Below are 144,179 nucleotides of genomic sequence, written 5' to 3' on the forward strand. Positions count from 1 at the left end.
TGCGCCATCCACGGACCATGGCAATCAACTGATCAATCCCGCAGTGCTATTTATCTGTGACTGCATCGAGGCTAAGAAAGCCATCGGCTCTTGTCAGGGCCATCAAATTTGTGGAAAAGAGTTGAAAGAATAATATTTACGACCTTATTACATCTTATATTCCTCAATCAATCTCACAGTTTCGTACAAAATTTAATTTGTCATGAATAATTGATGGCACGACAATTTGAGACTATTCGTGGACGCTGCTGCAGTGCCGTCGCCGTCAACATTTCACAACGATTGTAAACTAGAGTGGCATTTCCAACAGTGTCTTTTATTTGCCATATTTTATGGGAGCATTTCGATTATGAAGATTATCACATGTAACAAAATTGCGACATATTTAGAATGGTTTTCAAGAGAAATTCTGATAGAACAATTTTCATCATTTTGGCACCCATTAATCAAAAATTTACCTTCATACTAAAGAAATTTATTGATTATCAATAGCTAACTAGAGAATATTTAGTAAATGTCAAGCATTCCTACTATTCATATTTGATCAATTTCTCACGCATTACCACGCAATTTTAAAGTAATTCTAAGCCCAACACATTATTGGCACATACCCATTTTCCAGATTGATCGACTAGAAGAGAAGAGCACGAATGGGAGGAGCATCATCTGCTAATCTAAGGGTTTAAAGCATGCTTCCTTCGCCGGATTCGGTTTCATTCCATTTTCGCTTTCGAGCTGGTAAGAGCTCCCCGAACCTGCTTAGCGAGGAGCACCTCGTAGCCAGAAGCCTGCTGAGCTGTTGATCAGCATCTGGTTTATGAGATTTCGGCTCGTGATAAACTCATCTGTGGTGCAGTCAAGAATCAAGCCCGTTAGGCATCATTACTACTTTTATTAGACAAATCGAGCGTCCGGCTTGTGGTATCGCTCAAGATTTCAAACTTAGGCTACGTTTTCAGATTTCGACTTCAGCCGTGTGATCTAATAGCTGTTGCCGATGTGTGCCATCCACACCACGAAACATTCAACTGGTTGGGGATTCTTTGTTTAACCATGGCAATCAACTGATAACATCCTGTAGTGCGATTCATCTATGACAGCATCCTAGATAACAAAGCCTTTGGCTCTTTTCAGGGCCACTAAATGCGTGTAAGAGAGTTAACAGAGTAATATTTCCGACTTTATTTATCACATTGCCAAGCATTGAATAATATTTCTCTCAAACCATAAGATCAACAAAGCGATGACTGAAGCTTTCATTATAATCCTCGAATAACATCCTATACACATTGCTGTTAAATATTCTTTAATTAGAATTACTTAGATTTTGCTTCAGCATACTGAACAAGCCTCAATCACTACTGTTCTTTCCAATGCTACCATATATTTCATAGGAGGTTACTAATCTAATTTCAAAATGATCATACAACCTGAAGTGAAATTTCACATTTTCACAGATAAATATGACGAATTTATCGAATTAAGATAAAGTATATTTGGGACATGATTAAACGTACACTTGGCTGCAAATTGTTATATGCATAAATATTTACGAAAGTTTCGAGCACTGAAAACAGTATGAAGTCAAAACGAGCAACAAGAACGACGTCAAATTCAGTTAAATTAACCATCGTGGTCCTACGTCACCAGTTCGTACAACCCCATAGGGATGTACCCTTATAGTTTTTCACTAAAAGTTAGACTTGGTATTCAAAAAAAGCTTGCGGCATATTAAAAAATCTTTCACCGGCAAAAATTTGAAAAAAGTTGATTTTTAAATTTTTGCCCTCTCCCCATATAAGGGTTTATATGGGAATATTAGAGTTACACTAACTTTAATAAATAACAGTTAATTGCCAATTTGACATATATTGAACACGAATGAATTATCAGATGTTTCAAATTGAGCATCATTTTCTACGTACACTCATACAATATGACCAGCCCATGGTGGCATGCCGCATTTTATATTGCTAAAAATCACTATTCTTTTGTGGATAGCTAGGTAAAACGTTCCAGCTTGGACATTGACTGTGAGCTTATGCAAGTTTTTTTTTTCTAAAAGGTGTCTCAATTGTTTCCATACGTAAGGAGTTGATCATAATAGCTGAATCAAATCAGTACTTGCATATTGATGTATGCGGCAGAGTTTTCCAATCATAATAGAAAATCCCTGAAATGGATACACGTAGGCTACACATTCATGTGCACGCAAAAGTCTTGAAAGATGGTTCAATTCAACATGATTCACAGTGAATGGCTTTTATAGTCTACATATGGTTTCAAGTCCATCATGAAGTGTTGCGCATTCTAGAATCTGCTCCTATATTTCGCATTGCGCACAGTAGAGCGTGATCACGTCAGATCGTTTGTCATAAATGATGAATAATGCGGCGTTGATATTAATTTTTATAATCAACTCACCCTGACTTTATATTTCGTATCTCGATATCGAGTTTGATAACCATAGTGAAACTAAGATTTTATGGCTACCTCGATGGTCCCTTAGATTGTATTTGCACTCGTTTTGGGTTCTGTAACTCTATACCTTTCTCAATCGATGACCCTTTTAATATCGAGGTTTGGAGAATCGAGTGTAACATGAAAACATAAATTTAAGTATTTAGTGTTAGATAGGCGAATGGAATTAAGGATACATCAATGGTGTGAGGTTCTATAAACATATACAACGAGTGGCTGCGAGATTTCAATAAAATTCTGCATAAAAACTTTATAAATATCGCATTATATTGTTACAGTTACATAAAAAGTCAGGCCTTTAGAGATTTTTTTGTTTTGAAATTCTAATTTTTCTGCATATAACCCTTACATGTTCTGTAAAGATATTTCACAATATTTGTTTAAACTATAGTTTTGAATGTAGACATACCGTATAGAGCTCTGCGTAAATGTCTTCCTTTATCATTCACTCTTTCAAAATAATTGTAAACAACAAGGCTAGTAGGAGTGAAAATTCCGTACAAAATCGAAACAGAGCAGTGCCCTATATGTTTGTATATATCTGTTTATTTTTCAAATTTTAAATATGCAGGCATGCAGTGATGCAGGCAAGAATCAATCCGGCTCGTAGGCCATACCAATTTTTCGACTTATCTGCATCACTAGCGAAGAGTTTGATATGATGTCGAATTTTTATACATGGATTAATCATTTATAATACTAAGCTTTCATTAGAGGTAATAATTTCTCTGGTTGGACTATTCTTGCAAACGCATCTACCAGTCATGTCTAAAATAAACGAAAAAGGTTAGGTAAGCCTGGATTAGATTCATGAGTTGTAGTGTGTAACTTAAAATTTATGTGAGGTTATGTAAATAAGTGAAGTCGTTATAAAATGGCATACTATCATGGGCTGGTCATATTGTGTGAGTGCAGGAAGAAATGATGCTCAATATGAAACATCTGATATTATTTTTATCGGAATTTTGTGGCATCGTATTGCTGACCATGGAAATTCTGAAAAAGTCGTGCGAAGTGCGTATATGGCCTCCAATTTGGTGTATATATAGCGTTTTCATGCATTTTATACGAGTGATTTGATTCATATATAATGATGTAAAGCAAAAAATATACCAACCAAAATGTGGACTGGGTAACCTCCAAAGTTTACAATCATTATTTCTTAACTCGTCAAATCAGTAACTCATCTAAGGGTACCTCAGAGAACTTATTCGAATAATTCTTCAGAATGGGCTTTTTTTTGCTAAGCTCTCTATTTAAGGCTCGTACGTCATTAGACATTATGGAGCCGAAATCACTTTAAAATTGTTCACAACATTATCTTTGTAGTTTAGAAGTCTTTGTTAGGTACGAACCGATGTACTAACGGTTTGGCCGAGATTGAGGGCTACATGAAAATATATGGGATTGGATGTACCTCAAATCCAAATTTCGTTGCCGTTTAGCCAATCAGAAGCATTCTGTTGATGTAGTTATAGCTGATCAGCGACGAATGGTGACAGATACAGACAATTGACAAGTAGAAATGACAAATGGACGATGGAAAAAATAAATATTCCTGTTTGCTTCAATGATAGAAAAACGTTTTGGAGGCAGACGAGGTGGACAAATGACAAATAAATATGATAAACATACCTAAGAACGATGGAGTCAAAGATATATTTAAAAAACTATAAGGGTACATCCCTATGGGGTTGTACGAACTGGTGACGTAGGACCACGATGGTTAATTTAACTGAATTTGACGTCGTTCTTGTTGCTCGTTTTGACTTCATACTGTTTTCAGTGCTCGAAACTTTCGTAAATATTTATGCATATAACAATTTGCAGCCAAGTGTACGTTTAATCATGTCCCAAATATACTTTATCTTAATTCGATAAATTCGTCATATTTATCTGTGAAAATGTGAAATTTCACTTCAGGTTGTATGATCATTTTGAAATTAGATTAGTAACCTCCTATGAAATATATGGTAGCATTGGAAAGAACAGTAGTGATTGAGGCTTGTTCAGTATGCTGAAGCAAAATCTAAGTAATTCTAATTAAAGAATATTTAACAGCAATGTGTATAGGATGTTATTCGAGGATTATAATGAAAGCTTCAGTCATCGCTTTGTTGATCTTATGGTTTGAGAGAAATATTATTCAATGCTTGGCAATGTGATAAATAAAGTCGGAAATATTACTCTGTTAACTCTCTTACACGCATTTAGTGGCCCTGAAAAGAGCCAAAGGCTTTGTTATCTAGGATGCTGTCATAGATGAATCGCACTACAGGATGTTATCAGTTGATTGCCATGGTTAAACAAAGAATCCCCAACCAGTTGAATGTTTCGTGGTGTGGATGGCACACATCGGCAACAGCTATTAGATCACACGGCTGAAGTCGAAATCTGAAAACGTAGCCTAAGTTTGAAATCTTGAGCGATACCACAAGCCGGACGCTCGATTTGTCTAATAAAAGTAGTAATGATGCCTAACGGGCTTGATTCTTGACTGCACCACAGATGAGTTTATCACGAGCCGAAATCTCATAAACCAGATGCTGATCAACAGCTCAGCAGGCTTCTGGCTACGAGGTGCTCCTCGCTAAGCAGGTTCGGGGAGCTCTTACCAGCTCGAAAGCGAAAATGGAATGAAACCGAATCCGGCGAAGGAAGCATGCTTTAAACCCTTAGATTAGCAGATGATGCTCCTCCCATTCGTGCTCTTCTCTTCTAGTCGATCAATCTGGAAAATGGGTATGTGCCAATAATGTGTTGGGCTTAGAATTACTTTAAAATTGCGTGGTAATGCGTGAGAAATTGATCAAATATGAATAGTAGGAATGCTTGACATTTACTAAATATTCTCTAGTTAGCTATTGATAATCAATAAATTTCTTTAGTATGAAGGTAAATTTTTGATTAATGGGTGCCAAAATGATGAAAATTGTTCTATCAGAATTTCTCTTGAAAACCATTCTAAATATGTCGCAATTTTGTTACATGTGATAATCTTCATAATCGAAATGCTCCCATAAAATATGGCAAATAAAAGACACTGTTGGAAATGCCACTCTAGTTTACAATCGTTGTGAAATGTTGACGGCGACGGCACTGCAGCAGCGTCCACGAATAGTCTCAAATTGTCGTGCCATCAATTATTCATGACAAATTAAATTTTGTACGAAACTGTGAGATTGATTGAGGAATATAAGATGTAATAAGGTCGTAAATATTATTCTTTCAACTCTTTTCCACAAATTTGATGGCCCTGACAAGAGCCGATGGCTTTCTTAGCCTCGATGCAGTCACAGATAAATAGCACTGCGGGATTGATCAGTTGATTGCCATGGTCCGTGGATGGCGCACAACAGCAGTGGATCACCGGGCACAAGGGGAAATCTGGAAACGGTGCTCACTCTTGAAATCTTGAGCGATTTCATTAGTCCGACGCTTGATTCGCTGCTCTTTTCTCTTCGGATCAGCTTCTGGAATTTAGCTCCTAACGGGCTTGCTTCTTGACCATCGATCACCAGACGCTGGAACGCTAGCTTGGAGGTCAGCAGGTGCGGACGTCGCTGCACAGGATCGGAGGAGCTCTTGCCAGCTCGGAAGTCGAAACGGAATGAAACCGAATCCGACGAAGGAAGCATGCTATATACCCTTAGATTAGCAGATTATGCTCCTCCCATTCGTGCTCTTCTCTTTCTAATCGACCAATCTGGAAAATGGGTATGTGCCAATAATGTGTTGGGCTAAGAATTACTTGAAAATTGCGGAAAATGAAAATGCGGGAGAAATTGATCGAACATGAATAGTTGGAAGGGTTGACATTTATTAAATATTCTATAGATAGCTATTCATAATCAATAGTTTTCTTTAGTATGAAGGTGAATTTCTGATTAATGCGTGCCAAAATGATGAAAATTGTTCTATCAGAATTTCTCTTCAAAACCATTCTAAATATGACGCAATTTTGTTACATGTGATAATTTTCATAATCGAAATGCTCCCATAAAATATGGCAAATCAAAGACACTGTTGGAAATGCCACTCTAGTTTACAATCGTTGTGAAATGTAGAGCTTCCACCCCGACGGCACAGCAGCAGCGTCCAAGAATAGTCTCAAATTGTCGTGTCATCAATTATTCATGACAAATCAAATTTTGTACGAAGCTTGAGATTGATTGAGGAATATAAGATGTAATAAGGTCGGAAATATTATTCTTTCAACTCTTTTCCACAAATTTGATGGCCCTGACAAGGGCCGATGGCTTTCTTAGCCTCGATGCAGTCACAGATAAATAGCACTGCGGGATTGATCAGTTGATTTCCATGGTCCGTGGATGGCGCACAACAGCAACGGGTAGTGGATCACCGGGCACAAGGCAAAATCTGGAAACGATGCTCACTCTTGAAATCTTGAGCGATTTCCACCGATCACCAGACGCTGGATCGCTGGCTTCAAATCAGCAGGTGCGGACGTCGCTCCGCAGGATCGTAGCAGCTCTTGCCAGCTCGGAAGTCGAAACGGAATGAAACCGAATCCAACGAAGGGAGCATGCTATATACCCTTAGATTAGCAGATTATGCTCCTCCCCTTCGTGCTCTTCTCTTTCTAATCGACCAATCTGGGAAATGCATATGTGCCAATAATGAGTTGGACTTAGAATTACTTGATAATTGCGAAAAATGATAATGCGTGAGAAATTGGTCGAACATGAATGAAAGGGTTGACAATTACTAAATATTCAATAGTTCGCTATTGATAATCAATAGTTTTCTTTAATATGAAGGTAAATTTCTGATCCATGGTGCCAAAATTATGAAAATTGTTCAATGGGAATTTCTTTTCAAAAGCATTCTAAACATGTCGCAATTTTGTTACATGTGATCATTTTCGTAATCGAAGTGTTCTCATAAAATATGGCAAATCAAAGACACTGTCGGAAATTCCACTCTAGTTTACAATCGTTATGAAATTTTGAGCACTCACCCCGACGGCACTGCAGCAGCGTCCACGAATAGTCTCAAATTGACGTGCCATCAATTATTCATAACAAATTAAATTTTGTACGAAGCTGCGAGATTGATTGAGGAATATAAGATGTAATAAGGTTGGAAATATTATTCCTTCAACTCTTTTCCACAAATATTATGGCCCTGACAAGGGCCGATGGCTTTCTTAGCCTCGATTCGGTTACAGATAAATAGCACTACGGGATGTTATCAGTTGATTGCCATGGTCAAACGGGGAATTTGCTTATACGACGAACCAGCTGAATGGTTCGTGACGTGGATGGCGCCCAATAGCAACGGGTATTGGATCCCCGGGCACAAGTCGAAATCAGGAAACGATGCTCACTCTTGAAAGCTTAAGCGATTTCACCAGTCCGACGCTCGATTAGCAGCATCTCCTCGGATCAGCAACTCTGGGGGCTTCTGGTTTCTGGTTCCTAACGGGCTTGCTTCTGGACCACCGATCACGAGTCGAAATCTGGGAGCGCGGATAAATTTGCAGCGGCGATGACGATGGCTTGGACGCTTCTCCGAGCAGCAGTAGTTTGCCGCTCGGAGAAGCGCCCAAGCCATCGTCATCGCCGCCGCAAATCAATCTTGCGTCTTCCTCTTCCGACGACACAAATTGGACTGTGACGCGGGTGCAAAAGCAAAGCGAGAATGACTCGCCCGACCGTGTTCACAGTCCGACCGCAAAAAGAAGACTGAGGGAAGAAGCAGGGACCCGTTTGCTTTTATAGTGGGAAGCGACACCGTCGAAAAGTGCTCGAACGTGATTGGTTGGATAAGAAAGGGGTCAACATTTATCAAATTTTCAATAGTTAAACAACAAAATTCACTTATCGGATATATTACTTACGATGCGTACATATATTTCTGATCGAATGATACTAAAATCGTAATAATTGGTTCATAAACAACTGAGTTATTAACGTTCAAAATCTCCCCTGATTTCGTTACATGTCTCATTCTCCGTACTTTTAAAGTGAAATGTTGAGCACTCACCCCGATGGCACAGCAGCAGCGTCCACGACTAGTCAATTATTCATAACAAATTAAATTTTGTATGAAGCTGCGAGATTGATTGAGAAATAGAAGATCTAATAAGGTCGGAAATATTATTCCTTCAACTCTTTACCACAAATTTGATGGTCCTGACAAGGTCCGTTGGCAGATGAATAGCACTGCGGGAAGTTATCACTTGATCGCCATGGTCAAACGGGAAATCCTCAACGCAAACAGCAACGGGTAGTGGATCCACGGGCACATGTCGAAATCTGGAAACTCGAGCGCTTCCGACGCTCGATTAGCAGCAGCTTCTCGGATCAGCAATTCTGGGGGCTTCTGGTATCTGGTTCCTATCGGGCTTGCTTCTTGACCGCCGATGCTGAATTTATCACGGGTCGAAATCTGGGAGCGCGGATAAATTTGCGGCGGCGACGACGATGGCTTGGACGCTTCTCCGAGCAGCAGTAGTTTGCCGCTCGGAGAAGCGCCCAAGCCATCGTCACACGCTAAACTTCATCCGCTCAGAAATGAATGCCGAGTACACAAAATCGGCCTCTCTTCATGCAGCACAGATTCTGTGCAAAGGGGGCTGTACACAGTTTTGTGCAAACGGTGGTAAACAAACCGAATGAGTGAAATGCGCACAGAGGAGGAACGCTTGGAATGCGGAATTCGCTTCCATGTTTGTTTTGCTTTTGACAACATTAAAAAAACATTCCGATTTTGAAGTTTTTCAGAGATTTTTTCATTCGAATAGCCGAAGCGGAAGCAAATGGGGGAAAAACTTTCTCAATTGCGACCATCTTCCGGCTTTTCGCTGGAAAAAAATCCCTGAAAACTCCTCATCATACCAACGGTCAACTGTTTGCTGCCGCGCGGGAGATGACTGACAGTTCCATTTCCATCGATCCGCGCACAGACAATGGTCAACACATCGGTTACACATAGCATGAGTGCGACTTACACAGAATTTTCACTCAGCCAGAGAGTCCTGCATTGTTTGCCTCATTCTGTGTAGTTTTAACACATGCGCTGCGTTGAGCAGGCTTAGCGTGCATCGCCGCCTCAAATCAATCTTGCGTCTTCCTCTTCCGACGACACAAATTGGACTGTGACGCGGGTGCAAAAGCAAAGCGAGAATGACTCGCCCGACCGTGTTCACAGTCCGACCGCAAAAAGAAGACTGAGGGAAGAAGCAGGGACCCGTTTGCTTTTATAGTGGGAAGCGACACCGTCGAAAAGTGCTCGAACGTGATTGGTTGGATAAGAAAGGGGTCAACATTTATCAAATTTTCAATAGTTAAACAACAAAATTCACTTATCGGATATATTACTAACGATGCGTAGATACATTTCTGATCGAATGATACTAAAATCGTAATAATTGGTTCATAAACAACTGAGTTATTAACGTTCAAAATCTCCCCTAATTTCGTTACATGTCTCATTTTCCGTACTTTTAAAGTGCACCCCAATATAGAAAACAAAGACGTAGTCCTACGTCAAAAAGATCGGAGGTTCATGCAAGTTCAATAATATGTGTGTTCCAGCACACCGTGCGGCCTACGGTGCTGAAAAGTAGCACTTTTCAGTACTGTTTTGGTAGGCGTCAACCGAATAACCCAGTTTCCCAGTCTCTTCATACCATGCTTATTCTGCGCGGCGTGTGATTCGAGACGAGTCGTTCTCACCTTGGGTGACGTGAGGCTTCTAATGTTAATCAAATGGAAGCGATTCGACACCTTACCGACTCGTCTTGCCCAACAAGCCGCACAGAATAAGCACAATTGCATCTGATTCTACGTCTGGCGTGAGGTGAGAAATATCGGTGTCTTAAAGCGAGGTGACAATTCTCGACTCGACCTCGACGTCTCGTACCGTTCTATGTCACTATTTACCGTGCACCATTCACCGTGCATATAGTTTTCATCATGATTTATTTTTGTATCTTGATCAAATGCTATTGGTGGAGCAAATATGTTGCTAGTAGCGTGAGTACTCATTTTTTAGTGTATTAAAATCTTAATTTACAATAAAAGTTATAAAAATGATTAAACCATTATTTTTTCAGTAAAATCGTTATAGGAGTTTTGACTGTACTGTCCAAACCATTTTATATTCGCTCAAAAACTAAATATTAAGTAGTTAAATTACGACCTAATAATAAATACAATTTTACCCAATAATTTCAAGCCTTTTACTCTAATGCACGGTAAAAGAAACCATATATATTGAAAATGGTTAATTCACCGTGCATTTGTGTTTCGACTGAAACACAATAAAAAATTCTAATTTGCATTAAATCTCATGGTTCATACGATGAAATACATCTTGCTAGAAGTATCTATAACGAAAACTTGTTGAAATTATGAAAAATTCCATACTCTAACGTTAAAATGAAAAATGTGAATTTTTGGCGTTTCTACTAAGAGTGTTGAAAAAATCCATTACTAAACAGAATTCACACGATTTCTACTACATAAACTTAGTTTTTTATAATGCTTTGTAACAAGAACTACTTCATTTAATCAGTTTTATCTTATTTTGCGGACAAAAGAATAATTTGTGAAAATTGTATGAATATTCTGTAAGAATCTGTATGTGTGCGCGGTGAATGGAGGCCGCACGGTGACTGGTGACTTAACGGCACTAAAGGTATACAGCAGGTGTAAAAAATACTTGTTTTTATTTTAGGACAAATCCTGAATAAAAATCTATGAAAGATTCGTAGGAAATACGAGAAAAAAATCATTGGGTTAGTTCCAAATTATATCTTCAGAGCAAAGCTTGAGTCAATGTCAGAACAATTTTCTGATGAAATGTATGGATAAAACTATACTTGGAATAATACCACAAGTGACAAAAATGAAAATAATGTTTATAAAAAAATATTAACAATTATTCCCCATGATTCCCTAGTGCCTGGTTCGCCTCATCCTAAGGCATGAATTCTTTAATTTTTAAAGTTTTTAAAATAATCATGCCGCTCATACTAGTTTTAAGATACTAGCCTGGGATACATGCTGAAAATTTCAATGATTTTTTAGTATAAGGATTTAATGTGGGAAATCGGAAGGCAACGAATCCAAACCGATACAGTTTCGAACGTTTGACAACATTGCACATTTCAAAGTCATCTTCTTGTATAATATTGCAAATCCTTCAAATTTCATCCAAACTTCCCACAACGTTTCAACAAATTAAAACCTCAAAGATAGCATTAGTCGATCTTCACGCTCGAGCACCAACCGCAGGCACCCCAGCAGGAGTGCAGAAAAATGGACCGTCCACCTATTCTAGACCTGTCCCGGCGCTGGATGCTGATTGTGATGCGAGCTGATGATGATAAATGATACTGACCATTATCAACGCGCGCCACAGTAATGGACACACACACACTCTCAGCTCAACAACGCAAACGACGATGACGGGTAGCCAGCCACTCTACACTGTGATCCCTAAAGAATGCTGAATGCTTTTGAATCCGATCAACGATCCCGTCCATTCACGACGATCCAGTGAGGGGCCCCCCTATGTCCATCTCCGTTAATATTCCGCTGAGCATGGTCAATGCCAAAGCATTCCCCGACTCAATAATACAATAAAGTCAAAATGTTTTCATTTCCCATTTGACGCTGATCGGCATCGACAGAGCCCTATTGTGAAATGAGCGCATAGAGAGTATATCGGAGTTTGCAAAGTTCAGTCCTGGTCGGGAACTGTCTATTATCGCACATCATGAGATTTTCTGCCAGTTGGACATCTAGGCTCGTGCGGTGAGGCTTCAGGCTTTTTAATCACTTCATCAGGTAACGATGAGCTGGATGAAGCTCATTTTGTACGGAAACGGAGTGGGAATAGAGGTATGTGGATGCTTGAATGGTGAGTATCATGGTGGAAATACCGTTGAGTGAGCGAGCCGGAGATGACGTGATACAATTTCCGTAGAATGCTTGCGTGAGGAATGCTCACGAACGAACGCGTCTATTCGTATGATACAGTTTCATCGCATTCCAGCGTAATCAGTTCACAAAATTGGTGATTCAGTTTGATGCGTCAGGGGAGTTTAGCTCAATGTCTTCATTACTCATATCTTCGCCAGTCTAGTAAGGTTTTGTTCTGCATTAATCAATAAATGATATTTTTTTATTACTTTTTTTTTTTTTGAATGATGCTTCTTAAATCATTACATTTATTTCTTTTCCTTAGTTAATCACCTTTTTAGAGGATTTTATGAACACGTGACTACCGATAACGAAATTTCACACGAAGTTTACCAAAACTTACTAGGTTTGAAAAGGAACCATAAGGCGTTAAAATAGCACTCAAATGTATTGTTATATTGCTAAGATAGTCCCAAAACTCCCGTCATCAGAAAGAATTTGTGTACGCATACCACAAGAGTACGATGCCCAATGAATGAACGAAAAATTCTTCTCCCAGACCCATCACATCCCGTAGCATCATTTTCGTAATTATCGTCGTTGGTGTTCCTCGCGCCTCAAAATTATGATGCGCAAGTTGAAAGCGTGAATAAAAGTGAAGAACTGATACCCTCCGGAATTCGGTCAGGAGGAAGTGTTGGTCCGGGAGAGCCCGGGAAGATCCACCAAGACCATCGTCTTTTGAATAATTAAGAACGATTCAGTGTTTTGGTCATAAATTTCGTAAATTTTTAATAAACATTCAAAACCTTGGAACAGGTTTTTCCCTCAGCTTCGGATGTGCATTGCAGTGTGGTGGAGGGATGCACAAAATTTGTGGTATCATAAAAAATCCCTACCACACGAAAATTGAGGAAGGTCCAGCAGTAGGAAGGAACGCGCTCCACCGAAGGCTATAAAACCGATTGCTGCACGAGGAACATGAAATATAAAGGGCAAAATATAAAACAATAATAACATAATACGCCAGAATCGGTGCGAAAGCAAGACTAATAACCCTTATTTAGATACGTTTAATGGTCACGAAACGTCTTTATTTAGCTGGGGACCTCCGGCGGACTTCCAGAGTGGCTGGGGCTCTCTTCTGGCCGTGTCGTGGCGAGTGAAGAATCGCATGTGCTTTGTTCGTTTTGGTTCGGATGCTCGTTCCTTCTCTTTCCCAAGTTCTCCTCAGAAATTATTCCAGAGATCCACACAAGAGGACCACGCACGTTCTGAACCAGTCACTTGGATTGGCCCTTGGACCGGCTGTCTGGATTGAAAGCTCAAAATCTTCCCAAACCATACCACACACCGTTTTGTCGGCAAGTCTAGCCTCGGGGTCGATCCCGGCGAGTGCAAATGTTTGTCGAGTCGGGGTTCGCGGTGCGCACCTCTTTGTGCAGACACGGTGCTGCCCAGAGCATTAAAATAAGAAAAAAAAAACTCAATTAATTCTATACCAGGCTACAGACAACCATATAGCAATACACAGTGTTCTTTGAAGCCAGCTTGCGCCGGGCGATAAGTGAATATCGCCCACTGTCAATTGTGACAACTGTGAAAATATAGGCCATTGCTTTGATTAATGTTTGTTATGGTTATCAATTTTGGATATCTTTAACTCAGCCAATAATGTGCCAACAAGTTGAAGTATATTCAATATTACGATGGTTTTGGAAAGAAAGTAAACATTCGAAGGCATCCTGCAAGCCTCCAAGCATGCAATCAGTTACAATGAAACCTCCATGAGTCGATGTTCCATGGCTCGATATCGACTCATGGAACCATACAAAAAAATCATGATCACTATGATGGTCCCCTCAAACAGCTTTCCAAGGCATTTGTTTCCATGACTCGATATTTCCATGAGTCGATGGACCCTTCAGATATCGACTCATGGAGGTTTGACTGTATTTGATTGCTACGCAATTGAACAAAACTTCACCTTATGATTACACTCCCGATTGAATTTACCCGAAAATGGGTAAACACATCAAGATTTTGACTACGCTAGTATTCGTCCTTTGCCATGGGCCTGATCTATACACATCAATCGTTTTCTATGACTAAGTTTCACTACCCATAAAGATCTAACTGCTTCATATGGATTTTAGAAGTCATAGATTTTTTTCGCAATACTCTTCTTTCAATATATTTGAATTGTTTGATGCTAATATTATGTTAAAAGCATCCATACATTAGTTTGATAAAACCTCGTTATCGATGTTACGCCAATTGACTTGGCTATGTCCCTCCAACTTCGATTTAGGCCCACGCTTTCCAGAACCTGTCGCAACTGATCATGCAACCTCGCTCGCTGTGCTCCACCGGTCTTTTAAGCGTTTGTCTATAGTACATTTGATGCGGGGCGAATCTTTCTCGATCGCAGCTTCTTCTGGAGCCTATAGTAGGCACCACTTCCACTGATGATGCGTCTCTGTATTTCACGACTAACGTTGGTATCACTTATCAGCCGTTAACAAGGATCCGAGGTAGAAAAACACTTTCACCACCTCGAAAGCATTCACGTCCATCGTTATCAATCCCGGCTCTCCGCACGACATCTTCTAGTACGATGTTGAACAGCAGGAATAAAAGTCCATCACCCTGTCGAAGTCCCCGGCTGGATTCGAACGAACTGGAATGTTCGCCCGAAACCTTCACGCTATTCTGCACACCGTCCATCGTTGCCCTCATAAGTCTTGTGAGCTTCCCGGGAAAGCTATATTCATCCAAGATATTCCATAGCTCGATGCTATTATAAGCCGCTTCAAAATCGATGAACAGGTGATGGGTTGGGACTTGGTATTCACGGCATTTCTGAAGGATTTGCCGTATAGCTTTCCAGCTTTCGATCGCCTTACATCCGTCCGTCAGGGTGCTTCCACCCTTATCCCTACACAATGTCGGCTCGCATCACGAAGCCTTTTTGGGATGCGTTAAGCTTATCGCAGAAATTTCGCGTTTCTTGTGAACGATGCGCTGCTCCAATTCTTCTCATTCCGCTTTTTGTCCTGGAATAAGCGTTTTCTTATAAAATTTTCGCACATCTAGCAAAGCTAGAAATTTTCACCTAACCTGGCTATCTGGGGAGCACATGGAGCTTAGAGTCTGTGGTTCTCACATAACGGTCTATTACGGTCTATTACTCAACGGTCTGCTGCGGATTCACGTCTCGAGTGCGGTAACAGATAAAAAAAGGGGAAAACAACTCTGTACCACGCCACTTTTCATTAGCTTGGGCTACAAGTCCGATAACCCCCTGGAACTACCTCATGGTATTACTTCAGGAGGCAGAGGGCTTGTTGAAGCCTCTACGCCTTTTCGTCACCTCTTGATTCATTCGATCTGTCTGCAATTTGTCACTTCAACGTCACTCACATTTTGGGGCCGACCATACACCTGGGCCATGTGAAACTCTTTCGATGGATACTACTGTGTTTTGTTGGTGCCCTTGACTCTATTTTTCTGCTCGTCATGCTCTATGGGCGGGCCGGTTGGATGCCGAGGTTGGTCTTGCGATTACGGTTGAGAGGTGACTTCCGGTTCGCAAGCTCTCTGACGACCCAAAACCTGCGATTCGTCGTGATCGATACTACTCGGCTTAGTTCCCGGCAGTGAAGCTAGCCTACTCCGATGGAGAGTACCTCGACGGAGGAATATCTCTCGAAACCGGTAACGTTACGCGTTGTTCATACTTCGTTGTTGGCCGGTAGAGTGCCGAAGTCGGCCCAGAGATTCCGGTTGGAGGATGGCTTCCGGCTCACTGGTGCTCCGACGACTCATGCCGGTGATACGCTCGCACTGTTCAGAATAGCCCCCGACGGTGGATCTATCCTACTCCGACGAAGATTTCCCCGGCGGCAGAAGTTCTTCCGAACCGATGCTGAAATAGCCGGGTTTACTGCTTACATGTGTTCGTGAGTTACATGTCCTCCTTTCCACGTACCCGACGATGCTCTTGGCTGCTTATATGGTATTCCAGCAGTCAGCAAGAGGGGCTTCGTCAAGCTCGCTCTCTTTCGGCAACACTACCTCGTGATTCTGCGCATATGCAGTGGCAATATTCGGTTGTTTGTGTCGCGCTAGATTATACCGATGCGGGCGTCGGTACCGTACATTGTTGTTCTCAAAGATTTTTTTTTGTTTTGGTGAGGCTGGGTCCCAGTTTTGAGTCTTATACATTTGGTTGAATGGCGCTCAGTCAAAATTATGTTTAGTCAAACGATTTCGTCGAATGAAAATTTGTTCAAAAACGTTTGATTGCAATAGTAAGATTATGTCAGTAAGATTATTTCAGTCAATGTGCAAAAACTTAACCCTTTGTCTTCGTTTGGGGTCAATATGACTCTAGAACACTTCGTCTGTTACTTTTTTTTTTAAATGAACCGTTTTGTTTTTTTTTTCACACGTTGGTGGTCGTAATTTTTTTGTTCGTAATTTATTTTACTTTACTGGGGCGGTTCCCTGATACAATCATTGATGCTCCCTATTTTCCTCTGGCTAGATCGATTATTTGTCAGGTCGGCCAGTGATGAGAACCTAGCGAGTTAGTTTTGCGTTGTCGTTTCGTTCGTATGTTTCACGAAACCCCAAATCCTTTCCTTCCCTTTAATTGTTCTTCCCACAGTTGCACGTCAGCCGACTCGTAGCTATCTTCGATCGGGAGTAATTAGACCCATTCACTGGGGTCTCTACGGCCGGGCAAGCCCTAAACTTGCAGGTGGTCTCCGAAAGGAGTGGCGCAAAAGCCACCTTACATTAAACCCCGAAACGCGCAGGCTGGCGTGTTACACCATACCGGCACGAAGATCATGTGTGACTCTCGCAGCGACTACGAGAAGGCCGGCAAGCTACTGAAGGCATAGGGGCTGGAATTTTACACCCACGATGTCCCCGGTAGCAAGCCGTTGAAGGTGATCATCCGAGGGCTGCTGAAATACACCCCGGAGGCAATCGTCGACGACATGAAGGTGGTCGGACTGAAGCCAATGAATGTATTTCCCATTCGGCGAATGCAAGGAGGAAGGCATCGGGACAACATCTACTTGGCCCACCTGGAGAAGGCATCCATCACCATGGCGGGCCTGACGAAGGTGAGAACACTCTTCAACATTATTGTTCAAAGGGAGCATTACCACCCGAAGAAGAAGGACTTGACGCAGTGCGGCAACTGCCTCGCGTTCGGTCACGGTTCGAGGAACTGCTACATGAAGCCTCGCTGTGGAAAATGTGCCGGTGCGCACGCAACAACGACATGCCAGCCGATGGAGGAGGGCATCAAACCGAAGTGTGCCAACTGCGGTTCCAACCACGAGGGCAGCAGTCGTAATTGCCCAAAACGAGCGGAGTTCCTGGCGATCCTACAGCAAGCATCCGCCAAGAAGCAGGGACAACAGCGTCAGTTTCGGCCACCCCCACCGCTGACTGAGGAGCACTTTCCAACTTCCAGCTACCAGGTGCCCAATCTGCCACCGCTTCTACCAAACCACCGGCAGGCACCTTCCGATCAGCATCGCTTTGGGGCGCCACCGTTGCTCCACCGATGCAGAAAGCGCCCCCTCCTGGATGGGAGAATCCTGGACCTAGTGCCCCCGGGACTCCTTCCTCTGACGACGGCTCCCTGTACACACAGGAGCCAATTTTGGAATACACCAGGAACTTGTCAACGATGCCGCCAACTCGGTGACAAATTCCTCTCCAAATATGGGCCGTGAGGCCATCACCAGCATCGCAAACTGGAACGCTCGTTCCCTCCGGAACAAAGCCATCGAGTTCGTCGACTTTCTCGAAGAGAAAAGCATCGACATTGCCATCATCACGGAGACGCACCTCAAGCATGAGATGAGCGTCTCCATTCCCAACCATCGACTTGTGCTCTGAAGGAAGGGAAACCGCCATCGCTTTGTGCCATAACATCAACTGTCGCGTGCTGCCGAGCCTGCAGCTCAAACTCATCGAGGCCGTAGGAGTAGAAGTGTAAGCTTCTGACGGCCCGATCACCATCATCGCTGCATACTGTCCAACGCAAGCGAACAACAACGACATCACCAGGCTTACTCGGCGGCACGGGCGGTACGTCATCGCTGGCGACCTCAACGCAAAGCACGAAGCCTGGGGGAACCCCCGAAGAAACCAAAACGGAGTCATTCTGCAGCAAGGCTTGGAGGAAGGTAACTTCAACATCTTGGGCCCGGATGCTCCCACCCGGTTGAGCAGAACCGGGGTCCATACCATCATCGACATGTTCATCACCAACATGGTAATCATCTCCCAACCGCTCGTCTACCAGGAGCTCAGCTCGGACTATTATCCGGTGGTGGCTGACGTTGGGTCCTCGGTCAACCGGCATCTCACGACTCGGCGCAACTGTCATCGTGTCAACTGGGACCAGTTCCGGCACTGTGTCACCCACGTAGACTACGAGGTGCGACTCGAATCATCTGATGACATCGATCGGCAGCAGCATGTCATCAAAGAGGCGACCTCCCAGGCTAGAGAACGGCACGAGCCGATCAGTCAGGTGAGCAACAATGTACCAATTGAAAGACTTAATAAAGATTTGATCCAACTTCGTATCACTATCCACAGGCAGCACCAGCGAACTGCGCTGCCTGCCCTTAAATCCGATGTCAATCGGATGAACAAAATTATCAAAGCCAGAATGTTAGACCTCAGAAACAAAAAATTTGGCTTATAAGATCCGCGCTCTTCCAGACTACGCTCAGCCGTCCTGGAAACTAAAAAAAAACCTTAAAAAAATGCTCCAAAAACATGAAGGCCCCAGGTTTCGATAACATCATGAACTTCGGCTTAGCTACTTCCCATCGTCTTGGAAGTCAGCTAAAGTCGTCCCCATCAGGAAACCTGACAAAGATCCTTCCTCCTCCAAAAGCTATCACCTCATCAGCCTTCTCTCAGCGTTATCGAAGCTTTTCGAAAAGGCAGTTTATCGTCGACTTGCTTCTGTTGAGCAAAACAACATCCTGCTCGAGGAACAGTTTGGTTTTCGACGTGGGCGATCAACCGTGCACCAACTGTCCCGAGTCACCAACATCCTCAGACGGAACAAGTCTTTATCCAAAACCTCTGCCATGGCTCTGCTCGATGTCGAAAAAGCATTCGACATTCGGTCAAATTACCATTCAACCAATGAGTACTATGCAAGTCCTTTTCCTAAAGAAAATCTTCATCGAAGAAATGTTAATTTCATATAGAAGTCCACCTGAGATATAAGCGTCCAAGGTATTGAAAATTCACTGTTTTTAGACCTTTTTCCACAATATCCCCTCCTTGCCATGAACCATTCTTCTTTTGAATTTTCTTTAATTAGATTTGCAGAAAAATTAAAACTGCAGAAAAGTCGGAAATCCGTTCAAATTCGCACAGACAGAAGAATAATTAAAGTAAAACCCACAGCTGCCCGCATCCAAAATTTAACGCCCAGAAGTATGCCTCGAAGTATACAGGCGTATCTGCAGTGATCGATTTCTCTTCGTCGATTTTCTCTTTGCATTAGTACGCGAAAATCAAACGATTTTTGTAACATTTTACAATGTAGCATGAAGAAGGACGATGAGAACTTTCTACTGAATCGAAAATAGCAGTCGAAAACAATCGCCCGGTCGAGAAATTAGCTGAAGAGAAAATCTATGAAGAGAAATTGATCATTGCAGTTACGCCCTTATGATACTGAACGCGAGACTTGCACTTCAATTGCATAAGTTGCATCAATACGAGTGTTCATGAATATTGTGCAATCTAGAATATTGTGCAAAAATGAAGTTACAGTTGGAATTGGCTCCGTAAAGCCTTATAGCGCTTGAGCTTATGGAAAATCAACTAATTGTGAAAAAATAGCATGCAATTGAATTCAGCTTTGACAGCATTGACAAATTCTCAAAAAACTCTTCTAATTTTAAAATCTGTATCTTTTTTAATCATTGGTTATCTGGATCCGAGATATTCGAAATTCCTTGCAGGACCGACGTATAGCCATAACCCACGTAAATACATCAGGCTAGAGATTTTTTTCTGAATTTCGACTATTCGCATATCGAATCAATACTTTAATGAGTATCTGTTGGGGAAAATGAAACAAAATGTTGCAATCTTTTGGAGTAATTAGCATTTCTATTCCAACCGAAAAAGATCTTGGAAGCTTCCAAAAACATCAAATTGTAGTTTTAGATTTCTGGCGGCTTAAGAAAATGTGTATGGATAGTGTCGGTCCCCTAAGGAACATTGGAATATCTTCTAAATCAGATGAGCGATAGTCTATATCAACAAAGATTTAGAAAACAGAAGAGTTTCTTGAAAACTTGTGACAAATAGTGCAAAAATACTGAGAAATAAAAGAAGATATCGCGATTTAAATATATTTTGTGATGAAAAAATGAAGCTACTAAAAGGAGGGTAACGATATAAAAATGCCTTGATAACCTATTCAAAATTAATACTTTCGATGGATAAGCCGCAAAAATGGTTTCACTCAAAGTTTACCTGATATTGAAATTACAAATAACACAGTTCGACAAAAAAAGTCGATCTGAATGCACAGAAACCAGACACCCCGGGCTTAAAAGTATAAAAATAAACAAAAATAATGGCGTTTTCAGAATGTTCGTGTCTGCCCCAGGTCATTTTTTAAATATACTTGAACATTTTGCATTTTTTATTTAAAAATCTAATCTAATCGATAACTTGACACAGTGTTTTATTTTCAGGACAGCAGAATTCATGTGCCATATTATGTTTTATACTTGAAATTCAATATGAAGAGTTGTATTGAGATTTTCATGGACTCACACCCCCCCCCTTTTTGAACCCTCCCAATTTTTAAAGTATTGCAAGTGATGGAATATTTAATATAAATGGTTGAACTAAGCGATTTTAGTGATTCTACAATCCACCAGCTATCTCTCCCGAAATATCGTGGCTTATGAACAACCCCTATACTATATCATGGGACCGTCCATAAATTGCGAGTTCATTTTAAGGGGGTTACGGTTCAAAGGTTACGGTTCATGTAAATAGAAACACAAATTTGAAGAGTTGACCACAAGAGGAAGGGGGATGAAAACTACCAAAAATATAACCACGCGGTTTATGAAGGACCATTTTGTTTCTTGTTTACTATAATGACTTACATTTTGGTCACAAAAAATTCCTTTTAAATGTTATTGGACTTTAAAGCATTTTCACAAATATCAAAAATATACATTTTCAAGACAAATTTATTTTTTGTTCACGAAGATCTACAGTTCCTTGAGATAGCAGTAGAGTTTATTTGCAGCTACACAATCTTCTGCATTATTTTTTGTACATCACGTTTTTATACTTTTGCTATCATGTAAATTAGAATTTCGGATTGAGAGAAATAAAATGGAATATATGTTTCATGATACTTTTTTTAACCTATTTTCTACATGTATTGAAGAACGAAATATTTTGTTTTGATTGGTTATTATCTTCCACAGGTTTGAAGGAAATCTTGCAAGATGACAAATCAAAGAATGCATTTTCAATGTAACATTAATGTCTAATTTTTTATAACTAGTAATCATGTTACTTATAAGTTCTTTGTAGTTGTTAGCTCTATGGTTCCCCACAAAACCGGCAAAAACAAGTTTGAAATTTTGTAAGCAGATTTTTCATCAATTGTTAATATGTTATCAAAATCAGTGCTTTTGAATATTTTTCGAATTTCAGGCCCATCTCAACATTCATGTGACTTAATTTTGGGAAAAGATCCTTCAGATGCTCCGTCACTTTAGAATTTTGGCATTCAGGGTAATGGGGTAGGATCGCAAACACAATGATTAATTTTAGACAAATCTTTGATTCGTGGATCCCTTCTAAAGTACTGCTTGTACTTGTCAATTACCAGTCGAGTGAAGTTTATTTGCTTGTGTCTTGGCATGTTAAAACCACAAATGTTACACAAAAGACTTCTAACCAAATCACATTTTAAGTTATCCATTCTCACTTTGCATTGATATTTTACTTTGTTTTTCACTTGAATGAAGAAACATATCACGGCAGAATGTGACAACAAAAGTCAACCATTTTTATCAGCTCACAGCTAAGTAGTAATGTTTTTATAGTGAGCATCAAACTGCGAGGCTCACCATAGAAAAACGATTTTATTCAGTATTATATATTTCAGTACAGTGCCAGAATAACGGCCTAAAATGAGTTTTATTCACCTAACAGGTTATTTGATAAATTACAATCATTTAATGAACATCAGTTTCTTAAAAATAACGTTTTATACGGAATAGATGAGAAAAACACAAAGGCGCATTTGATTTTCTCTTTCCATTCGAGCTCTGATGTCTATTTTGGCCACCTTCTCCTCTGGCGCATTTGAGATTGAGTGTGGCTGAAGGGCGATAGTGATGATGGTTCGTGTGAAAGAGCGTAGCAAAAAAAAAAAAGACTCAAGGCTGCACAGACTGAACGATCACAAACATTAGGCAACGGACAACACGAAACACCCAGTAGCCCAATGATGAATTTTTCGTTTGACGAAAAGTTTCCAACGACTGGAGCAGGAATCAAACCCACACTTCATGGCACAATACGCCAAAACGACTGACGCTGCTAACCGCACGGCCACGAAACCTACAAAACGGTGAAACTGATGATAGCCAAACCAGAAAGACGAGGTCTTAAAACGCAATCGCTGCTGTCAAGCTGAAGGAGACGAAAAACCGAGGGGCGCAACCATTCTGAATTTTGATGAATCGCGCATGATGCATTTTTATTTATTTAAACGTGATATTCATAATATGAAAATAAATCAAATGGTTTACCACAAAGGTAATATTGTAATGGATCATACAAAAATGCATCATGTGGTTAAATCGATCAGAAACATAATGTAGAATTGAAATTATATCCACTTAACTTCAAACCGATTTTACTGGGAATGTATAAGTTTTCACATTCGCCCTAATTCTGACTATGTATTGAATTTCAAGCGTTTGCAACTGTGTGTCTGCTTAAATTAACGTACATATTTTTTCGCCATACTAGATTGTTTTTCCCGAAACGACTATTTGTTTACTAACATTGAATTCTCTTGGAGAACCACTTCCCAGTGGGATCCGAAGATGGTGGCTCGTTTTTCCCATGGGGTAGTATTGTGGTAGAAAAACCTGTTTTTATAAATTTATCTTACCTGTAAATCGTTGGCCACCTGTAAAGGAGGCACAAGTATTTTTTGTTTTCCAATTAATCAATGTGAAATTTGTGTATCGATTTCCAAAAGCTTCACTGTTAAAAATAATGAAGATTACACGTCATGTAAACTTCATTTATGCGATGTAAACATGACGTCATATAAATTTAAGTCTGAAATCATGTAAAATGTGTTATATGTCATGTAATCACACAGAATCCTGCTGGATTACATGACATTTAATTGAAGTTTACATGACATATCATGTAAATATCTGTGATATTCCACGCTCCAATTATGTGCATTATATGTCTCAGAAATTTACAGGTTTCGTTCGAACTGTGGTCAATTTCAGCATTATTTATCCTTCAAATCAAGTCCCTCTCCCCCTTCGTGGCCTTTTGTCCATATATAAAATTAAAAAAATCACGTGATTTATGGAGAGCCCCTTGATCTAAAATTCGATATTGTAAACAAGAAATAATATAACCTGCAAGGGGTCCTCCATAAAACACGTGGTTATATTTTTGGTAGTTCATCCCTCTTTCCCTTGTGGTCAACTTCAAATTTTTATTTTTATTTTTATTTACATGAACCTTTGAACAGACACCTCCCCCCCCCCCCCCTAAAATAAACACGCGATTTATGGACGGTTCCATAGTATAATAAAGGGATTGTTCATAAACCACGATATTTCTGGAGAGAATCACTAAAATTGCTTATTTCAACCATTTATATCAAATATTCCCTCATTTGCAATACTTTAAAAAAGGGGAGGGTACAAAGGGGGGGGTCCATTCAAATCTTAATGCAACTCTTCATATTGAGTTTCAAGTTCAAAACATAATATGGCACATGAATTCTGCTGTCCTGAAAATAAAACACTGTGTCAAGTTATCGATTAGATTAGATTTTTCAATAAAAAAAAGCAAAATGTTCAAGTATATTTTAAAAATGACCTGGGGCAGACACGAAAATTCTGAAAACGCCATTATTTTTGTTTATTTTTATACTTTCAAGCCCGGGGTGTCCGGTCTCTGTGCATTCAGATCGACTTTTTTTGTCGAACAGTGTAATATAACAAACCAAGTATTGATGGTCTGCTGTTGATCACGATAAATGGCATTGAAATTTATCTGTTTTACTCATAATTTTTAAACTAATTCCATTAGAAGGGGGGGACGGGTAACTTCAGAGATCGCCCCTGCGATTTTTTTTCAGAAACTTTACCAAGACATGCAGTTATAGAAAACACTCGGTGAGCCCAGATTTGATGTCGATTTTTTCTGATAATAACGGGGTCTGGGAAGCACCGTGTCAGAAGGCTTCACATAAGGTCTTCCCGGGCCGATCGCGCGCTTCGTGGTTGGTCAAGCAGCCCGCAGAAGATTGCCCCGCGTGAGTCTCGAATACACCGTGCGGTGGAGCTGAAACACAAAACAAAGATGTAATTTCGGCTCCTTCGGGGCCTATAATCAGCACTGGCCAGCATCACCTTCGGGATGCTACCTACCAACAACACCCCGAAGAATGGACCGAACCGGGAGGAAATAGGGCTCATCAAGTTATTGGAAGTCGGTGTGCAATGCATGGATGCTTTCGATGTGCCGAAAATGGAGCTATTACTGGTGTGTGCATATATTTATCTCAGCAGGTTCGAAAAAAATGCGGTGAAACAAGCGATTGGTAAATAAAGTTATTTGAAGTAATTTGCGCTTAGGAACCGTGAGGAAATGCTGCTTTAGAGCGATTTCGAAAATGACTCCATTTGGTTGATATAACGAACATTTTCAGAGGGCTTAAAATACAGAACATTGTAATAAAGTTTCAGAGCAGTGAGTTGGAAAAAATTGCCGCTTGCCGGGTAGCCTGATATGCAATGGAATATCATTACCAGGAATCTCAAAAAAAAACTTAAATAATCCAAAGTAGCTTTGAAAATATTACTGGAAATGTCCAGTCTATTTTTTAAGACTGCTGAAGGTCTGGAAAAAGTTTATGAGAACCTCCTGGAACCTTCTCAAACAAAAAGCCCTAGGAAAACTACTGAAAGAATCTCTCATTTCTTTCGATCATTGGAAAAATCGCTGAAAGTCTGCGCGTAAATTATAGGCATTCCTGGAAAACAAAATTGAATATTTCCGAGGCTCACTCTTGAAGGCATGGTCGAAATAATTTCTTCAAAAACTCTTGTAGAGTAGTACGAGAAATGGTTAAAGAATTTTTGTAACTATATTGTAGCAATTTCCACATTTTTGGATATTTTATTATGAAGTGCATATTAAAGTTTGAAACTACTAAAGGTTCACGTTTATTTTTATTTTTTTAGCTTTTGGCCAAATTTATTGGATCATCTTTGGAGGTCTTTCTTGGCCTTGTTTCCATTCGATAACTGACCAGTCTTCAAAACATGCATGCCAATGTCAGTGGCACCAACAAGTGGTGTAAACAAGGAATGCTCATGTCCTTTTCCGGTAGGTCGCAAAATATTCCATACGCTATTTTCGTTGCCAACAAACTAAAAAGCTTGAGCATTGAACCAATGTTGTTGATTGTAAACGTTGGGAGTGCCGGTGCTGGTGGGAAATTATTAATGATGAAAATTAAACATTGAAAGCACTTTTATTTGGCATTGATTAATTGGATTTTGATGCTAATGACAGAGTGAGTGCGCGACTTCTCGCGGTGGCAATCGGTGGCCTCCTCCGCGATTTTGGTGCGCCACACACAAACTGTCCGCGGGCTCGTATCGTGCCATGGAATTTTAATTAATAACCGCACCAACTTCGGCGAGGCTGCATCCCGGTGGACATTTAGTGGGTGCTGAGAGAGGAGCAGGAGCTCATACAGTCATAGCGGTGAACGCGCAGCTATTCCTCCGGGTCAAGCTGAGTGTCATGGGTTCGAATCCCACTGGTCGAGAATCTTTTCGGGTTGGGAATTGTCTAGTCTTCCCAGGACATTTAGTATCTACGTACCTGCCACATGCAAAAAAGGTCAATTGGAAAACAAAGCTTTCAGTTAATAACTGTGGAAATGCTGATAAGAACACTAAGCTGAGAAGCAGGCTCTATCGCAGTTGGGATGTAACATCAGAAAGAAAAAGGAAGGAGCGGAGCAAACAAACTTGGCCACTGGTCCAGTTAGTATTATGATGGCGTGCAAGGAACAGTGCAACCACGGAGGCTTTTAAGAGTTGAAATATGATTTTCAGATAGGATGCACCTCGAAGACGACGATGATGATGACTTTGAAACGCAGCAGCAAAGCGCGGGTGGTTGGTATGTATTAAGAGCATAGAGTGACCAGCGGTAACCCAAATTTCTTGTATTTATTTTTATTGATTTTAGTCCTTGAAGCATAGTCACCTTACGAAACAAGCAGCCAGAATTAAAAATCATTTTCCCCGTTGGGGCAATATTACGTTCATAAATTGTGATCACGAGAACGACGCCAGCCAACCAAATGGGGAACACGACTGAGAACAAAACTGCCCAACGTCGGACCAGTGAACACACTCACAACTAAATTAATGTTGTGACAATTCTGGCTCTGTGATGTTGAGAGGCGCCTCAATGGGTGGGGAGGCAACAAGACGAGAGACGAAATTGGAACAACTTTCCCGCATCGATCGCCGTCGTCGCACTATGGGGCTGAAACTTACTTCGCTTGGCCAAAACGTCTGGCGCTTTGGGGATGCTTCTTAGAGATTTGGCGGAAAATTGGAGCTTTATTTTGACGGTATTGAATTTGATCTACATACAAGGGATAGGCAAAATGATTGGAGTAGACGAAATTCTAGATTCAAATGCTTACTTTAAAAAAATGGATGAAATTGGATGCATCTGGTAACATTCTATGGCAAATTTAGTATTTTTTCAGTAATTTGTCAGACCATACATATTGGCCATATTCTAGATTTTATATTCAAAACAGTTTTTGTTCTGTCGCTTGTAATTTTGTGTGGTATGAAGTTTCATAGATGTTAACATTTTTCCGAGGAACAAGAACTAATTGAAGATTGAATGCAGGTGGACACGTTAAGGATTGTTGGAAATTTTCCTAAATATGGCCATTTCCGTAATACTGGTTCCGGAAAATATGATCAGTCACGTTTGTATTTCCAATCATGTATATATCAATCTGAACTGTATCCAATTGGGCATAAATCTTCAAGCTGATGCTTCCGGGAAAACATTCAGTAGCATAAGATGCTCTGACCACTCCATAGTAGGTTCCGGGTGCTCTGGGAGAAGTGGTCAATTAGAAACATGTGTGGTACCATATCAACATGGAAAGCATTTTCAGAACCACTAGCTGTCGTGGCCACTCTATAGTCGAAAGTGTCCAATCCAGAACATGTCTGGAACCATACCCATATTGATGGGTAATAAACTTCAAGATTTGGTACTTGGAATTTATTATAGAGTGGTCAAGTAGAAAGCGTGCAAAAAATTGGTTTGCATTAGTAAAGAAACTATATTTTTATAAATTAGAGCTAAATCGTGAGTTTTAACCGCATTCTCAAGTATAAATTTTACTCTCTATGTCCGTTTTATTGAAAAATCTCATACTTTTAAAATCATTTACGCATATTTATCGATCTACAGCAAATTGTACGCGTTTTTCTCCAAATATCTTGATCGAAAATCTTGGAATAACATATTATGAAAATAAGACGTGGAAAATAAATTCGATTCAATTACAGCAGTGTTGCCAATTTTGATGACTGTTATTGTGCTTTGAAAGGTCTTCTGAAAATAAAACATTTGTTCTTTTATTGTACTTTAAATGTGACATGGGGACTAATTATGCAAACCTATGAAGGCATTGATTATTTTTGATATTAATACTAGGGTAACAGTCGTATTTTGGACCCTCAAGGAAGTGATTTTAGTTTTTTGTCCCAATTAATTAATTGCACAGCGTAACCAAGTCAAAGAACATGCCAAAATTTGGAGAAAAACTTCATCTGCGAGATAAAAATTCCCATACAGTCATGAAGGGTCCAAAAAAACGTTGAAAGTAATTGAATTGTGAAGAACTGTTTTTCATTATTTTGGACACACCAATACAATTTGGACACTCAAAGCATATATTTTGGACACCCCGCATTTTTTACCGTTTGGCGACACTGATTGTATAATATGCTTGTCCATAGTCTAATCAATCTATTGACAATGGAAAACCGAAGAAATTCTACGCATTTAGTTCAGAAATTTGAAAAAAGTTTTTGTTTACATTTGAAAAATTTCTGACGGCTTCAATTTCTATGTGTAACGTGTTGTAACGGTTGCATGGATGAACCGATTAAATTGAATTGATTTCAGATAAAATAAACACATTTGCCATGCATAAACGGTTGATGCAAGTGCGGAATGGCCCTGTCTTTCCAAATGGCATGCGGATTGTGTTGGTCTTTCGATTTAAACTGGGAAATTTGCAGGAAAATGGCCCAGGGGGTCCAAAATATGTAGGGCTTCAAAATATATTGGTTACCCTACATTTGTACTTCCGTCAGGACGTACCTTGAACCTTATAATTAAAGTCAGATCCCATTATAATTTAAAATATTTTCTTCAAAAAATCGGTGAAAAAATGATTTTATGACATCTGATAAATTGTTGCTTCATACCTTGGGGTCTGGTTTGATTCAAAAGGCACTTGGCGAACCCATATTGGGTATGTAACGGAAAAATGCCAACAAAGGATCAATTTTCTACGAACAATTACCGAAACATGGTGGGGTGCTCACCCGGATGACCTCATAAAACTCTATAAAACAACCATTCTCTCTGTTCTAGAGTATGGCTCTTTCTGTTTTCTCTCAGCAGCAAACTGCAACCTGATTAAATTGGAACGAGTTCAATATCGTTGTTTGCGTATCGCCTTAGGGTGTATGCACTCGACACATAATGCGAGCTTAGAGGTTCTGGCAGGGGTTTTACCACTACAGAACCGATTCTGGGAGCTCTCGCTAAGAATACTTGTTAAGTGTGGAGTGAGCAACACACTCGTCATCGAAAACTTCGAAGAATTGCTTAAACTGAATACTCAGTCGAAATTCATGAGAGTTTATCTCTACTATATGTCATCTGACATTAGCCTTCCGTGTTATAACCCTCCACGTGTACGCTTCACCAATGACAGTTCCTCTGTTGAATATGATCTGACCATGAAACAAGCTATTCATGGAATTCCAGATCAACTTCGATGTATAACTATCCCACGTATTTTTAATGCAAAGTACCAGAATGTCGATTCCTACAGGAGATATTTCACTGACGGGTCCCGTATCAATGGATCCACTGGCTTCGGTGTCTTCAATGAAAACTCTTCCGCCTTCCGAAAACTTCAGGAACCTTGCACGGTTTATGTTGCTGAGCTGGCAGCAATCAACTTCGCTTTGGGGATGATCTCAAACATGCCCGCAGACCACTTCTTCATCTTCTCGGATAGTCTCAGTTCTATTGAGGCACTCCGATCGATGAAACCTGTTAAGCATGCATCTTACTTTCTTACAAAAACAAGAGAGCAGATGTGTGCACTGGTCGAAAGATCATATAAGATTACCTTTGTATGGGTCCCCTCACATTGCCTAATTTATGGCAATGAGAAGGCGGACTCTCTCGCAAAGGTGGGCGCTGAGGAAGGTGAGATTTATGATAGACGAATTTCACACGATGAACTTTTTCATTTAGTACGTCGAAGTTCTCTTCACGGTTGGCAAAGCGATTGGCTAAATGGCCAACTGGGACGGTGGTTACATTCCATAATTCCTAGAGTTTCCTTGCGAGCCTGATGGAAAGGTTTGGACGTAAGTCGAGATTTCATTCGCGTGATGTCAAGACTTATGTCCAACCATTACTCGCTAGATGCACATCTACACAGAATTAACCTCGCGCTGAGCAATGTTTGTAATAGGTGTGGTTCCGGTTATGATGAAATCGATCACGTAGTTTGGCAATGCCCGGATATGGACGCCTCCAGAGCGCAACTTTTGGATACCCTTGTGGCCCGAGGTAGACAACCCTATGTTTCAGTTAGAGATGTGTTGGGCACTCGCGATTTCATTTATATGGTCGCAATTTACGATTTCCTTCGCCTGTCTTGTATAAAAGTTTAATTCTCTTGTGTTCTCTTCTCCAGTTTTTTTTTTTTTTTGTGTTGTCCCCTTTGTGTTGGATTGAGGATCCTGGCCATCCGGCAGACGAAGACCGGCAAGAATTTGGTACCAACGCCATGATACGTTAATCGAGCTATCACAATATACCTCCCGGATGAGCAGCAGAGAACCCTGATCCCAATCCCTACCATGTCCTTCCTTCAAAAATTTGTGACCACTTACCTCGAGTTGCCACGAGTACCCTGGCTCTAATAATTTTGGTACTAAAAAGTAAATAAATTGTAAATAGTACAAAAAATGAGTTTCGCCTCCGTAGAGCGTAGAGTTTTCAATCCCGGGAACATTTCCCGGGAAATGAGATTTCCCGGGATTCCCGTTTCCCGGGAAATGATTTCCTGTTTCCCGGGATTCCCGTATTTCCCGGGATTCCTGTATTTCCCGGGTATTTCTATTAACAAAGGATTGACCATCCATTTTCAAACCAAAACTATCGTATAATTTACTTTTCATATCATTCTAACCAATGACCTTACTAGATCACTAGTTATACTTCGATATTGATTTGTTGTTTTTTTGTAATCAAATAGTTGTTGATGAAATGGATAGCTCTTTGACGATATGTTTTTTTTTTTCAAAATAGATTTAAAATCCTGTATATTGTATAGCATCAATATACAGGATTTTTCGAGGGATCATCCATGAATTGAGTATGCTCATAAAGTTTTCATGGATTTAACCATCACATTTTCCATCGTTAGCTTCTAGTTGATTTATATTCTAGTGCTTGAAAGGTTTGATTTAATGTTGGTGCAGGTCGGACTCGTTGTATTGTTTTTTATCACTCCGTATAATCGAATCTTCCTAAAAATCGAATCACTAGAAGAAAAATAAAAATACGCTTTTTTTTTGTTGTTTTATTTATATAATGCAGTGACGTAGCCAGAAATTATTTCTAGGAACATTAGGGTTCTTGGGAAGCAGTGTTGATAAACTCACACATGAAAAATCTCAAGCGTGAGTTATGAGAAACACTGTGGGAAGAAATTAAACCTATTTTTCAAACCCCCTACACCCAAGACCTACACCCAAAGCTGCAAAACCATTCATATTGTACATCGCAATACCAAGTTATCTCAAATTTATGCATAAAATTTCAAAACCAAGAATATTAAAGAAAAGACTCCGGATAATCGAATCCCGGATAATCGAGTCCGTCCTGTACATATTAGTTGAACTTCATACGATTTGTCAAGAATAATCTTTACATGGACTCAATATCATAATTTTTGTTGTTCTGAAGCCTAGCGTACACAACGAAATTAATGAGTTTTTTTTTTTTTTAATAAATAGACACCGACACGTTAATGTTTTGTTGAGAAACATAAATAAATTACTTACAAAAAAGAGAATGTAGGTACCATACAAGTTTACTGGTATAAAAATAATATAACTAAAATACGAATAATTAAAAAAAATCATCAAGTTTGCTTCATTCTCACGTTTTTGCAAATTTCCCGGGATCCCGGGATTTCCCGGGAAATGGCAAACTTATTTCCCGTTTCCCGGGAAATCAAATCCCGGGAAATTTGAAAACTCTAGTAGAGCGTTAAACGCGATTGAGCCCCAAATAAATGAACTAGATAAAAAAAAAATGTTGCTTCAAAAATAACTTGGTATGTTGCAGTAGGCTTTTGATTGATGATGCTTTCGAAGAACAAGCCTTTTTTGATAATAAAAAATATATATTGTCGAACTTTCCAAATTTTTTTTAATATTTTTTGGTTTTGATAACTTCTAAACATCGACCATTCCAAACTTTGTGCCTTATTCGTGTGAAATTCAATTATTTTGCTGGTCTTCTTATTATCAGAATATTATACAGCATGAATCAAACAATCTATGGAGAACCGATTGCGATTTAATGAATAAATTAAAATTATATTGCATGTACAAGGTGTCCACTTTATAAAATGAACATGTTTTAACAAACGTTCTCGACAGTTTTACACGAGAAATTATTCTACAAAAAATAATGAAAGCCCGATTTCAACCTCATTAGGTCTAAAACTGTTTGCTTTGAAACTTCGGTATAATTTTGTTATTTCATCGGTGATAACATTACTTTTTTTATAAAATAAGCTTAATTTTGAAATTGCATTGGTAGAAATAAGAACACAACAACCATGGTTCATAATATCTTGATTCCCGTGTGTTTTCATCTTGAGAGAGGTTATTGGAATCGTGAAATTACGAGTCACTTTGCCGTAACGCAAAACACGCATTTTGTTTTTGTAGCTGATAGCTTGGAATCATGAATCAATTTCTTGAAATTATGACTGGTGCATCCATTTAAGATCTATTTAAATATTTATCAGTCCACCCACCAAAATGAAAACAACAAAAACACAAAAGATGCTAGAGCGGGATTCAAACCAATTTTTTGTTATATACCACACACAAAAACACAAAACAGAATAATGAATCATGATTTGTCGTCATTTTATCACGACCTCACCAATTTAATAAATTAAATTGAAGCGCACATAGTAAATTTCCAATGAAATTGCACCTCTACTACAGTACAAGATATTTGACAAAATTTATCATAATATTGTGGCTTACAGTAAAAACCATTATTCCTAATTGCCTGTTGTTGCTCTAGAATTACTGAATGATGATATTTTCTACATGTGATTCAGAAGAAATGAGTGGACGAATCGGAATCTAGTGGCTGGATTTTAAATTCTTTATCACGTCAAAAAACCTAAGATGGTAGACCCAACAGCGTGATGTATATAGGGTTACTCCAAGCTTGATAGAAACCCCTCTGCGATGCAAACATGAGTTTTTGAAACTTGTAACCATCTAAGTTTTTGGGTCACCAAATGGCTCGGTAGCTTAGATCTAAGCTACCGAGTCATTTGGTGACCCAAAAACTTAGATGGTTACAAGTTTCAATTTCAAATTCCCACAGATAATGCAGACCCTTTTCATAACCCACATCCATCCATTTCATGTATACCACACACGCGCGCAGAGCGAGTGAGATTTATTTTGTGTTGAATCTGTTTGCATATCATACACGCTGTGAACTAGACTATCGAAATGCATTCGTTTTGCATACGAACACTTAATGTATCGTTTTAGTATCAACTGACATCAAGGCGTCGATAGGCGCGTGGTGCCGCGAAAACATTTTTTGTTTTCTAATTTTGGTTTCATAAGGCAAAACTATGAATTTCAACCCGATTTATTGTGGCAAATTTTCATAAATGGTTCCTTGTATTTCAATAGTCCATTTGCCTGAGTGTACCTCATCACTTCTACAACTACTGTGTTGTGAAAAAGTACAGATGCGGGAAGGCTATCAACGTAAACATTTCGCATTCTAGTGACGACATGTTTACTACAGCGAGGCAGTCACTCTAATATATATTCAGCCATTCCATGAAAAAACGATCTAGTGGGTCACCGAATTCCGTGAAAATTTGCTATTTTGTTCCTTATCCGAAATAAGGATACACGTGTTTTTGGATTTTTTGATTAGGGTGACCATTTCCATTTTGATCTGCAGATACTCACTGTTTGCACTAGAACGTTAAGTTAACCATGATTAAAAATTATAAGATTAAACGATAAATTATGTTGAAAGCTTTTCAAGTTGCTTTTTTGCTTCAAAACTGAGTAAATCCATTCAATTTATAGTTTATGACATATTATTTGTATACTTCAAGACGCTTGGGGAATCTTTAGAGCATTTTAAGGCGAAGTAGCCCGTCATTCGTTTTGGCAGCAATGATGACTTTGCTGCATGCACTTTCAAAGTGATAAAACTCATTCAATTGATAGTTTATTTTGACTTGAAAAAATATCACTGTTCGCGCCAACATACATTAAGTATACTGATACTTTTTCAGCTGTGTCAGTGCAAAACCAACTGATTTTCTTTGATTCGAAATCGTGAGATGTATTAGCAACAATCATCAACGGTGCGTACAAATTTCAATGATGGCTTACTTTGCCTTAATAATTATCGTTATGATTAATCATTGATTAAACATAAATCATTTAAGTAGATGCTAAATCGAATGATGTCGAAATAGGCGTATCTGCAAAAGATACAAACTCAAGTGGAATTAAATGATATAGCACTAAATTCGATTTTACATCTACTTATAGGTATTCCACTAAACAGCTCGAAGCTTTATTATGAATCATTTATTGGTTAATGATTAAAACCCCAAAAGTGTGCACTAAATGACTTGAAGTATGCAACAAACGGGTTATATACTAGATAATAATTAGTATCATGATTAACGATAAATCTCATACATAAATCTTTTGAACATCGTTTTAGCAAATCAATCACAATTTTTAATCGCCAATCGTGACGTAATTTATGTTTAATAATTAACGCTCTGGTTCGCACCCTACTGGACAATCGAGTATCTCTATGATTCAAAGGCACATTTTTCTTAGTTTTGCTATTTGCTGATCCTATCGCGTAAAACTACTCCCGGGACTTGATGGTCCCTTGAATATCGACTCATAGAGATTCAACTGTACCTAGTTCCTCTGGTAAAACGATTACGAACGATCTTGGTTCAATAAAAATCACGGAAGAATGGAAATTCATTTACAAAACTGTTGAAAGAAAAATATTTCACATTTTTTCACAGAATGACAGAGATGTAAAAAGAAAATTCCTACTATTTTTTTTAGTTTTATAAACTGGAATCATTCTGTGATGCACCCTGAACAAATGACGACACCTTACTTAGCCGAGTGGTTAGAGTCCGCAGCTACAAAGCAAAGCCAAGTTGAAGGTGTCTGGGTTCGATTCCCGGTCGGTCCAGGATCTCTTCGTAAAGAAAACTTCCTTGACTTCCCTGGGCGTAGAGTATCATCGTACCAGCCACACGATATACGAATGCGAAAATGGCACGTTTGGCAAAGATCTCAGTTGGTAACAGTGGAAGTGCTCATTACAGCACTAAGCTGAGAAGCAGGCTTTGTCCTAGTGAGGACGTAATGCCAATTTAATTATTGCATAATTTCGGAATTTTCAGCAGCAGCTTTTCGTTAAAAATCAACCAAATTTACAAGATAATGTGTTCACTGTATTCTATTCTCCAACCAAAACACAGTGAACACATTTTCATCGATTTTTTTAGGATTTTTTTCAGAAAAAACTGCTTTTGAATTTTCGATGATGACGGAGCGTTGAACGTTATCCACCCAAGACAATTTGCCGAAGACATCGAACCTCTAGTAAGCATCTCCAGATTTTTAGAGGTTTTGGCCAACCTAAGTAAGTATCCACCCCATAGTGCGTCGTCGTCGGGGAGGTATTTTGCGCAAACGGGTGAAGACAGGACCGCATAAAAGCGATATTAATGGTTTGATTACACTCTAGCGTTGCTCTTATCACGCGATGTTATAAATGTTACTTACTTAGGCGTTGATGGTTGTTTGTGTTGCTCCATATAAGTAGTTCCAAACCAGTTGGGATTTTCTTTCGAATGCAAAACAGCAGTTTAGGAAATTGTATTCAAAGCATTGGTTTAACCACACTTAACAATAAATATTTGCCAACCTATTCTACTTATTAGTCAATCGGTTTTAGTAATAATCAATCCTAACATAGTGTTTAAAGCTTATTCAAAGATCTGGTAAGTCATACTGCGCCGTAAAACAACAATTTCTTGGGTTTGCTCAACTGGGTTCAATTTCAAATTCTACCTTTCATACCTTTAACATAACATTACAGCCAAAATCACTTCTAGAACAATACTCGTTTCCTCACTGTTGTCACTTGGATCAGTCTTGCCGGGTTTTTGCCTGAAGAGTTTCCATTCCGTATCCATCACTTGTTTATGATGCCTATTTACAGGTGTAGACCTCCTTGATATCGATGCAGGTACTACAGGTCACCTCGCAGCACCATTTGAAGCTGCATTTGCAATTTTTCTTGACCTCAACCTGTTTTCTGGACTGGCCTCGTTCGCAGCACATCAAATTGCAACCGTCGACACCGTTCGAAGTAATGTTACACTCCCGTCCATGAGTCCCCAGGGAACCCGTCTTCGGATTGGGTTCACAGAAATCGTCCGAATCTTCCGTGTACACCAGATCCCGTTTGGTGGGAAGCTTGATCGATGAGTCGTCCGGCATAAAACTGTGGCCATCGTTGCGGGCTATCACCTTGGTTGCTCCGTCAAAGTGTTCCTTGAGACGGGTTCCCACTTCCGAGAATGGAGGCATCTTCATCCAGCAGGTACGCATGGTGCAGGACCCGGACAGACCGTGACATTTGCACTCCATCCGCATGAATTGCTTGACCGCCTGTTTCATTGAGGGAAGAAAATTATTTGAAATGTAAGGCATTCAAAAACTGCAACCAATATAAGGACAATTCATTATGTTAATAAATAAATCTATTGTAATTATACACTAAAATATGTTTTTTTTATTTCAATTTTGGTGGGAATAGATGATCACAGAATTGAGATGGCATATGTTAATAAAACTCGAAGACATAAAATGAGGAAGCAATTAGGGATCTGTCTACTACCGTTGAAATTATTTTATTTTTCCTTCAACCTTTTGTCTTTCAACTTCACACATTTTGGCTTTCGGCTTTTTGTCATAGTTTCTAATGATTCAAATGCGTGCATATGGGTAAATTCCAGAAACTTAACGCTAAAAAACAACAATATCAAAATTACACTCACCAATCGCCCGGCATTGTTGTTGTGCAGCTTCACTAGCGTCCGAATGTCACTCTTCTTCCGCAGTCGAGCGTCTAGAAAATCCTTGGATTTCCTAAATCCAAAAATCACATTGTCATCGCATCCACCCCACTCCCAGCTGCCTTCCTTCCCTCCGTTGGCAGCGGTGGACTTCTGCTGCCCTTGCAACGTTTTCAAAACGTCCTTCTTGTTGGCACCTGGTACCGGCAGACTATTATAGTTAAAATTGCTATTGACATTCCGATACGAAGTAATCAGCATCGTGTTGCGAGTGTTCACCTTCCGTCCTGGGCCGGCTCCGTTCTTATCACCCTTACGACCGCCCTTTTTCCCACCACCAGGACCAGGTCCAGGTCCATTGATTCCTCCGGCGCCAAGTCCTGTGACGTCTCCAACCCCGGCACCCTGGGGGAAGTTCTGGACGCTCTTCTTGACGTGATTCTGGCAGGAGCATTCCACCAGATCGCCCATCGTACATGCCTTCGTAACGGCGTACGTGATTCCGGCGGCTGTGATCGCGTGTACAAACGCCGTCTCGCGGGTATCTGCCAAACAACGAGAAGAAAACAGTCCCAAACGTTAATAAACATATGGCGTGTGAATCCGGAGGCCCCCGAAAACCTCCGCGCAGGAGATAAGACCAAAATTGAAAGTCAATATAAATTTCCAGCTGAAGGGTACTGATAAAATAAATATCGTTTAATTAAATTATGTGCTGGCACCACTTTGTTCCCCCTCCATGGGCGTTGCTAGGATTTTCTTCAGGGGGAGGACGTGGCGGTTTTTGAGGATTTTAAATGTCAATTCATGAGTTTCACATGAAAACGATCATTATGCACAACCTCTGCACCCTCTTTTGTGTGAAACGTTATATGAAAGATATGTTCTAATGTGGCTAATTTTTATATTAAAATAATCAACTCATGAAATTCGAGTCCGCTGCGAAAGCCCAAGCTAGCGGTTATGTTCTTCACCGCAGGAGTGACTGACTATTTGTATGTTATTCGGTAGACCTGTGCGCCGAAATAATTAGTCGGCGGTGGCGTCATCGGCATCACGCCACACAGTGATGCGAAAGCGAAAAATAGCCGAAAAACTGACTTGCACTATTAATTTCCCAAATATTTTTGTATTTTTAATTGAATAGTCTTTTTCCAAGGTTTCATAAACATTGAGTGAAAATTGAAGTTTTGAGAGCATTTTGAAGAACACGACCGACGCGTCAATGTTTATACCAATGAAAGATTGTATGGAAGGACTTGCTTATGCAATTAAAAATCGCCAGAAGTCATTCATTGACATCTATAAAAATACAAACGCCGACCTGAAATGATATTTTTACGATGAAGAACATTGCTGGAGACTGCGAATTTAATCTTTGGGGAAAATTGGCTAAGCAGTCTTGGTAACAATTGGAAACAAGGTTTAAAATCTTTCCTGATGTTTCAACCCGTTTGGGGTCTTTTTTAAGGATTCGATTTTCTACTGGGTTTATTTTTTTTGTTTTGAATATTCAAAAAACCCAAAGCAAAACATATTTCAGCTACAATCAACGTTGGAAACCAAAGAAATCTGATTAAATTTATCCAGCAAAAACCCTTCCATATCTTTCTCTGAAAGTTTAGAAACAAAATATAAGTTTTAATATTACTGGCGCAAACAACATAAAAATATAAATTTTAGTTTTGAGTTTTAGATGGATGAATTGTTTATGAGGAGGCATTATTGCTGTGATATTTTTGAAAATACACCAACAATTTTCCTCTATCTAACAGTTTTTTTTTTATAAAATCTGTTAACAACAAGGCGAATAAAATTCAAAATCACAGATTAAATTATAACAGTGCAATCCTTCATAATGTTCTAATGGCTGTATGCAATTATATATTTGCATCATATTTCTATTATCTCAAGAAAATTCCTAACCTTTAAGAATAACGAATCCCAATGATTCCAATTATTTAGAGAAATCGAGAACATTGATAATATTTATGTGTTGTCAGTAAATGTGAAGCTGGTAAAATACGGCATACTATCATGGGCTGGTCAAATTGTGTAGATGTATGTGAAATTTTGCTAAGTTTGGAACGTTTTATAATTCATTCGGGTTCATGATGTGGCAAATTAACCTTTGAGCGGTTGAAATTAATCGAAATTAGTGTAAATCACTATTCTCCTATAAACCCCGTAATGAGGAAAGAACAAAAATACAAAAATCGACTTTTTCCAAATTTTTGCCGATGACAGATTTTTTAATATGCCGCAAGCTTATCTTGTCTACCAAGGCAAACTTTTAGTGGAAAAAGATCGGAGGTTCATGCAGATTCGATAATAAGTGTGTTCCAGCACACCGTGCGACGTAATTGTATGTTCTGCTCCTTTGTAAAATATATGGAAAAAACCAAATGAAATTCAATTTTGTTCACAAATATGAGCACACACTAGCACACATATGATACTAGTCTTAGATTGAAGGTTTTTTAATCAAGTTGCAGTAAATCATAGACTCATAGGTTTTCTGTCCTTTGACTAACCGTATTAAATGTGACAATTCTGAGTACGATAATATAATAATGAGTGTAATGAATACTTCTGTTTGGGTGCTAATCAAAAGGCATATTTGTATAAAAATCATTTCATGAGATACTTATATAACGATACTGAAGGATTCCATTTTCAAACCATTCACTAGTTGGGCTCAAGTGCCGTTTAGCCAGACGAAGCCAAATCACATGCTAATAACATAAAATTGCGATGTATTAAAAAATCACCTTGAAACGGGTTAATCATGCAATGGTGATCAATAGTTCTAAAACATGAACAATCTAGTCGATCAGATCAAAAAAAACTTTTTAAGAATATGAGAAATCTATTTCAAAACTTTTTTCCATCATTTGTATGGAGAGGAATCAATGTGCGCCATTGACAATTTTCGGCAGCGGCGGTGTCTGCATACATCGGCGTGGGAAAAATTGAACATGAAAATTGTTCGAAAATATTAATGATGAAACTGATTATGTATAAATGGTCAATTGCGATAGATTTTTCTGTCCTTCGATATTATTTCACTAGTTAAAAAAAAAAACTTGTTTTTAGACTCTATGCTGATTTTGTTCAATGAAGAACCGATGTGTAGCCATAACGCATGTAAATAGACAGATTTTTTCTTTTGTTCGTTTTATGCTTTTCAAAATAATACCTTGATGAAAGGCTTCTTCTTCTTTCTGGCGTTACGTCCCCACTGGGACAGAGCCTGCTTCTCAGTGTTCTTATGAGCACTTCCACAGTTATTAACTGAGAGCTTACTATGCCATGACCATTTTTGCATGCGTATATCGTGTGGCAGGTACGAAGATACTCTATGCCCTGGGGAGTCGAGAAAATTTCCAACCCGAAAAGATCCTCGACCGGTGGGATTCGAACCCACGACCCTCAGCTTGGTCTTGCTGAATAGCTGCGCGTTTACCGCTACGGCTATCTGGGCCCCATTGAATTGAAAGGCTATTGTTAACAAATGAAGGGAATGAGTCACACCTTTTGTATATTAGAAGTGTCAGTCCTGCCAAGAATTGCGAAATAACATTAACATTAACATTAACATTAACATTAACATTAACATTAACATTAACATTAACATTAACATTAACATTAACATTAACATTAACATTAACATTAACATTAACATTAACATTAACATTAACATTAACATTAACATTAACATTAACATTAACATTAACATTAACATTAACATTAACATTAACATTAACATTAACATTAACATTAACATTAACATTAACATTAACATTAACATAACATTAACATTAACATTAACATTAACATTAACATTAACATTACATTAACATTAACATTAACATTAACATTAACATTAACATTAACATTAACATTAACATTAACATTAACATTAACATTAACATTAACATTAACATTAACATTAACATTAACATTAACATTAACATTAACATTAACATTAACATTAACATTAACATTAACATTAACATTAACATTAACATTAACATTAACATTAACATTACATTAACATTAACATTACATTAACATTAAACATTAACATTAACATTAACATTAACATTAACATTAACATTAACATTAACATTAACATTAACATTAACATTAACATTAACATTAACATTAACATTAACATTAACATTAACATTAACATTAACATTAACATTAACATTAACATTAACATTAACATTAACATAAAGAGCCAGTTTGCGAGAACCGCAACCGTCTTTCCAAGGGAAGTTGTATTGATGTTCTCGGATCAGGCTGAAATTTGCAGTGATTCTTTTTTTTACATAAAAGAAGATATTTTGCAAATTTTAGATTTTTATATTAGGGGGAAATGGGACAAAATGACCCCCAATGATTTCATGTCACTAAAAATGCAAAATCACAAAAACTGATATTACTATAGTAAAAGTGCACGGATTGTGTTGAAATTTGGCATGATTACTCTACGTTATGTAAACTTTTAGATTGGCATGGTATTTGGATTTTAAAAGTACTTCAAATCGAAAAAATGAGTTTTTCGTCAAAATTTTAGTGATTTTCAAATCGATTTTTTTTTTACCAACCGAACTAGGTCAAAAATTTAAATATGACGTTTTGTAGGGCAACTCATGGGCTTTCATTTGAGGTATAATCCAAGTATGCCGTTTCAAAAATTTTCGAAAAAAAAATTTTTCGGGGTGGTGTTTGAACTTGAGCTATTTTGCGAGTACCGCAACCCCCTTGCCTAGAGAGGTTGTATTGATGTTCTTCGATCGAGCTGAAATTTACAGGAGTTGTTTTCCTATAAGAAAGAAGTTATTTCGCAAAAAATCAGATTTTTATATTAGGGGGAAGTGGTACAAAATAACCACTAATGATTTTATATGAAAACAAATATACAAAATGAATTAAACTGCTATAGCTATAGTAAAAATGCACGAATTTGTATGAAATCTGGCATGTTTACTTTACGTTACATGAACTTCAAAATAAACATGATATTTGGATTGAAAAAATGTGTCACATCGAAAAAAAAAAACTGTTTTGACGGTATGAGCAGCGTGTGAAGGCCTCCGATTATATCATACTGTGTTGCCGTTACCATATCTGAAAGAAATGTCATTTCCTTGCAAAAATGATTATGTGGATAACAATAAGGCATTGCACCAATGTTTTCAGTCAGCAGTAAGCGTTGTTTGGTTGGGAATCAACTACCACATTTTATCAATTTGGGTAATGTTTTGATGGGTTCGATTGGGAGGGCCACAAATGTGTGTACCTTATATGATGGTATGTTTGCTAGAGATCATTTAGTAAATGAGCTTAGTTTAGAGTTTAGACTGACTGCACATATGGCTGTTATGAGACATTGTACAGTTTATATCTTGAACAGAATTTTGACTTTTACTGGCCTTGATGTTTACAAATTTCACGAAAGAGTGAAATTGCATTTTCTCACGAAAATTAGGTATTTTTACAAAAAAAACCTTAAACGTTACAGTAATTCTTACGATTTTGTGTATTTTCCGACACTAATATATACGGGCTAATTGGGTTATTTTGATTCAATTTTAACTTATGAAAAGTGTAGTTCTGCCAAATGTGTTCCATTTTGAATAGTAATGAAAACATGGTGGGCTTCGTGGTCTTGCGGTTAGCGGCGTCAGTCGTCAAGGCGTATTGTGCCACGGGATGTGGGTTCGGTTCCCGCTCCACTCGGTGAAAACTTTTCGTCAAACGGAAAATTCATCGCTGGGCCACTGGGTGTTTCGTGTTGTCCGTTGCCTAATGTAAGTGATCGTTCAGTCTGTGCAGCTTATGTGCTGAAGACGGTGTAAATTGTCTTTATATTGAAAAACTATAGATTTAGCTCCATTTACTGTTTTAAACTGTATTTACATCATATTTTTGCAAAGTGGTGTCACTAAACTTTTAAACTATAACTTTGTATATTATTAGGTTACAATCACTATATAGAAAGCATATTTTTCATTCAATATAGTTGTATAAATGTTGTGAGTGTATTCGTTGGCACTATCACTAATACAAGTTCACCACGGAAAATACATCATGTCTGGAGTAACTTTTTCATTTTTATTAATTATTTATCAATGTTTACTGAATTATAAATCCGCGTCAAATAAGTAATCATGTTTATAACAAGTAAAGAATTAAAATAAACATATTAACCTTCAATTTAGCATTTTTTTGGTAAATTTTATCAGAATGTCCGGATATTGGTACCGTCCGGATTTTAATTCAGCACGGTACACCGCCAATGAGCCCTTGAGTTACCCTACAATACTTTACATATTTAGTTTTGTGATCTAGTTCGGTTGACAAAATATAAGTCGATTTGATAAAAAAAATGATTAAAAAAACAGGTTTTCTTCGATGTGAAACATTTTTTTTCAATCCAAATATCATGTTCATTTTGAAGTTCATGTAACATGCCAGATTTCAGTAAACATGCCAGATTTCATACAAATTCGTGCATTTTTACTATAGCTATAGCAGTTTAATTCATTTTGTATATTTGCTTTCATATTAAATCATTAGTGGTTAATTTGTATCACTTCCCCCTAATATTTTTTTCTATCTTTATTAACGAGATTTTTAGCCCTGGGCTTGTTCATCTCGGGACCAACGGCTTTACTTCCCTTCCGAAGGAAGTCGTCACTGAAATTTTTAGTGACTATCTCGGGGATGGGATTCTATCCCAGGTCCTCGGCGTGAGAGGCGTGTGTTCACCCTAATATGAAAAATTGAAATTTTGCGAAATAACTTCTTTTAAATAAGAAAACAACTCCTGTAAATTTCAGCTCGAACGAAGAACCTCTCTAGGCAAGGGGGTTGCGGTACTCGCAAAATGGCTCAAGTTCAAACACTACCCAGAAAAAAAAATTTTTCGAAAATTTTTGAAACGGCATATTTGGATTACACCTCAAATGAAAGCCCATGAGTTGCCCTACAAAACGTCATATTTAAATTTTTAACCTAGTTCGGTTGGTAAGAAAAAAATCGATTAAAATTTTTATGAAAAACTCATTTTTTTCGATTTGAAGTACTTTTAAAATCCAAATAGCATACCAATCTAAAAGTTTATATAACGTAGAGTAATCATGCCAAATTTCAACATAATCCGAGCACTTTTACTATAGTTCTATCAGTTTTTGTGATTTTGCATGTTTGATGACATGAAATCATTGGGGGTCATTTTGTCCCACTTCCCCCTAATATAAAAATCTAAAATTTTGCAAAACATCTTTTTTTATACAGAAGAACAATCCCTGAAAATTTCAGCATGATCGGAGAACTTCGATACAAGAAGGGGTTGCGGTTCTCGCGAACTGGCTCTTAATATTAACATTAACATTAACATTAACATTAACATTAATATTAACATCAACATTAACATTAACATTAACATTAACATTAACATTAACATTAACATTAACATTAACATTAACATTACATTAACATTAACATTAACATTAACATTAACATTAACATTAACATTAACATTAACATTAACATTAACATTAACATTAACATTAACATTAACATTAACATTAACATTAACATTAACATTAACATTAACATTAACATTAACATTAACATTAACATTAACATTAACATTAACATTAACATTAACATTAACATTAACATTAACATTAACATTAACATTAACATTAACATTAACATTAACATTACATTAACATTAACATTAACATTAACATTAACATTAACATTAACATTAACATTAACATTAACATTAACATTAACATTAACATTAACATTAACATTAACATTAACATTAACATTAACATTAACATTAACATTAACATTAACATTAACATTAACATTAACATTAACATTAACATTAACATTAACATTAACATTAACATTAACATTAACATTAACATTAACATTAACATTAACATTAACATTAACATTAACATTAACATTAACATTAACATTAACATTAACATTAACATTAACATTAACATTAACATTAACATTAACATTAACATTAACATTAACATTAACATTAACATTAACATTAACATTAACATTAACATTAACATTAACATTAACATTAAACATTAACATTAACATTAACCATTAACATTAACATTAACATTAACATTAACATTAACATTAACATTAACATTAACATTAACATTAACATTAACATTAACATTAACATTAACATTAAAAAGTAGATGAAAACATGGTGTGAAAATACAAATAATAAAACAGTTGAGCTTTTGCAGTTTGTGCTAAGATATTTCCAAACTCAAGTTTTAATGAACGGATCTGCTGAGGGATGATTCAAATATTACATATGGAAAAATTTGTCAATATTAGACTCTCTATCTCCGCGTAACAGATATTATGTGTAAAATTTAACAAAATTGTATGAAACTTAACACTGCGGAAGACCTCTTTTCTCCCCATATTGCGTTACGTAATATTGAATGATCCCTAAATGAATTATTTAACTTGGTGCCATTACGTTAGGGCTTTTTTGTAGAATTGTAATAGACTTGTTTTTTATTAATGCATTTTTTCACATTATAGATTCAATATTATTATCATTCGGTCATATCTATAGAATGATTCATAATGCCCTACAGTTATGACTTTCTTATCGTCTACATTTTTTTACGTAATTGAAAAAAAAAATATGAGTATTAACACATATTTTGCTTTTCGGTAATCCAACCCGTATTGTTATTAAATTAGTTAACTCATAACACGTGGTAAAGATTAATAAATAGTGGGTGAAATTATGAAACAAAAATCCACGTGCTCGGCTGGAATTCGAACCCAGGACTCTTGTATGCTAGACAAGCGCTTTACCAGCTAGGCTACCGAGCCACTTAGTGATCCAATAACCTAGTTGATTACAAGTTTCGAATTCAAAACCCCACAGATCACGAAGATTCCTTTCATAACCCACATCCATACATCTCATTAAGCTTCCTCCCTGGTATAGTACCAATGAGTTACATAGAATATCCAATTTGAAACATTGGAACAAATGTAAAAAAAAATAATAATTTCAGGCAAAAATCGTTACAATATTCTATTGTCACGATTACTGCGTTACATATTTAAGTTAAGTAAATCGAAAACGTGTTTTTTTTTCTCTTATAAGCAGGTGAAATCAACTCACCTGTAAAAAATCTGAACTGCTACGGCAAATGAAATGTAACACTGCGGAACACGGTTTTGTCTCAAGTACCAAAATACCACTATTTACTTAATTAAAGGTTGCTGAATCCATTGCCGTTTTCAGAAACATCATAGCACGACTAGGTTTCGAGATATTGGATATTGAAAATACTAAATTTGACTATTTCAGCCAACTTGCATGCAAGTTTGCCAGCTTGTATGGCAATTTATTTGCTTAATTTGCTTCAGAACTCATACTTCATGTGAATAACAATACTTATCAACAAAGTTAATAATATTTTTGATGCTCAAAAGTTATTTTTTGATGGTTTAGAAAAGTATTGTATATTGCCATATAAGAGAAATGAAGAGTTTTGTATGGAGATTGTTAGTATGTTGAATAAATCGATTTAATCAAAATTTAACCGTGCAATTTCAATCAAAGTATATCTGAAATGAAAGTTAAAGGCACATTTTGCATGCTTGATGAATTATATCACGAACAATTTTGATAAATCATACTTTAAATTTCATGTAAACATCAATTAACACAGTGTTTTATCCAACTTTGGCGACCTGTAGCTAAAAATCCTGACGTGCTGGAACATTTCTGAGAACGGCATTAGATTCAGCAATCCCAAATCTACTAGAGACACGTAATTTGATCCTTGAGACACGCAAAAATGTCATTTTTGTTGCGCTGTGTAATATGTTGTTAACAAAAAGTTAATAAAATCTTAAGTTTGTTTTGCCAAATAAGGATGATGGTGTCGTCTAATAACACAGAACACCTAGATATAAGAAATTAATGTAATATTTGGAATGATACTAATAAAGAAAAAAAAATTAAACACAAGACGTATTTCCGTGGCAGTTTTTGTTTTTTGTTTTTTTTTTTGCAATGATCAGTGGAGGGACAACTGACATGACCCTGTCTCCTCTTGCTACGCACATGCCCCAATCGGGTACGACCGGCCTGTGGGAGAAATCTCCAAAATTTGCATAAATAAATACGGCCGATTGCGCAGGTTCTTCAGGGTCCCTGTTCGGGTCTCGCGGGTGGCGCTAATTGATTTCAAAATACGCAACCGATGATAGCCTAACATCATTTGCATTTGCTAAACGATGTTGCCACTGGATCGCCCGGCCACGAGCATTGGTAGAGTTGACTCTTCACAGTCAATATTGGCTCCCCGAATCGATGAGGATTTGATGACTCTTTTTTTGGTTTCGCTCTGGGGACGCACCCCAAAGCGACAAACCATTTAACAATTTCTCGTCAAACAGATTGGAGTTTTGTTTGTTCCTCCGGAGAGTTATGGAAAACGTACCATCATCGACTGAATCTGATTAAGTCATTTTCGGTGTTCCGACGTGATGTCGTTTGTTTGCAATGGGTCGATTTGTTGTGTAGGCGGAGGCGCCAGCGAGAGTCGTTTCAGCGTACGGTTTAAATCAAAGCCGCATGAATTACTTCACTCTTGGAAAATCAACAAACAATTACGATGCTCCGTTCGTTTGCTCGTGGAAGGCACCGCCAAGGTGGGTGTTGATGGCAATGGAAAATTGGTTACATTTTAGCGAGAAGCGGTTAGTGAATGATTTAGTTGGAAACGAGGGACGATCGATGCAGCTTTTGTGTACTAGCTGTTAAGTTTTCTTCAAAGCAAATGCTTCAGACATATTTTACTTAAATCTGCAGTACAAAACAGGGTGCATTTGCTGCTGAAAAAAAATATGGGGTGTCCCAGAACGACTTTTGAAAACAAGAATGATAATATTTTGACAGACAAATAAATATTGATAATAAATTTTCGAGCTGTTTAGTGTAATACCTATAAATGAAAAATCGATTTAAGTACTGTACCATTTAATTCCACTAGAGTTTGTATCCTTTGACAGATACGCGTATTTCGACCTCAGCTATAAGGCCGTCTTCAATGTCGTGTACTAGACTCGAAGTCGAGTCTAGTCGCACATTGTATTGTAAGTATAACTAATAATCCAAAAAAAATCTTCGCCTTCTTAACAGAATGGGACTGAAGTTCTGCAGAGTTTAGGTTTAGATTTAATGCAATACACAACCGTTGTTTACGCAGTCAATTTGTACCACATTGTCAAAGCTGCCAGCTTCTATCACCATCAATCGAACATCAAATCTGGAATGGCACCGGCGACATTAATTCACTAATTCGTTCTCTCGACGATACACCCATCGAACATAAGCCATCTAGTAGTGAAACCAGCAACGACTCGTCTACTAGTCAACTTGGCAAACGCAAAACGCAACAAAATTGATCAAGTTTCAGCCTCGTGTCAACCAGTCAATTCACCCGTCAGTAATCCGTCCGCAGTCCGTCCTTTCGGACCATTTGTGTGTTCGTGATCGTCGAACCAAATTGATTGTAAACCGATCACGCGCGAGGTGATCTCCGGGCCTTCTGTAATCGAAACGTATTTACCATTTAGCCTTTGCCCATTTGGCATCAAGCTACAGCTACAGTGGTGGACATTCGTTCTTACCAAGAAGTACCAAGAAACCCAAGAAGTTAGTTAAAGTGTTTATATCATGAGTGTATTATCATGATGATCAAATGGCAATTAAAAACGTTTGTTATGAACGGGACGAAATATTCATAAAAGCATTTCAAAATATATCATAAAATGTAACAAAGGGAGGACATAATACGAACTTTCATTCAAAGACCAAAAACTGTTAGCAAAGAAAATAACATGCGTGAACAATGATTAATTATAGTTATCCTTTACAATTAAGACTGATTACTCGTTATTTTTATTCTGTAACCAAAAGTGAAGTTTAATATAAAGTTATAGTATTCCAGTAGTCCCATTTTTTGGGAAATTTCCTATCCATTCCAGAAACTCGACTAAACGAATGTCGACCACTGTAGTTGTCGGTAGTTGTGAGCTTGTCTGGGGAGTCACTATTTGCCCGCTGATTGGCGTGTCGTGTCCAACTCGAAATAGGATCAAACAGTGCCCAGCTGGTCCCCCCTCTCCATGACTCGAGGGATCCCTCCTCGGATCGAGCAGGGACAATTTACCTGTCAATTTGTGAATACCTTAAATAAACTTTATGCGATCGAATCATGGTTAATGTTTATTGAATTTAAGTGATGTAATCTTGACAATTTCAATGAGATTGTTTATCTTCAAACGTAGTGAGTTGCGGACTATATGCCAGAAGATCGACAAGAAAGGACGACCGGAGATGGAATCTGAAAGGCAAATCTGCCTTCAATTGATAGCTGGGACTTGGGCAGGGGAGGATTGTGATTTACAACCCCTTTCAGGTAGCGTATCTTCACGACGACGAAAGGTGATCCAAATGCATAGCGTATACTCGTTACTGCTCTGCATTAACCCTTTCAGGACGGAGGGGCCTTCCTTAGTCGAGTCCGTGGCAACAAAACAAAGTCATGCTGAGGATGTGTGAGTTCGATTCCCGGTCGGTCCAGTATCTATCCGTAATGAAAATTTTCTTGACTTCCCTGGGCATAGCGTATCATCGTACCTGCCACACGATTGATGAATGCGAAAATGGACACTTTGGCAAAGAAAGCTCTCAGTTAATAATTGTGGAAAAGTTCAACGCTAAAACTGTTACACAGCAGAATTGTACCACGATGCTAAATGTATCCTTTATACCTCAATATTGAATATGTTAAGCAGCCGTAGCTGTGATTTACTTGTAACAATGTGTACTTTAACTTTTCTTTACTAAGTGCGTAAATATAGTTTAGAAAATTATATGGGAAACTATGTAATGGAATGATGAGTGACACAGAAATAGTCTAATTTGCTTTCAACTTATGCCCAGTAAACACAAAATCGTATACGATAGCGAATAAGAGTACAGAAGTGGAGGCGATATACGCACATGTGCCATAAGGCTGCATGAAAAATGTACGTATATCGCCTCCACATTTGCACTCTTATATCCTATTATATGCGATCGTGTGTTTACTGGGTGCTTTGTTCATCGGGCTGCAAGTCTCTTAAATGAAGAATTCATCTATTTTATGCTCTGTAGTTTGGTTCAGACATTATTTACCTATGAAGTATTGTATCATGTTGTTGGTCATACATGCCATATACCTATTTCAGATTACACTGGAATATCGTATATGGATCTACAAGCGTAATCTATGAATCTTTGAAATCTTTGCATATGCAAAGAAATTCAGAGCAATATGTTGCTATGATTTTGCTGTTGTATTGTTGTGTTACATTCAAAAGATGTTCTGAGTCATTCAAGGACTTCTAAGAATATATGTCTTAGAATCTACAGACGTATTAAGGTGCATAGTGGGCGATTTTTGATGAAGTACACACTAATAGTAATTCAATGAAGTATGTTTCATTGAATCTATATACAACTCCTTTAACACAAATTGAAATCGATATATTTCAAAATCTAAATAATTTAGAAACATGGAGTGTTCAGGGGGCCTTCCTTAGCCGAGTGGTGAGCGTCCGCAGCTACAAAGCAAAGCCATGCTGAAGGTGTCTGGGTTTGATTCCCGGCTGGTCCAGGATCTTTTCGTAATGGAAATTTCCTTGACTTCCCTGGGCATAGAGTATCATCGTACCTGCCACATGATATACGAATGCGAAAATGGCCACTTTGGCAAAGAAAGCTCTCAGTTAATAACTGTGGAAGTGCTCATAAGAACACTAAGCTTAGAAGCAGGCTCTGTCCCAGTGCGGACGTTAATGCCACGAAGAAGAAGAAGAAGAAGAAGAAGAAGAAGAAGAAGAAGAAAAAGAAGAAGAAAAGTGTTCAGTATTCTATATGTTGGTACCTCATTCAATTCGGAATTAGACCGCTATGTGGCACTAGTGTGCATTAAACTTTTATTTTATTTTTATTTTTTTTTTTTTTTGCAAATATTTCAGGAGCCTGCCTATATGGAAAGATGGCGTTTTCAACAAAGTTTATCAGTAACTCGAGGGCTTTCATTGTTCGAGCATGGTATTCAAAAATGTTGCCACCAGGCGGCACTAGTGAGCATGAAATTTCGTTTGTTTCAGATGTCTCTATAGCCTGTACACTTAGAAAGATGGCGTCTTCGGCAAAGTTGTTCAGTAGCTCAAGGGCTATCATCATTCTACCCAAGAGATTTGAGATTTTGTTACCATGCGGCGCTAGTAAGCATGACATTTTTGTTTTGAAAATATATCAGGATCCTGGTTCCTGACCATTAAGAAAGATGGCATCTTCGACATAGCCATCATTAATTTAGTCAATCTCCAATTTCAAGGCCTAAATAAAGATAGTCTTTGAGCTACTGAACAACTCAGCCGAAGACGCCATTTCATGAGCGAAGCTTCAGTGCTTGGTACGATATACCTTTAGAAGTTGAAGATCATCCTTTAAGTTAAGAACTTGGAGCGCTAGGGGCACTTTTTGTGACTTGCAGTGTATGAACTTTGAGGGATAAGAATGCAAACTTTGATATTTCTAGTTTCCTGATGAAGAAACAGTTAGAACGACACCAACGTGAGAAATCTCGAGGACCAAAAAACTATTACAGGGAAAGGATTAACATATTACATAAATACATAATTTGGTTGAGAACTGCAAAACCATTTGGACGTTTATTCAACTATTATGACCTAGGCTTTATTCATGTTTGTGTGTTCCTTTCTTCTTCATTCTTCTTCCAACTTTCCCTAATGTGTGTGCGAGTTTTTTATCCTACTTCTATCGACGTTTAACGATCATATTCACTACACTTTTTTATTAAATTTATGGAAGGGATTATTAGAGTATGTTTAAGAGAAAACAAAATTCTAATTGAACTTTAACAAATCAATTCACTTTTGCAAAAGAAAAAAACTAAATCCTAGAATCACTAGTAAGGCGAGCAAATACCTTTAAACTCTTATATGTTGCTTATCTTGACAGATAGGCCTATTTCGTCTGCAACTTACAGACTTCTTCAGTGTCGAGTGCTCGACTTGCTAGTGATTTTAGTATTTTTTAATTTTTTTTTGCAAAAGTGAAATGAGATGTTAAAGTTTAATTAGTAAATCATTTCCATCTTTTCAAGCTCGATTAGTTGTGTGGAATTTCTATGCATGCGCATGGTAAGTAGGTTTTGTTTTGTTACTCACGGCCTCTTTTTAGTAGCTGCGATGAATGCCGCTGGCAAAGCAGAAGTACCGGAAGAAGAATGCGACGGTAAAGTAGAACGCCGGTTTTAGCGGAGCGACGATGGACGCTAGAAATCACATGCGCCGGGGACGGATGACGCAATTGACGATGAAGGGGATCGTTGTATGCTTCACACGTGGTTTGTCCACGTGCTAAGAAAAATTTTATTGAAATTTGTTACCTTAAGGTTTTTCCCACAAACCGGGACTTTTGAACGCTGAAGCGTGGGGTCAAGGATAGCGTTTGGTGAGTTGATGCGGTGTGCCAAGCTTGGGAAATTAATCGCTAGACTACAATCCTATATAAAAAGCTGTCAAACGATTGTTCGACGCATCAAGCAAAAAAAAAATCTCCACACAATAAAAAAAATCACAATAACCATTCTCAATTCACAATTGTATACACAAACTAACTTCACCGCACTTAATCTTTTATCTGTAGGTTAATGAACTTTACATGGCTAACATAAAGGAACAATCATAAATTTTAACCTAAAAGACTTCTCACATTGTAACTTTTAACCAAATTAAACACACCAAGACACTTACAATTATTTACGCACTCTCGCCTTTTCCACGGTCCTGGTCAGAATGGACGAGTAGAAAGATAAGGTGTGATTTTACATCTTCGTAGACGGAAGTACCGAAGTAATTAAACGACCTTTTCAAACGACGATCCTCATCAACGACGAATGAGAACCGATTGAAGCGCTATCTCTTTCGCTATCATCCCATCTGAATGAGCTGTATCGTCCTGTCTATTTCTAGACCCCGAGCTATTTTTAACGATCGTATATTTTCAGGCTTGAAATTTTAACCTCAGGCTTATTCGTGTTTAGTAGTGTAGTGTGTAAGGCGACAGAGACTTTTATTTGATAAAGTATTTGTAAAAAGTGACTTGTATACAGGTTTTGTATGCGGTTTTAGAAGGGTGCATTTAGTTTTGAGCTGTGATTATGAATATCGCATACATTCTTCTTCTTCTTCTTCTTTCTGGCGTTACGTCCCAACTGGGACAAAGCCTGCTTCTCAGATTAGTGTTCTTATGAGCACTTCCACAGTTATTAACTGAGACCTTTTTTTAGCCGATCGACCATTTTTGCATGTGTATATCGTGTAGCAGGTACGATGATACTCTATGCCCTGGGAATCGAGAAAATTTCCTTTTACGAAAAGATCCTCGACCAGCGGGACTCGAACCCACGACCCTCAGCATGGTCATGCTGAATAGCTGCGCATTTACCGCTACGGCAATCTGGGCCCAATACATTCATTCAAGTGAACTATTAAATTTAAGCTAACGTTTGTGGATTCTAAACGATAAAAAACGATATTTTCGGAAAGAAATAGTCGATCAAAGTCATAGAAACAGTGTTGTAAGCAATCGCGGTAGTCGACACGTTGCAAACTCTAGTGGAATTAAATGGCAGCGCTTCCCTTAAACATCACAACATGAGAGTTCAAACGAATGTGAGAAAGAAAAATGTCAGTTGAATGCCTCTGACCACGCTAGATTCGTAACGGTTTTGTTTCTGTCATTTTCCGTAGTAGGCGCTGATTTTATTGTATGTGTGCCACATTCGACATAACAAGCAAGAACAAACTAATCATGTTGTTTATGATCCGATATGTCTGAATTATATGCAAAAATTATGATTTATGCAAATGTTATTGTGTCACATGACATTCAATTGACAGTTATTTTGTGTTTCTCGATGTTCATTTCACCGTGAATGTGTTGTCGTGTCGAATGTTTACAGCACTGCATAGAAAAGGATGATAAGATGATTTTGAGCCTTGGTTGCGCTGGTAGATTGAATGATGTGAAACCAAAAAATTTTTTTGAGAACCTAGAATGGTGGTCACCTAGAAGCGGCTCTCAGAAGATTTTGTGTACCCTGCGAACGAGTTTCGTTATACACGTAATGTGGCCCGCATGTTACTATTTCTCAATAAAACATTCCTTTGTCCTTGCAATTTTTTGCAAAAAGACAAAAAATGTCATTGAATCATGGCGAATGTATCTGCGGCTCTTCGTGATAGTCATTTGAATGATTATGAAGAATAAAATCAAATTGACTGTATTTATCAGCTCAGAAACAGCTCATACATTTGCAAGTAATCCAAAGTATCCTAAATTTTATCTCTGAATGGTTAAAAAACATCTGTTCAGCTTGTTATAGGTTCCAGAATTGAAAAAGATATCCTAGTATTGTAGAAAAGTCAGCATACTGCTATTTTCTTTTTTTTTTTTTGAAGCACAAATATTTTTTTTATTAAATTTGTTTTGAAAACTGATATATTAAGTTAAGTTAAGTTTCTAGAATTTATAATAATCAGAATGTTTGACTCGTGCAATGCACACTTGATAGATAAGCAAAGTAGGGTTTGTTACATATTGCCCGAGCAAAGTTGGGTGACAAAAAGATAACAAGTTATGTTATCCGATAACAAGCATTTGATAACATAGTTTGTTTTTATTTTGGTTGAATAAGCAGGCAACATAACAAACGTGATAACAAAACTTTACACTAAAAATATCATATAAATATCTCATTGTGTTATCATAAGTAACGCATTGATAACAAGTTTTGTTATCCAGTAAATTTCCCTCATTGCTAACTCATTATAAAGATCGAATTATGATAACAAACATTTGACGTCATTCACCTGTCGGTGGCATCTTCGATCTGACAGCTCAAAATTCGTTAAATACAAGAGACTTCGAATTGATAATAAAAAATAACAAAATGAAATCATGATGTACATCTTGTTATCACTATGTTGTGCGGTTGTTATTTGACTTTGCTCGGGTGGTCAGCATTAAGTTTACTGCACTGAAAGCTTTTTATGTTTTCAAGCTTTCCAATAGTATCTTCAGAAACTTTTTTCAATTAACAGTAAGAAAAAACATAATTCTTAAAATAATACATTTTTTGGCTATAGTAGATTTAGTCTCTCACACTCTTTTGCTTCTAGAACCCAGTTAGTGGACCAGTATTTTTTGGTCTTTATTCAGGATTATCGCTTGGTCCACTCTGCTTGAGAGCATGTTCCGATATTTTTGGTCATCAATATCCAACAAAACTTTAATTTTCAAACTATCGTAATGTCTTTGATTTTGGAATTGAAGATAAGGATTGTTGAAGAACTTACTATTCTGTTGTCGAAGAATGTGACGAATCCGTTTATTTTAAAGATATGAACCCAGTTGTGCCATGCAAACATTAAATGACTGCTATTTTTCAAGAAATTGTTCAGTAAGAGTGAACCAAATGACTAAACGTTGTTTTACCAAGTGCACTTAGTCCATCAAATTTTGTTCTTAGAGGATTATATTTTTCTGTTTCATGATTAACACTCCACCTCAAACTATGAAAAATGTGAAATGTAAAAAAAAGTCTTCTAATAGAACAATGTTTGATGGACTAGTTGTGGAACATAAAAGTTAAACCCGACAACATCCAGCTTCGCGTTCATACAAATCCCAGCTCCGAATGGGTTACATTCCATCCATCCCATGGCAGCCCAGATGGATGGGCAAGAATGCACTGATAATCCTCGCCGCTCAAATATACATACATTCGTTTATTATAATGATCTTGCGGTCTCTTTTTGACCCCGCGCGAGGATCCACGTCAAGTTCCGCCAAAAATGGTTTGATAGGAGCAGCGTGACGTGTCTCTTCCTCGAACACGGCTGTAGATCTGCTGGCATTACGCGTGGTACTTACAAACGGCTAACATCCATCGTGCCAGGATGTAAAGGAGGAAATGGGGCCCTACCCGATTGACTGACCAGACCATCCTCGTCTTACCCCAACAATTGTCAATGTCGTCGTGAATCGCTTGGTGACATGGTCAAACCGAGGGAATTGAAAGAGTCGAACACAAAAAAAAAAAACAATAACAGACTTCAGCTCCCTCCGAGACAAGGTAGGTTGTTTGTTTGTTTTATTGATCCGATCGCTAACAAATCTCCGACAGGCCCAGTCAGAGCATTTCACAGTGCTCTCGTTCGCTCCCCATCCCCCCTCGTTAGGTTTGGATGTCACATCGCACAGTGGTTCCATTTGTTCGACCAAGTGGTCTTAAGTTAGCTTTTACAATATTTGATCAAAAATACCATCCCAAGTTGTCGAGTTGATTTTCAATTTTCATTAGCATGTTTTTCAGTAATGTGTGCATATGATGGATTTCTTCAAGTCGAGTCTAGTACACGACACTAAGGTCGAAACACGCGTATCTGTCAAAGGATACAAGCTCTAGTGGAATAAAACGGTACAGTACTCAATTCGGTTTTTTGTTTGTTTATGAAATTTTGGTTTCTTCATTTTTGTAATCGTATTTTATTCACGAACAAGTAAAGAAATTGAAAATAAGACACATTATTTTTCAATTATTGGCCTATTGGGGTGCCACTGTGCGTCGTTATCCCCTCGCTCCAGATGACTGTCGCTAATAAAGGGCAAGTGCATGACGGTAGCATTGATTCTTTTTTTCGGTGGATCTGATCGACGAAGGGCACGATCCGATCATTGACTCGGTTTGGAAGTGAAACTGTGCAGGTCTTTATGTTTCGTCAAAATGTAACCGCATTCTCCCGCGGCTGAGATGGATCCAGAACGAACGTTTACCCGAATAACGGATGCTCAAAGCGAATCCGGCAGTCTAAATGTTATTTATTACGATGACAATATCGTTACATTCGATTTGAATTTTTCGATTCATGAGAGGATTCGGCAGAGCCAGGAGGTAACTTGACAACCGGCGGACAGCGTTGACATTTTGGCAGGAAATCTGGAACGGGACGGTTTTATTCGGCCGAGTGGCCGCGGACCGTCAATTACCTGCAATTTAACATGAAACATTTGGACGTTTTTCACGATTGTCTTGGAAGGGAAAATATACGAAGATGAAATTATGCAATATATCTTCTGTGTGGAGGAAAACTGTTTCAGGAGTTATTTTCTCACGTTCAATTCGATCGTTAAGTAAATTTCGAATGGTCTTGATTTTGCATTACAATGATTTGCTGAAGCCAGTATTGCGATTACATGTTGGTTACTATAATGATTCGTGAATTGAATCAGTTGAGTTCATTAAACAATGTTTGCCTTCCCGATTTTTTTATGAGAAAATTAACGGAAACATAGTTATGATCCAATCAATTTTTCATTTTCAACACGGTTAGAAAATAACTTGAATTTACTCAGGAAATTCACATATTTTTGGATACATTTTTTTTAAATTATGCCTATGGGAGTTCCTTCAAGTATTCTACTTAGGCTGATACAAATATTAAATTTCTTTTATGTCCGAGACCACTTGGAAGGTACGAGGGGGGGGATAAAAATAAATAAGGAACAAAAAAATAAAAATAAAAAAAAAGTATTTTTTTCGAATTTTTATTTTTAACGATAATTGTTGAACTTTTTTCAAACGTTCTCTGGATCATTATTTTACTTGTTTTTTACTTTAAAAATTGAAAAAACCTAACTGATGTCAAAAAAATTATGAATCTTTTTTTTTCTCCCCTTCAAAATTTTCGGATTTTTGAAGGGGGGGGTGACATAAAAGAAAATTAATATTTGTATCAGCCTTATTAATTTTCATAAAATTATTCATTTCAATATTCCAAAATTTTAACAGAATTTTTTTATGAGATTCCTTCAGGAAACTTTCCAAAGATGTTCTGTGGTATTATCAGCTTTATTTAGTTTTAGGATTTAGGATGGAGGTGTTGCCTAATACAGATCATCTCGATTTAAAACAATGATGTTATGTTATTAGTAAATGCTTATAAAGAAGTTAAAAAAAGGAATAAAAAAACTCACCCCTGGTCAGTATCCGCCGCATACTGCGCTTGATCGTCCACGAGCAGTTCCACATGTTGTTCCGGAACTGGTTCTCGCACTCCCGGAAGCCCAGGCTGATGCCCCGTTTGATCTCCTTCATGAGCGAGGTGTCATTTTTGCAGATGTCCGCCAGCTTCCCGGCCAGCCGTTTGGTCTTTTTGTTGTTCCTGTTCTCGCAGACCTGCGCCGGATCCAGCAGAATGTTGCTGCCCTCGGCCCTGTGAGGAAAAAACGATAAAACCGAAATCAATCAATTGCTTTGAACATTTTATCGAGGGGATTTAACCCATTAACGCCCAAGATATCCTATAATTGCACTTATGTTCCGGAATTGTTATCAATAGTTATGTTTCCATAAAACACAGTTTCAGTTAAAATTTTCAATAATGAAAACCAATAGTGTGAACCTAAAACATTATTGACGTGTCGTCGATATGTAATAGCTCCATATAATTATTTTATAAAGGCAAAACTTGTTTTTCAAAGTTGCCATTTTTGCATTCGTATATCGTGTGGCAAGTATGAAAATACTATATGCCCAGGGAAGTCAATGAAATTTCCAATACGAAAAGATACTGGACTGACCGGGAACCGAACCTAGACACCTTCAGCATGGCTTTACTTTGTAGCCGCGGACTCTAATCACTCGGCTTAAAAACCGTAATATTTTGTGTTAATTTCAAGTTATTTGCGCTATAAATACTGTTCTCATAGTATCTGTCCTTAAAATATGAACGCTAGGCGCTAACGGGTTAAGTCAGTACGTTTGTGAGCTGGAAGTTTATAAATAGTCCGGCAGTTGAGCCGTACTCGTTAAATTGTTGTAATAAAATTTAAATTATTTGCTCTTCATACTCCCGGAGGAGGAACTGCTGCCATTGAGTGCGGATGCGATTGCGAGAGAAGTAGATTATTACGAGATGTGGTGTAATTATTGATCATTACCCAGCAGTTTGCTCGTTTATTCCTGGCGATGCCCGATGGGATATCATCAGGTGCACACAGAAAGTGAAATTGAACTTGCTTCGGGATCGGCGCGGTGAGTGAACGGTAATAAAATCTATTTTTTCGATGTTTACAATAAATAATCTCAGTTTAAGTGGAATTGGTAAATTTTCCAGACCACAGCGAACGGTTCGAATGGTTTCTCAGAGGGCAACGCTTTTGATATTGGGTGTTCCAAAATTGATGACCGTATCTTGCGTTTTCCCTTGGAAATATTTTATGGATTTAGTGCATTTGCGAAGGATAATCCGGAATTAATTGACACAGAAATAAAGTCGTTCCGCAATCGGGCTCAACAAAACAGAAGACCATCGCTTGGGGAATGTATTATAAAGATAAAGCGTTTAAGATGAATAATTTATTAACATTTTTACGGCAACAAAATTAGATATGCAAAACAAGTCTCGACCGAGGGAATATGGCTCTGGTTCTCGCACTTGACCCTTGGTGGCTCTCACATACGCATATGAATAGTCGGCGGACGGCGCACACGTCCAGTCCTTTGCCCATATTTCGCTTCGAAACGACACTGTCTCGTCGGGACGAATACCGTTCCATAATCCATATGAAATCTGAAGCTAAACGTTGTTCCCAGCATTATGAGAGCACAGAAAAACACGGAAGAGTGCATACATGTATAGTCCACATTTCGAAAGAATCATTGTTGCAGCAAAGCGTTCCAATTTTATTCTTTTTATTTCGTAATAAAACTAATAAAGATTAAGATAATAAAAAGCATATTGCATCAAAATCAACTTCACTGGGGTAACAAAAGTCCTAACCAAGGTTTCAATGTTTATGATCAAAAAACGTAAGGTTTTTATGCTCTCAATGTCTGATGGTTTACATTCCACGTAACTGCGATGATGTTCAGAGCAACACAGCTCGCAACATTGTTGAGCGAAAATTATGTTTATAATTTATATCCTTCACCCTATAATGTCATGAAAGAAACATGGATTATTTTGACTATCACAGGTCTTGAATAGAGTTCCATATTAATATCCCCTCTACCGGAAGCTTAATTCTTTACCGCAATAAATATATTCAAACCTTGATAACTTTTTTGTTTCTCGATGTTTTTGCACCATTTTTTCACAAGTTCTCAAAAAAACTTCTAGTTTAAGAATGTATGTCGATATTTGCAATTGGCGATTCAGTTTTAACCCATCAACGCCCAGTGATCTATTTTCATTCTATTCATCGTCTAATGACAGGTTTTTTTAATTCAGATTTATTCCACTAGGTTGCACTTATTTCAATTGATAGGGCTGTTTTGTCCGCATCTCTTGTCGGCATCACCATGCTCGTCTTATACTGCATTAAGCGTGGTTTGCAAATCAGATATTTCTGAACTATTATAGAAAGGATCCTGGAAGCCAGTGTGGATCCAGGGTTTCCAGTGCAGATCCTGGAATTCCAGTATGGATGCTAGTTTATTAGTGTGGATCGTAGGAATTCAGTGTGGACCCTGGAACTATGGATAGCAGAATTTATGTGTGGATTCTGGGAATCCAGTGTGAGTGCTGGGAAATCAGCGTGGATCCAGGGATTGCAAAGTTGATCCTGGTGTTTCAGTCTGGTTTCTAGGGTTTCTGTGTTGATGTTGGTTCTTGTGTATCGTCGTTGGGGGTGACAATGGGTCAAAAAGGGATATGTGCGATTTATTTTTTGAATAACTATCGCAATTTAACTCCAATAAACTTCAAATTTGGTGTGTATGTACTTTGATGGTACATTAACAACTGTTCAAAACATTGAAGAAAAATATTCATTCACAGCGGCACCACAAGTGAATGATAAATGACCCAATCTCACCCCATAGAGGTGGTGACATTGCGTCACTGTAATTGAAATAACTTGTTTTTGATAATATGGTTGCAAAACCATTCACAGCTGAAGAATATTGATGAAATACGATGCAAACAAGATGAAAAGATATCTAAGATGTTTCACAAGTATGATAAACCCACTCAAAAGAACGATCATTCCAAAAAATTGAAGAGCTATGAGAAAAAATATGTAAACACAACATTCATCGTTAAGTTTACATAAATTTTCTATTTTTTTCCCCTCGAATTGTCTTCACAATCTCATCCCCATTGCCATGAAGCCTATTCAGTTTCCCCAAAGGCGTACTGAAACAGTGATTATTTTAATTCTTCGCAAATAGTTAAATTTCGGAGCGACATTCCACGATCAATACATTTCAGGAAGATGTTGACGTCATAATCACGATATTTCTGTGTTCCAACTCATTTGTACTTTCAGGAGATGTTTCTATAATATGAAAACACTGATAAATAATCAAATTAAAAAAAAAAACAATTCATTTGATAAAATTTAACGATGTTGCTGCGCACGAAACACAGTTGCTGGATTGAGAAGTTGTCAAAATGCGTTGTATTGTTATTCAATGCACGGAATCCTCAAGAAGCCTAGTTTGATGTTTCAGAGATGCTGTATTTTGAAAGAATAAACACATCTTAATGAAAAAGAGAACTACCGGCACCGTAAAATGTCAAAAAAGTGGACTTGAAATTTCATATACTGTCGTTCTTGCTTGACCCAATCTCACCCCCATTTTTGATGTTTTAGACATCGTACCGAAAAAAATGATTTTTTTGTTGAAAAATCAAATAGATTCCGGAAAATACGTGTGACGTGTAATGAAAAGACTTTAAACCTTCTACTAATACAACGATAGAGATGAAAGTACATGCGTAATACCTTGCACAGGACAAATTTAATGTTGTAAATTTTCTCTAATTTCAACATACAAGTTTATATATATAGTAAACAAAAGCTACTATTTCTAAAAATGTACATTGTGATGAATTATGTGTAAAAATATGTTCCCTAACATATGAATTATTAATTTTAGTAATATCAGCGTTATTAGCTGAAATATTTCATAAATCATATTTTTCCGTTTTGACCCAATCTCACCCCCCAGACCCATTGTCACCCCCATCGACGGTACTTTGTGTAACAGCATTGTGGATCTCAGGTAGAGTTTTCAATCCCGGGAACATTTCCCGGGAAATTAGATTTCCCGGGATACCCGTTTCCCGGGAAATGATTTTCTGTTTCCCGGGATTCCCGTATTTCCCAAGATTTTTGTCTTACCCCGGTAGTTCTATTGAAAAAAGGATTGATCATATATTTTCAAACAAAAACATCGCCTTCGTTAGCCGAGTGGTTAGAGTCCGCGGTTACAAAGCAAAGTCATGCTAAAGGTGTCTGGGTTCGATTCCTGGTCGGTCTAGGATCTTTTCGTAATGAAAATTTCCAATATGTATTTCTAAAAATGATTATAAGCTATACTGAACAAAGGATTTTTCGAGGGATCTTTTGCATAAATTGAGTAGGATTATATAATTTTCATTCACAATTTTCAACATAAGACTCTAGTTGGTTTTTATTCTTGTGCTTGAAGGGATTGATTCAATTTTGGTAAACAATATTTCAATTTCATACAAATTGTCAACATAAAGCTCCTCATGGACTTTTGTTCAATGTTATAAGCTCTTTTGTTTTGAAGGCTAACGATTAAAACGAAACCAACAGATTTTTTAGAAACACAAACTCACAGAAAAGAGAAGAAACAAATACAGATTTACTGGTATAAAATGAATGTACATGAAAAACGAATAACTTAAAAAAGTAAATTTAATCAAATTTGCTTTATTTTCACGTTTTTTTTTAATTTCCCGGGAGCCTGGGATTTCCCGTGAAATGGCAATTTTATTTCCCGTTTCCCGGGAAGTCGAATCCCGGGAAAATTGTAAACTATAATCTCAGGCTTCTACTGTGGATATTGGGATACCACTAGGTGTGTTCTATTTTTGTTCAGTTGTTGTTGTTTAGATCATAGTGTGTCAGTGCTTCCATTGTGGATTCTGGAAATTCCAGTCGGAATTCTGGTATTCCAATTAAGATGCTGGGATTTTAATGAGGGTCGTGGAGTTCTAATGTGAAACCTGAGATTTCAGTGAGGATTTCGATTGATACCTAAGATTTTAGTGAGGATCTTGTGGACCTTAGGATTTCAGTATCTTGATACTCCAGAGCGGATCTTGCAATTTTAGTATGAATCACGGGGTTAGAACATAGATCCTTGGATTCCAAGGTGAATCCTGGAATGTCAGTGTGAATTCTAGGATTTCAGCGTAGATATTGGAATACCAGTGGAGATTTTATGTTACCAGTGTAGATCCTTGGAATTGACGGCGGATCCTGATATTCTACTATGGGTCCTGAATTTCAGATGTGGATATTGAGATATCAGAGTTTCCAGTGTGGATTCTTGAATTCCAGTGTGAATACTTGGATTACAGTATAGATCATAATTTTTCAGTGTGGTTTCCTAACAGTGGGAATTATTAAATTGGAACTCAAGCATTCCTGTGAGTATTCTGTGCTTTCGGCGGTAATACTGTGGGAATCCTGTGGGAGTCATGTTGAAAAACTGTGAAAATGTTGTGGAAATGCTGCGAAAATAGTGAGCAAAAAGTTAAAAAATACATTGGGAATCTTGTGGGAATGCTGGGATTCTTGTGAATGTCCAGTAGAAATCTTGTGGACATTCTGAGAGGATCATGTGTGAGTTAGGCGAAAATCTTGTGAGAATTGTATGCCAAACAATTAGTATTTCTAAAAGAATCCCGTGGAAATACTTTGGGAATCATATACAAAATCCGATAAAAGTCATGTGAGGAATCTCGAGGAACTTTGTGCGAAACCTTTAGGAATTCTTTGGGAATTGTGTAGAAATACTGCTGGAATGATGATCATCCTGAGAAAATTCCAATGTGTAATCTGTGGAAATCCGTTCGATATTCTTTGAGAATCCTGTGGGAATTCTGTTGGAATTGCTCCTACAGGACTTCAAGAGTCCTGTAGGAGCAATTTGGAAATACCTTGAGAATCCTGCTGAATCCTCAGTGGTACTCTACCACAGATTGCCTCAGCAAGTGTTGTGCTGTGCCACAGGGGTTGAGGTTAATTTGAATTACCTCCACTGCTTTATGAAGGCCGGGCATCGCAGGCCTCCTGTAACATGGCTGTTATTCTCACTTTGGAGGCTTCTGGCAGGCTTGCACCTTGTGGTCTTCTTCTCCGCACCTTCTGCATAAATTACCTCTGTCAGGTCCCTTGCAGAATCTAGCAAGATGACCGTACTCGTGGCATTTATAGCATGCTTCCGGTCTCTGAGAGAAACTCAGTTGACATACCGACCAGCCTACCAGCCTGACATACAGAAGCGCCTCGCCTCTCTTCCAGCCCTTGAAGAGACTTTGTTTTTCGGACCTGCTCTTGGTTTTTCGTCTTCCGATGTTTTGCCTTGACGATTTCCCATGGGGTATCGTTGCCTTCCTTAATGGTTGCTGCGTTCGCTGGGCCTGATTCGTTGACGCGAGTGTCCTTGTGTGTCTTGGAACCACCTGGTATTGCGTCTCCTGGTGATGCTCTTGGACTCTTCGGCGTGGAGAGCACGCTCTCCGTCCTCTGGGATTTGTCCCTTTTTGGGTTGGTTTTCCTCGCAAAAGTGATTGGCATTGCCGTTTGTTGAATCGGCCGCCAACAACTCCGTCTCGGTCGATTCCACTTTCTGTATAACGGCCGCCCATTCCTTGACAGCTATTCCAAGGGTTCCTTGGATCTTCAACACCAAAGTCTTGATGTATTTGTGCACATTACTTCTTTTATCGACGAACTCGCTGTTTTGGAGCGTCTTGCTGGGTAGTGCTTCGTAAAGCCCAAGCAGGACAGTTTTTACATTCAGAAATGGAATAGTGAAAAGTGAAAAATGAAAAAGTGATTTGTTTGATTTGTGTCCTCAGTTGGTTTTTGGCTGTGACAGGCAGCACATAAATTTAGAGAATCAATCCGGTGAGTTTGTTCCAGTATGATACTTTTTCTTTTGTGAGCCTTCCGGATCGTTTTTGTCCGCGTCGTGGAACTTCTGATCGTTTCTTGAACGGAAAATGTTATTTTCGGAGTTTGATAATTATGTTCAGATTGCGCATTCTGTCCGGGCGGGTGTTACGCAACTAACAATCGGTTGTGGATGCTTTTTAACCGTTCGATGACCCTGGAGGGATCGATTCTGCTTTTCGTATAATTTTGAGCAGAAAAACCGACTGTGTTATCCCAGGGTGTTTAGTTCGAACGCGCTTCCTTTCGTTTTTCGATTATCTAAAAATACAGTACCACCCAGTACAGTTTTTCAATGGGCACAGTACAGTTTTTCAATAGGCGTGGTTTTTTTTACGCGTATCGTTATTTTATACAATCCGATGACCCTGGAGGGATCGGTTTTGCTTTTTACTGGTTATTGAGCAAAAATATTACTGCACAATCGACAAGCATTTCGCGAAATACTATTTATACTATAAATAAGCTATTGTTTTCTCTTTTGATTGCCGGCATTCAAAAGATTAATTTGAAAACGCTTAAACAACAAAAATTTATGGTCTATCGCCAGCTTTCTAGGCGAATCCTGACAATATACCTTCCCCAACCTCCAACTCCGTAGCACTTATGAGGGTGTCGCTGAGTCGGTGGCCTCTCATTAAGTAAGTGCTACATCAACATTTCCTTCCACTATCCCAAGTTACGGTAAAGATGGGCGTGGCCGGGAATAGCGATATTCATGCTTTTAGTATTCTTGTCTATGATTTGAACAAGGTATACTCCCCTGCCTTGTTCTTGAAAGTAGTCAGGATGAGATTATTAAAAAGAAACATGAATGTTGCTAGTATCCAATCTACGAAGTATACCGTAACTACGCTAACGCTAACGCTAACTTCTTTTATCGACGAACTCATGCAATTCGTCCACCAGTTTCTTGGCTGCTACAACTCTCGGTAGCTTTGGCACCTTCGACCATGTACTGACCTGAGCCTGTTGCTGCTGCTCTCGAGGCTGCTGCTGCTCTCGAGGCTGCTGCTGCTGCTGTTGAAGCTGCCGCTGTTGCTACTGTTCCTCCTGATCACGCTGCTGCTGCCCTAGCTGCGATGGTGGTGACCTTACTAAGCCACCTTTAGCGAAAGGGTTCACCGTGCCTTCTTCGATTTCAATTATACTCTCTTCCATTCTTCAGGGTCCCCCTTCTGGGCCGCTATCATTTCCTGCCGTACGTAGTCACCTTTCATGATCTCATGGTTATCTATGCAAGCAGGGAGGCCATGTAAGAGTTGACACGATCCCTTATGAGAATCGTGTTCAGAGCCCGATCGGCGTAGATCGGGGTTTGGTCATCCGAGCCTAGTACTCATCACTTAAGATGGACGGGTTCTGAATGTATCCAGAGGCCTGCCAAGGTTTTACCGGGACGGGGGAAATCGCACCATTACACTGTGTTATATTTCGTCGATTTCATGCGCTTCTTGAATAGCGCCCAAACTGTTGATTTTAGCGATATAGTTGATTCGGAGAAGTTTCTTGGTTTATTAAAGCGCATCTTTTGATGACAAAAGTTTTGTGATCAATCCACCTAGCAGTGAGATGGAAAAACTATTTTTTCAAAACATTTAGAAAGACATATGGTGTCTTCGGCAAAGTTGTAAAATTGGCAATTTGAAACAACTTTGTCGAAGACATGATTTTTCTATCTCTTATACTTTTTGATATATATATATATATATATATATATATATATATATATGCCGTTGTATGTGAATGGCCCCTAAAAATCATATATTTAATCATAACTGTTTTCAAAGAATTTTGACATTTTTTGTGTTTTTTTACAAAGTGTTTTTGTCATGAAAAAAACCATGTTTTTGCTGAACATATCATCACGCTATCTTTTAAAGTAACAAAGTTATTTACGAATTACTCTTTTTTCAAGGGGTAGTTTAGGCCTTTATAATTGCTTTTCGGCGCAAAATGACGCAGACAACTCTTACAAATCATGAAAGTAATATATCTTTCCATTCGGTAGATGATAAAAACATTTGTCTATGAGCGTCTTTTCATGGGTTCATACTATTGAACAAATAAGCCTAATTAAAACGATTTCTATCGATAATTCCTTTACTTTAAGAGATAGAGAGGTGCGATGTCCAGCAAAAACACGCGTTTTGGGATATCTAACAACTATGTAGAAGACTTCAAAAATATTAAAAATCTTAAAAGTTATGAACAATAATGATTTCAAACGATTTTTTTCATACAACTTTGTGTACATCCTATTAAAAAATTCGTAACTCTTTTACAAGATTTTTAACATTTTTCATGTCTATCTAGCACCCCCTCACTCTAGCTGATGTCAGAAGGACAACAGTGCCCAGGTTGCACTACCAGCTAAGTACGCAACCCTTAGCTAGCGGTCTTTGTCATCGTTAGACCCGTGGAAGCATGAGATAGGGGCTTGTGAGGACCAGAGCTATGTTGGTCGCTCCTTCCTAGTTGTTGACTCACCATTTTAACATATAGAAAAATACAAAATTGCATATACGCCAAATGAAAGCTTTCAAACCAGATTATTTATGGAGAATATAAGAACTGAGCAGAAACCTTGGTTCATATAGGCCACAAGACCTCGTTTTAGCCAAATTATTAACTTCGGTTCCAAAATTGCCTAATCACATTGATTCTCTTCTCTTTCTTTTCCAATCAGGCAGATGACGAAACAGGCTCAGATATGGCGATGGCACAAATTTCTTAAGTGGCGGGGAACATGCCTCTGCAGCCGGTCTTCTGATAACAAATACCTGATACTCATCAGCGTGGTAGCAAGCTGATTAATTCGTAATTCGGCCAAGAGACTCTTTCGGCCAAAATGCATTCGGCCAAACGGTATTCTGTCAAATGGCATTAGGACAAATGGCCGAACACCTTAGAATCAAAAGGGTGTAAGTGACATAACACTAGTTTTAAATGAATTGACTCAAAAGTTTTTTTTCAGCAATTTTTTATTCCATAAGGTGCAGAGCTACTTGGGCACTTCCATGTTTCACTATGGCATGGGGGTTTTTCTCGGCCGAAGAGTCAGAAATTTTTTTTTGAGTAATACAGAACAATGCATATTGTGGTCAAATATGAGCTCTGTAGCTTAAAAAACACACGGCCGAAATTGATCAAAAGTGCCAAGAATAGGCCCTACTATTTGTGAGGGGCCATCAAAACGAGTCAATTTTCAACAAATTATATTGAATTTTTGAGAAGCTTTAAGAATTTTTGGTATACTCAACTGTGTAGTAAACCGACCAAAACGTTACTTACACCCTTTTGCGTTTGAGCTCCTCATATCAACCATGTGCACTTCCTTGATGATCATTGCGTACTGGACTCAGGAAGACATAAAAGATCAATATTTCACATTACCACGGAAACAAACATTTCCACCAAACTTCCACCTCCCGCTCAGTTTGCCACCCAGTCGATACTCATAGTGGTAGGTATTAACGAGGCGGAAAAGCGTCACACTTTTCTTTGATCACGTCGTCGACCGCCGAGCGACCGACCATGCCGTGGATACGACCATTGAGACCTGTTGCTTTTTTCTCGAGAGGACGACAACCAGGAAAACACATCGATCGTTGCACCTATGGGCTTCACCAGACGTTCACAAAAGGGCAGAAAATGCATCTGAAGATGCTTGCCTATTTATTCGCCCGTCAAGCTGAAGGGCCCTTCGGAAAGTTTGTTGTTTTTTCTCCTTTCTCGCTCTCGAAAGTGCACCGAAAACATCATCATCAAATATTTTAATGCTCATGCGGCCTCATCTTTCTTATTTGACAATGAAAAGAGTACAAAAAATAAAAACCTGAAGAGGGACCTAGGAGGGATCACATGCACGAAAGGACAGGTATAGCTTTTCAAATAAATTCACCGAAGCGAGTAATTTCGAGTAGTTGACCATGCAAATATTAACCACTCCGCGCCATCGATCGGTTTTCTAAGGGGGGCAGGCGGGGCCACAGTGAAGTCATGTGGGGCAAAATCAATCACCTAAGCATACCGAGGATGGAGGTCCCCTTTTCAGGAGCTCTGTCGGTGTGGTAACGGACGGTGTCGAAGGAATGTCCTCCGTAAGTGATTTTGCAACCTACGGCGGCTCCAAGACGAAGAAGATGACCCGAGCGGCGATGGATGGCACGCATTCCTCAGCGGCTCTCCGAACGACGAAATTCGATACTTTTGCTCCTTTAGTTGCTGTTTGCTGATCGATACCTCGTCAGCCAGCAGCGCAAAAGCAGAACGGAACTGATACTCTTGAGAAACATGACATGCTTCGGAGCCTTTGAAGCACCTCTTCTCGGCGACATTGCTCCTGATGATGCTGATGATGATGACGGTCGTCAGGAGTCGAACTGTCCTGTTGAAGTCAATTAATGGACATGTCAGCAAGTTTATATAACAAGACATTCAGATATTACGCGAAATGAGCCAGGCCGTTCTGGCGCATAGCTACGTGAACTAACGAAACGACTCTGTGACACATAACCGAAAACCATTTAGCCGAATAATAATGTGTGTAATATTCTGAATAAATCAAGGATGTCAGTAACTTAAGGTGAAACAGTTTGGAATCATCTTCTAAGATTGCACTAAAACTTCAAAGGCACAAATCTCGCGAAGAAAGTATCCCACGGCATTGCACTTTTTATTTTGGCTTTGTGCACTAGTAGAAAGCTTAAAATAAGAAGATCAGGAACGTTTGCCAACTATTTCTCCAGTTTTGTGCCTTTGAAAACGTGAGTAGGGGGAGAAGTCGGCCCTTGTGCCGGCCATTTTTGGATTCCGAGATGTTTCACCTTAAGAGACAATGCATTCGATTCCGCATTGATCAGTGATTTTATTGAGCAGGTAATCTTCTGAACCTCGACAATAACCCTCCAGTGAAGACTCCTCAAAATTGACGCGGAATTATGTTTTCTGATTACAGGTTTAGGAAAATTATGAGATTGATGTGATTTTCACGGGCCCAGATAGCCGTAGCGGTAAACGCGCAGCTATTCACAGGATTTTTCTTTACACCCCTATCTTCGTACATGCTACGTGAAATAGAGAGGCAAAAATAAATAGTTTACAAAGAATAATGAAGAGAGAATAATGTCGATTGTTCTTCTGTTTTTAGGTGGTTAATACGTAGGGTTCCAAACTGAAGAAGTATGACACCCAAATTTTGCAGTTAAGTAGCGAAATAAAATTGACCTAATAGAGAACGGTTCCACGGAGGACCCTATAAGAATTGCTAATATACCAAAACAAAGCTGGTTCTGGACAAAAGTTCTCATATGACAAACTATAAAAACAATATGATATGAAGTCAGATTTATACAAATCAGTTGGGTGAAAGTACAAAATAACTCAGGATGGATGGACATTTCCTGAATTTTCAATAGGCCTCAAAAAACTAGATATCCTTACAACACCATTAGAGCATAACGAAGGTAATCATTCATTAATTGGCAAAATAGCAGCAATTTGAGCTTTTTTTCATTTGCTGGGTGGATATTTATTTATTTATTTATTGTGAAACAATCATCTAACAACATGGTCTACATGATCTACTTAATCTAAAGTTATTCTAACACAGCTAATATTAACGAGCATCACGGAATGGATTTTTTAAAATTGGACGAGTCAGAATCAAACAAATAATACACTGAATTAAACACATTGCACATGGATCGTATAGGCTCATTTATCCCGTAAAGTGTACGACTAGAAGGAAGGTACAAAAATCATCTAGTTCTCAACGGTCTTTCGATGGCATAAATTCCAATTGTTGCTAAAATCTTGGGAGAATCAATCTTACTAGTTAAAAATTTAGCTACAAATAATGCTTTTTGATGGTTTCGTCTTATATACAATAGTTCCATTCCCATAATTTGACAACGATCGTCTTAAGGAGGCAGTTCATATCTATTGGCCCAAGGAAGAAATCTTAAAGCAAACCTCACAAATTTTGATTGTTTATATTCAATTCTTGTTATCCAATTTTTGCTATGCGTGCTCCACACTATTGAATTGCTGTCCAACACAGAGGTTACAAGCGAATAATATAAAGCTCTCAAATAATACGGATCGCGGAATTCAAAACCGACACGCATTATAAACCCTAGGTTTTTGTTGGCCTTAGCATTTGTTTGGAGGTAATGGCTACCAAATGTTTACTTTTTATACAGAATTACACCTAAATCCTTAATTTCAGATACTCTTTTCAGTAGCTAATTGTCAATACAATAGGGATATTCAATTTCATTTTTCTCACGACTATAGCTTATCAGATAACATTTAGAAACACCAACAATAAGAAGATTTCGTTTACACAATACAGTAAACATGTCGATCAATCGTTGAAGCTCGACACAATCATCAGTAGAAAGAGCCTTTCGAGAGCAAACAGCACACGTCGTTGAGAAATACAGCAAATAATAATGGTCCCTAATTACTGCCTTGTGGAACTCCCGAAGTGCTACAAAACATAAACGATTCTGTGTCTCCAATTTTTACAAACAGTTTACGGTTGCACAAGTAGGAAAGCCAAAGAACAATATCGTATGATACACCTTGATTATCAAGATTTATTAGAAGAATTCAATGACCTTTTCTGTCAAACGCTGCTTCAAGGTCGGTATAACTGCGTCGATTTGCGCCCCTCCGTCCATTCCGATCATGCAAAGCGATGTAATATCAGATAAGTTCGTGCTCGTGGAACTCCCAGGGAAAAAGCTATGCTGCTCTTTGGCGATGTACGGTTCCATCTTTCAAAACAACATATCTCCCATCAAAATCTCGAACAGCTTACAACCCGCGCACGGTGAAGTTATACCTCTGTAGTTGACAATATCTTTCTTGTCATTCTTTTAAAAACTGGGAACTAATACGAGCGTTCCGCAAGGAAAGATTTATCATCATACGTATTGGCAGGCACATGGCTCCAGCGCAGTTTTTCAACATTATCGATGGAATACCGTCTGGACCAGGTACAGATGAAGACTTCATTCAACAAAGAGCTTCGAAGACATCATTATCGGTGAATTGTACAGCACTTAAAGAAATAATGTGTCAGGAAGTCGCGTAGAGCAATTTCAATTTGTTGATCCGTTGCAGTATCTAGATTGAATACACTAGAGAAATGGTCGGCGAAGAGCTTCGGTTGAGTTGGCCTCCAAGATACATATTAGTTGGCAGACCATGCTCACTACACTTCTCGTTTATGAATTTCTAGAATGATTAAGGGTTCTGTTTTAGCTCCGACTGCTTCCTTTCCATATACTTAGAGTACAGAAAAAGATTATGGCGGCGGTAGCTATTGCTAGCAGACACAAAACAGTGTTTTGTATATTCATTGCGTTCTCTAGAATATGTTTTCAGAGCAGATGCGCATGCACATTTCAAACAACGTAAGTAGGCTCTCCACCAAGGTGGTTTGCAACGTGGTTGGATAACAGGGATGTATTGCTTAAATATAGAGGTCACTATTTGATTGAAGAAGCTTCCAGCTAAATCAATATCGTCCATGCTTTCTATTTGGGTCCAGTCGATATTCTCGTAAGCGATATCAAGGGAAGCAATATCCGCTTTGTTGAAGTTGTACCGATTAACCTCAGCTGCATCCACAAACTTACACGGCAACAAAGTTTTCAATACAGCTACAAGCGCTGGATGGTAAAGATCTGCTGAAACATACGAATCTAGTTCTTCAAATACTGTACAATGTGTACTTGCATCTTTATTATTAAATACAATGACCCCACCCCACAGTTATGGATCAAATAGTGTGGAGTCCAACCTATAAAATTCAATAAAACAACATGGAAAACGTAATATTGTAATTTAAAAGCACGAATTGAATCGATTGAAATTAGAACTTCGATTAGTAAACTATTTTGAGTGTAATATTTACAAAGGTTTGCATAAAAATTAGAAATTGTATCGTTTTCTGAAAACTATATTATGGATCAATGTTCATATTGAGACATATTACGGATCAGTGCGCAAAATCAAAGGATTTTCAACTCAATGCATCTGTATTGCATGATTTGGCGAATGTTAACAATGCGTCACATATTACTGCAAAAATAGCAGTGTTAGAGCTGGAAACAAGGGTAAAATGCCATTTTTTTGTGATACTGCTTTGTAGTAACTGAGACATGAACTGTTTTCGCTCCACACCAAGTTTTTCTCTCATTTTTGTCTGCTATAAAATTAAATTTACAAACCTTGATGTTTTATGAGTTTTATACCTAGTGCTATTGTCTGAAAATGTCGAATCCAAGGCTTAAAATGGCAGAAATCTACATCAATTTGAAGTGATCCATAACCGTGGTAAACAATCATTTCCTGGCCCATTTTATGGATCACTGGTTAGAAGTGCTAGTATTCGGTATTTAGAATCAACAATCAATAAAATCAATTTTACCTAATGTTATTCGATTTAGTTGGTTTAAAATTTTGCTGTCGGAAGAATTTTATTTGTACATTGTCGAGGCTTATATCCAATCATTATATTTTTAATAGTTATTTATATCGTATCAATATCAATGATTCTAATTTGTGTGATTGTTGTGTTGCTTAAGTATGAGGATATTGGCCATATTGAAATCACTCAAAGAGGCTTTTTCCTCTTTCAAAATTTATAGTTAAAAAGAGTAGCGTTTGATTCTTCGACCTTGACGCTTGCTCCTGCGGAGGCGGGCAATGAGGGCAGGATCAAACTTGTCGCGCGTCGTTCGCTTAGAAAATTAAAAAGCGGCCGCGGATCGTTAGAAGTGTTTGATCTATTGATCGTGTCGCTTGCTGTTGCATGGGCGAGTGACGAACACTTAATTGGCGTCCAATGCGATTATCGAATTATTTCGTGAATGCGGTTAGGCGTGATTATATCATGGAGCGCATCACCAAACATTGGTGACTCCCAGATCTCTACCTTATCCCACTAACCCTATATCCTTTCCATGACAACCGTGGAGATGCAGAGGTGATCTCGGTCTCTAGTAACAACGGTAGTGACACTAACATTCCTTCCCTTCCCCGATGACCGTAAGGACGTGGCTGGCACCGTTATTGACTTTTAAATTTGAGCTTTCGATTTGTGCACATTGAAGAATGGTAAGCTAATCCCAAGCCCCATTCATTAATTCCCTGTGCAACTTCAATTGTTCTGGTCAATCACGGCGTAGCAACTACGAATTGTACGGTCATTTATGCTTACAGCTATCATTACGCTTATCCTTTCAAAATTTTTAGTTAAAAAATAAGTAAATAAATAACAATCAAGAAAAATGTTTTCCATAGATGAATTCATACGAAATCGTAGCAAACAAGCATGATTTACGCTATAACTCTTGAATTTTATTACCTATGGGAGCTTATGAATGCTGACGGAACTTCTTACAGAATACGACCATACAATTATAGCTGTGTGGTACCAACGGAACATTTGTCAAAAACACCGTTATTTATCGGTTGAATGTTGTGCTTAACATTACAAATGGTAGAAGACAAATAGTATGACATGGGAAAAATATGTTTTACGTCAACGTTTATAAGTAGATGAAAAAACCGAATTCAGTACTATACCATTTAATTCCACTAATTCCTTTGACAGATACGCGGATTTCGGCCTCAACTGTAAGGCCGTCTTCAGTGTCGTATACTAGAATACTACTTATAGGTATTCTACTAAACAGCTCGAAGATTTATTATGTCAATGTTTATGTTTTAAGCGAGTTATCCGATGTTGAACGCCAAAGTGATCCGTAACTGTGGGTGATCCGTAGCTGTGTGGGCATGGTAGTAGATCCAGTGTACGGTCACGAACGTTTGTAACAGTGTTCAACTGTCGCATATTATTAAAAGACATTCCATTGACGAATTTAGATCTTGCAGTGACTGTATTAACGGCAGATAAGTGACGGTCGATTGTTGAAACATCGCTAGAAATATCCGGAGTAAAATATACTACACCAATCCACTATCTCCCGTTAGAGCAAAAATGGTCCAGGTCAACTGTTACTATACGGGCAACATCGGAGATCAGCCGGTCCGACACAGCAATCAGAACTCCTCCGCCTCTGGATTTACCCGTGCTGACAGCACAACGGTCTTTACGGTATACGCTGTAGTTGTTTCCAAAAAACTGTGCAGAATGAAATTGATCGTTAAGCCAAGTTTTAGTCAACACTATAACTTCATGCCCTGCTTCACACGTTGCGGTAAGAGTATCGTCGGCTTTGCTACGTAGGCTTTTGACGTTCCGATAATAAATGCGAAGAGATGCAATCACACAAATTATTGGAATGCGTTTACATTTAGGAGAGGTGCAGCACCAAGTCTAGCTCCAGCATGACATATACTGTCCATCGAATTACCTGACGGGGCAGGAGTGTCGACTGCTTCTTTTATTCCTGTACAGTTGCCTTCATCCTGAAGACCAGTATCACCAACAAGCACTGACAAAGCAGGGATAATCACTACTACAGCACATCCAACAGAACGGCAACTGTTGCCAAAGGAATTTCGTTAGACTTCTGACAAAGCAGGGGTATCAACTGCCATAGAACATTCAGCAGAACAGAAATTTTCGTCAAAGGGTTCTCGTGAAACTTCTTCGGCTCCAGGGAGAGGGTCGTAGAGTCGGGTAATCGACAAGTTATCTGGAGTTCGTTTGAATTCAGGTGGGGGTACTGCCCCCTAGCTTCGGCAGGTCATATACTCGGAATCAAATTACCTGAGAAAGCAGGAGTATCGACTGCTTCTATATTTCCATCACAGCTGTGCTCACTGTTTTCGAGTTCTTCAAGACAGGGCAATAGTTGCTATACCGAATAGTCGATACTCTTACGCTGTTCAAGTTGCTTCTGATACTCCGGGCATAAATCGCTCCATGCAGCGTGATTTGTGTCAAGCAGTCTTGTGAAAATTCAGCCGAATGATTCCCGATCAGTGCGAAAACGAACAAAAACAAACTCCGCTAGCACGTCAGCTGGCTATGAGAGCGAATACGACGAGAAATAGAGAACTCATCAAGAGTGTCTCCATCCCATGCGACAGACACATCACCAATCAGCTAAGTCCAAAGCTAAGAAGTTTCGGAATCGAAAGCAGAGACAACCAACACAAGACTTCGTTGGGCTCTACCAAAGATCAGGAATTCGAAATTTTTAATGCAATAATCGAAAATATAACTCGTTTGTGATTTTTCCTAAAAACTTCATCAAAATCGATCGAACGAAAGTGAAGTTACCGAATTTTGAAACTTCGATGTCAGCACTCAGTACTGTGAGGGGATATGCAAGTATACTATATCTAAGATTTAAGCAAAATACTTTGTAGCTGTTTCTAGACGAACCGATTTGGTTCGTTCTGTTTACCAGACCAATACTGCCCTTACCGTTATTATCAGAAAAAAATCGCCATCAAACCTGTGCTCACCGTTCATTTTCTATACCTAAGCTGCATGTCTGGACAAAATTAAAAAAAAAATTGTAGGGCCCATTTTGAAGCTACGCCCTTTTGAATACTTAAGTCCACCCATTCAAAGGAAACCAGAGTTATTTAAACGGGTTTTTATTGGCCGTGATTATCAAAATAAATATACAGTCAAAATTTTAGTCGAAGTTGGTTTATATAGTTATTTGTAACTTGAGTGAAAATTAGACGGAAATTGGATGAGAACATCAAAAAATTTGGGGGTTACACCCTTTTGGAAGTGTAATCATTAAACACTCTAATTTTAAATAGAATAATCAGGCATTCCAATACCGCTGAGCATGCTAAAATGTTTTAAAAGACACATTGCGCTCACATGGCGCAAAAGTATTTCACAATCAACTGGTTTTTTATAGGCTCAAGTGCTTTAAGGCATTACGGAGCTAATTTAATCATGTAACCAAATTAGTTCTAGTAGCACAATATTCTGATTAGTTTGGTGAACCCATGTACTCACACAACTGATTGCTGCCGTCACGAAATACTTGACGAGTTGAGTTTTCGGTTATGTAGAACAGTGTATGGGATAATATAGAATTAACACCGTCGAAAGCAGCGATACAAAATGGAAGTAAACAGTGCAAAGTTTAGAACATCCATTATTATTTTGTTTAATGGAATACATAATCTGTAAATGCTAACAGAGCTTAATTTGAAATGTTTGTCTTTGTCAGTGTGCAAAACTTTGTGTTGCTCCCACAACATGATTTTTTTTTATTTTGGAGGGTCATATTATCTAGTAAATCTTTACTTCACGAGCACAGTTTGCGATCGGAAATATAAAAATAAAAGTTTACATAGGAATCTTCACTTTGTGTAGGATTCTAACCACATTATGGTATATAGACCAGCAGATTATCAACAGCACTACAGAACAATTTACGATTTTCTGGTAATTAAAACTGGAATTTACGTAGGATTAATGAACAACTCTGTTTTCCCATATTTTACATATCTTTTCGAAATTATACATACTTTGAAAAAATCGTGTAATTTTATGTCATATAAGACCGACAAATTAAAGCGAGTCAAATGACACACAATTAGGGGTTAACTTAATTTTACACGAGGTCACATCAAACAGATTTGTAAAATTACTCGGTATAAATGTGTTCTTGTAATTTTACACGTACACGTATTTTCGTTGTCAACATAACCTCAATCAACAATCTTTGATATCCTAGCAGGAAAAAAAACAATGGGCCGTCGATATTTCTTCCGATCCGAAATAGTGCGCTGTGTAGGGAATACCTTTGCGAAAATTTCGCATTACTTCCACACTGAATATCATGTGTTTAGTGAGGGATACTATATTTCATGTCTATATTTCTGGCTTCCAGTATACACCAAGACAATATTCTGCTATCTAAAAACCCATCCCTTGATGTTCACAATTCCATTTTATTCGGTGGTAGTCCCAATGAATATTTGTTTCTGTGTTCGATACTTCCATATTATGATATTGTTGAGCTCTGTTGTTTCGATGGCAGCAAGGAAAAATAATTCGATTACGAGGAATGTAATCATTTCGTCTGACTGTATCACCGAAGCTAACATGGTTGTATCACCGTTCTTGTAAATTTACAAGATTTATGCCTCAAAAATGAGTTCAGCATTTGAATATTGCGAGAATGTGTCGGAAATATTCTAATGCTGATTTGACAAAGTTGATAATCGCGTTTATTTCTCATATGTCGTAAAATTGAATCATATTTCAATTTGCGTCATGGTTCATTAAGTCAGATTTTGCCAATGTGTCTCTGTCAAAATTGAGATTTTTTTAGTGTGTACCCTTTAGCTTTGAATTCCATTACCCCGAATATCATAAGACCATCACCGCGAACTTAAATTCCATTATCACGGGACAATTTCATTCAAGGTAATTAGGACAATATCATTCAGCGTGATAGTATGTTCAGGGTGATGACACTCGGGTTAATGATATTCCTGGAAATGAATTTCGAAGTTACGGTATGGAATCTTCACAATAGAGTTTTGATTTTTAAGGAAGACATGTTACATTAAGCTCTGCAAGTGTTATGATTTTAAATTCAATGAAACGAAATAATAACGCATGTTTCTGACTTTTCTTAGGTGTGTTTCAAGGACTGAGGCTTTCTCTTCACGAGGTAGCATGTGAAGCTGAGCTGGTCTAGGAATCATATGTGTTTAAGTAATCGAAAAAAAGCCGGGAAACCCAAATGTAAAATTGTAGATTTGTGAAAATCTAAATATAGTAATGTATGCTACAAATGATCACAAAAGTATTGATAGTGGTCTAGAGTTCTATAGTTTGGCCAATAGTGCATTACTCAGCAACTGAAGTTTTAGTTCTGGGGCAGAACAATATTATCCGAAATAGCCGAGGGGGTTGCTAGTTGGGCGATAACAATATTTTATGAATTATAATAATTACTCAAAAGTAGATCCGTAATGCCTTACAGCGCTTGAGATTTAAAAGAAATCAATTTTGAAATCCTTTGGCATCATGTAAGTGCAATGTGTCATTGTAAATATTTGAACATGGTTAACGATATTAGAAAGCCTTATTAATCTATTTAAAATTGGTGTTTTCATTGGTTACACCTCAAAAAAGGCGTAACTCCAAATTTTCTTCTATCTACTTATCAAAACTCCACCGAGAGGTTTCAAATAATTAAACAAACCAACTTTGAACCAAATTTCGATTGTCTTTTGATAATCACGGCCAATGAAAACCCGTTCAAATATCTAAGATTTCCTCTGAATTAGTGAACTTATACAACAAAAAGGTGTATCTTCAAAACGGGCCCTAAGATTTTTTTTATATTTTGTCCAGACATGTAGCTTATAGCTATAGAAAACGACTGGTGAGCACATATTTGATAGATTTTTTTTCTGATAATAACGGTGAGGGGAGCACCGTGCCTACCTACGACAGATAATCCCTCAATCAAAAAAGAAAATAATTTCTAAAATATTAGTATTGCACGGTGTCCTTGTGGAGTAACTATATTTAAAAAAAATAGGTGAGTCTGAAATTTCGAACTAAAAACAATTAGACTTTGCTGTTTCATTTGCGACCAAAATCAAAATAATCGGTCGGGGGGTCCAGAACATTTTTTTTTATTTTGTGTAAGTATTCATGGATATGTGTTTTTGTACCGACACACATTGCGTTGAACATAGATACGGGACAAACTGCAAGATCAAACCATTTGAACACCTTTGCTTGGAAGGTAAAGTTGTTCTTGCTCAAAAGAGCTGTAATAAGCATATATGACATATGATATACGCATAATTGCAAAACTGTCTCAAACGTCTCCCCCCCTTTGTCACACTTTCTGTATGAGTCCTCCGATAATTTTGTAAGGCTTGTCACGCATGGCTTAAGCCCCCCCCCCCCCTTGTAGCGTGACGTAATTTGTGCATGACCCCTAGATACAAAAGTGACTTATCCGCCTTTCAAACAACACAATTTCAGTTATTCGAATTTACTAGTAGAGGGCTTCGCATGTGATAAACCTTGTTATAAGGCATGTAATATACTTGCCCCATGGTGCTGAAAAATACGCTAATTTGGATGGTATTTGAGAAGTTTCAAATCTTATATTTTTTATGTTATTTTCTTAATGGTACAGTGCTTATGAAAAGATCAGAAACTAACATCATGAGGCTAAAATGGGTTTGGGATTTTTGTACTTGTTTGCAGTACTATAACCCCATATTAACCCCTCTACCGGCAGCTTCATTTTTTTCAAAATATTTAAATCGCGATAACTTTTTTGTTTCTCAATATTTTTGAAAAAAATTTCCACAACTTCTCAAAAAGCTCTCTTAATTTCAGAATCTGTATCGGTTTTTAGCATTGGTCATCTATATTCGGAGATATTAAAAAATTCCTTGGGGGACCGACGCATAGCCATAACTCTCGTAATTATCTCTGGCTACAGATTTTTTCTTATATTCGGTTATTCGCTTTTCAAACCAAAACTTTGATGAAAGTTTATTGTGAAGAAATTAAACAAATCGGTGTAACTGTTTTTGAGCAATGCGCTTTTATGTTTACCACTCTAGCCGTAACGAGATCTTGAAAACTTATTAAGACATCATATTGAAATTTTATATGGGAAGTGTCGGTCCCCCAAGGAACACCGAAATATTTTTAAAACCAGTTGACCAATGCACAGTGCACAGTGGGACGGATTGGGGTTTTAGGAGGAAATATGGAACTCACGCCTTCATTTGTGATTTTACGTAAAAATGATGTTCTACAAAGTTGTTTCTATTATTAAAACAATTTTTTTGGTCGGAACGAAAATTAGGGTGGCCCTTTGTAAAAAAGATAACCATCAAAACTTTTTTATTTTAAGGAATATTGAAATAGTTTGTTCTACAAAGTTGAAGATCGGAAAATTTTGGGTCGATTTGACAAAAAAAGTGTTTTCCTAGCTCAAAAATTGACCGTTTTAGAGCATTTTTCGCTATTGATGTAGGGTGGCCCATCAAAAATTGGTCGTTGTGTTTTATTTTTATTATTTCAAGTTTCTCAGCAAAACTGTCTTCCCATCACTTTTCGAGCTAATTGAAACGCAAACATGAAAGATATAGCTAATGGAAACAAATAGATACAAGATTGTTTTCGTAATGAAAATTTAATTTACTTCCTTGGACATAAAGTATTATCGATACTAATACATACGATACACGAATGCAAAATGACAAAAATGGCAAAGAAAGCTCTCAGTTAAAAACTGTGGAACAACAATAACCTGAGAAGTATGATCTGTTCCAGCGGGGACGCAATGCCAAATAAAAAAAGAATATTGATACAATTTTTTTCTGATGAAAAGTTAAAGACTTCTTAATAACAAAAAAAAAAAAACATTTTCTATATGTTGGTTTAGCTGGGAAAACAAGAAAAAAAATGTGTTGACATGACGATAGCTTGAAAATGTGAATAAAAATCGTATTATTTTTCGGTGGATCTGTTTGCTAACGATATGACTGGTTCATATGTTAATAACCATTAATAACAGATTTTTAAAAGAACTCTCAAATTAACTATCTCTAAATTATAGCCTTAATAAGTCAAAACATCTAAACATGATCAAATAATGCATTTAGTTATTCTCCTTAATCTAGACTTGAAAGTCAGCGTCATAATCAGGAATCGTACTTCAGTAATATACCGTTTCAGATATGATATATCTCCTACGGTGGACAAATTACTTCTAAACGGATTTGCAGCAATTAAGCATTCGTAACTTCCAATCAGAATGTTTCCCAAAAAGCCTGACGAATCCCAAAACAGAAGTATTTGGATGTTTGGGAGGAGGCATGCCAGGAAATTCAACCGTGTGGTTCATTTAGAATTTATTTTCAAAAGACTTTTCTCTTTATTTTTATTGCTGAACTCTTTTGACGTTTGTTTTATATGATAAATGTTTATAACTATAAACCTACAAAATTGTACAGACCTCAAAACATGCGTCTCAATCGGCTCTAAAGATGAAGGGAAGAAAACTTTGCTGAGAAATCTAAAAAAACACACAAAAACCTATTTTTGAAGGGCCACCCTACATCAATAGCGAAAAATGCTCTAAAACGGTCAATTTTTGACCTAGGAAAAAACTTTTTTGTCAAATCAGCTTAAAATTTTCCGATCTTCAACTTTGTTAAACAAACTATATCAATATTCCTTAAAATAAAAGAGTTTTGATGGTTATCTTTTTTACAAAGGGCCACCCTAATTTTCGTTCCGACCACAAAAATTGTTTTTATAATAGAAACAATTTTGTAGAACATCATTTTTACGTAAAATCACAATTGAAGGCGTGAGTTCCATCTTTCCTCCTAAAACCCCAATCCGTCCCACTGTGCAATGGTCAATACCGACATAGATTCCAAAAGTAGAAGAGTTTTTTGAGAAGTTGTGAAACTATGGTGGAAAAATATAGAGAAACAAAAAAGTTATCGCGATTCAAATATATTTTTGTGCTGAAAAAATGAAGCTGCCGGTAGAGGGGTTAAGCTAAATAATGGCAAACAAACTCATGAATATCTTTTCTGCTATCTGTCGAATTGAATTTCTCTCTTCAGCAAATTTCTTCATTATGGTTTGAAGAATGAGCTTTTACAATGGGATAATAAGTTTGTACTTACATTACAGTACACGCGTGTTTGGAACATACCTCAAAATTTCTTCATAGTAATTTCCATATAAACCTACATTGTCTTTAGGCCACCTTAAATCACCACCTAGAAAACTGCGAATTTCACAGAACACTATTTTTATAGTAAGGATAGTAAGGAACATATGTGAGATTGAATTCTCAAACATTTTTTAATTTTGAACCGCCCTAATATACATAAACACATAGATAGGCAAATTCAAACATATGTGCAAGTCTCTCGAAATCAAACAAAAAAAAATTACTCTGGACCCCCCGACCGATTATTTTGGTTTTAGCAGCAAATGAACGCGAGAAACCTAGACTTTATTGTGGAGAAGTTTCAGACTTACCTATTTTTTGTAATAAACTTGTTCTACGAAATACACCGTGATTGGAGTCCTTCAAATATTATTCAAAATAGCGTATTTTTCAGTACAATGGGACAAGCGTGCCACCCATATGCTGCAAGACGGCCACTGCTTAAACAACGCATTTAGTTCTTCGATTAATAAGCAATTCTTTATTTTCTGCTTCTAATACGTTTAAACCAGAGGCTTATTGGTAATTTGAAACATATAGCCAACTTTTTCTTACTCGATATTTCGTGTCTCTTCCTGTCTAGTCAAGAAATTAGTTGCATTGTCGTGAAGAAAGAAAAGTGTCGTATACGAAAAATGGTCAACATCGATTTTTGGCTGTTTTTTTTCTCATACAGCGTTATCCACATCAGTGATAGAAGGTAAGTGTATTCAGACGAAATGTCAATAATGCCTCAATAAACAATTTTGTAGAAAAACATTTTTTGCTAGGACGCAACCGTCAGTAGATTAAACTGATCTAGATCAGTTTTAACTAATCTAGATTAAATTCCGAAGGAGGCAAAATGTAGTACAAATTTTTCCAAAATACTTTGTTGAAGTCACCACTAGGATGCATATCCAGAGTATTGGAGGTTTTGGCCATCGAAAACAGCAATTTGCCTCAGTGTGCGACAGTAATTTCTTTTGGTATCCAAGATTTTAACTAAAAAACAAAATACCAGGACAGTTGCATCACTGTCCAACTCCAACTTACAAAAACCTTCTCCAAAGATGCAAAGGAACGAATTTCGCGAGCACACCTCTGCAAGAGAATCACGATCGCCACGTTTTGGCCAAATCTTTTATGGCTAAGCCGATGTGTTAATATGTTGAACAAAACCTCAATTTATTTTAATTAGTATTGAATGAGTTCGACAGGGTCATCTTCATCTCGGGCGGGAATACAGAAGGCAGAGGAGCTGGTTGTTGAGTCATGCCAATACTCGTGTGTTCTTTTGCACGGTTGAACGAACCAACGAAACAACAGTCAGCCAGCCAGCCACAGCAGCAAACCGCCGAGAAACGAACGAATAAATATTATTGGTGTCAATAAAAAGCGCCGAGGTGGTTTTCCACTAATTCAAATTTGCTTCGTTAATTGATCCATTCGAACGTTGAGCGTTTTGCGGTTTGCTGACCGGTTGCTGTAGTGCAGTGGTTTTCGCTGGTCGTAAAAGCTGCAGCAGGCATCCAGATCAACGCAACGTCAACGAACGGAGAACAGTAGTGGGGTTCATCGGGTTGTGAAGCTTGTGAAGGAATGCAGAATTTCGGGGTAGAGTCTGCTTCTTAGGTTGGTGATCTATGAGCACTTTTACAGTTATTAACTGAGAGCTTCCTTTGCCAATTTTTCCATATTCGAATTCGTCGGAAGCCACATAATTAACAAATGCAACACTTTACAATCTGGTCTCATATTAAATTCATTCCCAAATCTCCTCGAAGGTATATGATAAAAAACCCATGATTCCTTCCTCAAGTTGACCCAAAACCAGCACCCGCCATTTCTGAACAATCGATCGATAATCACGGCCTAATGAGAGATCCTTGTAGATGATACGATATCATTTTTTAAATTCATTAAACGAATTAAATGCGAAAAGTGAAATAAATCAGTTGCAACGATTCGACCTCAGATCACAAACGACGACGACGACGACGACGACGACGATGACGACGATATGCACTTTCAATTGTGTGGGAAAATACGATCGGGCCCTGCTTAAGCGCTGCTGGATTCCTTCGGTGGCAAACCAGCTGGCTGTAATCAAGCGCCGTGGCGTAACGTTCGCACGCAGCCCTATATAGGGTAAATTTGTCCAAAATGCCAATTCAAGGATTTGTATCGGATGGAGTAGTAAGAGAACAAAGAGTCAACAACCGAGCTCCTCCATGAAATTGTCAATTTCATTGGCATTGGCAAAGACCATAACAAGATATAAATTGTAAAATCACGTCGTATTTAATGCACATCACTCGTGTCGTAAAAATTGTATAGAATAACTTTTAAAATGGTGTAATAACATATACGAAATCAAGTGGTTAGACGGTTTTTATCGTTTTATCTATATTATTGAAATGAATTCAAATGAAGTAGGTCTATGAATGATTCATCGACTTCAACCAACAGTTCGTATTGGGCAATATTCCCCTATCTACCTTCTGTGTGTCGTTTTGGCGGTGGGAGAGAAATGATTTAGAGGGCAACGAGCGTGAGCGATTGCGTTAATGCGAGCTATTTAGGTGAAGGCGTTTGGCCCCACTGCACTGACTGCACTCTCGTGTCAATGGCAAGTGAGGATACACTTTAGATAACCTCTGCTGAAAAAGCAAACATTTCCAGCTGTTTCGCTGTTTCTGTAACAATTAACGGTATACGAAATTCCGCGGAATTCCACGGAACTCATACAAGTGGAATTTTTATTTTACGATCCAGTTTTGTTTCGTAAAATTGGAAAAATATTAATTAGGAAGATAAAAAACCGAATTTAGTACTATACCATTCAATTCCACTAGATTTTGTATCCTTTGACAGATTCGCGTATTCGACCACAACTGTTGGACCGTCTTCAGTGTCGTATACTGGAATTCCTCCAAGAGTTTCTCCAGGAGTGCCTTCAGCGATTCTTCCAGGAGTTCCTTCAGGAAATCCACCCGGAGTTCCTATAAGAATTCTTCCAGGAGTTCATCCAGGAATTCTTCCAGGAGTTCCTTCAGGAATTTCTTCAGGATTTCCTTCCGGAATTTCTCCAGGAGTTTATTCAGGGATGCCTCCAAGAGTTCCTTCGGGAATTACTCCAGGAGTACCTGCAGGAAATCCTTCAGGAATTTATTCAGGTATTCCTCTAGAAGTCCTTTCGGGAATTCCTTCGGGGGTTTCTTGTGCAATTCCTCCAAGAGTTCTTCCAAAAGTGCCTCCAGGAAATTCTCCAGAAGTTCCTTCAGGGATTCCTCCAGGAGTTCATTCGGGAATTCTTCCAGGAGTACCTGCAGGAAATATTTCAGTTGTTTCTTCAGGAATTCCTCCAAGTGTTCTTTCAGGAATTCCTCCAAGAGTTCTTCCAAAAGTGCCTCCAGGAAATTCTCCAGAAGTTCCTTCAGAGATTCCTCCAGGAGTGCTTTCGAGAATTCCTTCAAGATTTCTTCAAGAATTCCTCCAGGAATTCCATCAGGAATTCGTCCAGTAGTTCCTTCAGAAATTCCTTCTTCAGAAATTCCTCCAGAAATTTCTACAGGAGTGCCTTCAGCGATTCTTCCAGGACTTCCTTCTGAAGGCCCTTCAAGAATATTTCCAAGAGTTCCTTTCCGGTATTCGTCCAGGAGTTCCTTCGGGAATTCTTCCAGGAGTACCATAAAGAATTCCTTCAAGAGTTTCTTCGGGAATCAATCATACAGGAATTCTCCCGGGAGTTCCTTTAGAAGTTTCTTCAGAAATTTCTCCAGAAGATTCTTCAGGGATTCCTCCAGGAGTTCCTTTAGCATTTCTTCCAGGTGTTCATTCAGGAACTTCTCGACAAGTTTCTTCTGGAATTTCTCCAGGAGTCCCTTCAGCAATTCCTTCAGGAGTGCCTTCAGCGATTCTTCCAGAAGTTTCTTCAGAGATTCCTCCAGGAGTTGCTTTGGAAATTCTTCCAGGAGTACCTTCAGGAACTCCTTCAAGAGTTTCTTCAGGAACACCTTCAGGAGCTCCTTTTGAAATTCCTCCAAGAGTTCCTTCAGGAGTTCCTCCAAGATTTCTTCACGAGTGCCTCCAGGAGTTCCTTCAGGGGTTCCTTCAGGAGTTCCATCAGGAGTTATTCCAGGAGTTCCTTCAAAAATATATTCAGAAGTTTTTACAGAGGTTCGTCCTTACATTCTTCCAAAAATCTCTTCAGAGATTCCTCCAGAACCTCCTTCAGGGATTCCACCAAAATTTCGTTCCGGGATTCCATGAGTTCCTTCAGAGATCAATCCAAAGTTTCCTTAAAAGATTCCATCAAAAGTTTCACTAGGATTTTCTTCGAAATCCTCTTAACGAATTCTTTTATGTATTCTTCCGAAAAATCCTGTAGAAATCGATTAAGAAACTCTCGTAGGAATTCTGGAAGGAATCCTTCCATTGGCTCAAACAGGGATTCATCCAGACATCCCGCAAGATACTCCTGAAGGTACTTTCCCAGGAATTAGGAATTCTTCCAAATACAGTCAGTGACATAAGTTAGTAACCAAATGCTGTTTTTCCATACAAAATGCCCAAGTTTGGGGTGCTGTATCTCAGCTTCTGGTTTTCCAAATTGGCTGAAATTTGGATGGCAAACTACAAATAACTTGAAGTTTTGCCTGTAAGGGAATTATTACATTGCAGTCATTTTACATAGAGTTTCAGAGGGTTGTTCAAAGACAAAAGTAAGTAACCGAGATACTATGCAATTTAAATCTAAAACGGTAAGTCGTGGAAAGTTGAAAAAGGATTCTGTAAAATAAAACTCTAAAAAAATCTTGAATAATCTCTGGAGTCATCACTGGAAGAATTTCTTTAGGAATCCGAGTATGAATGATTCAATGAATCCTTTAAGCAATCCTGGAGAAATTCCTGGAGGAAGAAATCTCTGGAGAATATGCCGTAAGAGTTCCACTAGGTATTCCATCGGGAATCTCTTAACGAATCCGTTCAATAATTCTTCCGGGAAATCCTTGAGAGATTCCTAAAGTAACTCCCGTAGGAACACTTGAAGTCATGGATGTATCCTTCTCGCCCCTCAAAGGGGTTTCGTCCAGACATTCCGAAAAATTTTTCTTAGGGAACTCCTCAATGAATTCTTTCAAGTAAGTCTCCGAGATATCCTTCAGATTTTTATTTAGGATTTTCTCTAACGATTCTGGAGGATTTCTTGATGCAATCCTTGAAAGAAATCCTTAAATACTCCCTCAGGAGAAGCTCTGCATTTTCGGAGGAAATTTTGGAAGAATTCCTAAAGAAATTTCTGGAAGAGTCCCCGAAGAAGTTAGTGGAAAAATCTCTAAGGGAATAACTGAAAACCCTTACTGAAGAAATCCTTGGGAGAATTTAAATTTTTCATCCTGGATATAGTACTATAAAAATCTCTAGAGTAATTACTGGAAGAATTTCTGTAGTATTCCGTTTAATACAAAATTCCCTGGAATAATTCCTACAGAACTTCAAGGAGGTATCTGTGGAAGAAATCCTGGTAAAATAACGAAAAACCGTTCTAGGTATTTCTGGAGGAATCACTGGAAAGTCCTTGGAGGTAATACCTGCAGGTACTATTAAGAAAAAATCTTTGAAGGTATCGTAGATAAATTCTTGGAGGAGTACCGGCAGGAATACCTTCAGAAAATTCTAAAATTTCAACTCCTAGAGGAGTTGCTCGGATGATCAGTGCTTGACTGTGGACTACCACTTGCAATAATGGGGTGGAAGCCACTGTTAGGGGTGTCTGATTTGGGTGGATGGGGTGGCGGTGAGAAAATAGAGGAAGAGGGATGATGGTCTTACCGTTTCTTAGGAATGATCGTCGGACCATCGGGCGCCTTCTTTTTGTTTTTTTTTTTTTTTGTGCTGTTGGAACAGCTTTTTTGTTCGTCAGACAGAGCTGATTGAGCGTTTACCAGAGGTTTTAGCTACGTCGTTTTCGTTAACAGTTCCGCTTCCACTTGGGAGGGAAGTTCTGGTACGGGGCGGTTTTGGTGTTTGTATTATGATGATAAAAATGGTATAAGCGTTGCAATATGCTATTTTATCCACAAGATGGGCGAAATTTACTTATCCATGTATTTCTTATTGCATTTTACAAGAATTGTTTAAAAATTCCTTAAGTAGTTCATTCCAAAAAAATATCTAGAATATCATTTCTATAAATCTTATAAAAAATAGTGTTCCAGACGAAAAAACGCACCAAAAATATAGCCTTATATCAAAATTTCCACATGAACATTCATATTATCATTAACATTCTTATCAATCTCAATCTGCAGTCAATTTCTTATTGCAATAACAGATTCATTTGACAGTTTCGTAATAGTACTCGGGCACGCCCGGTAAGCACGGTCGCAATGTGAACTGAACGAAAAAGCACCGTCGTGAAATACAAACTTCTCGGACCCGGCCCGTGCCCGGCTCGGCGCAATGGGAACAGCCCTTAAATCTTCAATTCAAGCTGAAAATTTGTTAGATTAGTCACTCGCTGGCCAATTAATCAAGTTTTCAGCTTGACTCGCTGTCTGGTTCTTTAGATTTGTGTCCTTGAAATTTTGAGGTATGCCATCGATTCGTTTTCACCTTAAACGAGGCAGATACGCACATTGTTTTACATCATAAAATGAATCTATGTTGTTTATTCACAGGCACAGCAGACCATCCGGTACAAGATGAAATATACATTCTGATATCTTATACCTGAAACTCATATTATATCGTTCCATGCATCTCAAATGTGGATTTAGCTCCACCATTTAAGAGCAAGAATTCATGCCCTGTTTTTCTAAACATGCTCCATGGTCTCTCGCACACACAGGCTGGCAGTTTGCAATACAATTTCTCTGCGTCAACACTGACTTCACCATAGGAAAAGTCAAGTTCATAAATAACGCTTGAACGCAGAAAAATGTTTGCACAACGCATTACCAGTTGTAAACTGTCCACACTGGGCACCATAATCCCAACTGTAAAGTGTTTCCTTTTCTCACGTTTCACTTCGGCTCTGCGCTTATAGGCAAATTTGCACATCGCCACTCCACAATTGCATTAATGTTCGCAAACTGCAAACTGCATTGCCACAGAAATCAAACAGATCTCCAACCACCCGCAGGTCGGCAAGTCTTTGACAGACATCTAATCAACTACCACCACCGGCTCGCTTTAGTTTGCGCAGCTAGATATCTCTGGGTAAGGGTATAAGATATGAATTTTAGATTCTTTTTCCATTAAAAAAACGAATAATGAAAATATTTCATGGAACTCGATGCACCACCTAGATCCCGCTGAATTTCGTTCAAGCGGTATTTGAAGCGAAGCATCGCATACCCTTAATCTCTCCTTGAGGAGGTGAATGGTTTCAGGCCTCTTCAATCAAACCAGTAGGAACAATCACACAAACCGGTGGCAACGGGTGCCAGCTACCGAGCGATCACCCATAGCATCTTTTCCAGCAGACAACTAGATCGTGATCTTCGCATTGTCCGCTCCAATTTGTACCCCCAATTAACTGTGGAACGTGCCAAACCGATCGCTTTCTGCTGCTCTCACAACCCGATCCGAGTGTTAATTGGTCAAATTAAACTTTATTTAAAATCGAAAAACTTCACTCGTACAGGATAGGACACGATCGATAAACTATAAAATCAACAGGTTTATGATTCAGAAGTCTTCAGCGCAGCGCGACTCAAGTGACTAATTTATGTCTTTATTAGTTGGGCCACTGTTTCATGGTGTGTTCCTCAAAGCGAACAAGAAGCATACGGGTATTTAAATTTCTAATTTCTAGTCCACCACTCGGCGATGTCTGAGGCTATCGAAAGGCATCCCACTGCGTAGATCGGAAAGATTAGGCTTGGTCGAACCCGTATCGCGATTACCTGTTGGTGTGTCTTGGACATGGCCACGAAGGGTAGTCTAATAAACACGGTGATTAGAAAATTTATTTCGAGCGATTAATTTGATGAGATAAGATTGATTTTATGGTGATAGCATCGGCTCGGAAGGTGGGAGCCTGGCGTGGGGTGATCCCAGGCGGTAGTCATAATTTATTGGCACTAAAACGTTAATTACGAACGATGGAGAGTTCAGCCGTTGATGAGTGGCTTCATAACGATTTCGTCGTTGGAACACCCGCGTTGCGTGACACGTTCCGATTGTTGTTCAGAAGATGAATGATCCGTTCATTGATGAAAATATTGGCTTGAAGAGAGAGCACAATGATAATGGATAGTTCTCGATCATGTGGAATTTAGTAGTCTAATGGAGTTCAGCCGGCTAGAAGGGCTTAACCATTTTGTTGCTGACAACACTGCCGACCCAGCAAGAAAAATCTATCTTTGACATCGCATTTCTTGAGGAAAATCTTCCCGCATTTGATATTTGCGTTTCAAACGCACACAGCAATATATGAGCAATTCTCGCTGAAACCAGGCCGCCATCGGCACACAACGTTAGAGTTCCAATTTTATGTCACTGATCGCTCGTATATGCTAAAACTAAAGGGTCGTCCTTTCGGTTTTCTCAAATTAGAGCTCTCGTACGCCAGCTAGCTGTAGAGTTTGCGGAAAAGCCCTTTTATTAAATCTTAGGTATTTTTTCACGTAATGTGTCTGATATTTCTCTTAGAGCACAAAGCAAATTTAGTGGCATCGTAGGGAGGATATAACTTTTATTTGAAGCTTAAAAAGTTTTGGAGGCAATTTTAAATGTGGTTGCCATTTCGAATTTCGTCAGAAAAAAGATTTTTTCACCATTAGCGCACCCCGTTCGCTTTGAATTATGATATTATCATCAGAAAGGTGAGAAAAATAACTATTTCTACTACATAAAATCAAAAAATAATTACTTAAAATAATTCATTAATTCCTCACTCGACTCGTAGGAAACACCAACGATTGAAAACTTGTTTCTTTGTTGTACAAAAATGATGTTTGTATTGACCCCACTGGTCATATACGTCAAAATCGTAGATCATGATTCAGAAAATCGTTTATTTCATATGGTAAACAACATTGCTCCCATAGTTTATCTTTCTCAGATTTTTCCCATAGCCTATCTTTCTCAGATTTTTCTCAGCTTTCTGATCTCAGAATTCAAAACGAGCGGTGCGCTAATGGCAAAAAACGGATTTTTCTAACAAAACTTAAGATGGCATCCCAATTCAAAATGACCACCAATAATTCAAATGAGAGCTCTATCCTTCCTCTATACGATGCCACTTAGTTTGCTATGTGTTCCACGGAACAATATAAGACACATCAAGAGAAGAACTACCTAAGATTAAAAAAAATGGCTTTTTCACAAACTGTTGAGCTAGCTGGCTTACCTTGGGTCCATCAATTAAAGAAAACCGAAGGGACCTCCATTTAGTATTAGCATATAATAGCGATCAGTGACATAAAATTGTAATTCTAACGATGTTTGTCGATGGCGGCCTGATTTCATCGAGAATTGCTCATATGCAGTTAGACATTTAAGATTATTAATTTTTTTTTTTTTTGAAATGCTGACGTTGGCGTTCAATATCATTGTTTCAGGAGAATGTGCAAAATTGGTTTTTTTAGCTGGCAACATTGCTTGTAAGAGACGAAGAAAGCTTTATTTCCGAATTAATGATAAAAAATTTCTAACGAAATTAGATAATTATCAAAGTTTTTACATACGATACATTTTTTCTGGTAGCTGGCAACACTGCTCAGGTGAATTCAAAGAAAGTTGAACATCTCGAAACTGACAGCTGATCATAAGTTTAAAGTTCAAGATAAGTTTTGATAGGCGTTAATGGTCATACTGTGCCGCACACGACGAAAAAAACTTCTACATTTATTAACTGCGAACTTTATTTTGGGAGCCTCCCTTAGCTCTGTAGTAACGTTCACGCCCACAAAGCCATGCTGAAGGATAAACCTTTTCGTAACTGTAATTTCCAAGACATCTTGGGCATGAAGTATTATTATAGCTGCCACATGATTTACTAATGCAAAATTTTCAATTAACACTTCAGTCGTCGCGCTGTTGTGTTTTGTACAACAGTGGTGAAAAAACCTCGCTTATCGTACACAGCATCAGCGTGGTGGTTTTGACATCGACAAACCGCGCGACTACTGAAGGGTTAAGGCAAATCTGTAACACCATTATTTTTTCAGTTAATAATGTAGTATCAAATATGACACAATATTCAAAACCAGATTTAGTTTAGTTCCTTTAATGTACACAAAAATGTGTGCTCTGCGCTATCCAATATGTGTTATTGAAAATTTTCTTGTTCCATTTAAATCTACTCGAAAACAATGAAGCAATTAGCTCATCGTTTTAATCCTAGTTTGGGACAATACGTTAGAACTGTTCCGGGTCATTTGGTTCAATGCCGTTTGGCCGAACTCCATTTGGCCGAAAGGGTCATTTGACCGAATGCCATTTGACCGAATGCCGTTTGGCCGAAATAGGAAACAATAGTGAGTTACAGTTGGCATGCTTTTGAAAAGCGTTTCGAAGCTGAATTTCAAAGAACTTATTCAGCTTTTTTTTTAAAGAAGGTTAATCATCATTGATATACACATAATTGGCTCTTTGATATTAGTTCAACAAACAGTCAGTGCTGAAAGATGGACCATAAATAGTTCCTATGGTAATTCTTTGGGATTTAGTAAGAGATTTTTCCACGATACAATCTAGGAGTTCCCTCTGCAGTTTTCTTGAAAACTACTCAAAAAGTTCTCCTGAAATTTTTATAGAGAAGTCATACTTGAGTTCCTTCAGGAAAATAATTCAAGAATTCAATCAGAAATACTTCAAGTAATAAAATTTGATTTCATACAAGAATTACATCTGAGACGTTTTATTTGTCCATGGAAAAGATACTGGAAAATCCTGGATGCTGTTCCTGAATGAATTTCTTTGGCGTTTCTAGTAGCATTCTTGAGAAAGTTTATGTTTAATCTATGATTGGAATTCTACTGTCATTATTTAAATTTTTACTTTTTCAAAAATTCAAAAAACAAAAAAGCTGTTTATGCAAAATTTATTGTTACTGGGTTATGCCGTGTTTGGACGAATACGGAGTAGATGAAATGCTGGTGTAATCTATTTCAGGGAATTCTTGGATTCTTATATTCTGTTCCACTAGTTAGCTTTGCTGAAATCGCCGGTCAATAGTCCTCCAACCGAATTTTCATACTTCTGCCAATCTCAAAGTTTTCCAAGGAGTTTAAAAGGATCCATAATTAAGCAGATAATTTGAACTAAAATTCGTATCAGATTACACTTTGCTCACTGTGATAGAAAAAGTAGTGGGGAATTCTTTTATAGTTTAATATCATATTGAGCTTAAACTTGAGCTTGAGCTTGATTGGTTGCCCGTGGTTCTTACTCCAGTATCGATCTCGTGAAGATCTATGGTGATCTTCTATGTGCAGGCAACAATGACGCCTGCAACGTCAGAATTTTGGCCAATGAGTGGAAGGGGTAGGAATTGATGATATATTTAAAACTAGCCTACAGTAGACCAGATATACTTCATGCGGAAAGGTGTAGGGGTGGTAATTTTATGGTTGTGAGGCTTGCTATTTGGTTAGCAGGTGAGGATAGACGTGCTATAATGATTAATGATTGGAAGCGTACAACAACGGTTTCATTGAACTGACTAGATCAACTGTGATAGATCGAGAGTGGAAGACAGAAGCAAGTAAAAGATACAACTACAAAGTACGAGGAAAGGGATGGGCCTGGGATTGAATCCATGACCTTCTGCTCATAAAGAAGAAGCGGTAGTCATCAGACTACCAACATCGTCTCCTTTATAGTTTAATGTCATGTAATGCAAAAAGGGGGCAGAGATTTCTACAATGAGCGATTCTCGCTGAAACCATACCCAAACTGTTTAGCCAGCTGGCGTACAATGGTCCACCCATTTGAAAAAAAAACGAAAGAACCACCCTTAAGTTTTATCGAAAACTTGCGATCAGTGACATAAAATTGAAATTCTAACGATGGCGGTCTGGTTTCAGCGAGAATTGCTCAATGATCGTTTTGCGTGAAATTCGTTTATGAGTTGCATGATTGACATCCCTCCCTGATGGAAATTCTGGCTAAGCCCATGTTGAATGTCATGTAAAATGCAAGCATTTTCAATTGAAAATTAATTGTATCTTCATTTGAATTTTATTTTTACAGAGGTCTTTATTTCACACTTCATTTAAATTAAAAAAAATCTTTGTACAATGCAATGAGTAAACGGTCCAGTGATCTTATCCATAATTTTTTTATTCATTTAAATTTAAGATTATTTATATCAGCCTATGCCAAATGCCTTACAATCAACTTTAGGCAAGCTAGAAATACTGCTTAGAATAGGAAAAAATACAAAATATCATTAGAGATTTTCCCCGAAACTGGTCATTATTTCTAAATGGATTCGGTAAATCCTCAAAGTATTTTTTTTTCAGTAATATCTACAGGGGAAAACTACTTTTAAGGATTAAAGAGTCAGCGTGGTGTGGTTGGCTGAAGACCTTTTCAGTTTAACAACCCTGTATTCTTGTCATTTTGTTAGATTCCCGGCATATTGGCTCTTCAAAATCCAGCATAGCGCGAATCAAGGGCTGGTTGAAACGTTTACAGATAGGATGGTAGTTATCTTCGAAGGGTATCTTTCCTAAGCGTGATCCGTAGTAGTATCGAAGCTTCCAAGAAAGTGGAAATTAGCGGAGGGAACCAAGTAGCATTACTAGTTGTATCTTGAATTAAGAGAATGAGCACAACCTCCCCGAAGTAGTCGTTTCTACTGGAATCCGGGGGAAGTCAAATGTCAGACTATTTGTGGAGGTTTTTTAAAGAAGTATGGTGCAATTGTTTTTTCTCGGGTCAGAACATATCATTCTAAAACCCCATATAGCTCTGGTCACACTACCGAACGTGTACTAAATTGGCGTCAAGTCAAAATACACATACATACAGACGGATAGACATCACGTCAGTTCATCGAATTAAGTCGAAATGTACTTGAGTCACTGATATTCATCAGCGCTTCTTGTAAGCATTCACAACACGAGCGGTCAAACGAATACCAGAATGAATAATGTCAATTTAATGCCTCTCACCCCGATAGTTTTACCAGGAAACGTCAAGGTTTTGTTAATTTCTGTCATTTTGCGTAATAGGCACTGCTTTCACTGTATGTGTATCACATTAAACATAGCAAGCAAGATGAAACTATTCATCTTGGTTTTGACCCGATGTGTCTGAATTCCATGCAACACATACGATTTATAAAAATGTCATCGTGTCACACAACATTCAATTGACAGTTTTGTGTGCTTCTCAATGTTCGTTCTATCGCTCGGGCTGTGTGTCAGATGTGACGATAGCGGATAAATGCTCAAAAAATGAATAACTGCTGACCATGGCAACGAAACGAGCGTCGCACAAAGAGCACTAGCTATGACAGAGTCTTCGAACAGTTTCAGCATTTTTGTTTCTAATTGTAATCAAAGCTCTTAGTTAATGGCTGCAGAAGTGCTCACAGAAATACCAGCTGAGATATTTGCCCCAACTAAGTAGGGATGTAATGCCCAGAAAGAGAATTACACGCGATCAAATCGCCAGCAAAATGTTCCATCACCCAGATTTCACGTTACTGAGTGATAAAGTTGTTATCGTAATGAACATTATCATTGTAACAGTACTTCATTGACTGCGACGACATTCCTCCCGGCCGCACCATCTCCGCCTACCGTATTGTAATTACTGTATAATGATGATGTGTTGATAAACATCTAGCACCCGGGGCCTGTGTGCAGCATCTACTTACAGCGAGTTTCCAGAATTAAGTAAACAACTTTCCTCCGAATGGTCTCCCGTGTCTTATCACAGCCACGTCACGGCGACAACGCTACATCTGCCACGCTAATGATATAACCATCTCTCTCGCTAAAAGATTCGTACCCTGATGGGTTGTTTCTGCTAGGGTGACCATGTTTGCCTTGACCCAAAAGAGTATCGACATATTGTATTTCGACTTCATTTGCCGTAGCAGTTCAATATTCTTATGATTTCGCCTGCTTATGCGAGAAAAGAAACGCTTTCAATCGACTTAACCTAAATATATAACTTATTTATCGTGGCAATATAAGATTGCAACGATTTTTGTCTAAAATCAATCTTCTACCAACAGCTTTCCACCGCGAGATAAAAGTACAATACTAGAGTCGAATTTCTTCTCCTTATCCTTGGATCGCAGGACCGATCAAAGGTGACTCCCAGATCTTTATTCTCCCTCACTATTCCACACCCTTCCCGTGTTGATTGTGGAGATGCGAAGGTATTCTCTGTCTCTAGAAGCAACAATCATTACATACTAACATTTCTTCATATGCACTTCGAGAATAAACGCAAAGTTTTGCTAAATAATGTTGTTTCAGCAAACCAGAACTATTGTAGGCAAGGTTTGGACATGCTGAGCGAGTGAGTGCCATTTTAGGTTTTCAACTTAGATTTGATTTGATTTTGATTAGGTAGGGTAAATGATGGCTTCGGCACCCTGGGGGTATTTTCGGCAGCACTCACTTATCGTCCTTGTTAAAATTTATCTACGGAACTGCCGACAATACGTAAGTTCCCCTAGTTAATTATTTAAAATCATATTTTTAAGGATCCATAATTTTGTGGCACATCAATGCAAGTTTGCGATCGCCCCTTTAAAACATACAAAAGTGTTTTTTCTATGTATCGGTGATATATGAGAGTACACTTGATGTCATTAACCAAAAAAAAGTACACGATTTCAAAGAACAAAAACGGATACATCTGGTAACCCTTCTTCTCCGAGTAGTTGGTACGCAGTTTGTAATATTTATAATCGCGTTTAAAAGCGTAAATGCAATTAAGGATGCCTATTAATGGCCTCCACACATTGCCACGATGCTTCTTGTCCAGATGTGATGAGCCGGTCAGGTTTGGTCCTCCTCTCTAGGAGTCGTCTCAGTGTGGCAGCAGCAAGTCATATGTCTTTTTATCACATCGGTCACAGATCCCCTCGTCTTACAAAAAAAAAATGCAAGGTGAATGTGCAACACTGTATGTTCAACATCTCAGCCTAGACAGCCACACGTTGAGTGAGCGCAAGATGAGATAGTCTAATGATTGGCTTCTGATGCTGCTTCAGCAGCAATGCAATTTCGCTTCCATAAAGCGGTTAATTATGAAATTATTAAGATAAAGTGTTGGATTTATTAGTCTTCGCTGAACACAGAAGCGCTGAGTATCTCCTTGAGCCCGGTGCACTTCGGTACCTCTCGAAAGATTGTGATTTAATGAATCATAAGCGAGGCGGCTGACGAACGGTCGGAGTCGTTATCAATGGATGCGATTGGCAAAAGACCATTTCAGCGCGATGACGAAGAGCTAAAACCATTTTGCTGTTTTATAACTGATTTACTTCGCTGGACGGGCTAGTAGTTGCTGGGAAAGTGGTTGACTCATTCGGAGTTGGTGAACTCATTAGCGGTGGGAAAAACTACGTCATGCCACTGAGAAAAAGTGCGCGGTGTTAGTCTGTACAAAAATTCCACTCACTATGGCACTTACTTTTGTACCAGTTAGAAATAATCATTATTTTTAGAAAAAAAAAAAACTATAACAGTTGAAAAGAAACAAACATTACACATTACACCTTCAGCACATTGGCTACAATCAATGCTGTTAAATTTCAAAATTTTGGATAATTTAAACTGATTATAGTACTTTTTTGTACCATCCAATGCGAAATAAATCATAAAATATTGCCAACCGATAGTAGTTCGCAAAAAAAGTAACTTAGAAAAAACATTTTCGATTATTTTTTCCAGAGGAAAGGATGATATTAACAATACCAATTGTCACGTAGTCTCCACTTCGTGGTTTCATTTTGCAGTTTCAATTTTAATTTGTATATTTGACACGTGTTCGCCGTGTACATATTCTTCTTCTTCTTGGCATTACGTCCTCACCGGGACAGAGCCTGCCCAGACAACCAGAAATCGCATGAAAGTTCACGTTACAACTAGTTTTTCCATACTAATTACATCAAACCCGCAGAAAACCGTGGATAAACTCGTCAGATTGATCAGTTTCCTCGCATAAAACACTTCTTTTCTGATTTCATTTGTAAATTTTGTTTCGTCTCGTACACTCGTACAAAGTAAGTCGAATCAATCCGTAGCAGCTGTCAAATCAACATTTGTTATCATAAGTTAAGTCGCATAAGATCACAGGTTAGTTCGGTAGAAGTATGTTATTATTCATCACATAATATATGCACGCATATTGCCTCCACTTTTGTGCGCAGAAGGCCTTTTCGCGACATCTTATAAAAGAAATTTTTCACATATATAGCCTCCAGGTGATTTCGTTATACGTACATTTTGGTTGTCTGGGTGCTTCTCAGCTTATTGTTCAATGAGCATTTCCACAGTCATTACCTTAGAGCTTTCTTTGCCAAAGTTGCCATTTTCGCATTCGTATACCGTGTGGCAGGTGTAATATCTGGTGCTTCCGAAGATTCAGGGAAACGGATGCTCAGGAGATTGTACACTTCTATTAGCACGCACGATACATATATTCACCTGTTCGTTTCACATACCATACTCTAACTGTCTCCTCTAGTTCTTAACATAAATGGCTAACTAGGATACCACAGCAGGTACGACTATACTCTATGCCCACGGAAGTCAAGGAAATTTCCATTACGAAAAGATCCTGGACCGACCGAGAATCAAACCCGTCGTGTACATGTAAATGTCAAAACAACAGTATTAGTTCCTTCGGCTCGAATAGCCAAGAACTTGACAGTTTTAAATGTGAAATTAATATAAGCAACGGTCTCTCTACCGTAATCGATCGTTCGCAATCCGATCTCGTCGGACGACGACCATGCACCGAATTTCCTGATAAAAATAGAATCTCTCTCGCGTTGATGTCTACATGTACACGACGATGTGTGTGTTAAATGTACATCTCATACATCCGAAGGAGGCTTAATTTGCAAAATGATGATTCCATGTGCATTATGGTAATCGCAGCTTGTAGGTTGAAGCGCCCGTCTAGCGAATAGGGAGTCTTGGGTTCGATGCCCACCGGAGCACGTGTTTTTTTTTTTCGCGGTTTCAATTCCAATTTGTATATTTGACACGTGTTCGTCTTGTAGATGTAGACGAGAAAAAACCTTACAACAGCACAATTTCTTATGCAGCCCACAGACGCTCAGATGGTTTGCCCAACATTGACGCCGCCCCCAGGTTGATGCTTATGTTTGTGCTCTGTTTGACCTTGTGTGATGCTGCTTGACGAACCAATTTGACAGTTTGTGAAACTGATTTGACGGTTGGCGACTCGGTCAACCGAAATCAAACGGGTATGACTTTGCTCAAACCACCGGTGGGCGAGGCTAAATGTTTGTCGAACTGATCGCACTGCATGTAGGGATGTTGTACGAACAACGCCATCAGCATGTCATATTGAAGCTTCGACGTCCTATAAACTGCCAATGCAGATCGGTGGCAAATCAAAATGCGTAAATTTACGCTACATCTTTACCATGGTTGCCTAGCAAATGTGCGCTCTTGAGTTGTTTCTATATACACAGAAAAAAATCCGTTCTCGTATACGTGAACAGCAGGCGTGAACTCGTCAACAAGCAAAAATACACCGTGAACTAGATCATGTATACGAGACCAATCATGGTAGTTCACGGTGTATTTTTGACAGTTCACGTTTTCCAGAACGCTTTTTTGAGCGTGTATTCTACACGGGTAGAAATCAGAATCCAAAAACAAGATTATGACTCATGATATCATGATTCCAGCGTGTTTTCGTCTTATGAAAATACACCATGATTCAAATGCCAAAAATGCTGAGTCGCGCATCCGTTTATGATCCACAAAATAAAAAAAAAGTTAAAAATAGCATGCATTGAGATTCGAGCCAAGACCCTTTCGATTGTGAGCCACGTACTCTACCACTTAACCGCTTCGTCATCTTGAATTAAGAGTGATCGAAACGAATGTGATGAAGCAAAGTGCGCCGCTTAGTGTTTTCACACTGGATGTTACGCTTATGAGGAATCATGATTATGACTCCAGGAACCTTGATTTGTGATCCTGATATTATGACCTAACCAATTTATGAATTTCATGATTTGTAAATCATGGTGTGGGGATCAGATTTTTATCCGTGTACTAGTGATATGCAACAATTTGTTACCAATTTCTTCAGCAAATCCACCAGCAGTTCTACCTGTGATTCCATCAAAAGATCAATAAAAGATTCCTGAAGGGATTGCACCCAGAATTCCTACAAGGAATCTATCAGGGATTTTACCTGGAATTCCTCCAGGTAAAGCTGCACGAATTTCTTTAGGAACTCTACCAAAATTTCTTCATGGATTTCATCGGTAATTCCTTCATGATTCAAACAAGGGGTTCCTCCAGAAATTGAACCAAGATTTTGTCCAGTGACTTAACAAATAATTTCTGTAAGAATTCCCTTTCAAATTCCTTCCATTCCCACAAAATTTTCTTCAAGGATTCCATTAGCAGTTATTACAGGGATTCCACCAATAGTTCCTCTAGAGATCAGGAGTTTCTAGGGAATTAAACACAAGTTTCCAACACGACGGATTCCATCCAAAATTCCTCTAGGGAGAAGAGTTCTTCTGGAGATTTCATCAAATGTTCTTCTAGGGATTCCACCAGGAATTTCTTCAGGGATTCTATCTGGAATTTCTCCAGACAGTCTATTAGAAGTTCCTCCAGAAATTGCACCCGGATTCCATCAGGAGTTCTTCTAGCAATTCCATCAGATGTTTATCCAAGGATTCAAGAGTTCCATAAGAGATCAGGGATCAGGAGTTCCATAGGAGATTTCATCAGGAGTTCCTATAGGGATTCTATCATATTTTTAGGGCTTCGATCAGAGTTCTTCTGGGAATTTCATCAGGCGATCCTCCAGGGATTGTAAATAAGAAATTCCTCCAGGGATTGTACCAGGAATTCCTATAATGAATATATCAGGAATTTCACCTGAAATTCCTTCAGGTAAAGCTGCACGAATTTCCTTAGGAACACTACCAAAATTCCTTCATGAATTTCATCGGTAATTCTTTTATGATTCAAACAAGGGGATCCTCCAGAAATTTAATCAAGTTTTTGTCCAGTAACTTAGCAAGGAATTCCTTTTAAGATTCCTTCCGAAAGTCCACGAGTTCCTCAAAGGATTCCAGGAATCAAGAGAACTCAAAAGTTTCCATCAAAAGTTATTGTGAGGATTCCATCAGTATTTTTTTCAGAGATTCCACCAGGAACTCCATCAAAATTTCCTCAAAGGGTTCCATTAACAGTTAATACTGAGATTCCATCAAGGGTTCATCTTGGGATCAAGAGTTATTCTAGGGAATTGAATACAAATTTCCAACACGAGGAATTCCATCGGAAGTTCCTCTTGGGATTCCATCAAGATTTCAGCAATTCCTTCAAAAGTTTCTCCAGGGATTTCATCAGGAGTACTTCTCAGGATCTCATCAGGAGTTTCTCCAATGATTTCATCGGTAGTTCCTTCAAAATTATTTTTAGAAACTCCTTCAAGGATTTTATCAGAAGTACCTTCCATCAGAGTTCTTCTAGGAATTTCATCTGCAGATCCTCCAGGGATTTCATCAAGAATTCCTTCTTAGATTTTAACGAGAATTCCACAGAAGATTCTATAAGAAGCTCCTCGATTCCATTTTGGATTCCATCAGGATTCCTTCCAGGGATATTATAAGAAATTCCTCTAGGGATTATATCAAGGGTTCCATTAGGAATCTTATCAGGAATTACTCCAGGGGTTCTATCAGGAGTTCTTCTAAAGATTTCATCAGGAGTTCTTCCAATGATTCCAAAGGAGTTCCTTCAAGAATATCTTAAAAAATTGCTCTAAGGATTCCATCAGGAAATCCTCCGGGGTTATCATCAAGAGTTCCTATAGAGATTTTATCAGGAGGACATTAAAGGCTTTCATCAGAGTTCTTCTAGGGATGTCACCAGGAGTTCCTCCGGGGATTCCATCAAGAACTCCTTCAGAGATTCCACCTGGATTATTCCAGGAGTTCCTCGAGGATTTCCATCAGGATTCCTTCTAGGGATATCATCAGGTATCAGAAGGCCGGCTCCAGAGGCACGTTCCCCGCCATTTGGAAGATTTGTGCCATCGCCATATTTGAGCCTATTTCATCATCTACCAGATGGGAGAGGAAAGGGAAGGGAAAGATAAGAGGAAATAGGAGTGGGATCCCTTGAAGAGGGAAAATCGCATAAGCGAATTAAGAGCATGTAGCTCCATACCACAATGTGTTCGAACAGCGCCCTAAAAAGGGCACTGCAAAACGCATGAGCGTAAAGAGAGCATATAGCTCATTACCACAGCGGGTTAAGAATACCAGAAAGTCCTGAAGATTCAGGTTTCTGAAATCAGTTTCACTTAATAAGTGTTTACCAAGTAATTGGAATCGCAATTACGCGAAAACTTGACAGTTACGTATGAGGTGATAAGAACTTCCATAATCGGAATCACAACTATCACACACAAATGTATCAACACACTGAATATTTGCCATGTGATAGTTGAGTCGGCAGTGGCCAGTCAAGGTTGTAACCAAGCGACTGCAATTCTGCTTTGACAGATTTGTTAAATACTTAGCCACCTTTGGGATGGCTTAGTAATGTACAGACGTCCACTCGTCCCGCGAAGGGAGTTGTGAGGAACATTTCCTATAAGCAAAGTGACAAGCAATTGTGAGATCACTCGAAACAAGGACATTTGTGTCCCAATTCACCGGAAGTGGAAACATCCAAATCACTAGGATTTCCAATGGACGGAGAAAATTCATGGAATTTGGTCACAACCAATTCCCAGTTTGTGGAGTATAACAAATGCAAAGTCTGCGAATTTACATTCTTATGTTCATACAGAGATGTAGCGATGATCAGATAATGATTCGTCTTCTGATACATGCCAATTCGTCAACTCGTGACTGATTCTATTCGAGCAGAGCATTATGTCTAACACTTCTTCTCTAGCAGATACCATGAAGGTTGGGGGATTTCCTACAATAAGTAATCCAAGATTTGAAGTACTTAAGCATTCCATCAGACTGGAGCTTCTCAAATTGATATCATTGCCCACAATCAGCAGAAGGCCTTTTCATAGGCAGTGAACGACAACCCGTTTGAAATCATCCATTGGGGATGGTTCATCATGTGGTAAATACACCACAAAACGAAAGACGTATTTCCTATTGAGGTCACATACAGAAATATCAATTGTGACAGCACTTACATCTCTGGTTGTTAACTCAGAAATGAGTGTAGCGATGTCAGCGCTATTTACGAGCACGCATGCACGAGGCATGGTACGCGAATTTGCCATTTCATGTTTCTGAAAGTAGCAAAAACTGGGTCCACTAGGTTTCCTAGATAAAAATTTACAAAAGTAAGGTTTTTGAACTAGCGCCACTTGAGCTGTACCATTTGCATGAGTCTACAAAGGTTAATCGTTGCTGACATTTTATGCTGGAGATTGATCTAACTAAGCTATCCTAGCCGTAGCCACTACCCAAACTAGGCAGGATTAAGCTTTTCGCAATCTCAGAACGAAAAAGACCAGCAGCGAACAAAAACCAGATCGGTATCTCTTAAAAGTCGCCAAAGGCGAAAAGCACAGACTATACTGTGTAAAACGCATAATGCGAAACCATAGAGGTGAAAATTTAAACTAAATTACATTGAATGTATTAATAATCCCACCCTTATTTAGCCTCAGGCTTGAGACTGAAGAACGGCAGCCAATTATCTCGGAGAAACACAAGGTCACCTGAACTATTGCTCCGGGTAGCACAGGAAGGGCATAATACTGTAGAGGGCGCCCTGGAACTCCACAGGCTCCGTTTGCGGCTAGGTTTTATTTAGACCCCCTAACCATTCATTCTTAGGCACGGTAAGCTTAAAGCCATATGAATTAGGGGTCACCTGTGCGGTGGACTTTTACCACCGGAACAGGCAGTCCGTAGTGTTAATTCTTAGCCAGTTGAAACAACCGCTACCGACACTACGCGGCTATCTAGGCTGATCGGGAAAAGGAAGTTAACATTGATTATTAACTCCTGACGTACCCAAACGGCCTTCTAGGGATGTCACCAGGAGTTCCTCCGGGGATTCCATCAAGAACTCCTTCAGAGATTCCACCTGGATTATTCCAGGAGTTCCTCGAGGATTTCCATCAGGATTCCTTCTAGGGATATCATACGAACTTTTGAAGCTTCAGTGCATTTCATGAAATGGTTTAGGGCATTTTACAAGAGATACGATTCGCAACGTATAACGAATAAGAAGGAGAAGGAGAAAGAGAAGGAGAAGGAGAAGGAGAAGGAGAAGGAGAAGGAAAGGAAAAGGAAAAGGAGAGGGAGAAGGAGAAGGAGAAGGAGAAGGAGAAGGAGAAGGAGAAGGAGAAGGAGAAGGAGAAGGAGAAGGAGAAGGAGAAGGAGAAGGAGAAGGAGAAGGAGAAGGAGAAGGAGAAGGAGAAGGAGAAGGAGAAGGAGAAGGAGAAGGAGAAGGAGAAGGAGAAGGAGAAGGAGAAGGAGAAGGAGAAGGAGAAGGAGAAGGAGAAGGAGAAGGAGAAGGAGAAGGAGAAGGAGAAGGAGAAGGAGAAGGAGAAGGAGAAGGAGAAGGAGAAGGAGAAGGAGAAGGAGAAGGAGAAGGAGAAGGAGAAGGAGAAGGAGAAGGAGAAGGAGAAGGAGAAGGAGAAGGAGAAGGAGAAGGAGAAGGAGAAGGAGAAGGAGAAGGAGAAGGAGAAGGAGAAGGAGAAGGAGAAGGAGAAGGAGAAGGAGAAGGAGAAGGAGAAGGAGAAGGAGAAGGAGAAGGAGAAGGAGAAGGAGAAGGAGAAGGAGAAGGAGAAGGAGAAGGAGAAGGAGAAGGAGAAGGAGAAGGAGAAGGAGAAGGAGAAGGAGAAGAGAAGGAGAAGGAGAAGGAGAAGGAGAAGGAGAAGGAGAAGGAGAAGGAGAAGGAGAAGGAGAAGGAGAAGGAGAAGGAGAAGGAGAAGGAGAAGGAGAAGGAGAAGGAGAAGGAGAAGGAGAAGGAGAAGGAGAAGGAGAAGGAGAAGGAGAAGAAGAAGAAGAAGGAGAAGAAGAAGAAGAAGGAGAAGGAGAAGGAGAAGGAGAAGGAGAAGGAGAAGGAGAAGGAGAAGGAGAAGGAGAAGGAGAAGGAGAAGGAGAAGGAGAAGGAGAAGAAGAAGGAGAAGGAGAAAGAGAAGGAGAAGGAGAAGGAGAAGGAGAAGGAGAAGGAGAAGGAGAAGGAGAAGGAGAAGGAGAAGGAGAAGGAGAAGGAGAATCATCGGATTTTGCCAAGTACAAAAATTTGATATGGTGAATGAAAGAAGTGTTATATATACGAAATCTTCTTCAACGAAATGGATTTTGAACAACATACGATTAGCGGTTTTCAGTCTGTCCGTAAAAATAGTTATCTTGTGAAAATCATCCAACACCACCTCGAATTTTATCAAATTTATCAGTATTCACAATTATAGGACATTACGACTTCGGACGATTGGAACATAGCTGATTACTACTAAGCCCTCTCAAAGATTCGGAACATTGGTAAAAATGGCTTTGGCCTCACTATGGGCCAAAAATGGTTTTCAAATTTGTATGTTAAAAATGATGCACCTCAAAACATCTGTACGATAGGTCCACTGAAGCCCTTACATAAGGAAGAGAATAATTCTTCTATTTTTTTCGTGCAAGGAAAGTCCGTTTGAAAAATATTTTTTCCGCTTTTCAAATCAAAGAAATCTCCATAGCATTTCCAAATCCCAATCGATTTCTATAAATAAAAAATACCTTCTGCTTCACCTTACTCTACCCAAAACAGCGATAAGAGAACAACCAAAATAATTATCAATTTATCACATACTTTGTAAATTTCGACCTCCAACGAAACAAACGTTCGAAAAAACAATAAAATAACCTTCACCGCTTAATACCCACGTAGGCTTAATCGATTTTACTTACCACCAAGATCCCGTGATGGGCATAATTAATATCAAATAAATTCCAATCAGCACAAAACGCATGTTGCCACTTGCTAGTTGCACTGGAGTTCCGCTTCTCGACGACGACCAATTCGCGCTGTTGCTGCCGTAGCTCCTGTCACTTGCTGATCCTCGCACTCACTTCCTCCCTCCCTGTCACTCTTCGCCTCTCGTCACGATCGCAACAAAATATCACAGCCCGTTAAAAGCGATTATATCGAGAGTTCCTCTCTCCTTGACCGACCGCTATCCTCAATTGATTCTCGGGTTCACTGGGGCACCGGAGATTTTCACCGTGTTGGAGCACTTTTTCTTCCTGTACAGTTTCTTGTATGGATTTTATTGAATTTTAATTAAGTCGTGATCCAATCGAGAGACTGTTTTTTGCGAGAATTTTTTTTTTTCCTCTGTACGGCGGGTTTCGTTGTTCAAAAGCGTCACTCTGTTCAAGTCATCAATTATGGCAAGTGCTGGGTTCAACAACGACCAACCACGATCAGTAACTGCTTTTTTTTGCCTCTTCGGTTAATTCGCGCCCTCGGGCTAATATCACACGCACTGCTCCTGATGGCTGCGGCGGCGGTAGGGTTAATTTTGAGCCGAGCAGTTCCAAGCGAAATATTGACGGAGAAGTTGGGAGTCTAGTTTGGATGGAACTTTGCAGATGTAAAATTAAGATTGTGACATAAATTACGAACAAAGTAAAAGCGTTATACTTGAATATAATTTGAGACTATGAAACACAAATGAGATAGTATTTTAACGCTGAAAGTTTTCAATTTTTAAAAACCATGTATTCAAATAATGATCTGGCACGGGATCCCCTAACAGCTATTGCCAGACCTGCTTTCACGGAAGAGATTTCATGATGAATATCATAGAAAGTTCTCTAGAGTTTCCTTTGAGATTTCCCTAAGGAGCTTCGTCAAGAAATTGTTCAAGTTTTACAGAACATTTCAAGAAAGTTTTCCTCCAAAAATTCGTTAAAATATGCCCAGAAAATTTACTAAACGAATTCTCTCTTAAAATTACTCCAATACGTCCCCTCAGATATTTTCTGCGCATCGTTCAGCTGCTCTACGATGTTATGAAAGTACAACAAAACAAAATGCATCTGTCTGAAGAAGCCAATTTAGTTTAGTACCAATAATCAATTATGATTCGATTATATTTAGTTTAGAATAAATTCAGTGCAATCTTATAAGTTGGATTCCAAGCTGTTTTGCCTTAAATTATTTTTTATTCTCTAAATAAAAATTGTTAAAAATAAAAATTGTTTTTCTGGAAAATTGTCGCTACAAAAAAAAACTTTGTTTTTAATAGTAGGCTTTTCATTGATGATGCTTCTGAATACAAGCCGGTTTTGAATATAAAAAAAACAGATATTGTCGTTTAACATTCAATTTCTTATAACAATTGATTTAGACAACCTTCCAAAATCGACTATTCCTTATTTTGTGTGAAAAACATTTATTTTGGTGGTTTTTTATTACCACAACAACATATAAAATTAGTCGAACGATGCCCAGATAGCAGATTAAGAATTCATTGATTAATTTAAAAGATGCCCAAGCTGTCCTCTTCATCAAATGAACAGTCCTTACTACAGTCACGTTTTCATAAATTTCTTCACAGACAATTCCACAAATCCCTCTAAGCATATGCTCAGGGCTTTCATCGAAGATTTCAAAAGAATCCGACCATGGAATTCTCCCTAAAATTGCGTATCCTACTTCCGATTATTTTCCAAAGACTCTCCATTAGGGTGCGGCTGATTCCTCTAAAGTTCTCCAAGCCAAAAATTCGTGTGCTCTTCTGTATTTAAATCACAAAAACAGTAACTAAGTAGCTAAGAACTCGAGCCATAAATATTAAGATTTGGAAATGGCGCAAGTTATTTGAAGGTAATTTTTCATGTTACAAAAATGAACTTCAGTAAAATCTTCATATTTCTGTTGTTTCAAAAGACAAGACAATTTTGAAACGCCTAGCTTTAAAGTTGAATAGTTTGGTGAACATTGAACTTGTTTAAGTTAAAACTAATTTTCTCCATTATGTAATATTTTTACTAAAAAAAACATCTTTGCTTAACCGCACTTTTAATATTCGATCGATTGATCGATAAAATAAAAAAAAACAAACTTAATAACATGATTCAGAATTTGATTTAGTTGTTTTTAAATTGTACATACAAAAAATTGAAATTACGTTTATTTTACTTGGACATTTAACAATGTATTTTTAAAGAAAAAATTAAATTTATTAAATTGTTAAATTTGCCAGGAATTACATATTTGTTATAAACTGTGATGTGAATGGTGCATGTATTTCTAAAAAATGCAAATATATGTTTGAAAATTCAACAAATAATAAAAAACAGTTTCAGCATAAGTATAAATGTTAAATCAGCAAAAAATTTAAAAATTGGGTGTTTTTTGTTAGGAATACATGATTTTAGGCAGTTTTTATTGTCAAAAAAACTTATTCCAGATTTTTTTATTTACACACAGTACAAAAACAATTAAACAAGCTTCAAAGGGATGTAAAAAGATTTCAAATCGATGGAGTTACCACGAAGTAAAAGTAAGAAAAGGAAAAATTTTGAGGAAACTACTTTTAACTAAGAATTGTTTTAATTATAGACAATTTTAAGTTCTGCAAAATTAGAAAACCTCTAGTTTTTAATATTTTATAGATTAAAACTTTGAAGTTTATCTTTTTATGTGATTTGTATTCAGAAGAGAACAATAATTTTTGGTTTTGAGAACTTTCAAAAATTCATAAATTATTTCAGAGATTCTTATTTTTCCTAGTAGTTCCTTCAGAAAATAATATGATAATTATCCCAGAATTGTTTTTCAGTAAATTCTGCAGAGATTGTTTAAGAGCCCTTCTAAAATTTTTCCCAATATTTATCCATAAATCATGCCAAAAATTTCTTCAGGGATTATCGGATTCAATCTTCTGAATATTTATCCTAAAACATTCTGAGGATACCATCAAGGATTATGCTTCTAATAAAAATCAGACACAATCCACTGGTTCTGTCAAGAGTTTTCACGGAGTTTTTTTTTATTTTCTCAAGTGATTAATAAAATATCACTTGAATATATGGCTCGTGAAGTTATTCATAGGATCCTCAAGAAAGTTTGCCATCAATTTCTCAATGAACTCTTCTAGGAATTTCTCCACAAATTCTTCCAAGAACCCATTCAGAAAAGCATTCGTCAAGGATTATTACAGGATTTTCAATGGATTATTCTGGTGATGTTTTCCCACAAATATGGCTTTTAATTCTTCGGAAATAATTGTATGAATTTTCTTCACGATTGTTCAAAGTTTTTTTTCTAAGTCCTTAAAAGGACTCCTACGGAATTTGCTTGATTCCTACATTAATTCCTCTGGAACTGTCCATGCTACTGCATTTTCAATGGTTCAAGATTACTAAAAACGCTCTTTTTTAAAGAATTTATCCTAAGTAATTCATCCAAAGCTGCCTTAAAGAACTTGATGTCTTAAAAAACTGTACTTCTCTTCAAAAGTTTTGCCTCGTATACCTTCAACAATTCAACCAAGAAATGGCTCAATAAATCCAACCCAAAGTTCCAAAGTTCCGGATCTTCTTAAAAGAGATTTTTTTCAAGGGCAACTCCATCTTTTTATCTTGTATCTTTCAAAGGATTTTTCAAAGTATATTTAAAATAATTGATTAATTAATGAATTAATTATAATAAGAAACAACTTCATGCATTTCTCCTTAAAATTTTTCAGGAAACACTCCGTACAAATTTCAACGGAGTTTTTTGATCATGCATGTCAATAACAAAAAAAAATATCTTAAAGTTGGTCTATATATCGAACATAATCATGAAGTGTCTCGAAGCTATACTGTTTGTCTTTTATCGATTAGTTTCACCACAAGAATAGTTATTAGTTACAAAATGATCACCAAAGCTCATGGAACATTTTTGTTTTTGAAACAATCCACATTGGTACCAAAGCAATATCTAAGAAGACAACTTATCCGAAGAACCAAAGTTTCCAACTCTTATGGTCCGCAAGTTATGATTTTAGTAAGGGTGGTTCTTAAAAATCAGTTTTTATGCAACAATTTCTCCCAAAAACTTTGTACCGAGCACCAGGCGCGATAAAAACTCCTCTGCGATGCAAAGATGAGGCGGCTTTACTCACGCTTCAAAAGAAATCTTGAGTGTTGCGCCCGAACAAGACAGTCCTCGGTGAGTTGTGAGAGCTATCTTTTTTGATGGAATTTTATTCTGTTGTGTTTTGTGCTGCATCTTCCTCACTTTTTGTTGCCTCTCTGATTAGCATTTTTACGCTCCCTCGCTAAGTGGCAAAGGCAGTACGCTGCTCTAGAGTATGTCATCGAACTTTAATGATGCTGAGGAGTATTATCAAGCCTGCCGAGCACTTTTAGATCTATTGATTGCGCAACTTTTTGCCGAAGAAACTACAGTTATATCCCCTATAGTTGCACAGTTATCAAAGATTTTCTTCGAAAAAGTGGTTGTATTCAAAAATCGATTCCTCTGGTTCACGCTGGGAGGCGATGGAATTTTCTGTTGATGGTGTGAATGGGTCAATAGGGTTTTGTTGCTCACGGTGTCTGTCTTGATAGGAACTGATGTTTCGAACAAAGTTTCATGATGAGGAAATTTTCATGTGAAAAAGTTTTTCTGTTAACCCCGGCCAATTTTCAAAATTTTGTTTTATTTTTGTCAAAATAAATTCTTTTCCAAGATAAAATACGAATCTTGAAATTATGTTTATCCAAAATGGTGATCTTGATTACTTCTCTAAAGCGTTTCGAATTATGTCAAGTTTAATGTATAATTTTTTTCAATTAATTTTTAAAATAGGCCATTTCCTTCAGTTATTCGTGATTCTCCATTTGAGTTCAAATTTCAATACCGTAATCCGGGATAACAATGATCTCTTTTGAATTATTTCTTGAAAATTTCTTGTGAAAATGCAAATGTTGCAAGTTTTAAATATTTAGAACAAGTACTGGTACCTGTCACTTTTGAATGTATACTGTATTTTGTTTCTTAAAAGTTTTAATCATGTTTAAAAAAACGTTTAATACGATTTTTTTTATTTAGCTGATATGGGGTATCAATGATAACCAATGTCGGTTGGTAGTATTAAAAAAGTCATAACTTATTAAAACCATCGTCCCTGATTCCGAATATAAAGACCAAACTTATAAAACTAATTTACTTTTTAATTATTATAAAACTCAAAACGCCTTGAATTGCGATAAACGCCTATATGTAGGAAATTATCTGAGAAAATTCTGCATTATTTATAGTAATTTGTAAATGTTGCTCAACGTATGTTTAGCATTTTGACTAGGGAATCGTTTTTGGCGATGCCATTTTTAGTTTCAACCGCATTTTTCTTCCTCATATTGTTTGCAGGGGGGTAGGACTTTTCGCATAAAACGTTCCGCGTAAGGACGATTGGCATAATTAGAAATATAGGCCTTCATTGAAACGCTACATGTACTTCTATGAAACTACTTAAAGCGAAACGTCATCATGCGAAACGTCCTTATGCGAAATTGGTCACCCCCTTTTTGCAGAACTCATGTGAGAAATGCATCTTTCAATAATTATGTCATTCTTTATTATGGAGATCATTTGTTCATTCATTCATTGTTTAGAATATTTGAAATATTTACGCACGATCAAAAGTCAGTTTTTACAAAAACCTTATTTTCCACTAGCTTATGAATAAAAAAGCACCATTCATGCATTGAAAAGATTCCATCCACAAAACCAATACTTTGAAAATCGACCAAAAGTTGTCCTTAAAAAACTTGTCTATTTGAAATGAACGAGCATGACTCGTACTCTAAACAGTGGCGATTTAAAAGATCAGAATTAATATTTTCACAACTTTCAAAAGCAGAGAACTTCAACCATTGAAGAATTGATCATTTTATGAAGAAATTTGAATGGGTTCATTTAAAAATCGCTAAAGAAAGCGTAGTGTTAGGAATGTGAGCATGTTCGGAATTTGAGACAAAACGATATCTCCGAAGCTAAAAGGTAAAAACATGCTAAAAAATCGATCGATTGGTTACTTTTAGTGATTGACCAATCACATAAAACTGTGCAATTGAACAGGTATTGATAAAAAATACTCTTAACTACCATAAATTACTTCAAAATGTCTCCTAAAAGTCTAAAATGGCTTAAACAATTAGTATTTGACATAAAAAGCTGTGCTAGAATAAGTTTAAAATATCTATATAAATAAAAATGGAGTGGTGTTTGTATGTCACGAAATGACTTGAGAACGGGCTATCGGATTTCGAAATTTATCATGTAGATATGATCCTGAAGTGTTCCGACGTGTTTGTGTGTATAAAAAACTCAAGATGTTCACAGGAAAGTTAGAAAAAAAACGGGAGTGAAAGGAACTGCCTGTTTTGTATGGGATGTCCATGACGTTTTTCAGCAGCCTACTTGATGGCAATACGAAGTTTGACGGGACCACTAGTTGATAATAAATATTCGCGCTGTTGATTGGGATACCTATAAGTGGATGAAAAACTGCTTATTAGGTACTATACCATGTAATTTTACCAGAGCTTGTGTACACACGTCACTGAAGTTGAGGTCGAAATACGCGTATCTGTCAAAGGATACAAACTTTTTTGAAATTAAATGGTAAAGTAATAAGTTCGGTCTTTCATTTACTCCATGCACTTAACTTTTGACAAACTATTTTTGGATGTGATATGCTTTTTTAAAAAGCAAAATGTTATTTAAAAATAAGAGCTGATTGATGGTCGATCACAAAGAATGTTTGTGTACTATAAAGTATAAACATTTTACTTTAGAATTTCCCATTGCAACACACGATTGTCACTAATTTGCGTGATTATAAGCAAGCGGATTTTTTTCTTGTGGCAATGACTACCCCCTTCGTCACACTTTTTGTATGGATATTTCGAAAACTTTGTGTGCATCTATGCATTTCCTTAAACTCTCCCTTCGTCTAAGAGCATGACGTAGGTCAAAACAGAAAAACCCTGTCCACGAAGAAAAACAAAACTAAAATCTGAAGCCAAAACATTCGATTCCTCGAGGTAGTTATGACAAATTATCATTTTGTCGTAAACTTCTTAACCAATTCCCAGTAAACCACGTATCGTATAAGAATGTGCATCCAAAATCACATATTCGTACGTCCAAAATCAGAATCGCACAAGATGTTAAATAAGGCGTTATCAATGTCAACACAAGTTGTATATAAATCCCCAATACGATTCATATACGACAATCTGTGTTGCCAACAAAACATGTCGTAAATAGTGCAACATAGAATCGCGACAAGTTGTAAAAACTGACAGATCATATATCAATCCAGAAAGCATCATATGAAGTCGCAATAACTTAGCAAAAATTGACACCCAAACTTTGTATCTACTGACGATGGGCCTCAAAGAATAACAAGGAAAGTGTTGCTGTACATGAAACATGCATTAATATTGGCAAATAAACAATCACAATCCCTTGGTGGTACGGTGGTAACGTGTCTGGTCTATGATCCAGATGTCCCGCGATCGAGATTTTATGGAAACTTTTTTAATATTCATCAAAATTTTGTGGCATCGTATATCTGATCGCAGAAAGTCTGAAAAAGTCGTGCCAAGTGCTTATATAGCCTCCACTTTGGTAGGTATATAGCCTTTTCATGCATTCTATACGATGGAATTGATTAATATAGAATGATGTATAACAAAAGTTATACCGACCAAAATGTTGACTGGGTTGTTACTAGTTACAAAACATTACGGATAACGAAAATAACTTTTGCATTATACGATGTTCATATGTGCAAAGCTCCACGTATAAGATGTACATGTATATGTTATATGATGAAAAAAGCATTCAATGCAAAAACGTAGATTTTTCCAGGAAGTAATATTTATTTTTATGCCTAATTTATGACAGCATATGTTGATTTGACAACTGCCATGGTTTGTTTCAACTTTATTTATGCGAGTATACAAAAATTTAATATGTACATATGAACACAGAAAGTTGAATTTTATACGAAGAAAGTCATGAATCAAATGATTTCAACAAACGTGTAGTGCGGGTGTGATGCAATTTTTATAAATTAACGAGTCACTACGTAAACTTTTATGCAACTTCTGGTTGTCTAGGTATGATGTTGTGTACAACGTTGTATACAAGAGAAGCTCATACGTAGTTATTCTTATCTATCGGATTATTATCTTAAATTATTCAACAAAATGTGTTCCCTGTATCTTGCTTTCACTTAGGCCATGACATGAACATTTCATTAAAGTTCAGTGCAGAAACTTGTGGAACTATCTCAAATCACCGCAGTAGCAAAATTCTATGCAAAGTTCCATCCAACCTAAAAACAACACTTCCCACAGGATCGCTTACCAATTTCGCATGGAACTGCTCTTTCGGTGTTCAGGACTAGCATTTCCCGCTCTCGTTGTCAACGCAACTACACGTTCCCTGCTGCTTCACCCACAATGTCAGCAGATCCCGGACCTGTCCACCACTGCGATCGTCTGAAGTCTTCGTCGTCACCGCCGTTACCGTTGCTGGCCTTAATTATGATTGCAGCCCACCAGCACCAATTGCTCTGTGTCAATGAGTAATTATTCACTTTGGAAGTCATTTTCGGTGAAAAGGAAGACATTAATTTCTGCCCGGCCGGTGGACACGAGAGTAGCTTTCGAAAAGGGTTGGCCGTGGACACTTGCGTGTGAAACCGAACCGGGGAGGGGAGTTTCCACCGCCGGTCCCCCGCCGGGTCCTGCAGCCAATTGACAGCCGAAGTTCTTCACACTACTACGCAGCAACTCCAGGGCGAGATTGGGACCACCACCATTTGCAAAACGAAAAAGAGGGACCACCTGGGCAACCCGAGGGCCACCGGGAGGATTTCACTTGACCCCGAAACGGGGCGGAAAAACTTTCACGCGCGGTACGCCTAGCACACTACGGACTTGGATTGGCCTCAAGATCACAACCACTAACCGATGAACACTGCAGGCCGCCGCTTCCGAGCAATACCGCGGTAGTACATTTGGCCGGTTCAAGCACACTTCCCGAACTAAATACTAATTATCTTTCGGATTTTATCTGACTGCGGCTTATTTTCATTCGGCGCTGCGGTGGAGTAAAAACTGCGCTCTCAGGAAACGGGCAAACAACACTCTCACACTGCCTCCGCACTGATGTGAATCCAGCCCATCCACGAGAATCCAAAAAGCAGACCATGTGCGCGGAGGTTTTTCCTTCTGGCGGGAGTTCGACACCGACGGACGATGCTTTGATTGCGCGCGGTGCGACGAGATGGTAGTCGTTGTTAGCTGCGCCGGCGATGGATGGATGGATGGTGGCGGCGTTAGACGTGGGTGTAGCCAGAGAGGGCTGTCCTAGCGTTCTTGCTCCTGCTCATCGCATGCATCCAGCTTTGGCTACTTTCTGGATACTCGGCTTAGAGTTGGGTGAGCTCGTGGTCCATTCTTCGCCGTCAGGCGTATCCTTCTCCTGTACCCCGCCGAAGAACGCCTTAAGGTAAAGATGAATCGAAGCTAAGCTACAAATTTTCAAGAGAATAAATCTGGAGAACCGAACACCTGTTTAAGCTAAAAACTTAATCGATTGATCACCACTGGGGTATTGTAGAGCTCCATCTTCGTCGGTCTTGGGCGAAACTTCTCCAGTTGCTCCGAACGATTAGGGCCGCCAGGTCCTCTTCCTTACAGCCAGCGTATTCGTGGTCTTCCCCGAAGCCACTGACCTCTACCTGGTTCCCCGCTGAATAATATTTTCGCAATTCTTTCTTCCGACATTTGCACTAAGTTACAAGCCCACTGAAGTCTGCCGTATTTTACACGCTTGATAATAATCGCACTTACACTTGATACAACTCGTGATTCGTGCGTCTGCGCCACATACCATTTTCGAGCTCCCCACCGAGTATTGTCCGCAGCACTTTACGCTCGAAAACACCGAGAGCTTTCCGGTCTGACTCTTTCAACGTCCACGCTTCGTGCCCGTAGAGAGCCACCAGAAGAATCAATGTTTTATACAGGGCGAATTTTGTTTCCGTTTGCAAGCTGCGGGACCTAAGCTGGTTACGTTGTCCGTAAAAGGCTCTATTCGCAGCCGCAACACGTCTTTTCACTTCGCGGGAAACGTCGTTGTCACCTGCGATCGATTCCAATTAGGTCTATATCGTCCGCAAAGCCAAGGAGCATGTGCGACCTTGTGATAATAGTGCCATTTCTCTGCACGACAGATCTCCTAATAGCACCCTTGAGTGCAATGTTGAACAGTAAATTCGAAAGTGCGTCTCCCTGCTTCAACCCGCCTAACGTCACGAACGAGGTTGACACCTCGTCTACGATCTAAACACTTGATTTCGAACCATCCAGCGTAGCACGTATCAGCCTAATTAGTTTCGCCGGAAAACCATGTTTAGACATTATCTACCAGAGCTCATTTCTTTTCACTGAATCGTACGCCGCCTTGAAATAAATAAAGACATGGTGAGTCTGCAAGTTATACTCCCTGAATTTATCTGGGATCATTCGCACGCTAAACATTTGGTCCGTTGTCGAACGGCCCTCACAAAAACCAGCTTGGTATTCGCTGACGAAGCACTCCTCGAGCGGTCTCAGTCTGTTAAACAGGATGCACGACAGAATTTTGTACGCCGAACTAAGCAGGATAATTCCTCAGTGATTGGAACACTCCAGTCTGTGCCCTTTCTTGTAGATAGGACTATGAGGCCATCCAACCAGCCCGTGGGCGATTCTTCGCCCTCCCATACCTTCAGAAGTACTCGATGGATCGACTGGTAAAGCTGCTCACTTCCGTGCTCGAGAAGCTGGTCCGGGATCTCGTCCTTCCCAGCAGCCTCACAGTTCTTCAGCTTGCTGATAGCCTTTTAAACCTCTCTTGTGGTCGGTGGGTCCACAGCTTGTTCCTCGCTACATGTCCATTTTCACCGTTCAACAATTGCTGAGAGTGCTTCTTCCACTTGGCAGCCACCACCGTTTTATCTGTCAGCAAATTCCCTTCTCGATCATTGCACATGGCGGGCACTGGTACGGTATTGTGCCGCGCACCATTGACCGTTGCATAGAATCTCCTCATATCATTCCGGTTCATGCTTTCTTGAGCTTCAGCTACCACACCTTTTTCGTGCTGCCTTTTCTTTCTGTGGTGGATTCGCTTTTCTTCGGCTCTCGCTGCCCTGTACCACTTATTGATTGTACTTCATAACAAAATTACTTACACAGTTTTTCTAAGCATAAAACTACCTTCTAATAGCCAGTGTCTGCATATTTCAATATGCAGTCAACAACGCCGAGGCTCAGTGGGATCTGTCATCGTTGATTTCTTCTTTGTGTAAATGTTTTTTTGACAATACATATACGAATCTGGCAGAACGTGCATTCAGTTTTTCAATTACTTTTTCTACACTGATTCTCATCCACCTACTGCAATTCGGTGGCAGCAAATTCAATTTCGCTTGTGAAAAAAATAATTTGCATCAATATAACCCACGAAAACATCCGCAAAATGCAAGTGTTGTATGTTTTTCTTGAAAGACAATCATGATTCATCAACTGGAGGCATCACATTGCCGTTTTCTCACACCAGTAAAAGAAAATTCATTTAAAATTGAATTTTGAAATGACACCAACAGTGGGTGAAACTGAATGCGTGCGCGAGTTGCACCCACTCTCTTTCTCGTCGCATTCGCTCTCATAGTCAGATTAGCTTCTTGCAAGCGTAGGTAGTTTTTGTTCGTTTCTGCACTGATCGGGAATCATTCGGCTGAATTTTTACGTCACTGCTCACAGCACTTCAACTACAGCGTTTCACAGTTTTTACTTAGATTTTCTTCTCAAATGTTCACTAACAAATGTCAAACATAGTACTTTGAAATGATGTTCGGATTAAAAGCCACTTGCTCGTAATCCCGGACAGTCTCTTTATATCCGTTCAACGATTGTGCTTCAGAATACTTAAACTTCTACTGGTTCACTGTTCTATTAAAAACACTTTCTGAATATTGCATTTTAAAGTAAATTGTAGACAACTGATCGTTGTAGCTCACACTGCAGAGACACTAGGTTCGTCAGGAGCAATTTTTATTTTCATCAAATATCAGGCAATGGTTACTGGATTACGAATGATTGTGAAATGATCATCAATGTTGAAAGTAAAAGTTATCATTAAACTTTAACACATTATTTTACAATTGACCCTTAAATTAACCCTTTCTTTCCCACGAGGTTTTTCGTTGTTTAAAAATAGAAAATGTGATATCTAGATAAATCACCAGAACAAAAAATGTAAAGTTTTACTCGAAAAAATGAATAGAACTGAAAAAAATATTTTTTGTGATGGATCACCTGTGATCCATTGGGAAGATAACTGCAACTAGGGTAAGAAAGAGGCATCAATATTTTTTACATGTCATTGTTTTACACATACATTTTTTTCATTTACTCATACAGTATGTTTTGCACACCTCACGTCAATTCTAGAGGAAAATAAAAAGCTGGGAAGAAGTTTTTGTCTTTTTTGAGACACAAGCAAACATCACACTTAGTGCATTTTAATAAACTGAATGATCATTGATATTTGCAAAGAACGGTATTCAACGGGCCAATGTTCTACTCCGTCATACCGTGCTTATAGTTGTTGCTGAGTATGTTAGTTTGGTGATCGTCCTCAGCGTCTTACAATTTCCTTTCCAACTAAAAATCATTTTCCAAGACATGGTGATAGTTTTTTTTTTCGAAAAGAGAGGTTAGAATAGAATTGACGAAAATGTCGTTTTATTCCCAATGCACTATGGTCCAGGAATCAGTTTTACGCGGAAAGATACATTTTGAGCTTTAGAATGAAACAGTAGACAAATACGGTCTTCTACAAAGTTGTTTGTATTAGTTGAGCCCTTTGTTTGGTTTTATTGAAAATTAGGGTGGACCACATTTTCATAGAAATTGTGTAACTAACTTTCTTATTTGTGGAAATTATATTATACATGCTTCAGCAAAGTTGTAGACCATTCAATTCCAAGCAACTTTGCCAAAACAGTTTTTTTGTATCTCTTAAATTGACCGATTTAGAGCTTTTTTCCTACGGTGACATAGGGTGGTCCAATAAAAACTGGTTTTCTGGCTCTAGAGTTTTCAATTCAAATTTCTCATCAAAGTAGTTTATGAAACACTTTTAGAGCTTTGAAAAATGCGTAATTTGGTGAGTGAAGAAACACGCTATCTCCTTCCGTTTAAGAGTTATGGTTGTTTTTCTCTCAAAAACATGCCTACTTTGATTGTGAATATCTCTGATTGGGGCAAATATAAAAAATATATTTTGACGGCGTTCAAAAGAAAAAATAAAATTGTATATTATATCAAAAAACTACAGATGTGTTATTTTTGTAACTCTAATAAAACGTCTTGAAAGTCAAATATTTTTTATCACAAAAACTTTAATAACTTTTGAACTAAAATAGATATCAACAATCTTTTTACATGAAAATTTGCGTTGTGTTAAGTTCTAAAAGTCGTTCATAGACCGCTTTGACGAGAAAATAATATTAAAAAAACTAGACTTGAAAAACTTATTTTTGTTGGACCACCCTGCGATGATTAGGAAAAAATGCTCTAGATTGGTCAAATTTTGAGCTACAGAAAAACTTTTTTAGCAAAGTTGATAAAAATTTCAAGTTCTACCGCTTTGCCTAAGAGCATATACCAGTATTTTTGCAAATAAAAAAGTTGATTATATGATATGTGTGATATTGTGGACCACCCTAGTTTCAAATGACACAGTATGAAAGCTTTCATTTTTAGAAACAATTTTGTAGAAGATCATTTTTGTCTAAAATTTAATTTTCATGCTCAAAATGCAAAATAATAAAGAAATACATGCTATGAAAATCTTCAAAACAGTTTTAGAGCCCTATCTTTCTTATTTCAGATTTCTAGTCAAAGCGGTCTATGAGCGACTTTAAGAACTTAAGAAAACGCAAATTTTCATGCGAAAATATTGATGATATCTATTTTAGTTCAAAAGTTATTAAAGTTTTTCTGCATAAAATCCTTTGTTTTTCAAGGCATTTTATTAGAGTTACAAAAATAAACTGTAGTTTTTTGATATAATATACAATTTTATTTTGTCTTTTGAATGCCGTCAAAAGATATTTTTTATATTTGCCCCAATCAGAGATATCCACAATCAAAGTAGGCATGTTTTTGAGAGAAAAACAACAATAACTCCTAAACGGAAGGAGATAGCGAATTTCTTCACTCACCAAATTACGCATTTTTTAAAGCTCTAAAAGTGTTTCATAGACTACTTTGATGAGAAATTTGAATTGAAAACTCTAGAGCCAGAAAACCAGTTTTGTTCGGACCACCCTATGGCACTGCTGGAAAAAAGCTCTAAATCGGTCAATTTAAGAGGTACAAAAAAACTTTTTTGGCAAAGTTGCTTGAAATTGAATGGTCTATAACTTTGCTGAAGCATGTATAATATAATTTCTACAAAAAAGAAAGTTAGTTACACAATTTCTATGAAAATGTGGTCCACCCTAATTTTCAATAAAACCAAACAAAGGGCTTAACTAACACAAACAACTTTGTAGAAGATCGTTTTTGTCTAATATTCCATTCTAAAGCTCAAAATGCATCTTTCCGCGTAAAACTGATTCCTGGACCACTGTGCAATGGATCACCAGTGATCCACCTAATTTTCCGCAAAATCAATAGTTTTGTGTAAAGAATATTCTAAAAACTCAACTAAATCTTGGAAAAATAATTCAATTGAGCTTGTTTTTATTTTTGTTTGGTGAAAATCATGTTTATATTTATAAATATAGAAGCTTGAAATTCCACTTCATTTAAATTGGAAAAAATGCTGACTTTATTTCGGTTATTGTGCTTTAACTAAAAATCCAAGTGATTATTTTTGATGAAACTTTGTACATTATTTCATGAAACATATGTGAACATGTGGTGAAAAAATGGAAATGATCTAACTTGTACATTTTTTATACGACGTACGCAAAGTGGTGGATCATCTGTGCTACCATGGGAAGGAAAGGGTTAATGAATAATATCAAAGTGTCAAAGTATATTGGTATAATTCTGGTCTGGGAGGGAGGCACCGATACTACACACGATATATAAAACAACGTTTGTTTGAACCGCAAGATAATTTCAGCTTGCCAACAACAATCAAGGCAGGCTTGGGGAAAACCGCTAGTTTTATTTTGTTGTGTACTTTCAATCTTTCCTGACAAACATGTTTCTATGCATCAAATAATAATTTTCATTGGAAAAAGTAAAACGATGCGTTTTTCAATGCTTTATATTCAATCAGTTGAAAGGTGCTCACGTGACATTACTTGCATTATGTGCATGAATTTATTTGCATTCAATTTTTGTCACTTTTGATGAAATGCGAATATGTGTTTTAATCATTAACGCGCTTTTTCCATGTTAGTTCAATGTTTGAGATCTGGGCTCACAGTGACAGTTTGTGACAGCGGAATCCCGGCTCACTATGACGTACAGCAATTTTGTATTGGTTTCTCCCTCCCATCTTTTGGTCATTTTACTGTTTGTTTTCATCTAGTTAGCATTGCCAAATAACTGTTAAAATGAAAAAAAGTTATGCTGTCATTTCTTGCCAGCGCAAGTTTATTCGGTAGAAGTGTTGACAAACGCACGTCGAATGTTTATCCGTGAATAACATGATTTATTTTCTTTATAAGTGAAGTGATTGCAACTCAAATAGACTTAATTCGATAGTTTTACTATTTGCTAACATTACAGTCGTGGAATATGGTGTAAATATTTACCACGGGGTGTGAAAAGAGAGTTTCCGGGATTAAAGCCAAATATCTCAAATCCAGACACTACATTATATCTCCCTGTTAAATTGAAGTGAACGAATATTTGAAAAGTGATACCAAAGGAAAGCTAGTAAAACATCTACAGAAGACATCAAAATTGAGAATAAAACGATTTATGAGAAAAACTGTGTGATTTTTTTTATTACTACCGTTGAACTCGAAGCAAGTGCAGCGCAGGAAGTTCAAGTACAAATATTAGTCATCATTCTTCTATTAGCTTGTATACTGCGAGTTTGACATAATTTCCTCAAATTTTAGTAAATAAATCATTTAAATATTGAATATCCGGATTTTGATTCAAATGTGACCGGATTTAAAGACAACACTTACTGCAAGTGTCCGGATTTAAAAACAAGATATGCTTTATTATATTACCGATTTTCGTTATATTATCTTTATTTTCAAGGGAAAATTTATCACTCTTATCAAGACCTGGTATAAGGCTATTCGTTAAGCAATAGAACTTTAACTGTTTACCCATAATGCTTATTGAAATTGGTATTTAAACATTTGTCGGTGCTTAGGTGTCCGGGTTTTGACGCATCACGGTATTGCCTGCGCTCACTGCACCATTGAGATGTTTGTCGAAGTGTTGCTTCCACCTTTCAATCACCTCACGTTCATTCGTCTTTCTTTGAAGAAAGCTCCACATGTTTCCTATGGGGTCATCGATGTGCTTATGATTCCTATCATTGTTTTGAATCAGGAATTCGGTGAGTTCGCTCCGATCTGTGGGCGATGCTTTTGAAAATACACACACATTTGCCTTTTACCCTTCCCAATTTCATTTCACAATATTCCGAAACACGTATGAGGGCTCTATGACACTACTCCGAACGCCATTACCCCGAATGCATAACATATTGAGAATAATTCGGATTAAGAGGTTTGGATATAATAGTAAGTACTTTATTAGCAATAAAAGGACTTTTTCTACAATGAATTTTCAAATATTAAAAGACAAATTGGGAGCTAGGTTTTCAGCAAATAATTCTAACATACTAAGTTTCGATTGGCTTTGTCCTTTAATTTTGGTGACATTCAAACAGACGGTTGGGTGATAAAGCGTCGAAAGACAAAATGTCGAATGCCAAAATGTCGAAAAGACAACACGTCGAAAAGCAAACAAGTGCTGATAAAAAGGTTGATCAATCCTATTTAATTGAAAATATATGAAGGTTTTTTTAATGTAACGTGCAATGCGAATATTGTCCAATGCGTTGAACAGTTAAAGCCTCATCAGGGTGTACGTATTCCGATTCAAGGCGAATGATTTTCAAACCTATTATTTAAGGTTTCTACTCAAATTTTGGGTCATGTTGTGATTAATTATATCTCAAAAGGTGAAAGTTTTATAAAAGAACTGATTGGTTTTCTATTTCATATCTACATATTTTTAACAGAGGGTTTTATTTGACTACGTGCTTAGGTGTACGGATTTCGGTCCCATACGGTAGTGACAATCGGGGTGATGACTTTCGGACTGCCGTTTTGGAGATTTGTACCATCACCATATTTAAGCCTATTTCATAATCTAACCGATGGGTAGTCGCCAATGGCGAAAAGCTCTGAATACACTGTGTAAAACGCATAATGTGAAACCATAAAGGTAAAAATTAAAACTAAATTACAACATCTTTATAATATCTCCCTTATTTAGCCTCAGGCTGGAGACTGAAGGAAGGCAGTCAATTATCCCGGAGAAACACAAGACCACCTGCATCATTGCTCCGGATAGCACAGGAAGGGCACAATACTGTAGAGGGCGCCCTGGTACTCCACAGGCTCCGTATTCAGTTAGATTTTATTTAGACTCCCCTTACCATTCATTCCTAGGCACAGTAAGCATGAAGCCGCATCACACCATAAATGGGTCACATGTGAGGTGGACTTTTAGCACCGGAATAAGCAGTCCGTACGGTTAATTCTTAACCGATGGAAACAAACGCACGGCTATCTAGGTTGCTCTGAAAGAGGTATGTAGTTGATATTGATGAATAGTTTCTCTGCTCATAACTGCATATTTGTAACATTCGACATTTTTGACAATTTCTAGTTAATACCGGGGAGAGTCATTTGGAAGCAGCTCTAAATGCCGTGAAATGAGGAATGTCGTATTTTCGACGATTTTTTTAAATTTATCTATTAATTTTTGTTCAGAAAAAGCAAAGGAATAATAATACGGTTGAATTTTTATGCCTAGGCATGAGGTTAAGGATCTCGTCTAACAAAAATTGTAGAGAAACGTATGTTTTACAGTAATTTTAATTAACAAACATCAATTTTATTGGGTCAAAGCCATCTCCAATCGTCAAACAATGTTCCCAAAAGTTGTAAAGTACTAATAATACGTTCAATTAGTGGTATTTATTTTTACTTTCGTTTTTCCACATTCTCGTTAGTATTTTTTGAATGTAAAAAATAGCCAAAAAAACACAAATCCGATTTGAGACAGCTCCTAGTCTTCACCAAATTGGATGAAAATTTGTTTGGTAGTTTGTTTTAGTATTACAATAAGGAATATGGGTGACTGGTTGAATTGCAGACATTTCGATTTTTGTGAAATGCTCTAATATACACGGATCATCGATACCGATGGTTACTACGCGAACCGGACACGATAATGATTTCGTTGCTCGCTCCATAGGATCATGCACCAGATTCTACGGACCAAACGCTCAAAAATCCATTCAATGAGATTGCAACAAAAAGCATCTCTAGAATTGTTCTGATCCGACATTTTCTAAGTCGTTAAATAGGTCTATTTCGATAAGTACACCCATATTACTAATAGATCACCCCTAATGGAAATCCCAGCTACGCCCATGGCGTGAGCAGCAGCAGCGGCGGCGAATCTTCAAACACTACTAGAGTGTGGCCCGCTCTTGATTCGGGGGTTATGCAGCAGTTCTTCGCGCATCTGCGCAACACTAAGCATCTTTATTGCTTGCTCCCTTTTTTGGGTGCTTTGCTGTTGTTGCTATACACGAGTGCGAATGATGATTATGATGATGATGATGATGATGATGACGACGACGGCGAGGAAGACGACGACGGAGCGCGATGATTATTATTATGGTGATGATGGGCATCCCCCGCATCTACTGAGCTGAGCATTTGGCGAATTTGCACGAGAACGGTGTGCTTTTTTTTGGCAAATGGCCGTTTCTTTAGAATTTCGCGTATGGGTGGTGATCCACTTTAAGCCTTGTGAGAAAATGGATTATATTTTTACTGTAGGCGATCTGATAGGTAAATAAGCTGGCGCCTTACCTTACAGTTGGGCGATGTTGAAACACGGTTGGTCGAACGGTTGTCTCTGACAGAGAGGCTTGCTTTGGTTAGCAGACTGCCTATCCATCAGGCGTAAGAAAAGGCGTGCTATAATGATGGAAGCGTAGAAACTGTTTCTTGTGCATTTTTGGTTCTAGCGATTGCTAATGACAATTGCTAATGTATAGTTTTAGAAAACACTTACAGAAATTAATTTGTTTCAGAAACTCCATTAACCCCTCTACCGGCAGCTTCATTTTTTACCGCAAAATTCAAATTCAAATCGTAATAACTTTTTTGTTTTTCAATATTTTTGCACCATTTTTTCACAAGCTCTCAAAAAAACTCTTCTAGTTTTAGGATCTGTGTCGATATAGATCATTGGTCATCAGGTTTTGAAGATATTCCAAAATTCCTTGGGGGACCGACCCGTAACTACAACCTGCTGTTAATTTCTCGGGCTACCGAAATTCAATCGTATTCGGATATTCACTCTTCGAAACAATACATTAATGGGAGTATGTTGTGAAAAAATGAAGCAATTTAGTGCAGCCGTCTTTAAGTAAAGACCATTTAGGTTTCTGGAACCACGCTGGCCAAATAAAGATCTTAAAAACTTCCAAAAACATTATATCGTTATTTTCAGATATCTCCAAGAATACTGAACCAAATTGTATGATTTTTTCAGAAAAGCTCCTTATTATTTGGCATTATATAGCCCACATTTTATTTTTTTGATAAATTGATCATTGGCCGTCAAAGGCATTTCATATGGAAAATCGGAACATCGGAATATCTTTAAAATCAGATCACCAATAATCAATATCGACACAGATCCTAAAACTAGAAGAGTTTTTTGAGAGCTTGTGAAAAAATGGTGCAAAAATATTGAAAAACAAATAAGTTATAACGATTTGAATTCGAATTTTGCGGAAAAAAATGAAGCAGCCGGTAGATGGGTTAAAGTCAAGCCAAAGACAAGTTAAAGACCTCCATGTCCCTTGCAGTTGCCCAAAATTTTATGGCTCATAAAGTAATCTAGAATGCCGTGAAAAGTGTACTGCGATCTGTCTGGGTACCTTTTGCACTACCGAGGGACCAAAATGCAGTACTAGAAGTGGTACCCAATCTGAGCCCGAGTGGGACGGACCTGATCAAACCATGTCATTTGAATATCTATGCACAACCATCCCACTACTTATTACTACGCATGACTGACATACTATACCATTCTGTGCACTAATCTTGAACAAAATATTGAGTACACAGTTTTTAATAGCCTGCGGCTTTGGGAGAGTTTTGTGAAGATCTTCTTCTTACGTTGACCTTATATCCCATGTGTAGCACATCCTGTTCTACATCTGTATTTTATATAAATGATGAAGAATGCCCCTCTTGGGTAAAGTTTCTATAAACAAAAATAAGATAAAGATTTTCCATTTTATTTTTGTTAATCATTTTTTTTTTATGAATTTCCATCAAATTCGACACTTAAGATTGCTAAATTCTTCTAGTTTTTGGAACTTCGAAAAAAAAACGGGAAGCACATCACACGGTGCTCCCCTGACCGTTATTATCAGAAAAAAATCTTCATCAAATCTGTGCTCACCAGTCGCTTTCTGTAGCTAAGCTGCATGTCTGGGCAAAATTAAAAAAAAAATCGTAGGGTCCGTTTTGAAGTAACGCTCTTTTGAATGTGTAAGTCCACTAATTCAAAGGAAATCTGAGATATTTTAACGAGTTTTCATTGGTGGTGATTATCACAATAGATATAACATTAAAATTATATCAAAGTTGGTTTGTCTAGTTATTTCTAACTTCTGGGAAGAGTTTTGAATGAGAAGATGAAAAAATTGGGGTTACGCCCTTTTGGAAGTGTAACCATGAAACACTGATTTTAAATAGATTAGTTAGGCATTCTAATACCTTTGATCATATGCAAATGTTTTCAATGGCACATTTATATGTTTGTCTCTGTCAATTTGGAAAACTTTGTGATGCTCCCAAAGTATGATTTTTTTTCGTTTGTGATGAGTCATAGCAGATGGAAAACAACCATACACGCAACACAGTGAGAGCAATAGAAACCTATTGAAGTAAAAAAGTGGTAGGTATTAATTAACTTTGTGCGCTGATCAGTACAATAGCGAACAGCTGACCCTGGGAAAAGAGGTGGTTGACCCGCCCCAGACGACTTCCGTGGCCGTGACCAGAAGTCAGGGGTAACCCGGTGACAGGGCCTATCTGGCCGAGTCACCGTAGATTCGAGAATTGTTTAATAACGCTTCAGAGTTTTCATAGTCACTTGAAAAACCTTTCATGTCGACCTTGAACAAATGGCCAGTTTTCTCGTCATGGATTAAAAACTTGTGCCTCTACTCTTCAATATGATTGAGTAGTAGTCCTCGATCTTTTTGGCAAAACGCAACATTCCTTTTTTGCGATTTAGCAGGAAGTCTTGATTCGTTGGGTTAGATGTTGGACCGATTTAGTGCTTAATAATTGTAGAACTAATGAAACTGATTGTTCATTTCGAAGCATAATTGAACATCAATCACTTAACCCTTGGAAGTATGCGCGCAATCCTTCATTCAAATTTTACTCACGATTAGCTACAGTGACCTTTTGAGAAGCATTTACCAAGACTTATTAGCGCCAGTAAAGGAATGTTCCGTTAACTGTGTCAATCGCGTAACGTGTAGGAACGAATCCCAACAAAGTTGTTCAATGAATTATAGAAGTTACACTGAGAGTTACTATTTATTGCTTAACGTATATTTAAAACTTCAATCAGCAGAACGAATTTGTGTAAGCACATCATGAGAAAACGATGCGATTAGATACTATAGAGTATCATCAAACGTGTGTTACCTTTTATAGCTATAACTTATTTGTATCACAGCAGTTTTGATTCCTTTTTAGTCTTGGTGTGCACGTCTACCTCAAATATGAAGACCTACTCATTTAAAGTACCATTAGGTTTTAGTATTGGTAAACTCCACATATCCCACAGTCAACGCCAACTTAACCAGAAAATGTGAGATATAAAATCTGTCATAGCGGAAGACACACGCGTGAAGGATTTATGACATCCACGAGGTAACACGCGCGCATCTCCCAACTAGTCTCATATAGCTACCTAGGAGAATTAGGTGTAAAATGTGTCATCGGAGTAAGAAGCGCCAAGATAATAGGTATTTAGGGTCTTTCTTAGCCGAGTGATTAGAGTCCGCGGCTACAAAGTAAAACCATGCTGAAGATTCCCGGTCGGGCCCGGATTTTTTCGTAATGGTAATGGAAATGACGTTATCAATTAAATACATAGTTATCATGGAGTATTTTCTCAGGGGCGCATATCACTCCATCTTCCCTTAGTACCCACCGGCAGCAGATCTGGCATTCAATATTTGTCTGAACCTTCGTGCCGTTTTATGGCCACGTAGGTACTCGTTGATGACGAAACCCGCTGTAATAATTTCGGTCCACACACCGTGTTATCTAAGAGCGATTAAGATTAACGATATATGGAGAAATGTAGAAAGTGAAAGTGCTACGATGGTTCCTTTTACGTGGACCAATCAACAAGAATTATTCCTCCGATCACCGACCATCGAATGATTAGAGAATTACATTATTATTTTCCATCCAGAATGATCCATTAAACTGCAAATAAATTTCAACAAGAAATTCTTTACGTTAAAGTACCAATAAATCTTATCCCCCGGCTCGTCTCCCCCGCTTTCCAGAGGCATATTCATCGACAAAGGGCACACATCAAGAAGCCCTTATTTCACCGTTCGCAGCCTTTATTTACGTTTAGCGACTTATCTCGCTCACAGAGCGGTCTCATACAGCAGCAAAGGGGGATAAAAACCGAATAACCAAAAAATCAACCGAAATGATCCGCGCGCAAAAACGCGCATTCATCGTGGTCCCTCACCCGGACCCCAAAATTTTCCATGACCGGAGGAGATATAAAACAGTTATCTGTTCGGCCGGCAGTCGATGCGCGCAGGTCACACGAGTCAAAAGTTGCCAAGATTTGAGCGAAATATAGGTATAAGGTCCAGCTCCAGAATGAAAAAAAAAACCAACGACCAACGACTCACAAAACGAAACAAAAATCAACAGAATCCGTCCGTGGCGATGAACGAAAAAACATTTAGAATAACATTTTCAACCTGTTGGATTGCCCTGTTCGAAATCGCTGCTGCCACTTCCTCGCGCAGTCCGGGTTTCCCCTCCCGGGAGAATTCAGTAGAACACCATTCCGGATGACAACAAAGGCCGCAGGGTTGTAGCTGAAGGTAAAGCACTAGATCAGGACACACTTTCATCAAAAGTTCATATGGTTGTAAACTCTGTTTTGTGAACTATTCTTTCAAAAAGTATCATAAAATCTAAAAATTTTGCTATTCATTGATGTAAATTTACCATTTTGTACGAAAAAAAGGTCAAAATCGAATTTTTGTCTGTTTTCAATAAAGTGTCAAACAACGCCAGTCACGTCACTGATAGAGCATAAGTGACTTCGGATGAAATATTGAAGAAAAGCCTCAAATTTTTTTGCTGGGGCACTTCTTTTTCTTCTTCCTGGCATTAACGTCCTCACTGGGACAGAGCCTGCTTCTCAGCTTAGTGTTCTTATGAGCACTGCCACAGGTATTAACTGAGGGCTTTCGTTGCCAAACTGGCATTTTTCGCATTCGTATATTGTGTGGCAGGTACGACTATACTATATGCCCAGGGAATTCAAGGGAATTTCCAATACGAAATGATCCTGGACCGACCGGGAATCGAACCCAGACACTTTCAGCATGGTTAAGTTAGTGTACATAATAACCCAGACAACCAGAAGTCACATGAAAGTTCACGTAATAACTCGTTTATTCATACAAGTTACATCAAACCCGCAAAACACGGTGGATAAAAGCGTCATATTGATGAGTTTCCTCGCATAAAACATTTTTTCTGAGTTCATTTGTACCAAGGATGAAAAAAAATCACCTCTAGCGACTAACAACATAGTATTTGAATGGTCTAAGAGGGCCGTTGCTCTTGCAGAAGCATGATTCGAACAGCTCATCACGCGTGCATAGTAAGGATAAATGGAGCATCCGATGCACTGTTTGTCGCGGGACAAACCGTTTGTCGGATGTTGTTACAAGTCGCGATTAACATGAATCAGAACGCGTTCACGGCATAATTTTTCACTCAGATCATACCCGATAGGCATTTGAATCTTCTATGACATACCGCAAGGCAGATCGCGGAATAAAAACGTAAAAATCCCCCAAAAGTTATGACTATGGTTTGCGAACAATTGATCGTTAGCACACATGCCGAGCGATTCATTTTTCGCCGAGCGGAGTTTGTTGTTTGGACTTGACGACTAATGGTTAATCGTTGTTGCTATGATCGCACGATAAAGAACAACCGCGATGCATCGTTTATTTTGTCATGATCACTAGATTTCCATCCTTGATTTGTACATTTTGTTTCGTCCCGTACACTCGTACAAAGTAAGTCGGATTAATCCGTTGCAGCTGTCGAATCAACATTTGTTATCATAAGTTAAGTCGCATAAGATCACAGGTTAGTTCGGTATAAAATTGATACACTCGCATTGTATGCAATTATTCATCACATAATATGTGCACGTATATCGCCTCCACTTTGTTACGTAGAAGGCCTTTTCACGACATCTTATAAGTGCAATTTTGTTATACGTACATTTTGGTTGTCTGGGAAGCTGTACACTACCCAAGTAACCATAAGCACTAATAATAAGCCCTTCCCAAGTAACCATAAGCACTAATAATAAGCCCTTAATCAGCATCATAGATGCGTACATGCATTATAATAGCACCACAAATGCTTACACACCTTATAACAGCACTTCCGCTGCATAGAAACCCTATTACAGCATCATTAATGCTTCTAAGCCTGATGCATACAGGCATTAAATAAGCACTATATTGGCTTTATATTCGCATACAGGGCATGTTTAAATGCCATCCAGTGTTTTGACAGATATACCTCGTGCTTTGTGTTTGCATATAGTGGTAAGAGGGAGTCAAACATAAATCTTCTCACTACTACAATTGCAGGTTTTATGACGGGTAAAAGTGATGGTTTAAATTGGTCACTTTTCTGTCCAATACTATTCATCTTATGTGGCCGTAGGAGCAAAGGAGCAGGACAACAACTCAACAATACGGGTGTCGCAGGTTCGAGACGCAAAATGAGGAATTTCATCATCATAAAACGAGGATCAAAATGTGGCAATTGCAAGTCCTCAAAAGGATGAAAACTACCAAAACGAATATATCTGATACGGAGAAGTACTATCTGTATCATTTAATTACATATTTTGCACACTATTAGAGGTTTCCATTTTCATTCATTTAATTACCTCGTGTACCAGTTGCTTGGCCGCATACGCGAAAGCTCTCTGGCTGCGTACGCGAAAGCACAAAATATTCGCCCTAAAAACCTGGCGAAAACAACTGACGTTTCTCACGTGGTCTCATATCAGCATTAGTGGTGCAGAGAAGCACGGTTATATCCTGGCACTATAATGGCACGCTATTTCGCCTTTTCTGGCATTATAATAGCATTATATGCGTATATAAAACTGACATGCATCAAATGATTACCCTATATGCGCATATAATGCTGTTACCGTGCCGCATTATCGTGCTTACTGGTTACTTGGGTATTTTGTAAATATTTTTCAATTCCACTTTTTCAGAAGACACTGTTACTGGTGGCTTTTCGTACTCATGCTGCGTAAACTAACTATCTGTATCATGAAAAATTTTCAAAAAAATATGTTTTGTTTCATCAATCCATACTCTAACTTTCGTCCATAGACGCCAAAGTGGTATCTTTTACGGTTTAGGCGACAGAACTGAAAAACCGATGACCACCCGCACGCTTCCCATAGGAAAATGTGTTCTATTGTGGGCCTCATAACCGTGCGCTAACGGCGGCAGTAATTTACACGCATTATAAGAGTAACACAGTAAACCATCCTTTCCTTTCCACTCAGAAGAAGCTTTTCGTCAATCGGACCACTCTCCTTTGGTCAGTTGGGTGTTTTGTGTGCCCTTCATCAGCAACGTTACCGTAATTTCGGGTGAAATTGATCACTTTTCACTGTTTTCCATGTCTGTTTTCTATGATGTTGCCAATTCCAAAAAACTTAATGCAGGAAAACAAGTACGACGATGAGCCTAATTGGTTTATATACTCAAATTTTCATACAGTTGTGATTTTAGTACTGAAAATCGTCTCTGAAATACAAAATCAAGGAATTCCATTTCGGGGTGAAATTGATCACCTGTCAAAACAATTATTGTTAGTTTTGAAAACAAATTTACTTATTTAATTTGGGCCTCCTGAATCCAAATATGCTTGCCAAATTCTTAACAATGCAAAATTTATGGAAATAATAAACAACTAATTTTCAACAATACCGCAGAAAACGCCTAAATGTAGGCAATTTCCGAAGGAATCTTCTGATATCTGTGAAAAATTCAATTGTTACAACAAAATGAACTAATTGGTACGAATTTTAACGATAAGATTCGTTTTGGGGATATATTTCAAGCATCCTTACAAATTTTCAGGTTGACACATGTCCAAATCCGTGTTTAAAACTATAAGTTTGTTGACGTCTGCCAATACCACACAGAACACGATTAGGGAATTTTCTATTATTTTCATAGAAATAAACATTCCTTAACACAAAAAGCTTCACAACATGCAATTCGACAATAGTTAAGACAAACAACGTTCATTTACATAGGTTGCATTGATTTCTGTGCTCTGTTAGAGGGAAATAAAATCGTGTGTCACAGTGATCAATTTCACCCTACTGATCAATTTCACCCGAATTTACGGTATTTAGTATTAAAACTAACAGCCTCTATGAAAGCTGCACGGGAAGTTCTTGTTACAATCAATCATTATGGTAACGTTTGAAGGATCAAATCTCAAGATCCACTTTCTTTGAAATCTTATTAATATATTGTTAATATGTTGTTTCGGCCAGGACGTCTTTCCTACGTTGTGTCTTTTACGATACAACGGACGGAAAATCAAGCGAACGACTTCACTTTAACATATTTATTACCACTGAGAGGCAGCATGCCTACTCGGTGGAGAAACGAAAGAAACTACATTCTTACAAATTCAATGGGTGCGCCTTATATAGGCGCACGATACGGCCAGACAAAACATACAATAATTATTCATTACGCGCGTACGCTTCTCAATACAGTTTGGCGCGCTGTTGGGTTGGCGCCAACTGTAGAGGCTGCAAGCTGACTTGCAGTGGAATATTCCACAGCAGCCATCAATGGAACCATAGATAGCGTCCCTGAGTGTTATACAGTTGATTGATATTATATACATGCAAATACTATACTATATTCTTCCAAGGAACAATCAGAATTTATATCGAATATATCACTTTGTACAGAAAACAAAACTGAAAATTTATTCGTGCGCTTTTACTTAATTATCTAATTATTTGATAAATTGAACAAAATTTGGAAAAAGCAAGAAAATTACAAATAGCACTTTATGTATGCATAAATATCCTTTTTGCTTGGCAACTATATGATACTGAGGGTCAAGCAGGGGAAACACTCACTCAGTTATTGTGTTTCCCTCACTCGCTTCCACGCACAGTCGGGAGCGAGCGTTTTTTTTAACCAAGCCGAACGTTTCAATTTCCAGTGCCCATTCTGCTTCTTCGGCGAGCACTAAGCGAAACAAAAAATGGCATCTGATCAGTCGAATGCAATACCAAAATTCGGACAAAGGACAAACATTTGAAAAGGGCCCAAGAGGTCGTGAGCCTTTTTTCAGAAACGTTGCTGTTGAGCCCTTTTTAGCCCGCCCACGCAAACTAACCCCACTATCAGAAAGATTGGTGTTAGCTCTTCCTGATAGTGGTATTGGTGAGCGTGATCGAGTTGGATTGGGTTCAACAGCGGCTTGCAAAGCCAATTTTTACCAATGTCGATGTGCCCTTTTGAAATGTTTGTCCAGGAATGATTGTTTACATTCTGATTCCGTTCGAATGACATTCGGGTTTGAGTGCTAATGTGCGTTCACTGACTGGCAGTCCACACCACGGAATGATTCAGTGAGTAGGAATCCTCTCAGTCGTAGGAATCCTCAGCATTCGGCGAATAGATGCTAAGTGCATTAACTCGTGCCTCGCAGATACAAGTGTATTGGTATTCACTTCTCTTCGCGTTCCTTCCGATTGTCGCATTTACACAATCGGTTTCGACGCTTTCATGCTACACTTCGCCTAGGACGGTTCAGCTATCACTGAATGTTCGATAGCAGCAGATTTTTTGCTATTTTTCATCTGTGGCGTTCGGGTGAGTGAGTGAATTTTCCCATGCTTGCTGAGGGTCAGTTCCTATAACCTATATTATTAAATGTTAGGATCGTTTTCAATTAAAGACTGTTGGTCTCAATAGTAATGGTTACGAATAAAGGACAAACAAAACACCCAACAGACCAAAGGAGAGTGCTCCGATTGACGAAAAGCTTCTTCTGACTGGAAAGGAAAGGATGGTTTACTGCGTTACACTTACAATGCGTGTAAATTACTGCCGCCGTTAGCGCACGGTTATGAGGCCCACAATAGAACACATTTTCCTATGGGAAGCGTGCGGGTGGTCATCGGTTTTTCAGTTCTGTCGCCTAAACCGTAAAAGATACCACTTTGGCGTCTATGGACGAAAGTTGGAGTATGGATTGATGAAACAAAACATATTTTTTTGAAAATTTTTCATGATACAGACGATAGTTTTTTCGCATTTTTTCCGACAATTTTCTCCATGGTGAAAAATTTTCCGAGAAATGTTTTTCTTTTTATATTTTTAATAGATTGCTGAGAAAATTTCCTTTCGATTTCACTAAAAAACTTTTGTTCTACGATGCATAGTTCAGGAGATATGAATTTTCAAAGTTTGAGGTATATAGAGAAATCGTGAAAATTCATCTAGAGTTTTCCGGGAAAATAGGCCACTATAATTTTTTTGAATTTCACTTTTGGTCATGTATCCACGAGCTCTACCTCTGGTGAAAATTTCATGCAAATCGGAGAACCTCCGGCCCAAATTGTCCGATAATAAAAAAAAAATCCCCAGATGCCAGTGCAAATTAATAAACATTCAGACTCATGAGCTCAATGTAAATAATATCTACAAATGAATTAAACTAAAAGTTATAAGAAAATGTTTGAGAGCAAAGCATTATACTCTTTTTCAATGAATTAGAACCAGTCTTCCCAGGAACATTACCAAAGTTCAACTTGGGTTTGCATACTTCTACTCGTGTTTAACAGCAAACGCACGACTGCAAAAAACTCGCGTTGAACATTGAACTCGGTACGCTTGAACTTTGGTTGAACCGAGGTTTAAAACATCGCACAGAGGTTCCCCCATAGGTCTTAAATCCAAAGATTCAACTTCAACTAAATCGTAATATTTTTCAATGATATCATGTTAAATACTTATAGAACAAGGTTTCATAATTATTTTTTGCTGAATTCTTACTTGTTCGTTTCGATATGGGTTAGGTTTAAGTGAGATGTGTTGAGGGGAAGATATAAATCATTAAAATCTAAATATTTTTAACATTTTCATTGCGCTGTCAGAAATGTTAACCCGCATAGGCCTGAGTGAAAGCAAAAATACTAAAACTCTCACCGTGCAGCGAATATATAACGGATTCAAATGATATTTTGTCAGTATACTGGCTCACATCTCTAGTTTCTAAAGTCGGGTAAAATAGGGCGATTTTTGGTACATGCCAATTTAGCTTTATTTATTTATAATCGCAATATTTTTTATTTTGGATAAATCATTAACATCTGATAATCAACACCTCAAATGAAAATTTTTTCACCGTCTAGAGAGTACCAGACGTGGTAACTCGAACTTAATGCCCGAGAGAACCGGCTATAGATTTGTTGGATATTAAACCGTTTTCAATTCTCTTGAAGTAGAAATCAAACATACTGGGTACCGGGGTACCGGGGGCAGTATGGATAGTTTTCGTTGGATATTTTAATACGGAATAGTAAAGTTTTTTGAAAACATGATTTCCTTAAGGCATTCATATAAGTTAATCCTACTACAAATTTAATCAGAAATTTTCCGTTCTTTTATATTCGTGTATTAAAACAGTCAGGTATCTCATGGAACTGCTCAGCACTTTTCCGACATCTAAAACATATTAGTGAACGAAGTGGGTAGCAGCGTCCAAATGGAGACTTTCCTACATCATATTATAGCAATCCGTTTCATCTCTTCGAAATAGGCTGTTCTTCAGTGTATTGCAAAGTGCCTGTGTGAATCTCACCAAAATTAGAGGGCAAATTCGAACAAAACTTAGTATGTAAAAAATATTTGCTGAAAAGTTAGTTCCTTTATTATCTCCTAATACTTGAAAATATGTACATTGTTAAGCCATAATTAAATACTCATAAGGAATCGTACAATTTTCTCACTACTTTATAATCAGAATAAGTCTCAAAATATTATGCATTCGGAGTAATGGCGTTCGGGGTAGTGATCCATTTGGGGTAATGGTTTTCAGAGTAGTGTCATAGAGTCAATTCATACGTATATTTTTTTTGGTTCTACATCAAATAGCTCGGTAATATACAATACAACAAAATTTTACCATTTCACTTCCTTTATGGCCGCTTCTACACGCTTGCTTTATGGCTGCTATCCACGCTCTCCAGGTCCTTTTATATCTGGTCAGTTCATCTAGCTCACTGCGCCCCACGCCTTTTTGTTTCTGACGGATTTGAAGCAAACATCTCCTTTACAGGGTTGCTGGTACCCTGCCCAGTGTATCCTTCCAGCGTTGACCACTTTCTGAATACTAGGTTCCACTAAGTGGTTTATCCTTCGCCGCCATACAAGTTCCAGGTTTTTCCACCAGCGATTCCGCCAGAGATTCCATCATGAATACATTCAAAGATTCTCTCACGATTTCATCCAGGGATCCACCAGGCATAATTTTGGGCATACCACAAGGAACCTATCCAGGTATTTCATCAAGAGTTCCTCCAGGGATTTAATCGGGAATTTTCCGAGGGAATTCCACTGTAAATTCCTCCAGGAGCTCCAACAGAAATCTGGGATTCTATTAGGATTCCACCAGGAATTCCTCCCGGGGTTTCATCAGAAATGTCTTCCAAGATTCCACCAAGAATTTCTTTTGAGATTCCAATATGAATTCCTCGCGGAATTTCAACAGGAATTCCTCCTAGGATTACATCAGGAGTTCCAACAGAGATTCCACCAGGAATTTCTCCCAAGTACCACCAGGAATTCTCTGGGATTCCATCAGGTTTTCCTCCCGGGATTTCATCAGGAATTCCTCCCGCAATTCTGCGAAGAATTCCACCAGTAATTTCTCCAGGGATTCCATCAGGAGTTCCTTCTAGGATTCTACCAAGAATTCCTCCTTGGATTCTACCAGGAATTCCTTCTGGTATTCCACCACGATTTTTTCTGGGATTCCATCAGGTATTCTTCCCCGGATTTTATAGGAAATTCTCACGGTATTCCACAAAGAAGTTCTCCCGGGATTTCATAAGGAATTCCTTCAAATATTTTATCAGGAATTCCTCAGGGATTCCACCAGTTGTTCCTACAGGGATTCCACCAGTGATTCAACATTTCTTCCACTTGACATAAACGTTCCCACTAGGACAGACCCAGCTACTCAGCTTAGTGTTCTTACGATCACTTCTACAGTTATTAACTGAGAGCTTTCTTTGTCACAGTTGCAATTTTCGCATTCGTATACCGTGTGGCAGGTACGATGATACTCTATGCCCAGGGAAGTCAAGGAAATTTCCATTACGAAAAGATCCTGGACCGACTGAGAATCGAACCCAGACACCTTCAGCATGGCCTTGCTTTGTAGCCGCGTACTCTTACCACTTGGCTAAGGAAGGCCCTAATTCTGCATTTGAATTCCACCAATAATTCCACCGAGAATACCTACATGTATTCTATCAGGAATTTTTCCAGGGATTCCACGAGAAATTCCTACGGGATTTTGTCCAGGGATTCCACCAGGAAATTGTCTATGGATTCCATCATTAATTACTTTAAATCTTAAATGAGGAATTTCTGCATGAGTTACACCATGAATTCTTCCGGGATTTCTCCATGAATTTAATGCAGGATTCCTTCAGTCATTGCTTCAGGGATTTTTTTTCGCAGAATTTTTCAGGACTTCCTTAAACGTTGTAACATCTTAAGCTTAACCACCAAGTATTTCTTGAAGAAATCTTCCAGAAATTGTTTCAGCTAGGTTTTGAGATTTGTTCTGTGATTTTTCCATCTGTTACTCTTGGGACTCCTTCATATAAGAGGTCCAACGAAAAATCGAATGCTCGAGTTCAAATTGACTATGCTGTTATAAACGATACACCTACAAACCGTCCAGAACTCTCATGAACAGTCAATGGTTACATATAATCAACAATATTGCTATATAGAATTAGAAAAAAAAAATACACATTCAACACCCTTCCCCTACAACCCTGGAGCCCCATTTCTGTTGACTTACTGGCGTTGATTCCCATTCACAGTGATACACAAACTGTCTCGAAGTAGAATAAGAAAAGGTCACCGTCGTAAGACTGCCGAGATTCAAACGGTAGACCACGATTGGCGGGGTGGGGATGGGGGAGACAGGGAGCAGTTGAAGGCTGACGGTGAAACATTTTTCAGTGAGACCATGGCTCAGAAGAGTGGACAGACAGACGGCGAACGCTCGTTTTGGCCGAAAAAATAAACAAATGAAACCAAGATAACAAAAAAGCTTTATACGAATAAAAACGCGAGCAAAAAGTTCCCTAGAACATAGTTTTCCAAACTGCGGGTCGCGGCCCCCCAGGGGCCTATAATGGTTTCTATGCTGAAGTTATTGATTCCTTCTAATGCTACGATTGGTGCATTATATATTTGGGTTAGGTTAAGTTAATTTATTTAAAAGCAATTGTTTTTCTAATGAATGCAGGTGAATTTATTGCACTTGTAAAAATTGTGAACTGCTACGGCAAATGAAATGTAATATAATGTTACTTTATTGTTAATTTAATCTTTATATACTTTAACCTAACTTTGATGGTAGAGTTGCCTTATACAGTACACGTACATGTAAGACATGAATGTAATGTATAAAATGATACTAATGGAAGAATTATAGAAAACATATCTTGATGTTTCAAGAGTTATTCTCAAGGAAAGTCAAATATTTGTTCGCAGCTTTTTTCAAACTTGAAAATTTACAATAATTTTTAGATTGGAAGGTTTGGATAGGAGGGTCAAATTTGCTTTACCTATATAGCGTATGTTTTCCTGTTTGTATAATATTAAAGGAAGGAAGGAAGAGGAAATAAGTGATAACTATAAAACACTAAAACTGTGAGAGCCATGGCCTTTTTAGATATTCTTTCTGTACCATATGATTCCACTAAAGTTTTTATCCTTTGACAGATTATTTGACGTAATTCGACCTAAACTGTAAGGCCGTCTTCAGTGTCGCAAATATTACTATTAACGGCTCGCGCATCCAAAAAAAATTGGAAACCCATGCCCTAGAAGCTTCCCTGTTGCTGTCATCCTCTCTCACGCTTCTGCACGGGGTCTGCCATCATTAAAGTGGAGTTGGATCATCGTCATTTCAAAACCATCTCACTTGTAGAGCTGGTAAGTTGCTTTCGGATAAAAACGATACTTTTTTGATTGCTGCGACTAAACCGCTGGGACCGAAAATGGGAGGAAAAATGCATGCGCGTTTTTGTGACGATACCTACTTCTTCATGAGCACAAAAATAAAAATCTCATGCCCATGGGTTTCCGTCGAGCATTGTAGCATAAAAATGCTACCGCCACGCCACTCTTGAGATATGGAATTGGCTGGGCTGCTGGTGAGACAGTGGTCAACTTTTTTGTCATGTTAAATCAAAGCTCCTCGAAACGAGACAGTTGAACTTTTGAGGCGTTTTTTCGTGTTGTCAAAATTCCATAAAAGGCTAGCCAGCTGAAATTGCTTTTTGCGCGTTGAGCCGTGCGTGATTTGTGGGCTGCAATTTTAATTCTGGGCATGAGAACGGACAGGCGTTCAAAGTATTTTCCCACTGGATTTCATCGGCATAATGGTTTCCTTGATTTCAATTATTTATGCAATTCGCTGTTTTCGGAAACGGTAATTTATTTCGAAACAGAAGAGAACGATGCAGATATCTAGATAAATCGTCATCGTTCTTCAAAAAATGATGGTACGAAACCAGAAATATCTAAAAATCAATGCATAGCAACGCTTCAAATCAAATTCAAATCCCTTTGAATTATGCAGATGTAAACATGTCAGTAAGAAGTAACTTTTAGGAATTTACTTCAGATCAGCGGTCGAAAGAAACGAAAAGATAAAGAGATCGAATCATTAACAAACTTCCCTCGTTTCCCAGTAACCAGAGAAATCAGGCGTCAGATGGCAGGTTCCAAAGAAACCCCCCCCCCCCTCAATTGGAAGATTTGTGCCATCACCATAGTTGAGCCAATTTCATCATTTAACCAATGAGAACGAAGGGAATAAATATAGGTAGGGTCACTTGAAGAAAGCAAACCGTATAAGCTAAAAAATAATATGTAGCTCCATACTATAATGAGTTCGAATAGCGCCCTAAAAAGGGTGCTGCAAGCGCATGGGCAAACAGAGAGCCTAGTGCATCGTACCACAAAGGGTTAAGAATAACAGAATGTCCTGTAGATTAAGGTTTAATAAATCTGTTTCACTAAATAAGCGTTCATCAAATAGCGCAGAAACTGGACAGTTACATATCACAATAATCCACAGTACACTGAATATTTGCCATGAGATAGTTGAGTCGGTACTGGTCATTTAACGCTCTGAACAAAAGGCTTCAATTTACTTTGACAGAGTAATATACAATTTGGTTAGACAACATGACTTCAAACTATTCCAGTATTGTTTGTGCTGAGTTGTCGCACAAAAATTGATCTGGATTTCACCCAGCACTTCGAAATTGGAATAGCTTGATCTTAAGCCAGCTAGTCATGTGATGCTCCAATGCAAGCTCATCAGCAAAATCGTTTCCAGCGATGGAAGAATGGCCAAGTAGCCATAAGTTTACAGAATTGACAGAGTTTGGTTTCTCAATTTGAGTTCGACATGGGATAAAAAGCCTCTACCTTGAGATGGCCGAAGCAAGAGCTTTGATATCAACAAAACTATTCTAACAGAGTTGTATTTCTTTCTCTATTATTTGCTGTTATAGCACCGATTGCACTCCGCACAAACGAACGAATAATTCCGCTTGAAAAACGATGCAGTGATTACCAAGTGAGTAGAATACAATCAGCCTAAGCTCACGAGTGTCTACATGAGGATCAGCTCTATTTTCAAGAACGGAACCCTCAGAGTAGCACACAATATTATTTAATAAAGGCCCTTCCAAATAGTTAGAAATCCACTTATCCTGTAAAAAAAAGTTGCGTGAAATATGTCCTGTAAGGAAAGACACAAACAATTATGTGAAATTGAGCAAGTAACTAGCTTATAGTATAAGCTGACGAAAAACAAACAAGCTTCATTCTATTGAAATTGGTTGAGAAATTACCATAATAGGTTGGCATTATTTTATAGGAGACCTGACTGTATGTAGATCAATGATTCATGGTTCAAGATATATATATATATGTAGTGGTGCAACGTCAAAAACAGCCGGTTTGTATGAGCACTTTCACAGTTGCTAAATGAGAACTTTTTTGCCAAAGCTACCATTTTCGCATTCGTATATGGTGTGTCAGGTACGATGATACTCTATGCCCAGGGAAGTCAAGGAAATTTACAATATGAAAAGTTCCTGGGCCGACCGGGAATCGAACCCAGATACCTTCAGCATGGCTTTGCTTTGTAGCCGCGGCTAAGGAAGGCTCCAATTCGTACGTTCATAAGGTTTGGCTACATACTGAGCCAACCAAACATTTTTGATACTTCATCAATAAGCTTGTAAAATGGTTCCAATGCATCTGAATTGACAAATTAGTCACACAAAGCTGCTAGTTATTTATTTATTTATTTATTTTTTTTTAAATAGGCAATATTTTTTTTTTTCATAACAATTCAAAGATAATTTAGTGTTTATAAAACTTTGCCTACGCATTAAAAACAAACACAGGAAAATAAAACTGTAAACTCACAGTAATATTACAAACCTATATCTATTGCGAAAAATCCAGAAAGGGGGCGAAAAAGCTAACATGGGAGCATTTGAGAATAATTCATCATAACCTTTGGAGGACACACATCTGAAGGTTAATCAATTCCAAACTTAAATA

The 144,179-nt window shown here is 38.2% G+C and overlaps 1 protein-coding gene across 1 annotated transcript; it reads right to left on the minus strand.

Moving 5' to 3' along the window:
• Window positions 1-36,266: 36,266 nt before the first annotated feature.
• LOC5564830 (protein Wnt-6) lies at window positions 36,267-116,751 on the minus strand. The gene is made up of 5 exons (XM_021847308.1): window positions 115,953-116,751; window positions 107,480-108,070; window positions 58,712-58,950; window positions 37,465-38,027; window positions 36,267-37,075 (listed from the first exon to the last, which is right to left on the minus strand). The coding sequence occupies exons 2-5, from the start codon at window positions 107,539-107,541 to the stop codon at window positions 36,614-36,616; spliced, it is 1,326 nt and encodes a 441-aa protein (XP_021703000.1). The 5' UTR covers window positions 107,542-108,070; window positions 115,953-116,751; the 3' UTR covers window positions 36,267-36,613.
• Between the last annotated feature and the right edge of the window lie 27,428 nt (window positions 116,752-144,179).

The sequence above is a fragment of the Aedes aegypti genome, chromosome 2 (genome assembly GCF_002204515.2).
Source record: "Aedes aegypti strain LVP_AGWG chromosome 2, AaegL5.0 Primary Assembly, whole genome shotgun sequence".
Lineage (NCBI taxonomy): Eukaryota > Metazoa > Arthropoda > Insecta > Diptera > Culicidae > Aedes > Aedes aegypti.

Coding starts and splice junctions, on each gene's coding strand:
- LOC5564830 (XM_021847308.1), bottom strand. CDS start 107,541: ATGCGTTTTGTGCTGATTGGAATTTATTTGATATTAATTATGCCCATC. Junction 38,028..58,711: donor GCGGCGGATACTGACCAGGG/GTGAGTTTTTTT, acceptor GTTGTTTGGCAG/ATACCCGCGAGACGGCGTTT. Junction 37,076..37,464: donor ACAACAATGCCGGGCGATTG/GTGAGTGTAATT, acceptor TCAATGAAACAG/GCGGTCAAGCAATTCATGCG.